The sequence below is a fragment of the Cinclus cinclus genome, chromosome 4 (assembly GCF_963662255.1).
Source record: "Cinclus cinclus chromosome 4, bCinCin1.1, whole genome shotgun sequence".
Classification (NCBI taxonomy): domain Eukaryota; kingdom Metazoa; phylum Chordata; class Aves; order Passeriformes; family Cinclidae; genus Cinclus; species Cinclus cinclus.
In genome coordinates, this window is record NC_085049.1 from 31835175 (window position 1) to 31979353 (window position 144179).

Sequence of the window (144179 nt, forward strand, 5' to 3'; positions counted from 1 at the left end):
TGCTCATAGTGACAAATAAGCCTCAAAAATCAATCCAGTTCAGACTCTTCATAGCTTTGGGGATTTTATTCTATTTTATTTTATGTTTTTTATGTTAAGTAAATATATTGCATATTTTAGGCACAAAATTAGAGGTTATAAAAGTCTGGGTATAATTAAATGAAACAGCCTGGAATGCACCTGTAATAGTGTTACCAACTTGTAATAAAAATGGAAGGTAACTCCCAGACGTTTAGAGCCTCTTTTAGTTTACTTTTTAAGGCTTATGGCAGCCTAATTCTTGCCTACACATTGTAAGGCAACACAGTGCATATCTCTTCTACAAGTCAGAAGAAAATACATACATTATAAATGCTTTGAACAATAGGAAAAGGATCTACAAGTAATGACTTCATGTACAATGTCCTCTCCAAAGGGTTGCTGTCTTTCCACATTCATTCTATTTTTGTCCAAGATGTACTAAACAGAAATATTAGTTAGTCTTGTATATCACCTATATACCTATTGAGTTAGGGACTTCTTTTGCCACTAGGTTTTATGGAGATAACTATTCCACTAGTTTCCTTAGTCTGAAGCCGTCCTCCAAAAGAGTAAATGGAGGTCTGCCAAAACAGAATTACCTTCCAGAGTGTCAGATTTAAATATTTGAGAAAAAATAAGATTCCACATTCTAACCAATATCCTTGTTTAATACGAGAATAAATATTTTTTCTGCAACTACCTCTGTTACTGGATCCCCCATACTCTGAAAAAATACATCCACTTTGATTTTGGTTGTAGCTTCAACAAAGTCTTATAGATCACCATCGACTGAAATACTTTCCTCCTGAAAAATTTCACGGAAAATTTTAAGTCACCTTTGACAATAGAGTAACAGAAAACCTGTAGTCCTAATTAACCTGCATATTTGCTACTATTTTAACTCCTTAAGTTGAGGACAGAACTGTGCTTGAAAATGGAAATAACTACATGACCAAAAGTGACAAAATTCCCGTTTTGTGAGCATCTATATCAGAGAAAAGCATTCCTGTAAAAGAATTACTCCTTTTCAGAGGTCAGTGTACATTTGGCTGATGATACACTTTTACCACTGTCACAACTGTACAAGTGGCATATCTAAAGACAGCTTTAGAAGTGCAATATATTGTTTCTTTATTCTCCTCCTAGCTTTGCTGCTTAATTCGTTTATCTGTCTTATATATGGTCTTTTACATAATCAGCAAGAAAGACAAGCTAGTTCTAAATTCAGATTTAATTGATGGAAAAGCATCAGTTTCAATCCAAAAGTACCATTTATAACTTCAGTACCAATAGCTGCTTGTAATTTCCCTCGGGTTTTGAGTAGCCTTCAATTGCATTATCACTTCCTCAAATGAGCAAAGGAAATTAAGAAAAAAATAGTGAAATCTAATGCTTACATTGAATGCAAGGGTGGATTTTATTTTTATGAGACGTAATTACAACGTTCATGAAGTGGGAGAGATGTGTGAGAAGAGTGCTACAACGAAGCTCAATACTGCAACCCCTGCCAAAAAGTCCTTCCACCTGTTAAGCATTCTGCAAGATATTTCTAGTTTGGGCAAAAAGAAGTAAGGTGCTACACTGTGTGAGCTTGATATAATATTGTTTCAGACACCACAAGAGGATGTGTCAGCACAAATATGAAAACCATAAGTAATAAAAGCCTCAAATAATAATATATGCACTCTCTCTGTCATCATTATGCACCATCACTTATGGATGTCACCATGCACTCTTGCTGAGTCCTCTGGCATGTGTCCATTAGAGCCATTTACTGTCAAGTAAGCATTCTTCTTTGTGGTACTGGTCTTTTCTTTGCTCATCAGAGAAACCTACAGAAAGATAATGGATATCTTGGAAGGTGACTGTAGAAAAATTTCCTAATAAACCAAAAAAAAAAAAAGTCCTTTTTGATATTTTTTGGAATTTATTTCAGAATTGGGAATATAAGTGTGTAGTTTCACTATCCCAGAAAACAGTACTAACCAGAGCAAATCTGAAACCCATACCCACTGTATAGGCTCAAGGTGTTCTGAGAGAGAGTGCACTTGAAAAGTGGATTTCAGGAGGTTTATCAGAACTTTCTGGCTTGAATTACAGTGCACAAACTCCTAAAAAAATCAATACGGAGGGACAGTAGTTAATGCTGTAACTTCTTCTCTGAATGTTCCCAGTTCTTAATGTTAGCTGAAACTTTTCTCTGTTCAATGTCTTGAGGGAGACCAAAGGTGTCAAGTGAATCTCCAGCCTTTACCTGTAATGTACAGTGCAGCTGTGCAAGGTTTTAGGAACATCCAGATAAGCGTAATACAAAGAAAAGATGTTGTAGGACAAAACTGCTATTGTCTACCACTGCAAAGGCTTTGCAAAGTGAATAACCCACAGAGCAGACTTGCCATATTTTAACTGACACCAGGCTAGAATGCAAAAGCACTTATTATGTCATTAATCTCCACTGGAAGCAAATATTACTCTGCATCAGAAGAGTGGTGAAAATACATACACTCATACAAATACACAATTATCATCTTTGCAATTCAGACCTGAAGTGACTTTCAATGTAATCCAGACTGATTGACAAAATCAGTGAGAGCTACTGACAGACATATCACACAAACTGATTAAATTGTGTACAGGCAAAAGAAGTTTTCTTAAAATAGATGGAAAAGGCCATCCTGTCATACCAGGCAACATTTGGAGGTCTACATTTCAAGTGGTGTGTCAATGTGAGAATTCTTCATTGTATCATTTACTTATTCTCAAAAAGAGTAGGAAGAATTATCTAAAGGAACAAAGTCTGTATTTTATGATTCCTCCATCCAGGCTGGACACTTATAAAAAAGTTATTTCAGTTTTAAGCGGAAAGCTAAGATACAGCATTAGATATTAGATAACAAATTTTTTCACTATTCTTTCCAAGCTGGAAAGCAGGCAGGATAGCTGCCTCTCTTCAATTTGAACCTTATATTTGTACTCTGTTGTGGCTGCGTCTTATACTAAAGAAGTGTGAATCACAGCTTATATTAAACAAGTTTGAACCAATGCTGCGAATAGAGATTCGATCTTTTCTTCACAAATTCTGTTAATAAGATTTCTGGATTCATTCTGGATGACATTTCCTGTCGTAAAGTTAGGGGTCTAGTCTAACCTCATTATCTGTCTTTCCTCCATGGGCAATGCAGCAGGAGAGATGCAAAGATACCTTCACACCACGTTTATACGGCTTTCCACTGTCACCTGTCTGAGATGGCTTATTGTCAGCAGAAGTTAAGCCCACCTGCTTAGCAGTTGTCAGAGGTGTCAGTGAAAGATGTTTGGTCTGACAGGCATGAAGCTCTGCAGAGCCCAGCTACACAGCCTTCCACTCCAGCCTTACACCACTGAAACCAGGAACACAGAAAAAGAATGTGGAGTCAATTTGTCACTTACTTTGCATCCTTGCAAGCCCATATGTCTTAACTAAAGAGCAACTTCTGACCTATTTGGGAATGTCTGGAAAATTCAGAAGATGGAAGAAAAAGAGAGTTTAAAGTGTAAGGTTAAAGCTAAGAAAATCTGAAAATATAATTAACATATCAATCTGGTCTTCAGACTCGCAGCAAAATACAATTTTACCTGCTTTAAAATGTATTTAACTAAGCCTTAGTTAGTAACAAATGCAAATAATTCTTAATGTTTTTCTAAAGCTTTTCTATGCTATGTTTTTTGCATTTTTTCCAAACACCAGCATCATGGTTTATTAAAAGAGCTCCATCTTCTGGTAGCTGATAAAGAATAATTCATCATAGATGAAGAAAGGCTTAAAATCATTGGCAGAATATAATGAAAAATTGATCCTGAATCACCAATGTCTGCAGCTGCATTCTGTAGAGACTTTTAGACATTTTGATTTTATACTAATTTGTTACTTGTTAACCTTGATTTCTAACCTTTTGTCAGGAAACTTACTCATTATCAAATTAAAATAAAAGGGTGACATATTGGAACAATCGTGAAGAAGGGAAGTAAATGCATAAGCAAAAAAGCAGCAAAAGTTTATTTCAGCTTTTCAAAAAGAGCTGAATAATCATGATAAGCATATTCTTTCACATTTTGTCTGCCTCTCTTACCAGTAGCTCAATATATAGAAAAGGTAGTCAATGCCAAAGGAGGAAGATGGCATCCTGAGCTCATATAATTTTTAACACTCATCTTGTCATTGATTTTATTACTAAGGGGCTTAGCTTCACTTATTTTGCTTTTTTCTTAGGAGGGTGTATTGGAGGAAATGTAAGCTGAATCCCAAGACTCTTCTCCCATTTTCTACCAACAATGGTATTACAGCACCACAGATCTGAAGAAAAATCAATTTAGGAGATTAATTACCCCTCTTTTGAGTGTTTATTATTAGAATAGTTGCATTAATAGGTTGAAGGTTTTCTGTAGTAAAAAGTCTTTTCATAAAGAGCAACTGAAATGGTGAATAAAGAACCAACTTCCACATTTTTAATCATCTCTGTGTGAAAAGAAATAACATGAAAATGGAGACAGATATGTCTGTGGAATAAATTGTTTAGATATCTCTGTAATACTTGTTCTGCTTAAATTCCAAAAGGAAGTTTAAATATTTTCAAGTTTGAAATGGGATATCTGTGATATTTTCTCTTGCAGGAAATGCAAAAACAACTAATTAAGTAGGCATACTCTTTTATTTTATAGCAATTCCATCATTAGTACTTAACTGCACATTAATTAAATAGCATGAAATGTGTTTTTCAGAGAAGTAATTACTAAATATTCACTCTGAAACAATATTAGGAAAACAGACAGGAAGAAAAACTGATATATATAATTCATTAGATTTTCCTCCCTGTATTTTTCTTACCTTTATACTAATTCATCTTTGAAGCTGTATTTTTTATAGATTTATTTTAGAAAATCAGCTCCTTCCCAGTGACACCTCTAAAATCATACTTAGACCTATTAATTTATTGCAAATAAACTGGTGATAAGGAAAACAAATTCGGATGGAGGTTTTTAACAATCCAAGCAGTAAAGTCTTTCATTCAGTTCTCACCCACCAGTAAGCTTCATGAAAATAAACCTGAATAAAACTGACTTGGTTATTCCTGTCTACATTGAAGATGGAGGGAAAAATATACACATTCTATTATGTAGTTAAAAATATTCCAGTTGAAACAAGTGTGTTTAAAGAAAAAAATGGATATTATGTAAGAGCGTTTCTGTCAGATATTGGTCATTTTCATTTTCAAAAGAAATTTATTTTGGTTTCAGGAGGCTACAAAGGTCTGAAAACTGAGTATCAGTGAAGTATGTAATCATCTGTAAAATACTGGTATAATGAAGAAAAGACATATTGTTCCAATAAAAAGTAAAGCCCAGGGTATATGCAGCATGTAAGAAAGATCATGGTCAGGAAAACTAGATTCCGGTCTTTTCTCTGTTGGGTAATCACAGACATGTATTTAATTTTCCTTGTTTCAGTTTCTTTCCCTTGAAAAATGTGATAACATCATTTGCCCCTCTAAAGAGCATTCTGCTTAAAAAAAAACATATCAGAGAGGTCAGCCTGACTGAGTAACGAGAATATCTGTCAGACCTATGATATCTGGCCATCATTCCTTACCTGAAGCTGCCCTGCTGTAGGGCTTCTATCTGCTGCTCTCCAGCTGTTCACATTGTCCTGGACTGAGGCACTTTCTCCTGCAATATGGCTTGAATATTGTCTAGTATTTACTGTGGAGCCACCTGGGTCTGGAGGGATATGCTTTATATTAATTACAATTCAAATGATGGACCAAAGTGAATAAATCACAGTGAAATTTCAATCATTTATCTGTAAATACAGTCAGAAGAGTGGGGAGTTTAGGTGGTCACTTGGCTAAAACTCAGGAAAGAGGACATTTTATGGCAGACCCAAAAATGCCAAATGCAAGAAAAACTTAGTCTCAGGGAAAATGATGTTACTACAATAAAAAAGAAAAATATAATGATACTGACTTATTTTCATAAATCACATTTCAATAGATGTGTATTTGACTATTTCTAAAAACATTTTCAGAGGTGGAGGGGACAGCATGCTCTCAACTTGTTAAATACATCATTTTTTAAAAGCAAATTATCCTCATAAAATATTGTGCTGTGTATTAACATCTCAGTTCTAAATCATTGCTTCTAAATTTGGAAATAACTGTGGTAATGTCAATTCTCCTAAGTTTCCCATAACACAGTTGTTTAGCCCACTACTGATACCGATTCCTCTTTATGGAGCAGTTAAGGTGGCAGGGGAGAGCCAGTGCTGGACCTAGACAGAGGCCTCTGCCAAGGCTCTCTTCTGAAGGAGAAGCTCTGTCCCAATGCTGTGCTCCACCCATCAGCCCACCCAACCCAACTGGGAAACATCAGCCCACCACAGATTTATATATCCCTCAGGTAAAATCAACAAGCAATTATAAATTAAAATAGTATACACAGAGTGACACACACAAACCCTCTTTAACTTTACAGGTACTTACACAACCCTACTGCAGACAATGCAGAACGAGTTCCCCTACAGTATAAACAGGCTAAAACATCAAATAGGATTGGCTTTTAAGGTTTCACACATAACAGGCTTTCCCAGATTCTTCTGTGGCACTCTGGCTTCTTAGAATCTTAAAAGCAAATATGTGTTAACAGAAAAAAAATATTGTATGAAGGATTAAAAAAATGGAAGTTTGAGTATCATATTTTATAGAACTCCCATACTAAGGCTTTCTTCAATAATAGACAACTTCTAATTTGTGCATCTTTGGTAAGTCAGTAGGAAGTCCAAGGGAGAGATTGGTGTGGTTATGTATTACTGTGAAGTTTTGCACCACCATATCCCATTTTCCTTTTTGAGGTGCTGCCTAGTGGATCTTTAGAGCTCTCAACATTCAGGAGCAAAGATGGAAGAGAATAAAAATATCAACCCAGCTAAAAAGACAAATAAACAGCTGTCCTGAATAGTCATTAAAGAGGCAACACCTCTATGCATGTTCGGAATAGCAAGTGCTCTCCTTCATCCTTCAGAAACAATATAGCAGATCCACCTACTGAAGTTCAGCATCTCTTTTCCATACTATTTATTTAATTTTTATTACTGAAGCAGCACAATAAAGTCAAGTTAAACATAGAAGCTTCAGGGACTTATTTCACAGTGTGTCAAGAAATTATATATTGAAGGAGATGAAATCATATTATCCTTAATGTAACTTCCCACCAAGGCCTGCAAAAGAAACTGCTGGAAGTTATAAAACAATAGAAATAAGAAAATTAGGAAGAAAAATAATTATAAAGAACTATCCAGGACTACATTGCTCTAATGCTCTTTTCTTTGCTCTATTGTTCTTCTCTTTGCATTCGTAAGAGATTTGAATTCTGAAAAAAGATTAATAAAGATCAGACAGAAAGGGGGGACGAGAGAGAAAGGGTTGTCACTCTTATTAAATCGAAAAGATTTATGAAGGATTAACTGTACTGTTCGTTATGCATATTAAAATATACTTGTATAATATAATTTAGTTTATTTCAGCTTTCCATTCTCTACATACCTCTTTGAGAGAGGGGCTGTATACCAAAGATAAACAGATTAGAAATACACAGATACCGCAAATAAAGTCGTGCATATATGAAGAAAATAAACACAATGTTGACACCAAGAAAAAATACTCATTTGTCAGTAAATGTGTAATTGTAACTAGCTACAGATTTGGCAAGCAGACAAGGAAAACATCCACACAGAGGAATTTCATGCCAGAAAATAAAGAAGCTAAACTGAAGAAGATAAATTGCACCCCATCGGCAAGCTCACCAGGTACAGCATGAGCTTGTGCTCTCTGGCCAGCAGAAACTCAGAGCCAGCCCACAAATTTGCTACAATGGCACAACCCTCAAAGAAATCAGAATGCAATAAACAAATAAATGTTAGAGTTACTGTCAGAAAACTATGCCCTGGCACTTTGTTAAAAGGACATTTTAGTGCTCAGCAGAAGACAGATGTGTTGCTGTGTTACACAGCCTTGATAGATCTTTAGAGTGCTTTGAACACCAATTTCAAGGAGAAAATATATTACTTATTTATAACAGCACAGCTTCTTATTGATGTCTGTACACGGGAGGCTCAGGAAAGGGTGGTGCCTGTAAGGTTCCAAGCCCTTGGGAATGGAAGGGGCTGCTTTCAAAACTCAGACACCACCCAGAAGGACCATGTGTTTTTACCCTCGTCTCAGAGCTGAGGAATCATGGCCCAAGAACAAAGTACACCAGCAGCTCTGGTGTTGACACCAGAATTTTGCAGGAAAAGCAGATTATAGCTATAGGGATCCCAAGCTTCTCTTAAGTATGGATGTGCTCAATTTACCGTCCTTCTTACTACTGGCAACAAGGTTACCTCTGAAACCACACAAGCATTTTCTCCTTTTTGGTAATCTTATCTGTTTTTACTCATAGATAGCTTCTCATGTCTTTCTTTAAACCAGTTTTGGGGCATGCATATCCCTACTTAACACTCAAAAGTGCAGAATGTTAATAGATTAAAAAATAAAAAAGGTCAAAAGAGGAAAATAATCACAATGATCCACAATAAACCACTGATCTAGGGCTGCATGGGAGGATTATGTGGCTTTCCAAGGGAAATAAAGTGGGATGTGGAGCCCTTTCTATGTGGAGCTACTTTCTAAGCTCCCATGTAATACTAGACTCAGGAACACCATGACATGCTGAATTTTGATATCTCTAACAGTTGAGGAATTTAGGGGTGACCTTGTTGCCATGCACTGTAGCCACCATAATGAAGGCTCCAGATATGTTTTTTGTTGATCATTCTACTGAAAAACCAGTAAAGAATATTCTCTTCTAAGTGTGATGAGTAATGCACATTACTAGAATACGAGTACATTTAGACAAAGATGCTGTGTTAACTTGCAATGTAGGGTGGACTTCTGCTACTCTTGTATTAGCAAAGCTATGCAGCGTAGAGGACTGACTTCCATCTGCTCACTCTGCCTCCGTGCAGAATTCCACTCTATATTTTCATTAGTAAGGAACTACAGTGTTTGAGTCAGATAAGGAGACTAGCACTGATCTCCATGCTACTATTTTATCTTGCATATTGTTGCTGTGTTTGCGAAAACTCAGGCATAGATTTCATTCATAGTTAATATTTTCACCAGAAATTCCACCAAAATGCAGGTCAGAATAGGGACAATTACATGTATGATGTATTAGTACTATTTTTCCTCTGGACATGCATTATTTTTGCTTCTTGACTGTGATGTCCACAGCAGAAAACAAAGAAAGCCATATCAAACTTCAGGAGTCTACTGGCTACTATCAGACTGCACATGCTTCAGTGCACCATAAATGATGCTGAACATAGCTGAGCAGGACAGCAGGCCTAGAGGAGACTTCAGAAACCAAATTATCACTAGCCTGTGTCAGTACAGAATACTCAAATGATTTCTCTGCAGGTGAAATTAAAGTGAACTTATCTAACTTTTTAACACACTTTGCATCTCCCTCAGAAAGAAGAAAAAGCAAATTTACAGTAACTATAATATGCTACATGGCAAATATTTAAGCTAAGCCAGGTTGGTGACTGAATGTATCAGGGAAAGATTTCATTAAAGAAAAAAATCCCATAACTGTTGTTGCAACTCCTGCAATGAAGCCATTGAAGCTTACGTATTTCATTGTAGAACTGAGGACAAAATTCTGTTATACTTTCATGATGCATCATCCTTAACCATGCAAGATTTCCCTTTTTCTTCGCTACCAAACTTTCAACTGTAATAATCTGTTAAAAGTGGCACAGGCTTCTGCAGTGTCTGATGAGACAAGAACAACAAAAATGCATTGTGACTATTACTAACTAAAGAAAAAAACACAGTTGTCTTCTCTACGTTAGCCTATGCCAACTTTATTTAAAATTCATATTAATTTTTTGAGTTAAGAGGAGGCTTAGACCTGCCACCTTCCTAGAGTTTACCTTGGTTCACTTCTTTCTTTTTAATTCCTTAGACTATGACTGCACTTCTGAGACAGCTATTTTACACTAATATCCTCCTAAATGAACCCAAAACAAGCAACTGTTTCTCATATAAAACCTTTTCAGTACAAAGATGATAAAGCAAAAAGAGCAGAGGTATCAAAAGAACTTGCCATTTACTTAATTGAAAGTAATATCTAGTAGGTCGGATGACTTTATCTTTCTCCAAGACCCCTTTATTATCTGTGGATTAGTTTTTTATATTGAGTAAAATTATGCTCTTGGAAATAATCATTCAAACTGTATTTACACTGAAGTTCTTTCAAGTGTTAGTATCCTCTTTCAAAGTCTTCTAATATGCAGAACCTCCTCTCCAGAGTCTACAAGCATCAAGCAAGTCCTGAGACATGGAGAGGGAGATCAAATTGTCTATAAAAACAAAATGAGGCAGTTTGCCCCAGTGAAGACATTGCAAAAACCTACTGTTGGGAGTTGGTTCTCTCCCTTTTCCCTCTGTGGAATTTTCCCCATTGTCATGCTCAGATACCTGTTGACTGGGCCCTGGTGACAAGGGGAAGGGGACGGGAGGGAAGAGGGAACCCCGCGAGATTCAAACAGCCAGAAGAGGAAGCGGAAGGCTGGGCCTCGGCCCATTTCCCCCGCGGAGTTCAGAGGAGAAGGGACCAGCACCAGGAGCCATCCTCACTGCTGTCAGACCCTGCCCTGCTGCCTTCTCGCTGTAACCTGCCACCATCCAGCACTCTGCTGAGCACCAGGACCCACACCGTGAGCGGAGAGCTCTCTCTCCATCTCTCTCTCCCCCTGGGACAGCTCTGCCATCACCCCCAGCCCTCCTGCAGCTCTGCGGGACCTGCCCGCCCCCAGCACCGGGAACTGCAGCTCAGGGAAAAGGTGCCTGCAGCCAAAAAACACTGGGACTGAGTTACTGTTCTGTTTGTGGCTAATTTCATAGCTGTTGTTGTTCTTGTTTGTCTTGTTAGATATACTAGTAAAGAACTGTTATTCCTACCCACATATCTTTGCCTGAGAGCTCTCTTAATTCCAAAATTATAATAATAGGAAGGAAGGAAGGAAGGAAGGAAGGAAGGAAGGAAGGAAGGAAGGAAGGAAGGAAGGAAGGAAGGAAGGAAGGAAGGAAGGAAGGAAGGAAGGAAGGAAGGAAAGGAAGGAAGGAAAGGAAGGAAGGAAAGGAAGGAAGGAAAGGAAGGAAGGAAGGAAGGAAGGTAGGAAGGAAGGAAGGAAGGAAGGAAGGAAGGAAGGAAGGAAGGAAGGAAGGAAGGAAGGAAGGAAGGATCACATTTTTTTTTCAATCCAAAGGGAAGCTTCTGCTTTCCTTAGCAAACACCTGTCTTTCAAACTAGGACACCTACTCACCATACAAACTACAAATACAGGATTCCTATTTTGGGTGAAAGAAGCTCCAGTGCCCTTTGTGCAACAATTCTGGCCAGATCTAGCCCTAAGAAACAAAGTCTGCTTTGAGAGATAGATGTATTAAACGAGATCATCTTGATCCTTGCCTAGGCTGATATCCCAAGCAGTATGAAACATCCTCACAAGCCTCGGGCCAGATTTTTCCTGTTTGTATAGGCAGTGTCCTTCTTTGTAGCCCCTTCCATTCTGGGACCCACAGGCAGGCTTCTACTGTCACCAAACTGCCCAGCGTCAAATCTTGAGATATTTTGTGATTGTAATCCATGAAAAGGTAGAAGGACTAAATTCTGCCCCTAAAGTATTTTCAATAAATAGACTTCTCAGCATCAGGTACACCAACAGATAGCATACAGGTTTCTTTTCCAAGTGGCTCTGGTGTTCCCTCTCCTTTCCAAGATTTATCAGTATACCAGCCTACTCATGTTTAACATTTTCCTCCAGTCACTGCCAAAAGTCTCTTCATGTGAGGTGCTTCCATTCATTGGTGCACCAAACCTTTCACTGATCTTCTTTCATTCATTTAAAATTCCCTCTCAGGGCACAAATTTTATTTATTGGTTTCAGGAGTAGTTTTTAAGCATCCTCTCTTCTGAACCCTTCCAATAGTTTTAGTGCTTGATATTGCAAGTTCACCAGATTATGCAGTCATTCTTTAAAATGTCACAAGTTAATCAGGGTCAACACTAAATGATAGAATTCAAGAAGGACTGTATATTGGAGAAATATTGCTTGTATTCAATGCAGGTTATTTATGCCCATAATTAAAAACCGAAACCATGAGATAAAAAGGGAACTGGATGAGGAAAGGACAATGTATTTCAACCAGAATACGAAAGAGTTTTTTCTGGTTTGCAGGTAGCAGAAATCTGCTGGTGCTTACAGTCTGTCTACCTAAATGTTTCAAACACCCATGTCACTATTCATTTCAGAGTAGTTTGATTTCAGTTTACACAATGTCTAGTCCCCCTGGTGACTGCTACTTGATATTAATTCAAAGCAAAATTGCATGTCACTCTACTGTCTGTTCTTTGCTGCTGCATGCCAGTCTGAATTTGGTTGTATTTCTGTGGCAGGTAAATCCTATTTACCTATATGTCCATGGATTTGTGATACCTAATTGCTGCTTTAAAAGCTTTCCTAGATCACTGATTTAAAAAACAAAAAAGCCCAAACCAAAACAAAAAACAGAAAAACAAACCAAACAAACAAAAAGAAAGAAAGAAAAAATCCCTTCATCCTCCTAAGAATCATACTACAGTGCTCCTAATAGCATCTTCAATTTGAAAGCCCTACATTTCCTCTGAGTAGAGCTCAACAAGAAAGGTACTATCATTATGCTTGCTTTCTTTGTTTGTTTGTTGAGTTGGTTTTTTTAAGCCAATTTAACCATCACTGTGGTTGAATATATCAGGCATAAACTCAGTTCCTCCTAGTACCAGTCTGTTACCAAAAGAGGTCTCTGACAGAAAAAATGTATTCTGTATGAAGTCTATATAGGGACCACAGAAGCACCTAAAGTCACTGTAATCATGCTTTTGACAAAATCAAGATAGGCATTTGTATTTCTTTCTCTGTTTTGCATGCTGAAACATCTCTGCAGCTGGGCTCCAAAAAGAAAATCCTAAAGTAGTTCAAATGGAGTAGAAAAAAATATAAAACTAGATTTTGGCTCTAAAGTTTTACTAGTACTCTAATGCTAGATCTCATATGCCACTGAAAGTGTTAAGGATTAATTTCAGAGATTTCTACTAGACGGCTGTAGAGAGAGTAGAAGGAAAAAGAAAAAAAAATACTTGTCTGGGCTCTACCAGATTGAGGAGCTTTACCAGCAACAGAAAATACTTATGTATATCCCAAGAATTCTGTTCATGAAAAGAAACTAGACACCACCATATTTGAGGAATCTTGAGCTGCTCTCTAAGAGATATTTCCAGTCTTTTTTTTTTTCCCACTAATCCAAGTCTTCAGCTGCTACTTCTTAGAAACATATGCAGTTTCACTTTATACCTTTCCAAATTCCCCAACAGGAGGCTTATTTTTTTATCTCCAGAATCATCTTTATTACAACATCAGGGTTTTTTTCCCATAACTGGCAGTCCTGTGATTTACTCTATGTTATTATGATCTGTATTTTAGCATCTTACATCAGTAGAAACAGAATGAAGGCCTTTATCAGCACATATACATTTCTTCTGATTTAGGAGAATAGTCCATGTCTCATTAAAAAAAAAAAAAAAAACCTAGCTATTTATCTCCAAAAAGATAGCCAGAAACCATTCTATAAAGATATTTTCCCCAAAAAGTATTTTGGAAAAATGAAATGAGATTTTTTTGGTCTTAATTAAAAGTTAATTTCAATGAACATAAAGTAGAAGAGAATATTTATTTTTCAAAATCAATGTCCATATCCATTTCTTCTAAATATACACTCATATCTATAAAAAAATCAAAACGTCACAAATTCAGTTATAAAAAAAGTCAATTCACATTTTTGGGCTCTCACTCTACTTTCTGTTGCACTTCTTCATCAGACACACTGAAAGAAACCTTGTTTCTTGAATAAACCCCATGATGTCAGTGACTTGACTGCCATCCCTGGGGATTTCCCACACTGGCAATTTGTTCTAGCTGTTAAGACTTTCTTAATGTCTGACTTAAGAGTTTCTTTTCCTACCTTTAGACCATCATTCCTTGTCATGCCATCTTATCAGACAATGTAATTCCTTTAATTCATTTTTATTGTTACTTTGATGGTGTTTATAAACTTGTCATCATGTTTCTCTTGAGTCTTCTCCTTCTTAAACTATAAAATGTTGTTATTTTCCCATGCTAATCCTTGGACTAGATTATTCTTGTTGGATGTCACTGTATTTTTTAACTCCACCTGCTCATGTCTGCAGCTTGTCAAGAACTGACACCCAGTGACACACCAAGTTCCTTCCCACTGTTCTGGTGCATCAGAAAGATACATGAGCTTTTCAGTTTGCTAAAAAACTCATACTGGATATTGAATTCAATAGATTCAATGTTGAATCTATGGAAGTTCATAATGTTTGGCTGTATCCTCACTTGCTGTCCCCAGGTGGGAAGAACATTGCCCTGAAATCACCTTGTTTGTACCTTATGCATCACTGCACTCCATAGAACTTCTTTTTTTTTTTTATTGTAGGTTATTTTCCAGTTAGCATTTTCCTTACTATTCGGAAGTGATTTTCAGATAAACTTTCTCATTTGCTGCAAACATGACAGGGTACTGGAGGAGAAACACAAGACTCAGAAATTAAGTACTGAATTGTGCTGAGCTGGAAACTTCAGTCTCTCAAATCAAAAGAAACGTTTTAAAAATGTTAATATGGATCTTGTAAAGAGGAGTGATAGATCAAAATGTATCATCATACAGGTATACAAAAACCAGTCACTTTTTACAAAGGCTACACCTCTATTAAATTATCTCCTACCAAGGGAAAAGAGCTTCACTGAGAATTTTTTTTTTTCTGCTGAGGAGTAGCAAACTGGTAGAAAAAAAGATACAGCAAGTGTTTGGAAACCCATAAAGTAAACCCTTAACAGTTATGATTCACTAGGTATCTCTGATGTCATATTGGTAGGACTACAGTATGGTCATATAAACTAATTTGAAGAAAAAAATATCCATACAAAGAAGCAAGCTAGAAATGGGAAATCAACAGTGACAGTAAGCAAGAACTGGGCATGTTTCTGACTATTGTGCTATCTTTGTACCAAAATAGTACACAATTGTACCACAATTGCTATCTGGAAACATAATTATGATTCAAGTTCTGTGATTCAAGAATTGTGATTCTGCAAAAGTTCAATTCCTTTTACTTCAGTAATCCTATTTCCCTTCCTAGGCCTTTTAAGCTCTTTGATTTGCTATAGACATGAAATCTATGGCCCAGCATTTTGGTCTGGCTGGTATACATCATATAATATGCTATTTTACAACTGATGGAAATAAGTCCTTAACTGAATTCATTTTACAACATCAATCAGGATATTGAGCACAAAGGAGTGCTATCATTTGACAAAATCACAGTAATAAATCTATCTAGTTCATTAGATATGGTATCTTAAAAAAAGGGTTTAGATAAGAGGTCTTGTGCTAGGTCTCACTCCCATGAACAAGAGCATAGTGCCCATACACCAGTGGCTGTATCTATATATCTATCCATATAATGCCAATGGCACATTCACAGAACCTTTCCCACGTCCTCATCACTTTTCCTTATTGATTTATTTTTCTCTTTGTATATTTGGTGGGTAAGGGGTTAACACAGACAAAACTGAATTCATGTGGATTTGTGCAAACAATAAGAGATTAAGATGATCATCTCTCCATGTATTTCCCTGTTTGTGCCCTATTAAGGATGGATTTTCTGGGGGAAGAAGAAATGTGGAGGTCATATAGAACAACCTCATAGTGCTATGCAGAAGAGGGTGACATTCAGCAGTGTGTGGGTATGTATATGTTTGCTCACTGCTGTATTTTTTTCTTAAATTTAACTTATTGGAATTGAATTACAGTGACCTTCCTCTAAGTCCTTTCTGACTCTCCTCAGTATGTAATGTATGTGTGTATATATATATACAGACAGATAAATATTTCAGTTCTAATAACTAGGAGAACAGAATCATAGCCACTTGCACAATTCCATTCCACACCTATAATTTCAGCAAAACAAACAGTATGTTTTTTATTTATGGGGGTTTTTTTATTTTTTCCTTTTTTTTTTTTTAATATGAAGCAAGACAGAGGAAACACATTCCCACAGTGCCAGTGCCATCCACTGATAAACTCACTAGGACTGTTATTAACCAGATTCCATTTGCAGCCTGTGTGGCATGCTGCTGGGAGACCTGACAGCCAGAGGAGGAATGATGGTTGGGGGTCAAATTCTGCTCTGCTACCCAGGAGGAGACCTCCAAATAACTCTAGTGACTTTGAAAGTAAAGAGTACATGTGTTGCCACAAAATCCCAACATGCATCAGGACACAACATAATCATTGAGCAAAGCATCTCCCTTCAGTAGATGTAAAATTAATATTTTCTGAGAATATTTTAGAGAACACTCTCATTTTCAACCATGTTAGACCAGCTACAGTGATTGCTGAAGCCCACTAGAGCCCTAAAAGAAATCAGCTTGAATTCTCCCTGGCATCAGTTATGTTCTTATGTTGAAGGCTTTCAAAAGTTTCTTTCCTTATTTCACAGACATTGGTCTGATTTTACATTAATCTTACTATGAAAGCTGAAGTAGGAACAAAATTATTGTATAGTTGTTGGATAAAAGAAAGTGAATCAAACAAAGAAGCAACATTGCTCTTAGGTCTGATGTCTCTGTTTATTCATTTTTGGCACCATTTCAAACATAAGGAAATAAATGTGCAAGTTCTCTCTCTAGAAAAAAATTATAGGATAACCATGTACACATTTGTTTCTCTACATTTTCTCTTTTATAATTAATAATTATTCAGCCTAACACTATTTGTTTAAATACATTTGTTTCAAACAGCTGCAAAACCAGCCCACTACATTATCATGCATGTCTAGCAGAGTGTTTTCTTTTTCATTTATAGCCTGTTTTCTTTCCATGACAAGATTTACCCACAGTGCTACTTGCAATCATTATTATGTGCAAACATCAACACCCCTGTGGGGCACTGCTGCAATGAAGATCAAGAAATTCCACTTAAAAAACTGGAAGGGGAGAAAATGGGAGGCATTATCACCACATTTCCCTTTTAAAGATAGTCCTCTGCCAGTCAAAGGAAACCAACCAATGTTACTTTTTGTTTCCAAAAATGCATAAAAATTACCTGTAAGTAAAGCTCTTTTTTTTACAAAGGAATACCCAACAGATTTAATTATGAGAGAAGATTGTGACACTTATGGAATAAGTATGACACTGTATTCAAATCTTTAATGTATCCTTCCTACGCTAGAGATTGCTGAACTGGTCCCACTGCCACAGAAGAGTCAGAAATTTGATTTTTAATGTCATAATCACAGCAATTAGCACATAGTGTCTGGATTTTGACAGTTCAGGCAGAGGCAGAAGAGTCTGTTAAGTATGATCTACTGAGAGGGGGGAAAAAAAGCAAGACAAAAAAATCCACACACAAAACCCTCCTCAAAACAAAAGAAAACTCAAACAGAACTACAGCAATCCCCTAGAGCTTATTGTACACATGAAGAGGAATTGGCTCCCCAAAGCGGCTCAGCTTCATGACCTGTGCTGTAATCAGTAAACCCTGGCTGCCAAATCTAGGCTTAGTAAATTTTTTCAGAAAGAGTTGTTTAAATACTGAGTTAATTTGCATCATCGCATCAAAATGAATGCTTGGATGACAAGTTGAAAATTGCTTGCAGTGTTTCTTCAGGGAGAACAAGAATCAGAGCTGGGGCCACTGATAACTTTTCCTTTGGACTTGAGCTGGTCACAGGGAGAAAGTGTCTTTGCTCTCTCTTTGCTTTACTCTTTATTTCAGCTGGCAAGGTCACTTTTTTTTTTAAGGGAAAAGGAAACTTCATTACTGAATATAAAATTTGGAATAGGATAAAAAACTATCCCTTATTATCTGAATGTGGTAACAATTCTTAATATTCTATGGTATATCATGAGTGTCATCAACCATTCTTACTCTGTGTTGTTATTATGAATAAAAGAACTGGTACAGGAGCAAGTCTGTATTGTAAATGGATTTTAAAGTGTTTCAGTTTAAGGGAAATTGAAAGAGATATGAGTTTAAAAGACCATATTGTCTGTTTTATTCCATCCATTTTTTTCAGCATCAGGCAGAAATATGGCTATATATCCATTTCTTATTTAACCTTTGTGCAAATAACCTGCTTTGTGAGGACAGCTGTTGGAATGCTACAATGCTGATGCAAACTCTTAACAGGGTTAACAACCCTGTAAGGTCGACTATCAACTAGCACAGATCATTTCAGGTCCAAGGTTGCAGTGCACCATGCAAAGTCTGCTAGAGAGCAGGCTCAGGAATCAGGGAGAGAACATGGGATCTTTTAGTTTTCTTTTATCTCCTGGGTACAATGAGAAGGAAGGATTAAGAGACCTGAAACAAAATAGTGTGTCATTAGCCAAGATTTCTTCTTAATTTTCATCTGTTGCAAAGTACTGCCACTCTTTCAGCTTCTGCGGTTCACTGGGAAAGGACTGAGTAAAATTTGGCGTGACTTAGAGTATATTTTAAAAGGTTTTTTTCTTCTATGGTGGCAAATCTGGATAATGAAATGGGCTTCATGGCTAGAACACTACCTGCTTTGAAGTTCATGGGATTGGATTTCTTCACCTGACTGGAGAAATGGGAGCATGCTACTCACTATGTTATAGTGCACAAGCTCTGCATCTCTTCGTCATTCAGCACTTTCATTTTACATCAGCTGCAGTCCCTACTTTCTGTTTAACACAGGACAAAATTTCATTTTTAGTGCTCAATACACACATATTAATGAAATAAATTAAATAAGGGGTTGTGATGAACAAACATCTGGTGAACAAACATCTCAGGACAATACATTCAAACTAATTCTGGAAGGTGAATTAATAAAATTTAAATTTAATCTTCTCCTTTATGTGTGTTTTTTCCATTTAGAAGTAGGATTTATGTCACTTAACTGTGTGCCTAGTTTGGACTTGCCATTGTGCTCTAACCTGTGGAGAGAAATGAGCACACCCGGAGGGAATTAATCCTATTCTGTACTAGAAATCTATTTCTGGCTATAATGGCCCACACTGAAAATATCTTCAGTGACTAAAGAGCTGTCTATATAATCACCTTAGGCTGCACATGTAATTTTCACACAACTGAAGTTAGGTGAGACATATCCTATTAAAGTGTCAATGAAGTTATGTTCATGCCATTTTCTGGGATAAAAGAAAATGGTTATCCACAAAATTCATACGTAGATTTCTGTGTTATCAACAAACAACTTGTTTTTAATTAAAGTCTTCACTAGTTGACAAGGAAGTATCAAGTCACCTACTTTCATGCTCTTCTCCACTTTGGAGGTGTCCAGCCCTCCATCAACAATAGTCATTGTTCTGTGACAAAAGAAAATTTATAAAAATTTACTGCTCTGGATTCTTAAAATGTAGCCTATACAGTGAGGAATCATAGCAAACAAGACCTGGACTCTTGAAGGATGGTAGGTAACATAATTTTGGTTTTAAAGGGGGACCTTAATTACTTTCCTGTATCTCCTTTTGTTCAGTTGTTATGGACAAAATCTATAACACTTGCTTCAGAAATATAAGCCAAGCAAAATTAAACTCTTAGCTTCACCTTCAGTTTATTTCAGCATCTGTTGAAGTACAAAGCAGACTACAAACCTTCTGATTGTTTATTTAAAAAAAAAGCAATCTGTCATTAAATCATCTAACTAACATACAGTAATTTCTAACTGTTAAGAAAATCCAGAGATATCTTTTTCAAGTGTTATGCAATTTTGTATGCAAGCAGTCTTTGATGGTAGTTCAAGATACATTTTTGTTATTGCCAAGCACAAAACAAGCTTCTTTCATTTTCTCTAATCTACTCTTATATAGAATATCCTCTTAAATGGGACTAACACTATTTGAGATATATTTACATTTTACCAGAAGATTAAAAATGCAATTTGTAAGTCAAAAGATTCTTTTTAATTATCTCAGGCTGTTTTCCAAAGCTGTCCTAGAGAGATCATGATGCTATTTTTATGCCAGGTCCTCTGTCAAATCATTTACACCATCACTATAAGATTTTGTGCTGAAAAGGATGGTGGCAGTCCTTCTTTGTGTGTGACAGCCATATCAAAAACCTGATTTTTCGCTATAAAATGTGAAATGTTTTTCATGTTATTGGCATGAATGTACCAGTCAACACAGCTCTGCAAAGATGATAACACAAGATATAAACAATTTCTCTTTCTGTTATGTTTTCTTACCCCCAGGTAATGTATGTTAGGTAATGCTTTCTGTGTCTGATCTAAATGGTATTTAGAGTTGCTACAGCAGACATTTAAGATCAAATTGTAATGATTCATGTTCACATGACTGGAAATACCAGTCTGGTTTTTAGTGCATGACAGAGCCATGGATATGGCAACAGAGAGAAGTAGAACTGAGGCTTTGAGATTCCTGAAATGAAGTATGGTAGAGAAAGAGTGTTGTTTGATGTCTAAAACTGAAAAACCCCAAACATGATTAGAGTGTTATTGTCCCCTTCTGTTCCTACTTGCACACTTTGTGTCAAAGACTTGCTGCACTGAGAGACTACACCAAGGCTGAATATCTTCTCTTACTCTTTTAACCTGATGTATCTGCTAAAAATACTTACTATGTTAATTCCAGAAGACTGAAAACTCTCAGAAGAATGCTCATGCATATTTCAAGCCTTCTTCTGTCAAGAGGTGCATCCTATCTTCTAAAATTACATGCCCTGAGCCATAAAAGTGCAATTTCTATTTACTTTGTCTGAGGTGTGTACAAAGGGATATAGCACTCTATAGTGCAGAATGGGCATGCACTGCATTTCATATATTCTTGCCTTTTAATAGAAAAATTGCACATAGCAAATGTTCTATGTTGACTCAGGATAGTGAGAGCAAAGTAGATGGCATAAAAATAGAAAACAATGTGAATGCACACTGCTGAAGCTTGAAGAAACTGATTCAACCAATTATTTTTCTTTTATTTCCTGCTCATTATGTAAGAAGCATACATACCACACAGATGAGCAGTGTGAATGCTTGTATTAATAGGTTCTCCTCAAAGTTTGCTTCCAAAAATATTAATTTGCTCAAATTATATGTAAATAGGGTAAATCACTTTAACAAACTAAAAACCTGCAGAGTTTGACTCTAAATCCTATCATAGGTCATATTCACAAGTCTTAAAAGGCATACAACTGACATGAACAAAGTGATATCAACTTATACCTGCTGAGCAATGTGATCTCAATGGGTAAGGCATACCTATGTGTTATCAAATAGGAGCAGAAAGACCCCTCAGTAGAAATCCCTCAGTGGTCAGAGGAGGCTGAGCACACTCGCAAAGTCTTTTTAATATCTAAAGGACCCTGCAATTAGAATAATGCCACCATTTTTAATTGCTTTAGCAGAGGAGACTGCACTTAGTATAATGTTGAGTCACTGGTGTTTTCCACAAAGTTCATTGTTTATTTGTAACCATATGATACAGACATCATATTGTCTGTATATAAGGGCATAAATGCAGATTAGAATTTGATTACTATTTCAGTGTTTACATGCTGTGTTAGTTTAAGCCCATAGACATGAGAAGCATCTGAATGTGAAAGAGTTTTGTCACTGCGTCAGATCAAGAAGATTTGCATTGTAATGTGTGCTCCAGTCTTTTACACCAAATAGAGAAACTGATCATTGTATCAGAGCCTAAAGGAAAGGTAAAACTATGATCTTTGGGAAACAGAAACATTTTCATTGAGTGCTTTAATGCTAAAGCATAGAAATACATTAAAACTAGCTTTTGTATTTGAATTTAATGAACTCAAATGAGCTTTTTCTATCTTTCAGGGTTTTTTATTTGAAGAAGGTCTTATAATATTTTATAAGATACACAGGCAGATGTGGACATAAAATATTACTAATATTTCAAAGTATTTCATTATTCATGTTAATTTTGAAATTCCTTAAAGATATTAAATCTTAACTCAAATGACTGACAGTGAGAAAAAGAACCTGGCCTTTGTTCCCTGAGGCCAAAAATAAAATCTTCTCAATTTCCAGATGATTTTTTGATCGCAGATGATGGTATCAATTACTTGTTTCAGTTTGAAGATTAGGAATTGCAGTTGGAGACCATAACTTGAAAGCTGAGAACATGTAGGAAATTTCTTGTATTTCACCACAGCTGATGGTCAACTCAACAATCCTAAAATAGAGTTATAATAATCTAGAGAAAAAAATAATGAAAAGGTTACAAAAGCACTTAATAGGTACAAGAACTAGACGGATTTAGTGTCTGAGATCTGTAGATGGGAAGAAATCTGAAGACAAGATTAGCAAGAATGCTGACACTTGGAAGAAGCATATCTATGTGAGTGAAACTTCATATTTAGCAGTATTTTTTCATTATATCGCCGTAATGTTTCTAAAGTTACTTACTGCTCACCATGACTGAGAAAGGCATTGTAGCTGGAAGGGCTGAAGAGAAAGGTATCCACCAGAGGTGTCCTGACTGACCTTTACACCACAGTGAATGCCAGTACCCCCAGAGAGGGTGCATGGAAGCTGACACAGACCTGCAGGAGATGCTTACAGAAGTGAAGGCCAAAGCTTTTTCTAGAGGAGTAAGGACAGGACAATGCAAATGAAAAGGTGGTTCAATGATGTGAAAAGCTGGAGATGTCTTACTGCTGGGAGAATTTATTTAAGGATTATTTCACTTAACTGTTTGAATCTATGTAAGTAGCTGAGAAAATACATACACAAGACAAATGTTCAATTACTAAACTGCTGAAGAAAGTTTTTAAAAAAAAAAAAAATCATCTGCTGTCCATGCATTATTTCACTACAAACGGAAAAGAAGATCAGCAAATCAAAAACACAGGAAATAGATGGATGGCAAGAGAAGGAAAATTATAAGATTTATAGGCTAAAAGGTGCTAGGAATACAATATTTGATAGACTGAAATCTAATATACTTGGAAAATTTGGTGAGGGCAGTAAAAAGCTAAGAAAATTTGTGCACTCCTGCAAGGATCAAAACAGAATAATCTGAATTACTGCCATAGAACATATAAAAATATTTTACAAGCACCAGACAAATAAGAAATGTAAAACACAGCTTCTGAAAGATACCTATTATTAAAGAGGAAGAAATAAAACTGCTGAAAAAAACATTAAGTAAATAATGTTTCAGAGAAAAGGGATTGAGCAGATGAAACTATATCAAGCCCTGGAAAATCACTTTAAAAAGTTTGATCCAAGGTCTAAAATTAACTTTAAATACTGCTGCTGTCTCAGTTCCTATGACAATTCATTTACATTATGCAGAAGATTAAAACAGTCCTGAGAACACAGGGTGGAACAGAGATTTCCTATACTGCACTGGACCTTTCAATTCTTTCTTGTTCACTTTTTTTTGTGCAGCTGGTGTGCTCTGAGAATCTCTGACCATTGATTAATACAGGTACTCTTGTTATGAAATAGGCACAGTTTTATCAGAAGCTGAACTGCTTCTGTGCATAGGAAGGAGTCACAAAAGTTCAGTCACAGATGTTCACTGAAGAAGACATGAGGAAATCTGAAGTTCAAAATGTTACTGCCAAAAGTGACAAGTTTTGGGACATAATTTTTTAATTACTGTGTTGCATGGTCCAGCAACATGTCCCCATTTTAACAAAAGTCTATCCTAGGTGCCAAAGAAAAATCTCTGAATGTTATCTGGACTCAGAAAGATTTTAAAAACAGTTTGTTGAGACCTTCGTTTTCACAAATCTTTTCATCACAGCAGAGACATTTCTTATGGGCTTATGGGTTTCTTATGGATTTAGGTGATCTTCTCTAACTGGTAAGTATGAGAAAAGCCAGAATACATTACACTTCCATGTATAACTTCAGCCCAAAGTCAATCGACATCGCTTATGGAGAGGAAGAGTTTGAGATACAAAGAAGACAAAACAAATCAAATTATTAATAGCACATTTTATTAGACAGGTTAAGGAAATGGGTCCTGCTCCTCAAATATCCTACCTTTCTACTCCTGGCCTATTGCTAATGGAACAATTCGATGATTTGTTTTTCAAAACAGAGATAAGAATGGTACATATATCTATGAATATGGTGCTCCTTTCTAAATTCATTTACAAGTCTGTGTATACAAATTTGAAGATATGTAAACAAGTGAATGTTTACCTCAGGTGAAGCTAATAAATATTTAATTTATTTTAGAGCAAAATAACTTTTTCAAGCCAGTGCCACAGCTGAATCTAATCCTTGCTGACAGACTGTATTTTTACAATTATTTTTAAAGGTCTGTTTCTCTTCATTTTATTAGTGCATGATAAAGTCAAGCCTTAAGGCATCCAATTTCTGAGTTAAATGATGAAATATAGTAGTTTCTGAATAGGACTACATTAAAAGATAGAAATTATGTTGGGAAAGAAAACCTCCACACAGTGATTTTTTTAGAGACCTGGGCTCTTACAAGGAGTATATAATAACTCTAAGGTGACAGGATTTTATTGACAGCCCATATGTTTTAGTTCCCTTTCTATGTCTTTCAGTTGTACTAGGTACATGTTATTACAGAATGTGGGATGGAATATTAACCCCTCTGTGAACGTGTGCTGTTTACAGTCAGTTAAGAGGCTTGGTAGGAAACCTACTGACAGAGGCAACAAGCTGGCAAAACAGCAACAGCTCTGCCAAGGGTGAGAGGATGCCCTTATCGATCAAAACCTCTTCATGCTGGAGTTGCAAAAGGGACAGAAATCTGAACAGAAAAGCTGTCCATCATTTCAAAATATACCTCTCTGTCTAACAAAAAAAAAAAAAAAAAAAAAAGGAAAGAAATTGGTAATTGTCCCAGTTATAGAGGTAGGAGGCAGAGTTTACCACTATTCCACATCATCTAAGTCATCTCTGATGGGCTGTCTCTCTAAGCACAGGTGGAAGCAGAAACGTGGCTACTCTTTACTTGCCTGGAGCTTGGGGAGACGTAGCCTTCATCCAGGACTGCACTGTCATCATTGCAGGTCCACTGTTCATCATTTTTCCAGCTGGGTAGAGCCCAGGCCTTGAAAAGGCAGCTCCTGTGTGGGACATTTCCATGGGGTAACCCCAGGAGCCAGCACAGTCACAGCCCCAGCCCAGGGGCTGCCTGCACCCTGCAGACCTCACCTGCTCAGCACAACAGCAGCACAGGCTCCTGCTTTGGAGAGTGCTACCAGGTCCTGAACTTGACTGCTCTCACTGTGAAGACATTTAATTACCTCCAAAGAGTCCAACTCCATTATCTCCAAGTCCGTTTCAGGAGGGAAAGACCTCCTTGAGCCTAAACAAATTTGGCTTCAGAGCCCCTCCTCCTATACTATATTCCCCAACACTTCCTACACTATAGCCCCCAACACCTTAGTGGCCCTTCACTGTCTTCTTTCCAGTTTCCTGATGTTTCTCTTTGAAGTACCCAAACCGGACAATCTTAACAGGTTAATAACAAAAGATTTTAAATTATTGTCACCTTCAAAATTTTCACCTCTTCTGAGTAATTCCTTTAATTACAGAAAATAACTTCTGGCATTACTAGAGGAAAAACTATGCTGACATACAAGATTTAAAAAATTATTAAATCTTTCTAGCTAGCCATCCTCATCTGAGATGACATAGTTTGGGATATTTGAGAAACAATTTGATATGCAAACTGAAGCAACAGTTTCAGGACAGTGAAACTTGTTAATTGAATTAGGGTAAAGGTGAAACCTTCTTGTTCAAATATCTTTTCTGACTCCTCAGACTGTGAAATTCTTGTATGTCTCTTTTGCTTACTCTTTCCAACAGCAAAGAAAACAGGAATGGACTGCAGTGATTTGATCATTTTAGATGGTTTCAGCCAATGCTATAGGGTTCAGAGTCAGAGCTTTTATTTCAGAAAAGAATCCAGTAATTAAACAAAGCTTTCTTTTAACATGATCCCTTGGAAAGGTTGGACTTACAATTTCAGGCTGATATTGCTGAAACTCACAGGAAAGAATCAGGAATGAAATTAAGGAAAAAACCAAACCTATGTGATTTGCTTACACATAAAGGACTGACAGCATTATTAGTAATGCTCAAAAATATAGCAATAAATTTAAATTAATTCATTAAAATATATGTTTAAATATAATTTAAAACTTTAGCTAGACTTTGTAAACCAGACAATGCAAGCTTTAACATATTTTCTTCCTACATGCTACATGCTACTACAGTTCCTAACAGAAGCTGCAATATTTTATAGTATAATAAGCAGGGATTATAATAAAATAGTTAAAAAACAGAGTTTAAAATGCTAACTTCATCTTCTCATGCTTTGTGTGAAGTGGGGACCTATGTATGATATGCTTATGATGACAGCTTCCTGACACAAAGAAAGAGTTGCACATTTTTTTCAGGGGTAATTAAGAAACAAAGCAATAATTTGAACAGCATTAGTCCTATGCAACATTTACAGGTTCTAGTCTGAGGAAAGCTACTTCTTCCAAAATATAATTATTATTTATGACTAATCTTTTTCCCATAGAGCATAGCTAGGTTCATTGATTCACTTTAGAACTTTTGAGTTAATGTCTCAAAGGAAGACACTTAAGCCAACAGCAAACAGGAATGATGCTGAGATGGAAATGATGTAGAAGAATTTAAACCAAAAGGGCTAAACAAAAAAATATCATCAAAGGAAAAAGGAGAGTGTGCAAAATTTGCATATTTGTTCTCGCCTTCCAACAAAAAATAAGCAATATTACACCGGTCTTCAAATCTGCTTGCTCTTTCCATTAGATTTGCCTTTTTGGTTTTATCTTTCATAACCAGGTCTATTGATTCTATGTTTAAATTTTATTCTGAGCAAATTTTTTGTTTCTCATGCTACAGAACTGATTGTACATAATCTGGTTAAAGGATATGCATTCACATACCGCCTTATACAAACTGAGGTTCTTCACGTAGGATGGGGAAGAGAATTGGAAAATGAGAACTCATGGGTTGAAATAAAGACAATTTAATAGGGAATGCAGATGTCACAGTCACAAGCAAAGCAAAACAAGGAATGATCAGCCATATCCAGGAATGCAGGGCTCCATCACACATAATGACGACTGGGGAAGACAGATGTCCAAAGTCCCACCCTTCCTTCTTCTTTCTTTTTACACTGAGCATACTGCCATGTAATCTGGAATGCCCCTTGGGTTGGTTTGGATCAGAAGTCCTGACTGTATCTCCTCCCACCTTCTTGTGCACCCCCAGACTCCTTGCTGGGGTGGTTGTACACACAGCAGAAATGCCCTTGACACTGTGCAAGCACTGCTCAGCAATAACAAAAACATCTCTGTATTATCACCACTCATTTTCAGCACAAATACAAACCACAGCCCCATACCAGCCACTGTGAAGAAAATTAACTCTACCCTAGTCAAAACAAGCACAGATAACTAATTTAGTAATAGATCACAGGAATAATGGGCCAGAGAAACAGAATTCAGCAGGGTTTTCATCTTAAAATGAAAATAGAGAATTGGGATTTGGGACATGTTCTCATCCCGATCCCTCAGCTAAACAGTGCTCTGGGAGTCCAGAAACTGTAAGGGAATGAGAGCAGATCCTCAGGGTGCTCTAGGCCACACAACCTGTTTATTTAGCTTAGCAAAATTGGAACAGCCACTGAACTGATACGGGCCCCCAAGGCTAAGTCCCATCCTATGCCAAAGCTATTGCTGAGCAGCAAGTCAGGCTGTTCCACAGAGAGGGCAAACCTCAGCTGAGGCTATTCACAGCACAGGCACCACTGCATCCCCAGATGGGATTAAAACCATAGGGGAAAAGAGGATGAATAAGAGTAAACATATATAAACAAATTGTGACTGTATGGAATTCTAAACTGGAATTAGGTTTTGTCCACATCAGTGTGTTTTATCTAATGATACAGCCTATTCACAGTTGCATGACGTGATGTAAAAATAGTGAGGGATGGAATTATTTTACTGTTTTCTGTACTGATTTAATCTCTTGCATGAAGTGATCAATTCAGCTTTTTGAGAACTGCATTGGCCTTTTTCTCAAAAACGATAGCAGGCTCTGAATAAAGACACAAAGCACATGTGTTGCTTAGCCAAACAACATATATATGACGATGCTTCAGAGGACAAGAAATGATCTTTTAGTGCTGGCCAAAGCAGGGACAGGAGTATGAGCTTGAAATTACTTGAATGTGTGGGCAGATATGTGTGAATTGATATTCACAAAAGCATAAAAGTCTTTGGACAATTTATAGCACAAACAGGACAAGAACTTCCTTGCAATCTTTTATACAATTGCTTCTGACTCATTCTCAGCACTAACTTGCATGCTTGGCCCTGCTGTGCACTTATATGTTGGAGAGCCCAGGGTAACAACAAAATTCTTTTGTTTTTGAGACATGCGTGCAAACATTACTTGAGTGTTGTGGTGTGAGGTGCCACAACCCTCTGAAAGTGCCTCCAGTAAAGAAGGAAAGCCACTTTGGTGACATAGGCTCATTCACAGAGGAAAAACAAAACCACACACTCCAGATAATCCAAGCAACAAATTAAGGAGAAGCAAGAAGGATCTCTGTATGGGGTACCACAGGGCAAGTTTATTCCAGGCACAAGTGAAGGGTCCAGGGACAAAGACAGGGAAAAACTAAGGGTCCAGGTTTGAATATGGGGGACATGGGGGTGGAGGGGAGCATAATGGCCAATGGACTGAAGGCTCAGGCGTGGGGTGAAGGCATGGCAAAGGGTAACAACAAATAGGGTAAAAGGGGACAGGGAACTGGAGCAGAAATGGGGCCAGTGGGTGACCAGGGAAGGGGGAACACTCTAGGGAATATACATATAAGGGAAAAAACGGGGAGGAGAGGCCAATGGGCCAGCCAGAGAAACAAAACTGGGGTGCATTAACGTGAAACTGCAAAGGACCTTGGGGAGGAAGTAGTTCTTCCTCATGTCCTTAGTGTCCCTTCAACAGGTTAGGGATTCTTTCCCCAGGGCATGGAAGTTTCTGCCCTTTGGGCAGGTTCCAGGGCTCTCACATTTGAGGATTTGTGATTTGTTCTAGTACACTTGTCATTTTCTCTGTCAGCAGAGAGAAATACCAAATTTGAAAAATCGAATCGCTCTTGCTCAAAACACTTTTCTGGAAATCAATTTGTCTGTTTCACCTGGCAATTTATAAATTCCCCAGACTTGATGTTCTGTTCTCAAGATGAAAAATACTTCAAAATATGAGGATGGTTTTTCACTCTTTGGGGTCCACGATGTTTATCCCAGCCTGTAACTTGTGAATGAGTTTGTTCACAAAGTTTTCTACAATTCCTTGTGCACTGGGGAAGTGTTCAGTCTGTTAATCAACTGGAAACAGCTACAGGAGGTGATCATGGCTGCATTTGGCCAACAAGAGTCATAGTGTTCTTTCTATTTTCTATTACCAAGAAGTGTTTGATAGTCTCCTGCAATAAATAAAGTTTCCTCTGCTTTAAGTCATGATCTGTGCACTTAAAATATCTTCCAAAGGCTGGGCATAATAGAGCACGTCAGCTGCAAGTAGCCAGGCAGTTTGATTTGTTTGGAGCTGCATGGAAACAGTTTTATTTGTCCAGTCTGGCTGGGCTCCATGCATGCAAGTATTTGCTAACATTACACCAACAGAGTTTACATAGACAGGACAAATTCCCCAGTTGTTTTGTGCTATCACAGGTTCTATTTTGAAGCTGCTAATAGCTACTGGTCTTCAGCTCCATATTCTCTAACCTTGTCCATGTAAGGTGCTGTTCTGCTGAATATTGAACTAGCTTGAGAGTACTCTGTGATCTAATATGGTGAGTTAGAGGATTTTCTTGAAGAATGGCCATAAACAACGTCAGAGTGTATGTGACTAAAGGAACATGTGAACATTGTTGTGCTTTGCCTCTGTTTTGTGTGTGCTCTGCAGGCTTGCTCCAGTGAAAATGCAGCAGGTTCCCTTGTCAGAGGCCTTCTCAGCAGTAACTTGGAGCAGAAGAGTGGTGTGACATCAACAGCGAATTAGTGAACAGCATTAGATCAATCCAATAAAACGCAATGGTGCAAAATTGAACCAGGATGAATAAACACGGTGTTTGAGATGGTGATGTACATAGGAAGCCACAGGAGCTGATGCCACATTATATGGCTGTCACAGCATTTTTTTATATGTTTATGTACATCTAAAATGTTATATGTGCATATTTCATACAATCCTAATACTTGACAAAAACTTCTAGATCTTTATGCAGTATGTAATGATACTTCTGAGTGTTGGAACACAACTGCTATTGCTAGTAAGCTTTTATCTTTTCAGCTAGTGTTTTTGGCAGGATTTTTTTGATGTGCCATGAGTAAGTTACTCAAAGAATTCCTGGGCATGATGCTAGAATTGAAAGGTTCCAATGAAGACTCCATGCAACCATCTAATTTCCCAGGATAACAGTGGTTACTAGTGTAGAAACAAGCTTTTCTATACCATCTAGTTTCAAGACCAAGGAGTACTCTCAGTAAATTTAATTTACTAGTATAATTTTCAGGTGTCTAATTTTTCTTTTCTCTTATTTTTTAACTTGATCTCAATAAAATTCTTTCTAATCTCTTGCAGTCAAGAATTTCTGAGACCGCATTCAGTATTGAGCCTGCATTCAGAAAAATGAGTTGTGTCTTTCCTATTTAGGAAACTGGCTGAAGGGTCAATTAAGGAAATAAATTTAAGTTGCTTTTTTGCTTCAAGTTACCATCAGTGTTATCTCAGAGGTTCAAACTTTTCTCTGTAACTACCTAGGTCTAGGAATTTAGTATTTTTGCCCCTCATGAATCACCCAAAACCATGCACCAGTGATTTGAAAGAATATTGTCAATAGACTTTGCTGTAAATATGCAACAAAATATCATGAAATACAAGAAGCGCATAAAGTTAACTGCAGAAGTGCTTAAAGGCATACAGTAATCAATGTACCACATCCTTTTAAATTCTCTATAGTCACTGATGCAGTTGTTTAATATTACTGATATAACTAAACCTTAGAAATCAGTAGGACATAGTGAAATCAGTAGGACATCTCAGAATGGATGGTAAAAAGGACAAGCATTGGTAATTGCAACAGAATCACCTATAGGGAAAGGAAAAAAAAAACCCAAAACAAACAAACAAGCAAACAAGCAAAAACAACGAAGAGTCAAATCTCTTAAAAGAAGATACCAATTTTGGCATCTCTCTTTTAGTGAAAGTTCACATAAAAAAGGAAAAACTATCTCCTTGGAATTTCGCCTCAAGTTTTTAAAATATAATTTATGGATTCTTATTATGTAAGACTGTGATTTCATTCAGAGGAAACAATAGGAATTTATTAAGGACCAGAGGTAAGTTATTACAAGCCCTTCTGAGTAGCCTAGTGATTTCTTTTTTTTCTTGTTTTTTTTTTTTTTTTTTTTTACTAGATGAGATTTTCTGACAGAAAAGTAATTGCAGGTGTTCATAGTGATATGGATCAACTCACAACATCAAAAGTTAAAGCTGTCAGTTGAAGTACAGGATTCTGTCTTTTCTCTACGGGATTTGTACTTTTCAAAAATGCAGCATAGTTGTATTAACTAATACCTGGACAATAAAAGACCAATGAGCAACTAACTAAAAACAGCTTCCCTTGTGTTCTGGTGAGCAATGGTTCAAGGTAGATTTCCGTTTCTGTAATATTGGTAAGCCAAGAGCCAGGTTTTTTTATCTTTTTTAAGAATAAGAGTAGCTTGAGGTTATCCAAATTTGCACAGCAAATCCATCACTTGAGCACTCATATACTGAAAGTAACCCTAGGTCGTGTAACCAGCTGTCACAGAAGAGCCCTAGTGCCAGTACTAAGGCTGTCCTAGTGACCACCTTTCACTGATGGAGTACTGTTGTAGCCACAATAGCATAAGGATAAATGATATATAAAATCAATAGAAAATGGCAATGGTCAGATACTTAAAAAATGCAGAGCTAGAGGAAACAGCATTCTTTGAGTGTTTTTCCATTATTGGACAAATATTAGCATATCTTTGCCACAGACTGGAGAAAATTTGGAGAAAGGAATGGAGAATGATGCAAAACATATAAGCAGAAAACTTTCATTATTCTTGAATTTCTGTCAGGTGGAGATTCCCTCTACCATAACTGCTTACAACACTTCAGTGCTATGTGGATGTCAAGTGAAGATGTAATTTTGACCAGACTATTTTTTCAACTTCATACTAAACACCTTTGAAAGAGCCTCAGTGCTACTCCTGAGGAAATACTGATGATCTGATAATCCATCCCTGCCTGACAGGATGGGACCTTGTTATCAGTTGTTTAATGGTCTTTCCGTGTGACAAATTCAGATATTGATCACACATTGTTTATAAAATATATAACGTTATATTACCAGTCATAAAATTCACCGTTTATTTTAAAAATATGTCAGGAACATTTGATTGTAAGAGTTAATAGTACTGACAGTTTCACATCCTGACTACAGGCTTTGCAAAAAAAAGAGCTTGAAATAGCCTTGGTAAAAACAGTGATGGCAAAAACACCAATTACTTCAAACACTAAACTAAGTAATTTATTAATTGCATTATAGAACAGAAACCAAGGGCCTAGAATCAGAGACCAGGATGGTCTCTTTTAATCTTCATTTCCAGGGTTTTAATAGCTTTAAATTTAACTAACACTAATCATGAGTGAAACAGGCAAGATGGGTAACGATGTTGCATCAGGATGGGAATGTGAAATTTATAGTTTGTGTACTGTTTACTTTCCCAGGAACCAGTTGGCATCATAATCCAAGCACTATTTTTTACAGCACCAGGATCAATACTGAAAATGGGAGAGGTAATAAGCAGCTTTAATTCTTCCCGTAAAGTCAGAACACCCTCTACCAAATGATAAATAGGCTCAACCATTGCTCTGTTTTCTGAAAAGCTCCTCATCCACAAGGACCTATTTAATTATTTCTTTGTTTTTATGGGTTTGTCTACAGTCATTTACTTTTCCTTCACAGTCGGTTACCCAAGGTAATTCTAACTCTAATGACACTGGGATGTTTTGTTACTGGCATTGGAGGACAGTTTAGAGACCCTGCTGAAAGCATTTTCCTCCTGCTAATACTGACCCCCCCCTCCCCCCCCCCAACTTCTGGGCCTCCTGAGTTCCATTATGAAATATTTCTGGCACCCTGTCAAGCTTTGTGTTGGACCCCTACCCACCCACTCTTGCTTGCCATGATCATTCCAGCTCAAGACTGACCCCTAGTCTCACCTCATCTTCCTGTCTCCAGCCCTGTCCACTTCATTCCCCAGCTGTTGATTAGATTTCCTGGACTGATATTGGACTGAGTAATTACCTCAGCTTTCTCTGGGTGGTGGGGGAATCCACTGTTGTGGGCACCCCTGCTGTGCTCACCCTGCTCAGATACTGTGGGTCTGGGATCTGCTGGTGGGAATGCAGCGGTGCCTGTGCTGTGAATAGCCTCAGCTGAGGTTTGCCCTCTCTGTGGAACAGCCTGACTTGCTGCTCAGCAATAGCTTTGGCATAGGATGGGACTTAGCCTTGGGGGCCCGTATCAGTTCAGTGGCTGTTCCAATTTTGCTAAGCTAAATAAACAGGTTGTGTGGCCTAGAGCACCCTGAGGATCTGCTCATACCCTTAAAGCATCCTAGCGCACAGTTCAGCCACATCATGAGGGCTGAAAGATTGCAATGAGAACATGTCCCAAATCACAATTTTCTAATTTCATTTTAAGATGAAAACCTTGCTGAATTCTGTTTCAATGGCATGGAGAATCAAAAGTAAAACTTGTAGGTTGAAATAAGAACAGTTTAATAATTAAAAGCAAAATAAAATACAAGAATACAATAATGGCAATAAAAAGGGAAAGAAAAGAAAAAAAATATGCATAATACAATTGTTCCACCTGATGCCTGAACAGTAATAAATATCTAACACACCTGCTGACTGATGCCAGACCCCGTTCCTGAACCTAGAGCAACCCCACTTCCAGGTAACTCCACCAGTTTATATACTGGGCATGACTTTCTATGGTGCAGAATACCCCTTCAGCCAAGTGTTGTCCACACCAATCTCATTCCAAGTCCAAACTACAGCACTGTATCAGCTAGTGAGGAGAAGTTAACTCTACCCTACCTGAAACTAGGACATTCTAGTAATTTACAGTTTTTCTTCTTTTAACTTGTGTCATCTGTTAACACATGGTAAAAATCAATTTCACTAAAATAACACAAATCATGTGTGAAAAGGAAGAAGGAGAGACAACTGTTAATATCCATCTTTTCTGGTTAACAGACATATTGTAAAAGCTTAATACCCTGCTCTTCTCTGCAATATGGAAAAAAAAATAAAAAGAAAACAAAACTGGAAAACTTATTTTCTTTGTAGAAGCATGACAATAATTAAGGAATGCAGTACTCAAGTTGTTTATCCAGCCAGCAAAAGAAGTAGGGTTCTTTTGCTCACCCAAGTGCTTAAAGGTTCTATCCTTATCATTTTTATAACTCACACTGTAACAGCTGATGAATCTGAACCAAATACTTTCTCAAGGGGAGCTGTCAGTTTCCCTAAACCAGTGAGAATTTTCAAACAAATCTTTGCTACACAAGAAACTCTGAGATGTTTTTAGATAGTTTTTAATGAAGACCTCCTGCTACTTTGAAAGCCTCATTCTTCTGTTGAGATTTAAAAATATATTGCGCTATTTCTAAATTAGTCACACTTGAAGCAATCTCCAGGGGTTTCCTTGGAGGACTCTCAGGTTGCATCACAGAAATGTTGATTTTATGAACTGTGAATGGATTGGAGAAACTGACAAATTTGTCAAGCCTGAACTGGAATGTAAAGACAGCTTGTTTGATGCAGCAAATCATGTGAAAACTATTTCCAAGGAGCCTCTTGACAAGCTGTCAGGACATTGGTTGGACAAGCACCAGGTAGCATTACTCAGGACTGGAAGAGTGACCACAGTGAGGAAACATGTCATTTCAGCTCTGTATTCCACTTCTTGAGAACCGGCTGTCATATGATAGAAAATATCCTTTCTGTCAGATTGATTTTATGGGCTAGGGCTCTACAAACTGGCTGCTTTAAAAGATTTAAACTTCAGGCACAAAAGCCTAAACTAGGCAGGTTCCCCGTTTCTCAGCCAGTGGGGAGAGACAGGCTCTTCCAGAGATTCCTTCAGAGACCACAGGTGAGGTCCCTTCCATGAGTTCACTCTAAAATGGCTCATCTCCTGCATTCTTCTCAGCCCACATCTCTAGCCAGCTGAGGTCTTCCTGAAGAGTAGGTAGCACATCCATCACCAGTTCCTCCCAGTTTTGCAATCTATTCAAACTTGCTGAGGGTGCACTCTATCCCCTTGTCCAGGCCATTAACAAAAACGTTTTGGACAAAAAATATCAACTGCTGGCTCATTCCACTAATAAGTGTCCTCCTGCAGGATTTTGCTCTGATGACCACAGTTAGAACAGTTAAGAGATGAATGTTTTCTATTCTCTCAGACCAATTTTTGTTTTTTCACTGTTTTCCTGTTCTTACAGTTAGAAAAGACAATGGCAGCTACTGATTCTTACTTTCTGAGGATGTTTCTCTTCTTTGTGAAAAATTGTGAGCAATTTTCAGTAGTATATTTTTTAAGTATCATTAATACTGCACTAATTTAAAGGAAAAGCATTATATGAGACTCATGGCCCCACATGATAAGCTCTGGCGTTTCACAACACCTACTGACAACCTTTGGCTTCATAAGAGCCTTATAAAGTTTTAAAATTTACTGTAGGAATATTCCTCTTTAGTTATCTATAAACTTAAAGGGCTAATTGTTAGCCTCTACCTTGCTTTAGAGCTCTTAATCTGGTCAGATGGTAAAATGTTAATTGTATCTTTTATTGGTTTTATAGCCTTTTTTCTTGTCCTGTTGCTTTGTTACCTTGTTTTCCATTTCAGTTCTTCATAACAACTTTCTCTGATTTTCTATGTAGAAATACATATGACAGTTAAATAATTCATATAAGGATTGTTCATGACTTTCCATAAACATCCTTTAATCTCTGAAATGTCACTCTATATAGAGAGTCCACATTAATTCTTGGATCACTACATGCAATACCTGTTGATACCAGAGGAAGCTGCGCTCTGTCATTCATTATCATTTGAGGTGGTACTGGTAAAATTTTCATTTTATCAGTACCACCCAACAAACAATTCCAGAACAATCTGATTCCTGGAATGAATATAAGAAATTAATATTTTTAATATTCTGAGTAGTGTATTACTTTCTTTTGCAAGCACATCATGTGGGAAATCACTCTATATTTCAGTGGCTATTAAGTTTAGAGTAAGATTATGGTGGCAAATAGATTACTCTTAAATCAATGTCTTGCTATTATCTTGCCTATGAACTTCATGATTTCCATCTCTGAATCTTTTCACCTGTGAGGTGTGCCAAACTGCACTGCCCTAAGAAAACTGTAGAAAGTTGTTTTCCTAAAGGCCAGAGACCCTGCTCATCCTTTTTTCGTCTTTTGATCCCAAGAATTTAATGAAACTGCTATGAAGAATGATGGATGAGAAAAAAAAGCGAAGTTAGGTAGTGAAAGCATTTTCAAGAGTTTAAGAGATGTACAAAGTAATTATCCTCAAACACTACTGCAATACTTTCTTGCCTTTTTAATTTATCTTTGTGATTTCTATCATTTAATAAAATATACTAGCTGTGAGATATCTGAATACTTTGAAATTGCAATTGACTACTTTTCCAATGCAGATAATATTGTACACTCTTTATTATGATTCTTTTTTTCACCTTGTTCACCACAATTCATGTCTTTTGACTTTTTCTCCCCCTTGACTTTTTCTCACAAGTGGACACTGGTTTCTGTCAGACCAACAAGAAAATGGACAGATGAGTCACTAAGAAATTGGACTGCTGGCCATGGCAAAGCTTAATTTGTTGCTGTGTTAAAACTACTTCTCGTCAAGATGACCTTATTACATCACTGGCCTTCTCTTGTGCTAGTTGAAAGCACTTACTGTCAGTGGCTGGTGTTCTCCTCAGGACAATGCAGTGTTACTTCCTGATAAATCTTCTTTCTATTGGCTAGAGTAGTAAAAATAATAAATAAGAATAAAATTTGCTCATCCTGAAAGAAACTTAGAATTGGAGGTCAGTACAAATGAAGTTATCATTGTCAATGCATAGCAATGTCTGTTGAATACCCTGTAAGTCAGACTAAGAGCTAAAAAATACACAGTTCATATATTATTTGTTTAAATTAAAAGATGTGGGGCAGGCTGAGAAGAAAGGAATTATTAAAGCTGCTGTGAGCATGCAGAACTTCAGATTTCTGATTAATCTATTCAATTCTTGAAGACTGACAAGGGGATATGGATTTTTTGTTTAAAAATGCAATGTGGATAAAACTTTCTGTGCTGGTATGGCAAGGTTGTGGGGGTGAGTACTTGCAGGAGGGGCCTCTGTGGAAGAAGGTGAGGGATTGCCCTGCACTGGACACAGTCATTTCCAGAGAGCTCTCCACCCATCACAGGCCGAAGATGATCCCATCACTGAATTTGGTGTTGCCTCTGCAAAAATGTTTTTATGAAAGAATGGAAACTCTTGAAAGAGGAGGAGGGAACATGGAGACAATGAGGAAACAGAGATAGGTAGAGGGAACCTGAGAAAAACAGCAAGAGAATACTGAGGTCAGGGAGGCAGGAGCTGTTCCATGGCACAGCATATATTCCCAAAGGCACAGAGCCTTGGAAGGTCCATGCCAAAGTAGAGAAAAAAAGCAAAGGAGCACCAAAAGGAAGCACTCTATCCTGACTTGCAACCACTGCCTTCCCTCCACCAGCGGGTCCCTTGCCTCACTGAAAGTACTGAGTGCAACCTACGGGCTGTAACAAGCTGGGAGGTGAGGGGTGCCTGATGTGAAGCTTGGGAAAAGGAGTGGTGTGTTTTCCTTACATGTTTTAATGTTTTTTTTTCCTTGTTTTGATTTTGTTTCTCAATACCCGAAAGAGTAATTAAGTATTTATATGAATTTGCAATAAATAATTTGCCCAGATTGAGTCTACTATGCCTGCCACAGCAATTGTGACCTCCTTATCTTTATCTTGAAACACGAGCTATCTTCTGTTCTGTTTGCTCTTCAGCCATACTGGGGGTGAGAAGAGTGAGATGGAGCTGTGTGAGGGCTTGGCTACCAGCCAGGACCAGTCCACCACACACTGTTTTGGTAATTATCTTTTCCATACATTGCTGACCTCCTCAGTAGTCCCCCTTCTTAAACAGAAATGAAGCTTGTTTACAGTAATCCACCTAAGTCACAGAAAAGCTAAAACTGCCATCCTCACCACCGTAGATGCTTCAGAGACAGCTTCACATTTGAGATTATATATTCAGATGTGCAGTGCTTGATCAATTGCAATGTTCTGTAAGTTGAATGACACAAAAGACTTGCATGAAAATAGCAAAGAAATACTCATATTCACCAAGATTGAGACAAAAGTGATTTACATGACTCTTTCTAACGTCTTCCTGGAAAAGTGTCCTGTTTTGTTAGAAAACGCTATCTTGGACATCCTCTCTACTGTTCTAAATAATAACATTAATAAATATATGCAAATAATTTGACCATCTCATTTAAGAAAATACTACTTCTATTAGCAGAAGCTGCAAGCTCCAAATTTGGCATGCTATTGTGCTCCTTCATGCTTGACTGCTTTCTTAAAAATGCAGAAGTCAGTATCAGGAACCTTTGTCTATATTCAATGTCACAATGCAGCATCCAACTGCAAATTTTCAAAATAATTAGATGCTTGGTTGAGCACCTAGTCTTAGTAATTCAGTTGAATGCAATTCTAATTGATGGATCAGAAAACGCTGTTTATAATGCTTATTCCTTTTTGCTAATAATCAAATTATCAAAGAAATTTTAAAATCTATTTTTGAAACTTCTTAGCACTTTGTAGATTTTTATGTTATCTGAAAATTACAGTTAAATCAATAACATTAAAACATACAAACCACAAAATTGAATGACATTGTCAATATACAAAAAAAACAAAGAACTAATTTAGCATGAAAATGGAGCAATGATCAAGCACAATTGTTTTAAATAAAACTATGGCAGCTCTTAAGCTCGTATAAATCACATCCAATCAGATGCAATAAATATATACTAAGTCCCAAAAAACAACGAATTATAAATATTTCATAGTCTGCATATGAACAGATTTCCATCCTTGTCTTTGAGTTCACATAAACAGCTGAGAATAATGCTAACTGAAAATAATACAGCTTTGAGAAATGAATAAATTTAAAGCAAAGGTTTCAAGACAAATCTTGAAGAATCACAGAATAGAGATAAAATGACCTTCAGAAGATATCTTACCTATCTATCCATCTACTCTTGAGATAAATCATCTAGCTAAACTAAATATTTTATTAACCCGGCCCAAAAAAATCCATTCAGTAATGCAGATCTCAGAAAAATTATTCCATGCCTCTGCATCAATTTTTTTTTTTTGGTCAGAAAGGCTGTCCTATTGTCAAATACAAATAATTCATTGCAGAATTAAAAGTTATTACTTCTTCTCCTCTGTACCATGGGCAGACACAGACAAAAATACTCTTAAAAAAAAAAAATCTCTTTTTATACACACATGAGTCCACATTAGAAAAATTTTAGGCTAAATAACCCCAACTCTTTCCATCCATCTTTGGTGGTCATGTTTCTGAAGCCTTTCCTTATTCACACTGACGTCCTTCAGAATACCTCTAACAGATCTACTTTTTTTTTTTTTCCTTCAAGGTTTATGACAGAAACGTGACACATTACATCAGTTTTTCAGAACTCCTGAACAGGAAGGTTACCTTATGCACCTTGCAGGTTATTTGTTCAATTTGGGGTTTTTTTTGTTTTGTTTTTTATCTAAGAACAGAATGACGTCTGACTCACCTGTGATTCATTCCTTTCTTCTCTAAAGAACTGCCACCTAGCCCATTGTTTAGCCTTGTGTATTTACACTGTGACTATTTTTGTTTAAGTGTAGTATCTTTTGCTTGGCCCTTTTGACTGCATCTTATTTTTTAACCTTTTTCTTCAATCCAACAAAATACTTTTGTAGGACAATGAAGAATCAACATTAACAGTATCTGCTACCATTTAAGAGTCTTCAATTTACCATACTTCATAGGTGTGCTGCATTTTACAGAGCACGGCAACAAGACCACTGCCAAGTTTGTAAGAACATACCAGCATATTCTCAATTGTGCAGGGCCTGAACATCTGCCCTGAGATTTCTGTGGAAATTGAGCTCATGTAGTACCTCTCAAGAGCTCAGCAGTCTGTTATATAAGTTCTTGACAGAGCTGAAAAATCCTTATTTCCACAAGATTCTATATGGCTTTAAGTCCCATTGAAGTCCACAAGAGTATAAAACATCAAGTACAACACCGCTGCAATCTAAAAAAATGTAAGCAGTAGTCGATGAAACCATAAACCCTCTTGAGTTATGCTGTTCTGGTTCTGGCCAGGACAGGGTTACATCTTTGCAGTAGATGGGAGGAGGCATAGCTGGGACATATGGTGGTGTATGTTCTATACCACCTCATGTCATTGCTGGGAGCAAGGGAAAGGGACTCTCCTCCAAGGAGAAGAGGTTACTGCTAGTCAAAACATCATGGCAGAGGGAGCCCATCGATACTGTCTGTTATTGGGATTTTTTATCCACGTGAATAGTTTATTTTGTTGCACTTACTGTCACAGCTATTGTTGCTGTTACTGTTCATTTCCTTGTTTCATTGCTGTTTCCAGTAAATTGTTCTTATCCCAACTTGTGACTTCTGACTTTTCTGTCTCCAATTCTCCTATCCATCCCACTGCAGAGGAGGGAAAAGGGAAAACAGGGGAGTAAGACAGAGTGGAGCATGGTTTGGAGAGTCTTGGTGGGGGCACTGAATTGGGGAGTACCATTCCTAAGCCATGACATAAAAAAATTCTAGAATCAAAGATGAGGGCAAATTCATCACTAAACTGTTAGATAGTAACACAGAGATCAGTTTTTCTTGTGCTTACCTCTTACTCAGTTGCTGAAGGAGACTTTCATTTCTGTCATGGTCAAAAAACAAGTGGCATATTTTTCTTCACTTTGAATAGTTCAGCTGTTTCCAAATGCAAAATAAGGTTTATGTTAACCATGTTTTAGAAAATGCTGTTTCTGTTTTTCCGTAACAAAGAATCTTCAAGAAGGAATCATCTAGCCCAAGAAAATAAACAGACAAAAATGCTTGGAAGACTTGTAAACCAGCACAAGACTGAAGACAAACATCTTCCAAGTTATAAATGTTTTTTAAATAAGGTGGTCTGTTATTCCTGGTAGAACAACTTCTGTTCAGTTTTCACAGAATGCTTAAGCTAAAAAGGTAAAGAGCATTGGACACCCAGTCCTTTAGCTTCAGGGTACTGAAAAGCACTTAAGACCCTTTGAGTTAAAATCTGGATTAAGGATCTCTTAGAAAATTTTCAGAATATTTCAGGATAGGAGGTGAACATGACTAGTGTGACTAGATGAACCACAGGCTTTTTCCTCCTTTGTCTTAATTTTAATTTCATTTTCCTTTTATTTTACTGAAAGCCAAGAGAAATTAATCATTTAAAAAATACACTGGTGCAAAGCTGAAATGAGAATTAAATGCGAACAAGGAAAATCCAGTGGGAAAAAAATCTGGAAAAATCCTGCTATAGTTAATGAAGACAGAATTATCAGAATTGAGCCCAAATAGCTAAAGGATTTTCAAAAAGGTGAATAAATAGGTTTTGTGCTTTTGGGGTATTTATGTATCTCAAAAGGTCCATATTTTAATAAATTATAATTCATTTTATGTATAGAGGTTTTCTCCAGGCTGGAGAACTAAATGATGTCTAAAAAACTGACACCATCATCTCACACATGAAAGTTAAATAACTTAATAGGAATAGGCATCCCAGTAACATCCCTTCCTGAGTCCCTTTCAGCTTCTTGACATATCTTTTGGTTTTAAACTAAGGAGCTCACTACATATTAAATTAACTCCAATTCTAATATTCTAGGTGTACTTTGACTACAGACCTGGTGGGGTGAAGACAGGCTGTTTTGTTCACCACTACATTGTTAAACACAATTATTTCAGTTCATGATGGCATCTATAGATTTTCACAGTGAGGAAAGTGATGCCTGTGATAATAAACATAGTTAGACTTCCATTCTTGAAATGAAAGACCTTGAATTTTCCAGGTAAACTGGCTCATAAAGAATTATATTTAAATAATATTTTCTAAATAAAAGAAACCTCAGGTTTTAGTATATGTCGTAGAAAAAAAATTGCTTCAGTTATTGAAAATAACAGAAGAAGAAACACTACTATTTTACAAGTAATACATAAGTAGCTTTTATAGAAATAGTTCTGTTTATCGCACTCACACAATTGCACCCTTTAACAAGCTCTTTTAATGAGTTTTTTTCAAAATACATGCCTGGATTCCTGTCCACTGTTGTCTACAACTGAAATACACATAACCAAAATTCACTGCAATGATATGGATATACAAACAAATACTCCAACAGAAAAAGATTTAACACTCCAGTGATGCCACTTTGTTTTTAATTACCTTGTAGTAATTTACCTTATTTACCTTATAAATGTTCTGCTTTTCTCACAAAGATATCTTAATACATCCCTGTTTTTATTTCTGTGCTTCCAAGAAAACAAACAAACAAAAAAAAAAAATCCAGTGCTCCTGAAGTGTAAAGGTTTCTTTTTGTTATCTTATTCCCAGAATATGTGTCACACTAACACATCAACTCTTTGTGAAATTATATAAATCAGATTTATTTTTTGCAGAAGCCTTCTTAGCCAGTGTAAGCATATAAGCATTGATGAAAGAAGCACAAACTTCTATAGCTAGTCAGACAGCTAAGGCTTTAGAATAAAGAACAGCATTTCAACGTTCTTAGAGCTAGTGAGTATTTCCACTGAAATACAGAAAAACTACTATGCAAAGAGATAATAAATTTCCATTGTTGATTTCCACAGAAGGCTTTTGGGTAGATGCCTTATTAGAAAATAAAATCCTATTGCTAAGAAAATTAGCTAGGAACCCAACCACCGAGCAAACATACTTAATGAGCATATTAAATTTAGAAAATAAAAATGTCTTATTTTAAACAAAGAAGCATACTTAATACCTGGAAGCAGAAATCTAATCTGCAGTATCTTTGATGATTCCAGAAATAGAAAACCTTTGGAACCAATGAAAAGACTAACATTGAATCCAAACAGCTTTGTGTCAGCTTCCAAAATTTACACTAATAATAACTCAATATATTCTCTTAGCATTTATCTTAATAATGCTCAAAACCCCAAAATGTTTTGAAGTTGCCAGTTGGCACAAAACTCCTTTGCAAGAGACTCCATGTATCACATATCACCTTCTTTTACAAGCAAATTTGGAGATTTTCAGATACACCTTGGAGTTGCTGAACTACAGAATTGCCACAATCACATGTGTCTCTACTGACGACATTTGTGGAGACTTTCTTTGTTCCATTGTTGAAGTTCAATCTCTTGCTCTTCCCTGGATCCTCCCCCATTTCTTTTTCCTTATCTCCTAGATACAGAAGAAGATTGTCTCCTGCTTAAAATGAGTCTTTCTTCACTAAATACTCCATTAGTGAGTGTTCTGGTTTAGGGCAAATTTGGGAGAAAACCTCTGAATGGGGTCCCTCTAGGAAACAGATTCAAGCAGTCCCTCCCCCAGGTGGTTTGGGGAAAAGATTTCCTCAGAGAGACGTGGAAAAAAAACAACTCTTTATTTAACAGGCAAAGCACTTTCCGTCACAAAAATGAACAATGCTAAGCAGCAAAACCTCTCGCCCCGCCAAAGAGATGACAAATCCAGCAGAGTCCCTTCTGTGGGTTGCAGCCCAGCTCACTCAGTCTGTTCTCAGTCCCTCCAGAGCTGGGAAATGTCACAGCCCAGGCCAGACCTGGTGTGACACAGGTGTGAGTTCCCAGTGCTCTTCTGGGTTTTCAGTCCAGAGCAGGTTCAAACAATTCCAAGAAAAACGAAAAAACAAACAAACAAACAACAAAACCAAAACAAACAAAAAAACCCCAACACAGTCCAGGGATCTTCTCTGCCTCAGCTAGACAAACAAACTAACAAAGAGCAAAGGAGAGCTCTGTCCTGCCGTCCACTGCAGACAACCCAGTCTGTGTGAAGGATGCATGGGAGCAAGCGCAGTCTCTGATAACAAACTCTGCACCTCTTCTCTCCCCCTTCACTGCTGGAACCAGCCTGAAAGCTGCAGAACTCAATATCCAACACAAACAGAACAGATGACCGGGGATACAACCATCATAAAGTCAACCAAGATAATGAGTTACTTAAAGCTGGCTGCTTCTGATCAGGAAGCCAGTCATGAATCTGCTCAGTGATTGAGCTACACTGTTTTCAAAATGTAGCTTTAAAAACAGAGGTCATAAAAGAAGACAGACAATATTCCACCATAAATGCTTGCTTGACAGAACTTAATAGACTAAAGATAAGTTTGATTTCTCAAAATCTTTTGATGGAAACAAAGGATGTGGACAAGTCACTCTAGCCTTCTCAGTCTACCTCCTATAGCTGGCTCTTCAAACAGCAGATCATTAGTCCTCCATGTAACCAGCTGTGCATAATTCCCAGCTCTGTCTTAGCTTTCACTGCGGGCTACTTTTATCATGCCTGCATAACAAGGTCTTACTAATATTTTTGTTCATAATCAAGCATGGTACATTAATACCCAATGGTAGGTACGGGATTAAAATTTATTGAGAACTGTGATGATCAAAGAAAAGAAGCCTGTTCAGAAAAGGTTGTCAACAGTGAAAATGAGTACAAAGCATAGATGTCCCTCCAGAGGCTTTCCTGAACACGGACAGATCCAAGTTCCATTTTTTTGAATTGGACTTGAATTCTAAGTGCAGCCATAAAAAAACTCCAGAGACATAACTAAAAGAGTTCCAAAATAAGAGGAGGGTTGTGAAGGAATGATTTGAAGGTAGAGAAAGGAGAAAATTGTTTCCAGTGGGACTTTTAAAATCACTAAGTGATGAAAAACAAGAAAAAGAAAGCTGTCCCAGATATTCAGGACTGCAGAGATGGGAAAGGAACAAAAGAGAGCATAGATTGGCAGCAGACGTTAACTCTGAGGTACTGAATACAGAAAGCCGAAGTCTCTAAAGCAAGAAGCTGCAATGCTGAGCCACGAAAGCTGCAAGTTTGAATTGGCAAATGGGATCTTGGCATGTGTCAACTTGCAGCGTGCAAACACCAGCAAGCCAGTGACGAACACGGGTTTCCAAAGCCATTTAAACAACACACGCCAGCAAGCAGCAGGGTGTTCTTTCCCCCCGTATTTTTTAACTTTCAGCAGGTGCCAGCTTTTAAGTTCGCCTGACCACGGCCGTGGCACCCACGTTCCAGCGCTTACCGCACGTGGGCCCGGCCCCTGCCGGCACTGAACTGCCCGTTCTGGGGGCCGGCAGCCCGAGCGGGGAGCGGGGAGCAGGCGGGACGGGGCCGGAGGGGCCGCCCCAGGGCCCGCACGGCTCCTGCTCGGGGACACCGGGGTTAGCGGGACACCGGGAATAGCGGGACACCGGGGTTAGCGGGACACCAGGGATAGCGGGACACCGGGGTTAGCGGGACACTGGGGATGGCGGGACACCGGGGAGAGCGGGACACCGAGGAGAGCGGGACACCGGGGATAGCGGGACACCGGGGTTAGCGGGACACCGAGGATGGCGGGACACCGGGGTTAGCGGGACACCGGGGATGGTGGGACACCGAGGAGAGCGGGACACCGAGGAGAGCGGGACACCGGGGACAGCGGGACACCGGGGATGGCGGGACACCGGTGACCGCCGTCACCCGTCCCTGCCCCGTGCCATCCTCCTGGAGTATGACTACCGTTCAAAAAGTGTTAAAGAAAAAACTGAGCTCAGGCTGGATTTCTGGCAGGCCTAATTAATGTTTTGTTGACACATAAAACTGGAGTATTATCAAAATTCTGCTTATTTTCTTTTCTCTTTTGATTATATATAGGACAGGGCATAAAAACTCTCCGTTCTTCTAGGTTTAAGATTACTTTATAGAAACAACAGTAATTTTTTTTTAAAGGAAATGGAAAAAGAAAGAGCCAAAAAGAAGCTTGGAAGAGACCAAGCAGCCGCTTAAATTAATCTGGAGTGCAACTTGATGTTTCCAAATTATTTTAATTCACTTATAATGTATAAGCTTTCCACTATCTCAGTACACCGTAGTTTTAATTTTTATTTGCTGAACAGCTCTCTTACAGACATGAAAAAGCAGCATGAGAAAATAGCACCAGCGGGCTCGGTCAGTTCTGTACCCACTCCCACCCCTGTCCGTGCAGGCCGGGCGTGCCGCTGCGCGTGCGCGCGCCCCCCGGGCATGCGCAGTGCGCGGCCGGTGCGCGGGGCGGGCGGAAGTGGCGCAGGCGGTGCCGAGGCGGGACAGGGACAGGCACAGGCGCAGGGACAGGCACAGGGACAAAAGGCGACCGGGCGGCGTGCGGGACTGGCTTTGCTTCCCTCCGTCCCGCAGCCGCCCTGCGCACGGGCTCTGCTTTGGGAACTGAGCCCTCGCACGGCGCTCCACGGCTTTGGAAGTTTCTTTCCGGGCACTGAGTAAACCGAAAGGAAGTTTTGTTGGTAATGCTGATGGTGCTAATGGTGTTGGTTTTAAAGGTCTCGGCTTCTGGTGACTGGTGGATTGAGTTTCTGAAGCCATTAGTTCATACCGTGTGAAGTGTGGGATCTGCAGAGCAGCCCTGTCCTCCCGAGGCCGCTGCTTTGCAGTGGGTGGCTGCTTTCTAGAGCTGAAGTACTGTTGAGATAATAAGAATACCTTTTCCTCAGGTAATGTTTGATTGTAGTCTCTTGAACAATGCCAGATGAGTAAATTTTAATCTGAAATAAAGGAAATTTTGTTTGCTTAAGAAACCTACTTGTATTCTAATGAAACTAAGCATCATGTGTGTAATTAAGAGTAACAATAGCTGAGGACATCCCAAAAAGATAAGTGCTTGAAGGTCTGCAGGAAGAGCAAGCTGAATCCTTGCAGCTAAGGGAATGTGTCATGCTACTGACATGATTTCTCCTTTATTTTAGTTAATCTGACATGATGTTTTTCACCTCGTGAGAATTCCCAAGGAACTGATAAATTACAAAATTAGACTTTTAAAAAATTCTAGACAGACTACACACTTTGTTCACTGGTGGTCTTCTTGATTTCATGAAGACTGCTGTGTGACAGAAGCTTTGTCTTGCAATGGCAGCTTGCATTTGTGGTATTTCTGTACTGCCTATTCTGTTCGAGCAACAAATGTTCATTTTTATGACAAAGTGTTGCATATATTATTGTAGGAATGTATGGCTGTGTCTACAAATGTATGTGCTTTTACAATGAAGTATTACTTATTTTGTAATTATTTTAACTTTTGCATGATGAGCCAGAATATTGCTCTGACTTAATATTTCTGTTTACAGAAAGTACAGGGTGCTTCAGGTATCTACAACTGTGACTGACCACATCAATAGGATGCTGATGCTTTTGGCTGTTCCTTCATTCTTCATGAGACATCGGTGAGGTTTCCTTCAAAGTCCACATAGTCATGTGTTTTTTTTCTCTTTTGTTTCCCAAAATGAAATTATTCTCGTCATGTAATTTTTTGCGTATGAGTGTAGCATTTCTTGGTAGTGCAGAAAGGACTAATTTTTTTAGTTAGTAGACAGAATATCAAGGATAGGGCAGAACTACATAAGTAGCACGTGAGTAGCCATCCTCAGTGTTATATTCCACTTGAGTGATGTGTATTACATTCTCTTTAAGGGTGTTAAATTGTGGGTCACATCCTAAATACAGTATATAGTCTACTTTAAACAGTTCACATACTTTTGTATAATTCCTTGTTAAAATTGTTAAGCTCTTTGGTTGCTCACTCTCCATATTTTTGTCACTTTATTTACTGGAAGGCAAAAGTTATTTGTAGTTGACAGTCTTCTTCCTTCTGCTGTGTGTATGTGTTGTGTCTCACTCCTCTTCAAGAAGTATCCCATGTTGCTGTCTGCCTTTCTTGCAGTCTCTGTTGGTTTTGTTTGGGCCTTTTTTTAAGTATCTATCCTTTTGTATAGCTGTGTTTACCCCATTTACAGGGCTTCTTAGGCTCAAGTTGGAATGATTTTTGTGTTAGTCAGGCTTTTGAGAGCAACAAAGGCACTTGACAGACATAATTATTTTCATTTAGTTGCTCTCCAGAAGAGTTGAGAACACCAAGGACAGAACTAACAATATCTTCATGTAGATTTTGCAAGCCAGTGCTCTATCAGTTTGTTTTGGAAAATTTACTTTTATAACTCTTAGAACTGAATACTCTTATCTTTGGTTTTTAATTGCTGTAAAAAAGGATCTGAAAGCTTCAGAGATTAGCTGTTAGAACACATGACCTTAGTTCTATATATATAGGAATTTAAGATCTGTAAAGGCATCCCACTTGTTTTCTACTGGAATGGTATTTACATAAATTTAAATTGTAACAAAATGCTCTGTGTTGTTAAGATATCTTCATGGAAAAGAAAACCAGACAGAAAAATCGATTTTTAATTGCTCAAGTGGTGTAATAGAAGGAAACAGGACAAAAAATTGTTAATCTGTTATGTTGTATATCTCCCCAGCTCATTATAGTGTTGCTGGGTAAAGATCAATATTGCTGATTAACTTGGAAGTTGGCTCTTTCTAGGCAGAATAGATCAGCTTCTCAGTCTGCTAGAATGAAGTGTGAAGTAGATACTTCGAACTGAAAAGCTGTATAAATCTTCTAGTGGCTCTTTTCACTAGAGACTTGAAATCCTAGTAAGCTAATGACAATGCTGTTGTGGCGTGTGTTTGAAAACTTAGAGATACAGGCATTGTTTTTAGCCTCGTTTACTAACATCTTACAGAAATTCTGACTTCTAATACCTTATTAGTCAAAGCAGGAAGAGCATCTGCACCTTTGTATCAGGCTTTTACTTCTCCTTCAGTTCAATCAGAAATTGAAACCTGTCTGGTGCTGTGAGTCCCAGCTCTGTGCTGTCATAGGTTGACCCTGGGTAGAAGCCAGGTGCCTGCCAGAGCTGCTCTTATCATTCCCCTCAGGAGGACAGGGAAGAGAAAGTACAGCTAAAAGCTTGCAGGTTGAGACAGGGAGATCACTCACCATTTACATGGACAAAAGACACTCAAAGTAATTTCACTTACTGGTCATCAAATCAGGGTAGGATAATGACAAATAAGAGCAAATCTAAAGACCTTTCCCTCACCTCTCCCAATTTCTGGGCTTAGCTCCACTCCAATTTCTCTACCAATTTTGTCTCCCTGAGCAGTGCAGGGGATGGGGAGATTCAGAATTGTGATCAGTTCCTAATGCTTCATTTCTGCCTCCTTCCCGCCTCCTTCCTCCTCATGTGAATTGGAAGCTAGGAAAAAACCAAAAGTCAGTAATCCTATATGTGCTATAGCAGCTGAGACATGCTCTAACCAAAGTATTTTATTGATATATCATGAATGACTGTGACTTCTTGCTTATATCTGTTAGACAAGAATAACAGCTCTGGGAAGTTTCCTGGAAAATGGGGAAGAAAGAAGGATTGCTCACAACAAGTTAAATAGTCCTGAGTAATTAGTGAAATCTGATGTCTTTGGATATTGGAGAAACAATAAAGGTGGAATTTTGCATTTTCTGAAGAATAAGGTACTTTTTAAAAGAATGTGTGTAATTTTGCTCTCTGCACCTGTATGTGTTGACTTGTGTTTCACTGGTCTTCCCATTTCACAATCATTTCCCAGTTCCATTTCATTATAGCTGAATATTTTGTGGGAATTGAGTCTGCACAAGCTCTTTTGAACTGTAACTGAAATGTAGTTTAAGCTTTTACTGAGTAGAATACCAAAATTTTGTTTCCATTCAAAACTACAGGAAATACTTTCTTTCCTATTCTTTACTATAATATAAAAATTGCTAAAACTGTTTGAAATTAGGACTGTGGCTATAGTACTGCCATCTGGACTTTCAGAAAACAGCATTTTTTTGCTTAGTTTATTAAAACTTACTGGAAACAGAATATTGATCATGTTGTGGCTTTTCTGTATATACTCACTTGAAATAAAACTTATACTGCAGAGACAATACCCCCAGATAGAAATATGTTACTTTCTTCTTGCTACGTCCTAAGAGATGAGGCCAATCCCTCTGAAAATTCTTAGTTTTACATAATTAAATTATCTTGTTATGAAGTAGGTAAATATTCTCTCTCTGAGTAACAGGCAATTTCTGGCAACTCTTAATTTGAGCAAAATGAGGAGCTTCAGGACTCTTTTTATGATTTTTGTGTAGATAAAGCAGCTATGCCTGTTCAGTTGCTTAAGATCGTTAAAGGACAGTCTGAGACTCCACTACCAAGCCATTTGCAGAAGGAGAATTTGCAGGATTTGCAAGAAGGCTGTGATCACACCAACAAATACATTCAGGTAAATTGACCAGTAAAAAAAATTTTGTCTTGCTTTGAAATAGCTTCTTTTACATTAGCAAGGCCCTTCCGTATTCCAGCTCAATTGGTGACATTCTGCAACTGTGGGTCTTTGTGGTCATCTGTTGCATATCTTTAAGCAGTGGAAAATTACAACCTTTTTGAACCTCATTGCATTTTGCTATTACCTTCATTGATTTACAGTCCTGTCCCTTTCTCTTATCAGACTAAAATTTTGTAGGAGCTTCTATTTTCAGGATTTATAACCTGTGGACCAATTTAAAAACACATTTATGCAGAATACTTGGCTGAAAATGGAGGGATTGGGGGAGGTTAAGTGGTATTTTGTTTTAAAAAATAGTAATAAGCACCTCGATCATGTTAAAGATCAGATTTCAGAGTAACTAAAAAACTTCTAAAGTAGTTATCCTTTTGTATGAAACAACATCATATCCAGTTTTATGAGAAGTGTTGTTTATATCAACTACCAGCATCAAGAGACAATTAGGTTTTTTATCATTATTAAGTGTGCGCTTATGTTTGACAGTCATCCCAAATATATTTCAGATTGGAAGCACAAACCTGCTCTACTTGTGAAATGCAGAAATAACCTTCTTCATGCCTAAAACAAGTATTCTCTGTAAAGTGCAGTGTCAGTACTTTAGTGTGTTCTTTTTTGTCATGTTGAACTTTTTTTGTCTGTGGCTTTGAGAATCGTTTTAGACATCCCTGATGCTTATGTGTCAGGCAATCAGTATTAACCCAGGCTTTCTTTCCATTTATTAAGTAAAAAAGGGGGGGAAAATTAAGCCAGTCTGGTTCTGTAGAAAACCTAAGTTGTCTTGAATCCTTCAAAAAATGGCATAAATATTTTAAAAATACGAGCTGAACTGATCAAATGTGTTTCTGTATCAGAAAGAAACATTTTTGCTATGACAGCTGTGTATTCTGAGTTCCTACTCTAGTGCTTATGTGACCTTGTGACTGAGTCCATTCACGAGAAGGAAACTGGCAGAAGACCATCCATATTGCTGGAGAGAGGATAATTTTCTGCTGCTCTCACTCTGTGCTGGTTCATTGTGGTGTCAAATTGATGCCGGGAGTGGTGCCCTTCCATGTAGTGAAGGAGCAGCACTGCCCTGTTTGGAAGCAGGCAGCAGCTGAGTGGTGTAAGAGGTGATTTGATTGAGAATGATTCAGCCTCCCTCAGGTCTTGTAAAGGAGCAAATGGAAACATCAATAACCACTGCTGCTAGCAATTGGGGTTTATTCCTCAGGGTGTAGTTTCCTGTCCCTGTTCACCTGCAGGATATATAGACTTTCCTGCTTTGAAGAGCTGTGTCTGCAAGCAGCCCTGACATGGAAGAACAGGGATTCTTGTTTAGAAGAAAGTGGTGAAGGAGACAAAAATACATTATAAATTAGAAAATGTTTCTGCCGAAATAAATGTTTCCATTTGCGAAACAGTAATTACTATTAGACATGATTTAAAGCATACATGCAGTGAGGTAGTTGATTCTGAAAGGGAAAGTGTATAGAATGTCTTTCTCAGACTTCTGCCCTATGTTAAGAGAACATCATGCTGCTGCTGACATGGATTAGTAGGTGACTAAAAACAGCTTGGCATCAACAGCACAACTGGAGAACTGATAAAGCTGGTGCTAATGCACCATTAAATGTGAAGGAAAATCCAGTTCTGCAGGCTGAGCTTGAAGTGAACCTTAGAATGCACTGATGTTAGGTTATCTTAGTGGTGGCACACTGTCACTCAAGACCTGCCAAAACAGGGATCATGTCCTGCTTTGACAAGGAGGGAAGGGCAGAGGAGGATTTTTATAAAATGTGTTCTGGGAAAAACAACAAAAAACTTCTGTCTGACTTGTGTGCCTCAGTCCTTTCATTCTTTTGCATGTTTTTATCTTCCTGGCACCTCTTTGAAAACTGCTAGTTTCAAATTGTGTAAAAACAGCATAAGCAACGTTTGTACCTCCTCAGTCATCATGTCTGTTAACTAAACATAATGCCTTCTCCTATTATTCATAATTTTATGGATTTTACTGTAGCAAATATGAACCAAACCTCAAAATCAGCTGCCAAAACAGCTATAGAACCAAACTGAGGGAGTGAGGCCTTATATGTAGTGGAAGAATTGCACATGGTCGCTTTGAGAGTGCATCTAGTGGCATATGGAATGTGGAGGGTTTTGGAAAAAGTTTGCTTCTGAACTCAAGAAGCAGTGCAGGATTTGTGAGGGAATAGTCAATTTGAGCAAGTTTTGCTAAGGTAGGTTCTTTAAAAGTTTGGAGCTCAAGAGCTTCAGGCATGTGGAGAAGGCAGTGAGGCAGTATGAGGAAATAGGTAGCAGCTGGGGAAGAGAGCTATATTGTGGGTGTTTGGGATAGAAAGGATAGTGGAGGGGCCCAACTATTAGAGCAAAGAATGTGGTCCCAGAATTTAAAAACTCTTTGGATGATACGGGGATGTAAAAGGAAAAATAAAAAGTGAAGATGGTAAAAAACAGACACTATTGCATTAATTATTTCCACTTTTAAATAATGTGCTAGAGCAGATGAAAATTTCTTGTTAAGGAAAAAATGCGTATGGAAATGTTGAGTGTTCTTGAGGTGCCTGTTTCATTGCAAAGACTTCATTGCAAGAAAAAATGTGTAGTTTTTTTTATTTACCTGTGAGTACAATTCAAGACAATCTCAGCAAGAAAAATTATAACAATTATATGTGCATATATATACATATATATATACACACACATGCATATATATATATATAGTGAAGTTTTAAACGAAGCTGTAATTTTGAAAATAAGTGAGAATCCCTTCTGTGTTTAACAGGTAAGTTTCTACTTTTCACAAAGAAAACTGATGAGTTGTGTAAGAAGACTTAAATTATTTTGGAAATCAGCATCTCTAAATAATGCTGAGGTTTTGTGGAGTGGAATTATTTCTTTATAAAACAGGTAGTAAGATCTCATGGAATTTGGTTTGGATTACTCCTCAGTTAGCACATTGTAGGACAAATTTTACTCTGAAAGGCCTCTGGAGTAACAATTCACTACTGCATGTTTTATCCTGATTTGGTTTAAGAAGCAATTGCTAGCATTGTAGTCGAGCTTCCCACTGAATATGTGTACTGTGAAGTCACTGTGATTTACCTGACTGTCCTCATAATGCTACATTTGTAGACATGCTACCCTCCTCTCGTTTTACAAGCAACCTTTTAGTCTATTTTTGTGCTGTTTGTGTAGGTACAGAGTCTGTTTTTAATATTTTTATATTTCTTTATTGAACCTTTTTTTGTGGTTTTATTATTGAGAAGGTTACAGTGCTTTATCTGCCATACTGTGAAAGAATACACTTGACTGACATTGATGGTAAGGTTGATGATACCTTTCTAAGTAGATGTGTTGGCTCCAAAGAGATGTTAACATCACTGAAGTTGGTAATTGTTGCTTCATTGTAACTTTAGCATCACAATTAAAAGAGTATTTTGAATTAATTGTTAAACCATAGCATCTTTTACAACGTTTGTATTATTGCAAAATAATTAAAACACAGCAGTTTCTAAACTTTTTAATAATCTTCTCACAGCTGTATTTTTTTTCTCAGAAGATTATTTATTTTCATATGCATCTGTAGTACCTTGGCTGTGATTTTGTTCTGATATTTATGTTGTAATCCTTTGCCAATAATTTTGGAGAAATTGCTGTATCTTTTACGATTTTGATCACCACATCTTCAGATGCCTTTCAGGTTTTGTGCCAAAGCTAGTCTTTAATTTGCCATTTTTGTAAATAACAAAAGTTATATGTATAGTTCCATAGCTACTGTTTTGTTGTTTAATTTATCATCTAGTCAGTAGCATCTAAATAGTATTGACCTGTAATGCTTCCTTATGTCATGTCTCAGGAATGTTCTGTTTTTTCTTTTTTTTTTAAATTATTGTAGACAGCAGTTTGTTCTTGTTCCTTAAATTATGCCTGTTTTATCTTACAGATGTTTCAGCTTTTATCAGTATTTCAGTAACTTAGAGGCATACAGTCTTAATTCCCAACGTTTTATTTTATTTTTTACTTTGTAGGGAATAATTGTTCTTTCCTACCAATTAACAAAACTCGGAGATGGAACAGACTTTTTCAAGATTGTTCTTCAAGGTACTAAATTTAAGTATACATTTTAATGATGGTACTGCATCAGTAGTTCCTGCTTTTGTGTAGTGTTCAGTAGACTTTTAGATTTAAAATACTCTCTAAAACTGTTCATTTTCTACCAAGAAAATGCTTATCTTAAACTTATGCCAGGTAAGTTAATGGAAACAATACAGTCTTCATATTCAGTAGACTTCTTGTTGCATAACTTTTAAAAGACTCTCCTGGAAATGTTAGCTATATGTATAGCTTTAATAGTGTATTTTCAAACTGCTTATCATAAGAAAGACCAAGAAAATTGCACACATAATAGTTACCACATAATATATATAGCATATACTATGTAAGGGCCCATTTAATATACGCCAGTATTTTGATTAGTAGCAAAATATTTGTGTTTCATTCTGTTTTAATTTAAGCATTTAAGAAAAGGAAATTTCACCAGACTACTCAAGTACTTAGAATGCCTAAGTTGTCCATCATGTAATAAATGATACAAAAAAATAATATGTTCCTTTTAAGTCTTAAGCTTATCATCCCCTCCAGTCAGGAAGGTGGAGGAGGTAATTTGTCAGGGGTCTGTTGGATTCAAGGAACTTTCCATTTCCTTGCCTTGAATTCTCATCTTATTCCTTACAGTGGCCAGAGGATCATGTGCTCCCTCTGAGACTCCTGACTCCTGTGCCTGAGCAGCAGGCCTGGGTATGCAGGTCCTGCCTGGTGACACTTCTTGTGGCTGGTGTTAGCAGAGGTGAATGAAATTGTTGGGACTTTACACAGTCTCCCTGCTGGCTTCAGGGTTCTCAGAGGGATGCTTGACCTCCCTGAGTCTTGCTGATTTCAGTGACTGTTCAGGAGAGGAGAGTTTATGCACATTCTCCACAGAAACATAAGTTTGCACATCTAAATCACTGAAACAGGAAAAAGTAGAAAATTGTTAAAATGGCAACATGATTTCTGCTTTAGTCTTCCTGGAAGGCTGTTAACTAATATTTCTATGTCCTACGATATCTTCATAATAAGATGCTACAATAGGATCTGTGTTAATGTCACTGGATAATATTTCCTCTCTAACACTACATTGAATTATCCAAGTGGAAATCTTTTTCATTTCTGTTTAATTGCACACTGGTGCACAGCGGGCACATTTTAATCCTCTATGAGGAATATTCTGAGTAATATGCCTGTAGTTAGCACATTTCCTGTTTGTACATTAATTGAAAAGTGTTAGACTCTGTACATTAATTTGTTTTGTAAATCTCTTTCCACTGCTGTTTTGGTTTGGAGAAGTTATAGTGATTGGAATCACTTTTGCTTTTTTTCCTCTAGATTCAGATAACTTGTCTTCCCCGATCAACAGCATAGATGTCTTAATATATGGAAAAATGGCAGAGGATTGTGCAAAAATTATACGCCATGGGGTAAAAAAAAACCACCAAGACATATATACGTATATATTCTTGTTTTAGGAATTGTTTTTCACAGATGTATGTTGACCTCTTTTATTGTCTTAGTCTGCCTATCCTTAAAATTAGAAATAGTCTGTTCAATCCCTCAAGTCTATAGATATGAACTAGAACAAAAAGAAGTATTTGCTGATGTAAACTCTTTCTCACACTAAGATTGAAATAAACCAGTTATTTCTATCAGTGCTGTTTACCTAGCAATCAAAGGATCATGAATATGAATAATAGAGAAGCCACCCATTTATAGTCATATTTTGAATGTTTTCCCATTTGGTATCTTTTAAAATTAAATTCACATAAAAGACAGTTGCACTGCAAGATTTAAAAAAAAATAAAAATTCAAACTCTGCATACAGGGCTTTTTTACTACTGCTGATGTCTGTCTTTGTCAGGGATAGAAGTTTGGTTTGATTAGCTCCAGGCCGAAGACTTAATACAAGTCAGCCTGTGAGTTTGTGAGACAGGGTGTTACATCCAAAGAAGGAAAACAAGTTAAAATTACCTGTCTTTTTGTAAGATTGCCTGTGAGTTTACTGACATTTCAGTGTTCACCAAATATGAAATTAAAATCAGTATATGATGCATTATGAACTCATGTTAGTGCTTTGTCATTTTTGATATGAATTGACACTAAATCATAGAATGGTTTGGGCTGGAAGGCACCTTTAAAGGTCAGCCAGTCACAGCCCTCGTGCCACAGGCAGGGACATCTGGGCAGGGACATATTTCACCTCATTAGTTTTCTCCAAAGCTCTATCCAACCTTTCTTTCAACACTTCCAATGATGGGGCATCCACATCTTCTCTGGGCAAATTACAGTTTTTATACAGATTTCTCAGTTCCATGGAATTTTGAATTTGCAGTGGGGAAGCCAGGGTGGAAAGCTCCTGAACTAATTTGCTGAATATCCAAGCTGCAGGTTCTTTTTAAAGTCAATGAACAAATCAATTTTGTGCTGAAAAAAATAGAAATCTTGAACAAGGCACTGAGCAGCAATCAGAAGATAAAAAGATCATTACTAAAGAGCTGTGTAGGAAACGACAACCCACAGGCAGCAACCCTTAGACAGCCAAGGTGTGCTAAAACCTCAGTTTGTGCTTTCCAGTGAACTGAACCTTCATGGTGCTTCCCTCATGTCTCAAATGATATTTTAATTTTGGAGGAATATGAATATGTGGAAACAATGATTCCTGAAGCTAGTAGAGCTTGGGAAAAAACCACCTATTTTATAGCCATTAAAGAATAATTTCAGTAAGGTGCGCTTCTGTTTACTTGCTGCATACCATTTCAGATTTTAGTATTTTTTAATTTCCTTTTAATTCTTGGCATCCTGTAAGAACTTTACCTAAGTAACCAGGGGGAGGAGCTGACAGTTTCCAAAAACGTGAGTAACCATGTTGTCTTCTGAGAGTCTTCTCAATCTGTTGCAGAATAACCATCAGGAAAAACACTTTCCTGTACTTCACACTTTCTGAATGAAGGAAATAGAATTTTTTTGCCATTTAAAAATGTTTGAATCATAATTAAAGGTGAAATGGGAACCAGTCTATTTTGAAAACTAATACAACATTAAATTTTAAAGCACCATGCAAATACTATGAAAATTTTTTGCATGTTTAGAAACTGCAAGTCACAACCTGTCATAGTTGACTGTGAATTTGTAAAAAATCTGAGCATGTCTGTACTTTCTACCTATAGAATTAGGTTTTGAGGTTAGTGCTGTCTTTTCCTCATGGAAATTTCAGTCCTTTCACAGCTCAAGTGGAGGTTTGTTTTTGGTTTTTTTTTTTAAATGTTGTGCTACATATGGTATATGTATTACATGAGAGTAATTACTAGACCTAACATGAGAGTAATCACTAGACCTAATATTACTGAAAAATATTCATTTATTATCAGTCTGTTAAAAGTCTGAGTCTATGTAATTCTGAAGTTCCTTCTGACACAGGAGAGCATGACAAGAGAAGTTACCTGTACAGAGCTCCAATCCTGACTCAGCAGCAACATTCCAGAATCTTGTGCAGTCTACATTCTAATAAAATGCTGAAATGGGAATAATGTATAAGCAAGGCATGGCTTTTTAAATAGAGGTTGAAGGAACATTCTGGGTAGCATCAGCTCTCAGTGAAAGGAAGGACATGTACTAACCCCTGATTTCAGCAAAATTCATGGAGTTTCCTGAAGTTTGTATTTGTGTATTTCTGTATCTGGAAAGAATGAAACACTTTCATGTATGTTAGTAGGACAATGTATTAGAGGTGCAAAGAATAATGTCATCTAATTGTTTTGATGTGTTTTAGCTTAGCTTTTTGTATGGCTTACATCTAGGTTTATATATTATTTCAGTCAAAGTATGCATTGTGACATTACCTGACAATCACCATGCCCTAAGTAGTTTTATTGTGAATTAAACTGTTTGATTAAATTTATGCTTTCTGCAGAAAATTCTTCCCCAATGTTTTAATAACTACATATATCACTGTCACTTAATCCAGAAGCCTTTCTTTTGTTTGCACAAAACATTGAAGTTTTGGGTCTTAAATCATTTAGTGTAGTGTTGTCAGATTGCTGAAATAGCAAAAAAAATGCTGTCATAGTGCAGTATTGGCTAAAACTGTCAACTTTAATCAGAAAGCTCTTTTATTTGTTTTAATCAGAAAAAAAAAAAAACAGGAAGAAAAACTATTCAGTAAAAGTTTATGGAAGTGCTTTTGGTAGAAGCTTGAATTGGGTTCCAAGTCTAATATGTTTATTTGAATGGAGCACCCTGGCACAACCCTGCTAAACAGTTCTGATAGCAAGGGAGCTGACTATAAAGGAGCTTTACATTGTGTCAGATAACATTTTTAATCGCCTCTGATTACCTAAAGATATTTAATATATTTTCTGTCTTCTTCTTTTTTTTTTTTTTTTTTTTTTTTTTTAAATTTGGTGAGGTTGCTGCTAAGAACGTGAGCTGCTGCTGGGACTTGAATCATGTACCCTTTAAATCCCCATTTTCTTGTTCATTTTGTGTTGTCTGAGGATCTTTGTACCAAAGTGAAAAGAGATGCCAGAGAAGTTTGTAAGGTCTCTTTTGCTACCAGAAACCTCCCTGTTGATTGACCTACCTATTTAAGACTTAAGGAAGGTGTTGATCCAGCCAAAACCAGAGTTTATAGGAGAGTTTCTTAAAAGTACAGCTGTAATTCAATGAGAAAGAAGCTCTAAGAAAAAAATGTTCTATTGCTGCTGGTCTGACTTGTTACTTCTTTTCTACCATAGTTAAGCTAACCAGAAAGGAGTCAGTCTTTATTGTATTCAAAGAAGAATGATTCTTTTGCTTTATTCAGTGTGAATCTTCCTCCCTAGGCTTTGTCAAAAATAGCACTCAGTTACAGTAGCATCATGAAAATTTTAGCAGAATTAAAAAGAAAAACTTTCTGGCGTTTGTTGTAAATATAAATTCCATGGGTAGAAGAACTAAATCGGTAAACTTAAAGATAATTTTTGCAATTTGTTCAGGATTTTTGTTTCTTCAGTGTCTTGAGACTTAGGGGTGAAATTTCACAGCATATAGTCTTAAAATAGAGTATGTGTTAGAGTCTGTGTAATTTTCTGTTTACTATTCTGTCCCCATAGGAAACCCTCATAGTTGCAGGATATAAGGTGGTAAAATTGCCCACAGCAAGAGAGGATGGTAGACATGATTGTCAACTGGAAGTGTCTGAAGAAGTTGGATCAGCCATTTATGTATGTGGTTGCCCAATTTTTTTTTTTTCCTATTTTCCAAAATTACATTAACATTTTGCTTTATAATGGGAAAACCAGTAAAATCTGTTAGAAACTGAAATGCTACCGACTATTTTACTGTGTTCATTAGGAAAAATGACACAGTTTTTTTGTGTGCACACATGTAATCTTATAACAACTCTGACCAAATTATTTTTCAGGTAAATTTCTACTTGTTCAGTGCAAGAATTTGACTTTAGGTGACTTTAGATACATTCTTAGACAGGTTTAAGCTACTCTTGTGCATAACGCATTTCAATAAAGCAGACAAACTAAAGGGTGAAAGAGTGATTTCAGGTCTATAATTTTTAGTTTTCTCTGGTCTATTGAGTATGTACTGTTTTAACTCAAATCATTAGTTGTTCCCTTTCAAATACATGGATTGCTATAATCTAAATTTTATACAGAGAATTGTAGCCTTTTGTTCTGAGTAAAATATTTGTTCTTTTGTACTATTCTCACATCAGTTCTGTTTAGTTTTGTCTGTATAGTTGTCTAGTTAAATCCTAAATTTAAGAAGAAATACTTTTTTTTTTTTAATTTCAGAAAGGCACTTTTGTTTTGGAATTGGTCTCTGTAGATAACTAAAACTTGGTATGCAGCTCAATGAGAAACAAAATTCTTTAAAATTATAGTGCAGACTGTTTCATTACAGTCATCTGTTGTTGATGATGATATATAGGTAGAAAGAGTATTTTTCATTGAGGATCATGTATAGCAAAACCGCCCTGGGTCTGAATACATGTGTGTAAACTAAAATTTAAATTCTAGAAACTACACTAGACCTTTAACTGAGTATTGTCAAGACCTCATGACATACAGTCTAATCCCAAAGACAGTGTGCAGCTCCCTAAATTCCTGGGTTGTGCTGAGGTGTTTATCTCATCATTGACCACAGAATGGAGCTTGTGGCACTTCATTTGGTGACACGCGCATTGGATGGTTAACATTAATACAAATGAGTAGACTTTGTGTGTGCTTCACTTCCTCAGTCATAACTTTTCACTTGGCTGTTTAAAAGTAAATTCAGCTTCAGGAATGTAGCTGAGGTGGAGAGCAAAAGCAGATCCCCAGCAGCAGTGGGCTCTGAGTCTGGCAGGCAGGCTGGGCTGTGGTGTTGGGATGGCAGCTGTGCCCTGTGTTCATCACAGAGTGGGAGTGTGCTGGCTTTTATCAAATCACCACAATTAGTTATTTAGAAGACCTTCTGCTGAAGGTAAGTCTGGCTTATAAGTAAGGCTCAAAAATCTTAGGAACTAATATAAATAAAATTTATACCATTCTGGTGAATTTTTTTCTCTCAAAGGAAAGTAACAAGTCACTGAGAATGGATCTGCTCTAAGCACTGACATGTACGTACATCTTTATGTACAAAACCTTAAACCCATTTGAGGTCTGTGTTAAGTGCAGTTTTAAATTTGTGACCTCTAGCTTTGAAATGCTACTCTAGTAATGCGACTTAGCATATTCAACTAGGTGACTTTAGAAAATGCGTGTATATTTTGGAAGAAGCTTTTGCCTGAGTGTAATTGCAGTAAATACTACTTTCTTTTCTTCTGTACGTAAAATTTTACAGGATTCAGGTATGATTCTTATGGAAAAATGTCTTTAGGGCTGGTTAGTATTTCTATATAGTGTTGTATTTGCTCTAAAGTTAACAAATGCTAGATTTGCAGTACCTTCAATTTTGTAGTTTGTCATTTTTTCTCCACAGATTTATGCTAAACCAGGAACGACTGCTGCTTCAGAAACTGCATCTGTGGTGAGTTTGTATTTGAGACATTTTTAAATCACATGAGGTTAGCTGCATGTGAATAAGAAGGTGTGAAATTTACTGTTAAATTTACTTCCATACTCCTGTCCCAGGAGTAATTTAGTTTTCACTTTTGAAAATAATATACCTGGAACACAAAATAAAATATGAAAAAAGTAGTACCTTTTCTATACCTCTAGTATGGTTCCCATCTCAATCTCCAAATGGACTTCATGTTGGTTTAGGAAATTTGAATTAGAAAGGTAACTATTGGTCTAAACAAGATTGGATGCTTGTGCTGTTAAAAGAAAAAAGGAAATATGAAACTTCCTTTGATTTAAAATCAGACTTTGATAATCAGACTTCGATACTGGTCTTAGCATTTGTTTTGATTTCTGTTTGGAACAAGCGCTTAGTGTCTGAATTAAAATTCTACAAGAAATAGTATTTTAAAGGCAGAGGAATTGGTTTTTGAAATTTTGATGTTCTTTATCATGATGTTAAAGATTCAGTACCAGTGGTGATAGAGCTCATTTTCAATTTTTATTTACAGTTTCATTTTTTCACTATAGTACTTGAAAACCTAAGTTATCAATCAGTTTAAGTGAACTTATATTCTTTAACAAGAGTCTAATCAGCATATATTACCACCTTAAGATGAGAGGAGAATAGTCCTTAAACTATAGAAAGTAGCCCTTAATTTCTTTAATCCTCCAGCACTTGTGGTATTTTAATGAGAAGATGTGCACAGTGGCTGTTAGAGGTAACCCCTGCCACCAGCCCAAGACAAGGATTCTGGGCAGTGACACTGCCAAGCAGAAATGAAAAGCTATTCATGTATGCACTTTAAAAAGTTCTCTGGATGCACACGTAAAAAGGGATCAAGAAAAAGTTGTCTTTAATTGTTCTTTATTGTAATGACATTTACTTGCCTGGTTCATGTATTGAAACTTACTTCAATTAACTGGTTGACTTACTGTAAGAAAGAATGCAAGCACAGACAAAAAAGTCCTGTGTGCTTTCTGAGTCTCAAGTGAGTAAGATAAAAAAATAGATAATATTTACTTATTTTTTTGAGATGAAATAGGTATGTTTGAGGATGAATGATGTTCAAACATTCACACAGAATTTTGTTTTTAATATTTTTTTTCTTCTGTTCCCTCATTCTATCATGCTTTTTCAGTCTGTTGCTCCGAAGTATGTGTATACTCCCCTGAATCATCTTAAAGATGGAACTATAGTGAACTTGTATGGCATTGTGAAATTCTTCAAGCCTCCATATATTAGCAAAGGAACTGGTATGTACTATATTCAAGAGATTTGAAATTTCCTCCAGCCAGAACTGTTCTTACTATATTTGTTAAGAATCAACCAGAACAACAAATTCACATGATCCTTTTACCATAGCTTTGACCAGCTAATAGAACAACAGAATCAGTAGCAGTCAGTTTAGGCAGATTGGTGGAGATAGCAAGTGACGAAAGTTCTTAAAGGAGATTTGTCATTTGTCCAGCTACTTTAACAAGACTTTGGGGAACTGAGAATTTGGAACATCTTGATTAGACAAGCACTGATTGCTGGAAATCATTAGGCCAGCCATTCTTTCCAGATACATAAAAACAGTGAAGTTAAAGGCACTGATTTTCAAAGTCACATGTCTCGGAAGCAGCAAGGAGAGTTTTTTTTTCTACTGAGCTATTTTGTCAAATTAATCACTTCAATTTCTTAATTAGTAGAAATTTAATAGGGAGAATTATTATTTATTTAGCAGCTAGTCCTTGCCTAAATGTCATTAATACAACTTCCTAATACATCTTCCCTGTATATTTTCAGTGGACATTATTAAAATGACACAACTGTCTCAGTGGAGAACAGGTACAGAATCTGATACTTCTTATTTATGAAGATAGTTGTAATTTGCTTGCTACTTTATAATGAAAATATCTAGAACAGTTTTAATTAGTCTGGGGTTTTGAGTAAAAATATTCACTAATCAGTCAAATATTTCAGTGTTGGTTTTTGATTTTTTTGCACAATCCAGAGCGATGTTTTCTTGAGAGGGTACAAAATGGTCGATGGTTGTTCTGTGTTGTCAGGGCATGAAGTGGCTCTTGTCAGAAGATTCTATGGTTGCTTTAGGTCTGGCCCAATGCTGCACCAATGCATTCTCTGTCTTACACTGTAATAATAGAATCATGTAGCTTTAAGCTGATGCCCTCTGGAAGTGTGGAAAGTGGGGCTCCTGTACTTTATCTGCATGGGTCTTTATTCACTATATAGATATGCCCTGAGATGTAAGGTGTTGCTCTTTCTTGCACATGTTAAGGCTTAAGGCTGAGGCTTTGCACTGTGTTCCCACTGAAGGTGGGTACCACTGGACTGGTACCTAATTTAGTCTTGTTGGTTAATATAATATATAATGAGAAGTTAATGATTTCCATTGCCATTATTGCATTTAGGTGAGTATTAAAATACTGATGAATGAAATGAGTTTTCAGTGTGCTCATAAATCATTTATTGCAGAGAAAGTTGTTTTAGCTAAGCATGGGTTTACTTCGGGCATATAGCTTGAAATGTTTGTATATGAGAACTTGATGAGTATTGAAAACTGTCCAAGAAAGTGCTTTGGGTTTTGCTTGGTAAAAGAGACAGATGGGATTTTGTCTGCTAGAAGAACTGTTGGAAGTGCTTGAAACTTATAGCTTTCCTTCCCCAATAGTTTGAGAGTCTTAAGATATTTTAAATTTTTAACAAAGATTGTGTTTTCCTCACTCCCCTCCCTTATTCTTAAGGATTTCTCAAGTACTTCACCTTGAGATCTAAAAGAAAATAGAAGTAAATAGAAGAAAAAAGAACCTCTGTCTTTGTAGTGTCCAATTACAGAGATAATGTGTTTGATCGTTAAAGTTTTAGGACATTACAACATGACACCTACTGTTTCCCCAACCCTTTTTTTTTTTTCTTGTTCATATTAGTCAGTGTTTTCCATAAAGCAGGCATGAATGAAGAAGAATCCTTGCTGCCAGTTAATAGTGTCATAGAAATAATGTCCTATTTTCCTCAGGGAATCTCCATCTAGCATTTTATCACAGATCCATGCAGTATATTTGTATGTCACATTAATTAAAATCTCATTTTATCCTACCTAGACATGCATGTAGATTGTAACTATTTTATTTTTATGAAATATTTCTTAGAATCAAAATTAATAAAGGATAGCAATTTTGGAAAAGACGCATTTAAAAATCTTGACCACTTCCAGGTTCTACATGCCCAAAATGAAGATTAAGAATCAAATCAGATTGTTAAAGAATTTTTGAAGCCCTAAGTTTTTTTATTTTCAGTTTTTATTTGATCTGGAGCTAAGTTCATCAAACAGCCCAGAATTTGCCTTAAAATTATGTAGCCGAAAGAATGAACTCTAATTTAAACTATACCCTTTGGTCAACCTGAATTGCAGTAGTCAGTTTTTAGCAAGTAATAGCAAACCAGCTTTACAGTGCAAAACAAACCCATCACAGAATGTTGTGGTATCCATTTTTGAGGAAGCAGACTCAGTTAAACCTGCAATAGTTTTTCCTTCAAAATATTGTGTTCCATTTTGTTTTTTTTTTTCTGAATCAAAATGTTGAGGATTTATTTAAGTTTCACAGAACAGAATATAAACTGTTGCAGAGGTGAAGATGGGAATTTCATTTCTGGACCCCTAGAGTTGAGAATGGTTTTCCCTGCTGTTCATCATGGTTCATATGCAGTTCTTTTTTAAATCTTTTTTTTCTTGTCTTAAAGTATAGAACATAAATAAAAGATTAAAAGATATTTAAAGGAATGAATAAAAATAATAAATCATTTAATAAATAATTAATAGATAAGACAGTTACTTTGATCTATAGTTTACAAATGACAGCATTGAAGCATCTGTTTAACCAGATGCTTTTGTTAGTTACCAGATTGTATCTCTGAAGTATATCACCTTATTAGAAACAATAAGCTCTAGTAAAACAGGTTGATTCTTCAGAGGTTTTGTTTGGGTCTTCTACAATATGTGTTTGTATGTACAAATATATATACACATAGGAGTGTGTGTACATTTGTATTATTTTTGCTGTATTGTTGAAATATAAATGGCAAATTAGCTGAGTCAGCTGCTTGGTGTGTTAGTACAGACACTTCTGTATTGAATGGCCTCAGTAATTCTTGAAAACGGTATTAAATGTTTCATTTGGTTTGGAAGAGAGAATAATTTGCTGCAGTAATCTCTGTCTTTTTTTGTGTGTATTGGAATAAAAGAAACAGAAGGCAATCTTTAATTAGAGTCCCTGAGTGCTAAAAGCATTGCCCAAAAGCTTTCTCTTGGAAGGGGGAAGTTATTGGTTTAGGGTAGTGGGTTTTCCACTAAACGTTATTGAGGAATAAATCTGTGATTGCCAAAAGGAGGATGTGTAATTAGATCAGTGCTTTCCACCTTAACAATTTATACAAGCATATTTGTCAGGAACTGCTGAAGTCCTCAGTAAAACTACAATAAATGTTTAATCAGTAAATACTAAACTTGTTGGTCTTACAATATCAATAACTACCAATCTGGAAAGCTTTTTCAGCAATTCTGTTTTTCTTAGGATGACTGAAAAACGAATTTGTATGTGAAGCTGTGGGGTTTGGGGTTTTTGTGTTTGTTTTTTATCTATCTGTACACACTGTGGAGAAATGCAGGTTTTCTGCTCATGGTAATAACCAGCATAACAGGGATTTCCCTAAGAGTGGAAATGCTATAGCATTATGAAAAGAAAGTTGTAACCTGAAGAATGAAACTAGACTGTCATGCTAATGAAGGCAACTTTAGATTTTTGGTTGCTGTTACAGGGCTTCAAGAGATTCCTATTTCTTACTATATAAAGGACCTAGAAGCTTGACAATCAGCATTTTTCATTCAGACAGTGTAACCTTCTACTGATTACCAAAACAGTTGTTGATTTTTTTTTTTTACTAAATTAAATAAAGAATTCATTAACAAGGTAGAGCAATTTTATTTTTAAAGAAAATAGGACAAATCTGAAAGAATGTAAAAAGCATGCAAGATGCATGCAGACCATTACTCTGTATGTTCATTTAAATTAAACATGAGTTATGTGTCCTTGTTTTTATAACACCAGTTCTGGGGTATTACAAGCATCCTTACAGGTAGCTGTTCATGGCAAGTGGTTCCTCACGTGATGTTAAGCCTAAGTGAGAATATATCTTCATAATAATTAATTTTTTTTTTTTAAAGATGGGTGCAGTTTGAAGTTCTGAGTAATGTCAGCCAAAATTCAGTGCTTTTACTGAGACAATCTAGTGTGAAGGTAAAAAGCTTTCTCCTGTAGTTTATGAATTTGCTGATCTGTGCATCTATTTTGACGTATTTTTAAGGTGTACCCGTGGCAAATAAGATTCTTTTTTAAAGAAAATCGGTGCATTTTTTTAATCAGTGAATTTCTCTAGTAAGGGAATATTGACTCCAATATGTAAACTTCCATTATTTATTTATTTTGTTTAGCTTGGTAATGAAGGGATTTTGCTGTGTTGGAAAGTATATTGAGAAAAATGAAAAGTGTGACCAATGACTTCATATTGTTTTGTTTAACTCTAGGTTATTATTTAAATTGATCACTTCTGTGTAGAGTTTGACTCAGTATTTTTTCAGAAAAGTGAATTCATTCTCTGATCTATAAGGCTGCTGTGGAAAACAGGAAACAGTTTTCACATTTCAGCTGGAAAAGAAAAGACAGGTGGCTTTTTATTTTTAACCTTCAAATAGGACTTTCCTGAATGAGGATTTCACTAAAAATTCCTAAAAATTTCTGAAAATCTGCTATTGTAATTAGGTTTATAGGTTTATAGAAGTGATGTTTTGAAGTGATACCAAGGAATGGAATACTAAAGTCACAGAGAACCTCTATTACGTAGAAAGTGTTCCCTGGCTATGTAAATCAAGTGTTCTATTTTATACTGCTTTGACGAGGATGATTATCAGTCTTATGTGATTATGCTAATTACAGTGAAAATTAACTTCTACCATTAAATAGGCAGCTGCACATGTCTGAAGCTGACTAGGTTATATAATCACAGCATCAAAGAGAAACTACAGTTTTAACGTGGAATGTTTTTTGCTATTTCACCTTGATTCTAATGTTGGATTATATCAGTGAACTGTAGCATGTTATTCTGCGTCCCCAAAGGATTGTAAATCTGTGAACCATGTGGGTTTTTCTTCTTAATTGCTCATTTTGCTCATATTTGCAGCAGATCTTTTAAGTTAACCTCTAGAATTCACGCCCAAAGAAATACATCAGTCTTTGGATTACAGTGGTAAATACTTGCAGTTTTGTCAGCTAGACAAAATGAACTGGAGTTTTTCCCTGATATTCCTAGCATAGAATGTCAGAATAGACTCTTAAAGGACTTTGTGCCTGTGGTGGGAATGTGGAAAAGAGTGATCTCAACAACCTCTGAATGCAAAAGATGATAACTTGTCATTATTGAGTCTGGGTAAAAGTCTTGGAAAGGAGAAGAGTACTAGTTTTATAGAAATGCAGAAGGTTTTTGTATCTGTAGGAAAAGTTTTATTTCTCAGTAAGCCTTCAGTGGATTTCTTCCACCACTTCTTTCACTCAAATGATTAAGGAATTTAAACTTTTAAGTTTAAATTACTGCAAAATTTAAGGGTATATGTGCTGGAAACGGAAGAATATTACTTTTGAAGCATGTGTTTTAATCCAGTCTTACATACCTGTCTTCATGTTTAGGAACTCCATTCAGAGAGTTTACATATAACAATCATCTTTTTATGACTGCCTTCCTGTAGCTTTTTTATATTAGGCAAATCTGTCACTTTTGCTAGATTGATAGCATTCTCTTTCAAAGCTGTCTAGCAATGACTTATGTGTCTGCATCTTTATAATGTGCATGATGGGGGTTTTATTGACTTTGTTTTAGAGTTGCGATGTCTTTGTTCAGTTCCTAGCTATATAAACTGGCATAGTGTCATTATCACTAGCTGCCTCATAGAATTACAGCTGAGGGAAATTGGGGTTTTTGATAATTTAATTTTTTTTCTCTTCTGTTTTTAAGAGATGAGAAGGTGTCTGTCAGAGCAAAACAGTTTTAATTTAGGGAATTTTATTCATTGTCAGTTAACATAAACATCTAATAACTTACTCAGATATTGAGAAACAAAGAAATACTTGAATACTTAGGAAGAACACCTTTCCTTCGCCTTTCCCAGGTTAAGCTTCACTCCAGACACCCCTCCTTCCTAGTCTCTGTTCCTCTGGCTATGGTTACAGGTGTGTCTTGGAAGGACAGTCGGAAATACAGGAGGTCAGGATGTAGCCTTTCTTTCTGCTGCTATTTGGTTTCTCAGGTAGATTACCAGTCGTAAAAGAGCAAATGTACTTTTACTCTGTTTTACATTTATAAGGTACCAGAGCACACATGTTCTGTAAGCTGAAATGGAAAATACAGGTTCATTTATGTCATCTGCAAATACTGCTCTGTTCTGGGCTGGTCTGCATTGTCATCTTTGTATCTTGTTTTGATTTTACTTTTTAGATCATCATTAGTAGTGAAATCCTATGAAGTTTCACTTCAGAAAGGTGTATTTCATATCTTTGCTCTAGTTTCTAACTACTTTTTCTACTTATTACTACTGTGTGACTCTATTCTTGAGATATATATATTGCATATTTTGTTGAAGTGAAGGATATGTAATTTGTGCTTTAATTTGCTTGTAGAACTCATTACCTTTCAAGAAAGCTGTGCAAAATAAAGCTTAGAAAATTATTTTAAAACATTGTAGATATGCTCCTCATTTTGTAGAGCAAGTAATTGAAACATGAAGGAATAGCATGCCTGCTGCAGACAGAAGAAGAAGGTTTGTGTGTTCTTGTACACAGAGCTGTGCTTAATCACACATTTCATTTTCAGTTATTTGGGCTAATTATCACCAAGATGGGCCATGCTTCAGTTATTATGATACTGTAAAAAAACTAACTTTGAAAAAGTTACACAGATCATAGCAGAAAAGGAGTGTTCCTCCCAGATATAGTATCTGTTTATTAATAATTACACAATGCCTGTTACTTATCCAGACACTTTTATATTTTACAGATTATTGCTCAGTTGTAACACTCGTGGACCAATCAAACGTGAAGTTAACGTGCAGTCTTTTTAGTGGAAACCTAGATTGTCTACCAAAAATTTACAAAGTTGGAGATATTGTTCGATTTCATAGAATAAAGGTATGTAATAGGATGTGGGGGGTTTATGTGCTTTCTTTTCTGCATTGAAAGGGCTTTTGGAATAATGTAGTTCTACACATACAGAAATGAACTCTTGGAGACATTGGATAAAGCAGCTGATTGTTATAACAGCTATGGTTATGGTATGGATCAAAACTGAAAGTAAACTATATTTTTTCAACAACAACGTTTATTAAAGTACTGGACAAAAAATAATGTGGTATTTCTAGATGGATAGAGTTTAACTGTCTCAAATCAGCACAATTTGTTCCTCTTTAAACTTATAGAATTGAGGAGTTTCATTGGCTCTTCTGTTTTGCAGCAGTTTATGTCAGCTGGAGAATCACTCCAGTAAAGGGGATCTGTCTAGGCTTGTTAGTGTGCAGTGTGCTCCTGCTGCTTCTTCAGTGTTAGCCTGCATTACTCACTATTTATCTGTATCAAAGGGCATGCAGGAAATTGTTTACAGCTTTGGTACTGCTTTTGCTGGGTGTTTTTCTTATGCCTGCTGCAACTGTACAAGGGAAGAGGAGCCACCGTACAGGGACTGAATGGGAGTCTTGTAATGCTGGACCACACTTAAAAGAGGTGGAGCAGAGGACCAAAGATGTTATTTTATGATTAAATTGTAACATAACCATGCATATTTTTAAATTTAATTTTTGTGTAAAATAATTATAGCAGAAATTAATAAATGTGATGATAGAGGCTAATGAAAAAAAAAAAAAAAACGTGAACAAAAAGCCCCAGAAAACCTCAGTTTACATATCTGAATACTCTTGAGAGTGTTCTAGGAAATTTGAGAGATCTAAGAAATTAGGATTGTAGGAAAGGATGATAAAAGGGATAAATACCTGTAGTGTGAAGCATGTACATTTTGATACGCTATAGCAGGAGAACAAAGAAGAAAACCCCATGTCAATAAATGTAGAAAGTCGTAAGATTTATCCAGTATTTGAGTTTCATATGGCTGAGATTGTTCAGAAAGGACTTCTTAAGTTTCAGAAACAGTCTTAAATAATTGCTCTATAGTATAAGTATTTAAAAATGAGAGAGAAATTAGCCAACTATTCTGGGTTAGTATAAAGTTTCTCTCTAAGGTCATCTAAGGTTACACAGATTCATTTCAGAAATTCAGTTGACGTAAAAAACTTGTTTATTACTTCTGAAAACTGAGTACATATTTTATGTATGTGAAGAAGGAGGAAGGAACTGGTCAGAGTAAAAGAAGTGGAAAGTTGTATGGTTGTGGTAGGTCAGTATTGGATTTTGAAGTACACATTAGGAAAATAAACAGGACCACTGTCAGGAAATGTATGCATGCACCCTCTTTTATGTAAACATAATATTGTCTAATTTCTACTATTTACTATTCTACAAACTTATTAAGGAAACATACTGATATAGCACAGGTAAGGAAAATCACTGTTCTGATTTGGCATCACTTTTTTGAGATCATTCTAGAATCCTTGTGAGTTGGTATTTTATCATTCTCCGTGAGGATGTTCAAGTATTTAAAGAGAGGGTCCATCAATTAGCTTCTCATACACACTTTTTTTTCATCACAGTTGGGCTGTTCTAAGTGGTTTCCAGTTCTAACAGGCCTCCAGCTGCTCACAATCTGTCTCTTCAGATGCATGAGCTGAGAGCTTGTTTGATTAATTTCTAAGTGAAAATGATCTAGAGTCACTAAGATGTCTTTTTCTGGATGGGAATGTTCTGATTACCCCAGAATAAGAAACAGATACTTTGGAAGTTTTCATATCTGATCTGATAGATCAGGTAAAAGTCTGACACAAAAGCCTGGTGCCAACTTCTAGGAGGGGGGAGGACCTCTTTCAGCCGCAAGCAGAATAGTAGGTATGACTTCTAATTACTCTTTCTGCAGGTCCTCCTTCACTCTTCCCTGCTTTTGTCTTCAGGCCTTAATCACCTTCTCTTAGCTTGCTGGATGGAAAGCAAGCCAGGGTAGCAGAGGCTGTAGTCTGTCAAAGCTGTGCTTACCAATGAGGACAGAGAGATACCCACAAACCCTTGAAGCATCTGCTCGTGTTCTGTCTGCCCCAGACATGCTTTTGAGGCACTTCAAGGAAGTTGACATTGATAACAAACACATTTTAAAAATTACTGCTCCCAGTTACACTGTTGGCTTCTAATGGATAACTTCTCATAGTGACAGAGGTGATGGCAAGATCTGATGGTCAGAGCTAATAAGAATTGAATGAAGAGGATTGTGCTGGAATTAGTTTGAATAGAGGGTAATTTAATTTGCTTAGTATTTGTTGCAGAGAAGGAAAATAGTAAGTGTCTTAGTAATAGAACTGGAAAATTACCTAGTTTTAATTACATTTCTGTTAACATTTGTATTAGAATTTCCTTAAATGAACTATGCCACTTTCTCTGAAGAATATTTCTAAACCAGTATCACATTGCCTGATGGCTTTTTAAATTAATAAACGAGAAATTATTTCAACAGGCTTAAGTATATAAACTTTTTGCATACAAATTTTTCCACAAAATGCTCATATTTTCAGGTGAATTGAATTGGTCAATAAAATACAATGTATTGCTCATTTTCTTTAATTTGTGTTTCCATTGCTACATTGCTAATTACTTCCATTGCTAATGTTATTTTGCAGGCAACAATTCAGGAATGCTAGAGGACAAGCTATCAGTTATGGTCCTAATATCCAGATGTGTTTATCATGTTTTCAAAAAGAAAATTTTACTTCCATGTGACTATCTTTGTTAATTTTTTTGTATAAGGTGCCTGCAGATAGTTTTGGCGGTTCAGTTTTCTTCTTTTGATGTTCAAACATATTCAGAATGGTTTAATTTATACTTCAAATTATTTCTCTATTTCATTAGTATCTCTCTGTTCATACAGCTGGAGGTAAACCAGGATGACATTATTAAAATATAAGAAAATATAATCAGCATCCTGTATTATCCAAATTGGTTACACTGTTTACTTAGGATGAGAAAACATTTACAAAATACAATGAAATATACCAAATGCATTCTGTGCATTTTTTTTCGTGGCAAGATACTTTCCTTCACACGAGTATTATCAGTGACAATCATAAAAAAAGAAAAAATGTTCCTTCATAATATAAAAACATGTACATTAACTTGGTGTATGTTCTTTCCCTAGGCATTTTTTGATATTCTAAGATGATCTGTGACTGCAGTGGTTTCATAATAGTCCTTTGCTTCTATAATTTAACAATCAGTTTTGATGGAAAACTGCTGTGGAGATGCTATTATTCCAGCTTTATACACTACTTACTATCACACTTTTCCATTTAGTGAGATGAATAGCACCATCTTCAGTGGGGAAAAAAAAAAAAGATGTATTTTACTTTGTTGTAAATCTCTATATAAAAATTTCAATATTAGCTTATTTTCAATAACCGTATTCAGCATAGTGTTGTACCCCATAGAAATCACTAGAGTTTATTGTCCATGCAGTCTAAGGTGACAATTCACCTATTGTTCTTTACAAAAACTATGCCAAAGACTCCTGCAATATGTATAGGAATTTACTTGCTTGCCTAGAACAAGCCAAGTGCGTTTTATCTGCTCCACTTCTGTCCCTTTTGAGGATATTTTTATTTAGCAACCATTATTTATTGAGAATATTTAAAATTCTCAGGGAATTTTTAAAGAGATAGCTGTCTGCCCCCCTTCTCTGTGAACCCTCCCCCAACAGGTTTTTAAAAAAAATAGGTCCATGTCCTCTAGAAATGACAAAATCTACTAAAGGGGAATTGTTGTCATATATAGAAGTCCCAGATTGAGTCTTTTATAAGTTTAATTCAGTTTCAAAATTGTTTGGAAAATACAATATGTTTACAGTATCAGTGCTTAACTTGATATGAAATCTATTTGAGTGCCATAATGAAACAGCATTTGCCCATAGATTTTGTTCATTTTACACTCCAGTGATCCCTCATCACTTTAGCAATGATTTGTTTTTAAAGGACAAGCCCAGAGAATTTCTGTTGACAATCATCTGTTCTGTGGGTCTGGCATAGATAATTTTCCAGCTGCAAAATACTTGGTTCTGTAACCCATTATGCATTTTTTCTCCAGTTTTTTATGTTCACTAAATAATATCGTTATTTCTGTTTACATTTGAGAGGACTCAGTGTCTTCTCCACCTGCCTGTACTTGAGGACATCTGGTTTTGTTAAAGATCATTGTTAATTTTCTCATCATGACAGTTGAGATTTACCTTCTTACATATTTTATTTATTTTAATTTTATGATTGCCTCTTCCAACATTAAGGCTGGTTTGAGATTCACTTAATGAGGGTACCAGGAGGTGTCAGAAGTACAGTATGTCAGCCTGCTGAATGCTCAAAGCATGACATAAAGGATTTAGGAAGAGAGCAGAATAACTTAGGGTGAAATATTGGTGGAATCCCTGGGAGACAAAGTACTTTCTGGTTTTGTGAAAGGCTTAGAGCCTTCACAGAAGACTAGGACAGATTTTTTACTAAGAAAGAAATCAATATATTTTATGATGATTTAAAAGAACTAGTGATGAAATAAATTAATAGGTAAACTAGAAATCAAAACACTTCAAGAAACATTTGACATGTCAGACAAGATATGAAAATATTCTTGAAGTATATTTTGATACAGGATGAATACATAAAAGTGATGAGAGTTTTCGTCCCCTCTGGATGTTACCTGTTTAGAAAAGCTATGAAATATAATGCCAGTGATACCAACTAAAGTAAATCTGTGTGTTTATCTTAGATAACATCTTACAGGAGAACTTGTTTTTCCAGATCATAGATAATGGGGAGCAAACCGATTATGAAACCATGTATTTTCTTTATTTGTCCTTTAGCTTTCCCTGTATTTTCAGTATTTAAACATAAAGGTTAAAAGATAGAAGCTTTTCGGTGTTCCACTGGAGAAAAACTACATCCAGAATTTGTGTTCCATTGGTCAGGTCTGAAGAATGCTTTAGTAAATCAAAGTTTATCTTAGAGATGACTCTTAATGCATTTATGCATTATGTCAGAGTAGCAGGGATTAAGAGAGTTCCTGTCACCAAGATTGAACTGCTTTGTTTATGAATTTCTAAGGTCAATGGATGCCTGGTTTGTGTGCTTTTTAAATTTCACCATGTTTATACAATATAGGTCTAAATCATTGGCAGTGTTTTGCTGTTTAGAACTTCTGACATGTTTTGCATGTTCTGCACTTTCGGATCAGTGGGATTTTCAGCCATTTGAAAGTTGAGCCCTGGGAATCCATACTAGATTGTCTTAAAAATGATATGTTTATCTGTGTTATGGCTTGCTTGGTAACCTGACATTACTTAAAAAGGGATGGATCAAAACAGACTGTTTCAGATTTCTGGATAATGAGTCATGCAGTGCTATGATATAGATAAATCTATAATTGCAGGGAGCAGTAGGACTAGACTAGACTCTTGAAGGAATGCTTCAGACTTTAAATACTATGTTTCATATGGCAGCAGCTACACAGCTAAATCAGCAGGATTTGGGAAACCTGCCATGAGCAGGGCAGTAGACATTGAATAATGGTGATAGCTGTATTCATAATTCAAGGAATGAAAGCTCATCACTGTTTGCTTTATCGAAAAAAAAAATACTTCCTTGGACTGATTTTTTTTTTTTTTCCCCATTCCATAATTTTTGGAAACGGGACTATTGTAAGGGGCCAGAACCAAGAATCCGTAATACCTTTGCCATCACTCTGCTTTGTAACCCCTAAAAATTAATTTTGTTCGTGCCTTAGTTTCCCCATTTATAAGAGCAATCCTGATACAATCCCCACACAAATATTTTGACACGTGCAAATAAAATACTCTGCAAATATGCTGTAGATATAAATGTTACAGATAGTTATTAGTCTACCTCTTCAAAAATTTATTGTGTGGTATTATATATCTGCTTAGACATTTTGTTTTCTTATTAATTTTACCTTTTGTTTTGTTTTTATTTTGACTCTGTTCTCCCAGTAGAACCAGGAGCAGAAATGATCAGTGGTCTATTTTCCATGCACATGATAAAGCAGAAATGTATTTGTTTTTCCATGCAGTGCAAACTTTTTTTTTTCTCATTCATATTTTATTACAGATCCGGGAATACAATGGACAGATGCAGGGAATTACCAGTGGGGGATTTGCATCCTTAACATTTGATGGAACTGTAGGAGCTTCAGTAGTTCCTCGAACTTCTAGCAGAGTGTACACTTTCATGGATGAAGAAAAGAAAACAATAGAAGAACTACGTATTTGGGCAGCCAGTAATATTTCCATCTCTGAACCAGCAGCAAAATTGTCTGGTGTTCAGCCAATGCTGTTCTTTGATCTCACTTGTCAACTGGTAGGAAAAGCAAAAGTGGATGGATCTTCTTTTCTTCTTAAGGTAGACTTCCTTTTTAAAAACAATTTGATAGTTTTATTAAGACATTGTGATACATTTTTCTACAAAATAGACATATTAATTTAAATAATATTATGTAGATAAATATTTTAAGTGTAATCAAATCTGTGATCCTTGGCTATTTTGTTTCTGTGAAAGCAAAATAGAAAGCCCAGTTGTCTTTGAAATTAATCACCTGATTCGTTTTTTTTTTTTAGAGAGGTTTATTAAGGTGGCATTGTGTAGATCATCATTTCACAAAGATTTGTAGATAAATATCACAAGATTTCTTAACCTTGAATAATATTGTAAGTTTTAAACTTTATCCATGTTTCCTAGTTAGCAGCATTTACTTCTTGTTCTTCTAGATTTGCTGGATATGATTAGTGCAGTAAGTAGCACTGCCTAAAAAAGAATGAATGGATTATGTTATCTTGATGGATTTCAGGTAGCTTCTTTTAGTTATGCATAAGCACTTTGGACATCTTGGACATCAGTGCTCACTGAAAAGAAAAAATACAAAGTGCCACAGAGCAGGAGATCAGATTCTAAAGGTGATCCTTAACATCAGCTAAATAAAAAGGAGGTCTTTATAATATTCCTGGTTTTAGTTCAGTCTGAAGTATCAGTATGGTGTTACTCCAAACTCTTTATTTTTTTACTTGATTGTTAAAACATGAGTAATGATCAAGCTGTTACTTTCCACTTTATGACTTCGTAAAATTATATAGTGGTTCTACAGTGTTAAACGGAATTGTTACAGTATTTTTAGAAATAGCACTTGGCATTATTCCTTCATTGAGGCAGCAGAGATTTTTCTCATACAGAACAATGCATTACTACACCAAAACAAACCTTAAGGGCATGTAACATATTCTGCAACTGCTACGAATATTTGCATTTAATTATGCCTTATGGAATAGATGTCAAATGAGACCCAGTGAATTTTCACGACTTTATGGACTGTAGTTAATTTGTTCATTAATAAATTTATCTTCAGCATTGAAGGACCTTTTGCAAGGACAGAGACAAGTGCTTTCTTAAATTATTGATTCTTTATACGCTTTCGTGTCGTAAGACCTGAAGTAAATTTTGTCACTTTTATATAGTAAAGGTGATGACTCAGGGAAATATTAGGATGGAATTAGGTAAAAGTTTGAGGTCAAATAATGGTAGATTTTATTTAGCATAAAATATTAAATACTTAAATATGTATTACAATACATTGGACAAGCTTAAAAATTCTAAATGCATTAATATTCTGTTGCTAATTTCCTCAGTTTTTCAACAATGGCAAAATCTATTTCTGATATCAAATGCTGGTTGTGGTAGAAAAGAATCCTTTCTGAAAACTTGTAGGCAGATCTGTGATTCTTTCCTTAATCTGTTATTAAAAAAAAAATAAAAACAATACCAGCTCAAATTAAGTGTTCATTACATATTATTTTATTGTATTATTTTGGTTATGCATTTTATAATAATGATTTACATATATTCCAAGTATATCAGTGAAATTAATGGTTGATTATCCAATGAAAAGTCATGATTATTTTAAGCATTGATCTCATGTACCTAGTGGAGAGTGCTTCAAGGACAGCTAAAATGAATTTCAGCAGTTTTGTGCATCACCTGTAGCATAACTTTTAAATTAAATTTGACAAATTAATACCTATTTGCACAGCAGCAGTTGGACATGGCATAAAATTGGTATCACAGACCTGATAGTGTTTACCCTTTTCTGAGAAATTTGTTATTCAGATTGGTGGAGACTAAAGAATACACACTAGAAATTGTTCTCTCATTTATGCCTCTCTTAAGAGTTTTATTATTCTTCCTTTCTGTCCATCAGTTAAACTGTGTGTATTAAGGTAAGTCCTACAGTGAGCATATTCTGCTGAAGGTAGAAACAGGTATTTTGTCTCTCCCATTTCAGTGTTGATCAAATGTTATCACTAACTTTTCTTTAACTCCAGTCTGTTCATAACTAGTAGTAGAACAATATGTTCTTCTTATTCAGAATTAATTAAACCAGTTTTGGATTTTATTCCAGTATTCATTTTTGAAACCAGGACAGTTTGCAACCAGGATGTTTTTGTGTTTTGTGTAAAGTAGAGCTGCCAAACTCCTGAGGTAGAGAGCTTTTATCTGGTTTCATATTTGCGTAAGAAAAAACCCAAACCCGACTACTTCTGAAAGAATTTTTTTTAAAGAAACATCACTAGCTTATAAATTCCTCTAAATGGTGCCCTGGTGCCAACCCTGTAGGTTCCTCTGGAGAAGGACATTTTAAAACTAATCACCATCCTTTTATCTGAAGAGGGAGCATGCAGGTTATATTAATCCATTTGTCAGATCATCTCTCCAGTGTAGAATTACCAAAGTGTCCCAAGTAAAGCCAGTTGAAAACTAATTGAAAACTTGACAAACCTAAGATTCTTTACTTTGTCAGAGTGACTAAATTTGTAACATATATGCTCTAAATCTGTTTTCAAGCTGAGTTCTGGAAAAGATGTGATAATTCAAGCAATAGACAACCTCTCTTTCAAAGGTGGTTTTTAAGTATTTCATGGTGTGGGATCAGAAGATAACAGGCTTTTTTAAATCTGTGGCAGCATATACCACCTCATTATCTGGGTCCTTCAGAATATACCCTTATTTAGCAGTATAATTTGATGTCATGGGTCATTTTCGCTGTGAACAGTTTTTCCCTTTTATCTCCTGATTCTGGATGCATGTTCTGTGAGTTATTCTTAGTGCATTTATACGTGGCTTTGCTGATCCTTAGGTCTTTTTCTGTGGGTCTGTTGATCCAAAGCAGTTAAGCGTAAGGGGTAGAAATCCTTTAAAAATTAGGTTTTAGTGTCTTTTTTCTTGCCCTCTGCAGTGCCAAATTCATGGGACAAAGCACTTTGATATCACAAACTCTCTGAAGATTGGAAAATAGGTTCTTCTGTCAAACCTACCTGTATGAAATCGTATGAAAACCAGCATTTCAGAAGTATTGTCCAAATGCTTCTAGATTTTCATTTTACTATGCCAGTATATCAAACCATTATTTTTGAGTCTTTGGGAAGAGTGCATCTTCAGAAACTCAGGAAACTATAGTTTACAGAGTAACATTTGGGTTAAGAAGTAAGATTTTTGGGTTCAAGGTGTTAAGCCTGTCAGTGAACTTAACCTGTTCACAACACTTTGATAGTAACTGCTTTCACTGCAGTATTTCAGATATTTCAGTGCTTGGAGTGAATCAGGGATTTAGCTTTAGACAAAAAAGTTTTGAATCCTTGTTAATAAATATAGGTTAAATACTGATGTTTTTCTAATATGTTCTGGATAACTAGAAGTGTATACTGATATAGGAGATCATCAGTAATTAAGTCAATATATGCTGTGTACTCAGTCTTCACGTACTGTAGCTGGAGTGCTTAAAAACCCTGTATAGCAGGATTAAAATATTAAGTACAGACAGTTCTGCATGTGATGAATTCTGATAGTTGTAACAGCTGACCCTAAGATTGTCTCAGCTGGTCAGAGCATGGTGCTGAGAGCACCAAGGTTGAGGATTCAATCTGCATGTGGACTATTCACTTAAGAGTTAGACTTGATGATCTTTGTGGGTACCTTCCAGTTCAGAATATTGTCACTTGGTGCTGGATAAACAGCTGAGCTTTTGCTAGAGCTGTTATTTTACTTTTTTTATTTAAATGTTAACAAATTCCAGGTCTTAGCACTTGATTATGTTCTCTGTAGAGGTTTTTTTTTTTTTTTTTATTCTCTGTAAGGAGTAATAACTTTAAAAATCCTGTAAGGTCTAATTCAAGTATTTTAAGGACTTTTAGACTGAGACTACAGCTAAGATCTCTTATTGTTAATAATTTAAAAAAAGTTATTTAGAGTCTGAATCTAAAGTATTCTCAGCACACTGAAATAGTTCATTTGCTTTGCAGGTTTGGGATGGCACTAAATGTCCCTACCCCACATGGAAGGTGCCTGTGGAAGCAAAAGACCTGGAAGGAGAAAAGGTTCTTCTTCATCAGCTGAGAAACCTAGCAGTGGACATCCTAGTCTATGATAATCATGTACAGCTGGCAGAATCACTTAAGGTAGTGCACAGTTTGGTATCTCACTATCTTTTTGTGGCCTGTTTTCTTCTTAAATGTCAATTCAGAGAATGCATCAATTCAGTTCTGCTGTAATTAGTTTCATGTGCCTCTTTCCTTTGCTGTATTTCCCATCCTTTTATTTGAATGCAAAATTTCTTCAACATGTGTTGAACAGGTTCATTATCTGAAAATTGCCATGAAAAAATTCTTCCAATTAAGCACTTTCCAGACACTGTAATATAGTAGATAATATAATGAAAACAATGCACTCAGAAAATGTATTCTGTGCTTTACAATTATTTTAAAATTACACAATGCAGTGTTAAACCTTTAGTCCTGTTAAAGACCCTTAATTCTAAAGTCAATAGAAAATTTTCTGTTCTATAAGCTTCTGCAGTTTGCAGTGCAATCTTCATTTAGTAGGTCAGTAATGTTGATTATACTTAGAGAAAACAACAACATAATTAAATATTAGATCTTCAGCAATACTGCCATCTTGCTTCTGAATACAGGAACTTAGCAAAGAATGCATGTTTCATTTCATGCCTTGCACTCTGTACTCAAGATCATTTTTATGAAAATATTTAGCAGAAAATAAAGATAAGTGATAACCTTTTTATATGCTGGGGCTATCATCTAGCAGACATGAACTCACTTTGATAAATTAACACACATTCACAAGTAAATTACATGTAGCAAAATAAGTGTAAGAATTTGTGTAAGAATTCATAACAAAAGTGACAGAAGTATTTCATTACTTACAAGGTCTCTTCCAGAATTTTTCTCTTGCTTGGTGTAAAAAAATGACCTTCTAGTGAAATGGTATGTTTTGAATATGAAGGAAAAATGTATTTTCATATTAATAAAACAGATTTTCTTGAGTAGCTGATAATACTCCCTTTAGTATTCTCCCCCATTTATATACAGAAATTGAATCGCATACTGAGTATGTGATATGTGGGATGTTTTCATCCTCTCTCTCAATTTTTTACTTCCCAACCACTTGCTCTTTCACATTTCTGAAGTATTTTTACCTTTGCTGGACACTGCACTGTGTAGCAGAAGCTTTAATAATTGTTAAGTGACCCTCCCCCTTGACCTTTTCTGGGTGTTTTTCTTCTTCGGGCTATGTCAAAAGTTGCAGTAGTTTCAGTCATGCAAGCTGCAGAAGTTTCAAATTAAATAATTCTTGTACACCACATTTTAGGTGCTTGTCTTAATGGAGTTATCAAAGAAAAAGGGCTCCTATGCTGACACTCATATGCTGAAGTTAAACATCAGAAATATTTATTAATTTCAGATTACAACATTTAGGAATAATTGTATTTCACAGAAATATATATGTATATATATGTGTGTGTGTGTGTGTGTGTGTGTATATAATGAAGTTTGGGTGGGGGAACTCTCCCTAAAATGGAGGATTAGTGGAAGTTATATCATATAATAAAAAAGTATAATTGAAATATGTATGAGATTTTCTTGAGTTCAGGGTCTTGTTACACAAAGTTTTTTATAAGAAATTCATTTATGTAGCAGTATAGAAGTGGCAAGTATTTAGTGTATCCACATGCACCTTCCCGAGTGTGATTAGATGTTTTGCCAGTTTGGGGTTTCAGAAACAATAAAAAGTGCACTATTTTTTAGTCTTCTTTTCTACACTTAACACTAGCTTAGAGTGGCCCTTTTAAATGTAAATTGTTACAGAATTGTTAGGTTACACTCTCGCCTGCTTCTGTGTACCATTTGCAGTGACGGTTGCAGCTTGGATATGGTGTTTTATGTAGGAGCAATCTGTTTTGCACAACCTTGATAACAAGAAGGGCAGATTTAAAAAAAAACAAAAACCTGAAATAGGTATTCTTATTTTGAAATTGTATCTGTAGGCACATGTTCAGACAAGGAAGCTCTGAGTAAGTACTACACATAAGAGAAAATGGGTAACGTATTACAGGGAATTTTTGGCAAATCCTGGAGCGCAGTGTCAGGGATATTACTGCAAGGATTTGTTAAAAATTTCTTGCTTAGATCATCTGTTGAGGGAAATTTTCTAAGACAAATAATACTGAAAATGGGAAGGACTTTAGTTAAAGGTACGTTGAATGTATGTTGCAGTTGATACTGTAAGTCAACGTTTTTCCCCTATATTTACTGGCCTCCCTTTCCTGCTGGGCAAGACTGACTCTTCAGCGTTTGGTGCCTTAACAGATCACAAAAATAATTTTCAGAAATCTCATCTCTGAAGCAGATTATTACCTGGAAGATAAGGACATGGCAAGACCTACAGCTAAACAAAGAAAATGGTGTTCACTGCTTTTGCTTGAATTTCCCTCTTATTCTGGTAATGTACCTGGAGTAGATGAGGCTTTCTCATTCCTGTAGGAATCCCAGCGTACAGCTGTCTGGAATACAGTCATACAACATTCTTTAGCTTTATGCCAGTTTTCCAGAACATCTCAGGGTACACTGCCTTTGCTATGCAGTTTAGAAATAGATCTGTGACATGAGTTTCTCCATCTGGGGCATTTTGCTTAGATGGTAAGTATCAAGGTGAGTGAGTGACAGTGGTCAGCACAGCAGGGGTCCAGCTGCCCACAGCTGGTCAGAGATTTCTGTTTTTCACTGAATATGTGATTTAGTGCATTGCTCTTCTGGCTTGATACCATCAATTATGTGTTACCATGCATTTTATGGATAATGCAATTAAAACAATAAACCTTGAGCGTACATACTAGTCTAGTCTGTAGTTTCATGGTATTTGCTTCATGTTACCCATCTTCAGCTGTAGAATTTGTGTATTTTCACCTGTTTCTCCCACCATATCATGGTGTGTCTTTCATGACAGTAGTTGGGACTAAGAAGTTTGCTTTCTTCATACCAGAGTCACATTTTCAACATACAACTCAATGAGTTACTACATGGCTGCAATATCTAGCTTTGTATTTTTCAGACCTAAGTAACATTCCTCTGATATGTGAGTTACATTCTCCTAATTTCTGTCCTTTTACTCATTGAAAAGGGAAAAAACCCAAAAGACACCACTCTTGAGTCCTTTAAACTCTTAAACAGATTTAAGTTGGTATTTCTTACTGTCCAAGATGGTGCCCAAATATAATTTATATGCTTCGTCTCATTTGCAGAAAGTTGTGCACTATTTACTCAGCAAAATTTGACTATTGATGCAGTAGAAATGGTGACAAAGAAATCTTACTGAATATAATCAACCATAAATATAGGCAAAAAAATGATTGCAGGTAAATTTTTTAGGCGATCCCTGTAGATAAAGATAGCTTCTTGTGTGCCTTTTTTGGACAAGCATGAATATTTACCTGCAATGACACACGCTGCTGTGAATCACACTGAATTCCAGTGTGATTGTGAACACAACCCTATATGTTTTGAAATAATAATGAGAATTTCCTATGCTAAAAAGTTATTATAGTTAACTAGTTACAGGGAACTGCATATATGACTTGTGCATTTCAGTTCTCTTTAGCCTTAATATGTATTCTTTAATAGTCCTATTCGAATTAGACTGAAAATAGGGTGTTAGTATCTTTTTATATTACTGCAAGAAATGTTTTTATTCCCTTTAATTTCACTTTTAAATGAACTTCCTCTAAACAAGGTATGTCGTAAACAGAACTGTAAAGTCAAGTAAGGGTCTGGGTTTGTATTAGATTTTAGTAATGGCTCTGTAAATCATGGTGTTTAATGTCGATCACAATTTCTTCTGCGTCAGGTGTATAAAGAGCTTGGTCTGCAGGTGTTCTGTAAGCAACAGAAATACAGAAACATTTTTGTCCATAGCATTCACACGTGCTCTCTGCTGTTAAGAGTAAGCAAGGCTGCCTCCCAATGGAATTCATGGAAACAGCATTCTGTCCACGCAGGCGTCTCTGGGCTGACATTCAGAACCTTACAGACCTTTTCAGTATTTGGGAATGCTGATTATTATGCATCTCTTTTTAGTAGTTCAAAGTAATATTAAAAATACATAAAATAATAGCATTTTCAGGAAAGGATCTAATAAACGTTTAGAAGATTATTCTATAGTGATGACAAATCTTGCAAAGTGAATGTGCTAAAACGTGTGGTTCAGTTGACTTCTGTGACTTCGCAAGTTGAGAAGGCAGACACAGCAGTTTATATTCTTGGCTTCTGAGCTCTCCTCTCCCACATTTAATTTTTTGTGTTTATACATATAGAAAATACTTATTTTTTTATGAACTACTTTAAAAAAATTGTCAGTTGCAGTCAACTTTCTCCTGCTGAAAATTATATATATTACTGTAGAAAAAGTAACCTTTTCTGTGTGACATGGCAGCACAGGAGCCTGTTACTTCTTCCAAGCTGTCTGTTTTGAGTTAGGGCGGTATGTTTTCAAATGTGTACTAAACTTCTTTGGTTACCTACTTCATGCAAGTGTCATCTGGAATGGAGTTACTCCTGCTCCAAGCATGGGAATAAAGCACTGTAATAGTGCAGCCTTCTGTCTCAGTTAGGGAACACAACTGCATTATGCAGGAAAAAGAAAAGTCTTAAATGCATCCTAAGTGATGCATCACAGCACATCGCAGTTTGGATACTGAGCTATGCAAGCAATGCTACAAGCTCAGTTTGGGCTAATCTGTGCAATAATTGGAGATTTTTTTCCCCCTAATTTGATATTTGAACCAATTCATAGCAAGTTTTTGCAACTTTGCCAGTCCGTATAATGTCTGAAACTTTGAAGTGTCTGTATTGGTGTTGTAGGCAAGGGTGTTAACTTGATTTGTTTAAAATTATTTTTGTCATGGGTAAAAAGTGCAATCCAGTTCTGTTCATTTTTGCCTTATTTTGTCAAACCAAAATTTTCTGCAAATTACTCTTGGCAGTAGGGAAGTGGTTTGACACTGTTTTATTTACATAAGGTTATTCCATAACCAGAACCTAGGTAAGAATTTTAAAAAACTTTCTCCAGAAGCATTTATCATAGTCATTAGATTAGTCTTATGAGTGTCCTTTCTTTTTTTGGGTATTCATAATTAAGTGAAATCAGCGTCTGGAAAGGAAAAAAAAAAGTCTTTGCATAAGCCCCTTAACTGCCATCTAAAAGCACAAGCTGTCCTGGTGGTGCTTTGAATGAACAAAATGAGCAGCCTACTAACAGTGCAGATCAATTAAAAGTCTTGTAAGAGCTCCATGCCAGAAGCAAAATAGGTGCAGGCTGTAGTGCACTTTTTATGCCCCTGCTGCCTCAATTGGAAAATCTGCTGCCTTTTTAATGTGTGATTATTGTTTAAAAGAGCAGTTTGATACCGGCATTACATAGTCATAGTTTGTTCCTTGATACAGAGGAAGATTCTAGACACAGGTTGCTGCTCCATCTGCTTGTATGCATGTATACACGTGTTTCAAGGTGTTGTACTCTGGCATGACCAATCCAATCTAATAGGAATACTTTTTCAGTTTACACTGGTTAAAGTTGGATCTGAAGCTGAAATATAACTTAACAAACTGCTTAATATTAATGTTAATTGAAGTAAATTTACAATAATTTGTAGTTTCTGTCAGGCTATTTAGAAGATGTTTAGAATTAATATAAAACCAGGTTGTCAAGTGTGTATAGCTTGCCAGCTATTATCTGGATCTCAGATTATATATTTTAAAAAATATGTATTTCGTAACTGTGTAATTGAGTCTCCATTTTACCTGCCTTTAGAACATTGGTCTTGGTTTTTGGTTGTTTGGTTGGGTGTGTGAGTTTTCTTTGGGGGATAACAGGAGTGGTATTTTGAAACAAAAGCAAAGTTATAAAGATGTGTTCAGTGTTCACCACTTCATAACTTCCTTTTTAATAGGTGCTTGTATAAGTTAGCCTAAGTCCATTTGTGTAACTTGACAAAACTGTTTCAGAAAGCACAAAATTATTCTAAGCAATACAGGAAGCATATTCTCCATGTACCTTCATTCTCAGCAGTAAAGGAAGCATATTCTCCATGTACCTGAGGAGGTCTAACAGAGATAAGGGAAAGTGCCAGGATCTTTCAGTTTCTACCATACTGTCTTTTGTCCTGGTGTTAAAAAAATGTTAGCTGTAATGTAAGATAGGATGGAGAACTCTGAGTAAGCAGATATGTTTGTATGTACATGTAAGCATAGTAAACTATGCACAATGATGAGCAGGAGGTGAATTGCTAAAAGTGATCATTTCCAGGATGATTCACAGGATATCAGTCTCTGTGGGGCTGTGTTGGGAATATAGAAGGCAAGTTGTGCCCTTGGGAAAGGAATGTATTGACTCATTTACTCTGTATTCTGAAGTCTGTTTGAGAATTAGATTTACTAAGAAGGCTTACTCTGGTTCTGAATCACCCGTTGCTGCCAGTAAGGTTTTCTGATAAAGCAAAACAAACAGATCACACTGATAGGTTTTGTAGTTTCCATACCTGAAAATAATGAAAACCCAGCTGGAAACAGCCATAAGAAGTCTGCTCCAGTTGACTCTGCTTTGGGCACAGGAGTTGAAGAAGGTAATCATCAGAGGTGCCTGCCACCTTCAGCTGTTCTGTGGTTCAGTTAAAACTGGGAAGAAGCTTCAGGAGCATTGGAATTTTCCATGTAAATAACTAACTTTGTGTTGTCTAAGTGGGGGTTTCTTTTCCTTTCAGATTGGAAGTTTTCTGAGAATTTACAGTATTCATACGAAACAAGCAAGTGCTGACAATGAGGATGTCTCACATATAGAATTTCATCTTCATGGTGGCACCTGTTATGGTCGAGGAATAGGAGTCTTGCCAGAAAGTAACCCAGATGTTAAGGAACTAAAAGCGTAAGTACTGTGTAGATGTTTGGTTTTCTCCAGCTTACTCTTGAAAACTCTAGGCTAATGTAACAGCTGTACAGTTCAGAATTGTAAATGTATCCAAGAATCAGAAACTCGAGAACAGAATGTGTCTTTAGCACCACTAAGATGAGTATTTGGAGGGATAGGTAAAGGTAATTTTTTAAAAATTTAAAATAAAAGTAGGGATCAAGACTTCTGTTTTAATTAACTTAATTCTAATTATGCACATTTTAAACATGTGCATAATTACTACTTGAAATTGGTGAGATTTAAAGATGCTCAAAATGAAGCAGATAATTTACATTCTTTACTAAACTGTCTTACAAGGAATCAGAATAATTTAGGTTGAAAAAGACATTTAAGGCCATCAAGTCCAAATGTAAGCCTTATCTGAGTGCCCTACTAAACCTTGTTTCTAAGTGCCACATCTACATAACTTGAAAAACACCTCCAGGGATGATGACTTCACCACTTGCCTGAGCTTCTTCTTCTTCCTGTTGTAGAGATAAGCTTTGTCTCTTTGTCTTTTTCAAAGCTGAGCTTTGTCTCCTCCAAGCTAAGCCATCCCAGCTCCCTTAGCTGCTCCTCACAGGACTTGTGTTCCAGCCCCTTCTGCTGGTCCAGGCCCTTTTCTGCTGAGCTTTTCCCAGCCACTCTGCCCCAGCCTGTAGTGCTGCATAGGGTTGTTGTGACCCAAGTGCACTTCACCTTGTTGAACCTCATACACTTGTCGTTGGCCATCAGTCCAGCCTGTCCAGAATCCTCTGCAGAGCCTTCCTACACTCCAACAGATCAACGCTCCTGCCCATCTTGGCATCATCTGCAAACTTACTGACAGCATGGCAGTGCCCTCAGTCACCTTGTCCTAATCATTGGTAGAGATATTAAACCAGAACTGGCCTCAGTACTGAACCCTAGAGAACACTACTTGTGAGTGGCTGCCAGCTGGAGGTAACTCCATTCACCACCAGTCTGGGCTTAGCTATCCAGCCAGTTTTTTACCCAGCAAATGTGTACCCAGGATAGCCAGTTTCTCCAGGAGAATGCTGTGGGAAACAGTGTCAAAGGCTTTACTAAGGTCCAGGTAAACTACATCCACAACTGTTCCCTCATCCACTAAGTCAGTTTGTCATAAAAGGAGATTAAGTTGATCAAGCAAGAAGTGTCTCATAAACCCGTTCTGGCTGTGTCTGACCCCTGGGTATCCTTCATGCTACATGATGGCACACAGGGTGATCTGCTCCATGACCTCCAGCACTGGGCTCAGGCTGACAGGCCTGTAGTTCCCTGGATTGCCCCTCTGACCCTTATTGTAGATAACCATCTGCAGTAATTTTCAGCCTACTGGGACCTCCTCACTTATCCAGGACTGGTAATAAATGATAGAAAGTGGCTTTTTAAGCACTTCTGCCAGCTCCCTCAGTATCTGTGGGTGGATCCCAACCAGCCCCTTACACGTGTGTGTGTGTGTGTGTGTGTGTGTGTGTAAGTAAGTGGTGTAGCAGGTCAGTGACCATTTCCTCTTAGATCATGGAGGCTTCATTCTGTTCCACATCCCTGTCTCTCAGCTCAGGAGTCTGGGTACTAGGAGAATAATCGGTCTTGCTATTAAAACGGACGTAAAGAAGGCATGAAGTACATTGGCCTTTTCCTCATCCTTTGTTACTGTTTCCCCCCACATCCAGTAAAGGATGGATATTTGCCTTAGCCCTCCTCTTGTCTATGATATATTTGGAGAAGCTATTTTTGTTGTCTCATACAGCAATAGCCATATCAAGTTCTAGTTAGATTTTGGCACTTCTAATTTTCTGCCTGTGTAACATCTTTGTAATCCTCCTGAGTGATCTGCCCCTTCTTCCAAGGGTTATGAACTCTTTTTTTTTTTTTTTTTTTTTTTTTTTGCCTTTGGGAAAGGCTAAGTAACCAAAGTCCATATTCCATTATCAGGAATTCTGTTTCTAGTAGTATATATTTCTTCTGGCACTATTTTGTGTTTCATGTTCCAGAAGTGATTTGGAAAGTGTCTCATCTGCATCATTAATATCTCTCCTGAAACTTCTGGCTCAGCTGAGTTTTATGTCTCTGCTGGAACATTTATGTCTGAACATTAAACCTGTGTATTGATGATAAATAGGTTTCATGTAAGCTTCTGTGTTTTCCCTCATATATATATGTGTCTGTGTGTGTATGATGACATATTAAAGATTTCTCTAGCTTATAAAATATTTGGCCATTTATCTTTAGATTCTTAGAATCTGTGGATCTGACAGACAGTCAGAATATGGAAAGCACGTGTTCAATGGACATAGACAGCACTTTTGGCAATGTTTCAGGTAAGAACAACTGAAAGCTGATTTTTTTTTCTTAAATAGATATATATGGTAAAGATAAGGTCACAGTTACTGCTTTTTTATGTGTGCAGTGCTACTTTCACATTCAAAGCCTTGGAGATTTCTTTCAGTTTATTAGACTGGAAATTTACATTACTCTTTCTGTCTTCCAGCACAACCATTTCATACTACATTGAAAGATACTTTCGTAGGAGTTAGTGAATAAATTCTTAAACACAGATGGTGTTCTTAATCATACTATATTAGATCACAAAGCGGAGTTACATAAGTGCCTCCCTCTAGAGGGTGATTCTTCAGGGGCAGGGACTAAAATGCTACTAAATAGCTGCCTGTTGAGGACCCCTTCTTAAGCCATTGGGTGTAAAGTTGTGTCAGTGGCAGAGGTGTAAGGTGCACTTTCATGGAACAGTGATATCTTATAGACAGTTCTACAGACCCCATGTTATTTTCTGGAAGGTATTTTTAGCCCAGGATAACTAAAAGAGAATTAAACTCTAAAGCTGGTTGCGTGTAGTCTGTATCTTTGCTTCTAAAAAATCTTAAAAATCTGTGTTGCTCAGCCATTATTAACATAAAAACATTGGACATTTCTAAAAGTCAAGAATAAATAAATGCTTTATGTCCAGTCCATAACTGAAAGTTTAGAAAAAATTTTGTATTTACTTACTGCACTCTCTCTGTGTAGTAGAGGTTGTGCAGAGCAGAGACCAGGCAGTCTATATTGGTTTTAGAATAATGTATTTATGTTGTTGTCCAGAAGGATTGCAGGGGATGAATACAATTTATGTCAGCAGATGATTCACAGTATACTTCTTGAAAGTGTTCACTTCAATAAGCATTCCTATTTAATGTATATACTAACTTCCCCTCTGATACATTAATTCTTGATATGCAGTGTATGTCTCCTGCTTACTTTTGCTGCCTTTTTTTGTTGTTGTATTGTTTTCATAAGTTACTGGGATTTTCATTTGTTCAGCTTTTGGTTTTGTGTGTGTATCTACCTGTCTGTCCACCTACCTGTTTGTATGTGCCCACATGATAGAAAAGAAGGAAGGAAAATAATTTGGAAATTCTTCTTGATTTTAGATCTTGAATTGCCCTTACAGAGATGTCAGCAGTTATCTGTTACAGGTAGGTAACATTTTGACCTTAAGGTGAATTTTAATTTTGCTAAAGAACAACAGTAGTTTTGAAATATTATCTTAAAGTTTATTACAGCAAGAGCTATTCTAAGAGTATAAATTCCAAGAGTATAAATGCCTGTATGTTGTATTGAGTTTCTTTGGATTTTTAAGGAATAGAGCATATTTGAGTGTTCTACTTTCATTTGGTTTTTCTACATGTTGTGTTTCTGTGCCCTGAAGTACACCATGCTCCTGATGTGATTTATCTTACTGACCATAATAACAAGCTGTATTGATAAAACAAAGGCTGCAGCTGGGAAGGAAAGAGAAGTTGGAAATTAGGAAAAATGCATACCTGTGATTGCCATTTCCAGTATTACAGATATTATGGTCATTAATAGTATGCACGGGGCTTTTTCATCTCTCTGTGTATTGTTTTACAGTATTAACAGATCATCAGGATTTGAGTAACACAGAACTGAAAACCATAACAAACAGCCCAGCTCCTCAACAGTATCGCATTAGAGCAAAGCTGAGAACTTACAAACCCCAAAAGCTCCATCAGTCTGTTAAACTTCATTGTTCCAAATGCAACTCTTTGTAAGTGTTTCACACAGATAACTAGGTAACTAAGAATTGCTCTGTATGTTTTGGGATGCCTAAAGTTTCAGTGCATTTTCAACTATTTTTTGAGTAAGATGAGCTGAATGCAAATGCATATCATTTTGTGCAAAGATTTCAAACTCACTAATAATAAATAGGAACTTTTTGAATCATCAGATGAGTTCCATTTACAGAATCCTTTGAGTGCTTTCAAAGCAATAATTTTTCTTTATTTGCAAATAAATATTTGCAAATACTTATTTGCAGCAGTAGTTATTTCCATATCATAGTTTTATAGAAGTATCTTAATTGTTTCTTTATTGCTGTATTAAAATAGGATATACAAAGACATATGGTAGTCTCCAAATGAATTAATAAACTATCCTTTGGCTAAAGTGCGTCTTCCAGACAAGGTATCTTTTCTGGATCCAGAAATACCAGGGAAATTACACAACTCAAGGCTATTCCCTTGAGTCCTGTCTCTGGTCACCCCAGAGAAGACATCAGTGCCTGCCCTTCTCTTCCTCTCATGAGGAAGCTGTAACTGCAATGAGGTCTCCCCTCAGTCTCCTCCAGGCTGAACAGACCCAGTGACCTCAGCTGCTCCTCATACAGCTTCCCCTCAAGGCCCTTCCCCATCTTTGTTGCCCTCCTTTGGACACTCTCAGAGGCCTTTTACAACCTAATTGATTCTGTAACATTTGTGTAATTTGGATGGCCTACACTATTGCTTCTCTATATATGACAGGTGAAAGTGCACAAATGGTGCACTCCAGCAGGACAGGATAGAAACTCTGTGGTACAGAGTTGCAGATTTTCCCTGGACAGTACTTTTGTGAAGCTGTTCTAGTCGTGTCCTTCTTTTCTCTCCCTCAGTTTATGCAAAGTCAAGCAGACTAAAACATAAAACTTAGATAAGTTTATGTAGTCTTTTCATTCTAATGAAGTGGTTTGCAGTTCATGGCCCTTTTAAGGCCCAACTGAAATCACATAAAGCTGATAGATTTGGTTTTCCATGGATTTTCGTTTGTGCAGGATGTAGCCACTAGGCTGTCTCTGCTCCTAGCTAAGTTAGCTTATTACTTCACATTTTTATTAACATGGAAAGTCATAATATACTAGACAACTCTTAATGTTTAAACTGATAAAACAATGAGGATATTTTTCCTGTATGTACTTTAACTCTCATGACTGAATTGTAATATTTATTTGGAGTACTGTCATCCTTGTTGGTAGATAGCCTAAGGAGAAGCTGTTAGAACTTACTCAGTTTGGTTTCAGGCAAGAAGTTCCAGATGGAGATGACTTTGAGTTAATTTTGCACGACTCTGCTGGTACTGCCCCAAACCCAGAATTGCACAGTACAGCCTGGTATGAATCTGTAACATGGACTACACAAGACCAGAGAAAGAGGGAAATAGCCATCCATTTTGTGAAGCGTGATGAAATGCTTCAACATCCTGAAGACACCTTGCTTATGATAGAAGGTAAATTGCAAATACACCAGTTCTTATGGCGCTGTGTCTAATCTCTGTATGTGTGAAGTAGAGACACGTTGAAGTTATATTCAGTGTAAGTAGTGATGATCATAAAGACATCTTCAAAGAAAAGAAAAACTGAGCTGGAACTGTAAGTTACTGTTGTACAGACAGGAGATGGTAGTCTGCGAAGGTCGTGTAAGATGCTTCTATTTTAAAACTATGCCAGTATTATTTATGGTTGATTATGCTAAAATTAATGTCTGAATATGGGTTTTTTTCTATCTGTGCTTACTGTTTTTTTAGTTCTGATTTCAAAACTAGCCAAGTTTTCTAAACAAGCCAGTTTTTAGTATTGATGTGGAAAGTTTTGAAAGGCTTCTGGTAATGCAGGCCTCCAATTAAATTCGTCAGCCTCTGGATGTCAGTGTTGTTTCAGATTAATAGAGCTTCTCTCAGTGTGAGTTTGGTTTGGTGTGTTTTTTATCATATTTCCTCAGGAACGAGAAATAGCCACTGATCCTTAAACAAGAATATTTAGCAAGAATACTACTGAGGAATATTTATGTAATAAAAATAATAAATTGCATATAGCACCATTCAGAGTTCAAAACAAAGTCTTCAACTGTGCTCAAGTAGTGATGTGAATAAGCAAATGTAAGTCAGGTGGTCCTTTGTGTGAAGGTCAATGACAAAACCCCTTCTGTTTTCTGCTTTCTTTTATAATGAATTAGTTCTGATGGCTGCTTTATTTCTGATGTATTCCCAACTGACTTCAATCTAAACTCTTTTTTTTCTTAAAAAAAGAAGTTTCTTCTCCATTTTCCCAGAACAGCTGAGCTATATAATTTGATAAATTTATTTTCAGATATTAAAGTGTCAACAACTAAGTATGTCTGTGTATGGATATGTGCATATAAAAGGCCAGTTTGGTTGCTTTGATTTTTTTCCTAAGAAAATGGCTAGTAAAATCATAGGAGTAATTATATGAAAGTGATGTTAACTAAATGCAACCTCTTGGTTACAGTGTTAGCTATGAGGAAGATACTAAGGCATCTGCTTTGATTAATGTCTTTCTTTGTTTCTTAATTGAGTCTGTTATTGAGTAAAAGTGAGAAGGTATTAGGCTATTTTTGAGTTTTTGTTAATGGATATCAACTATTATTGAAGGCCCTGAAATCAGCTGAGAAATCTAAATTGTTCAGTTTATTTCTGACTTCTGTTTAAGAAACCGTGATTTTTTTGCTTTTTAATAGGTGGAACACTGAAAGAAATCTGGAAGCTTGCAAAAAGATTTAAGTGTGTTATTCCTGTGAGATCCACAGAAGATGATCTTGAATTGTTAGATCTTTCAGCTCCTTTTCTCCTACAAGGGAACGTAAAATATTATGGGTAGGTTAAAAGTATTTGTTGACATTTCACTAGTTGCAGTAATAGGTAGCATTTTCTACTGTAATTCAGACTGCAGTGCTTGAAGGGATAACTTACACAAAGGTTCTGTGTAAAGTACATAGCATGATCCACAGTACTGACATCAGGGATGAAATGCCATATCATTTGGTACCGGGTATCAAAGGACTTTGTAGTTTGGCTCTTGATCTGTAAATCTTTAGCCCTAATTACACAGCACTCCAGTTTCAGTCTTGTCTGTGGTGTGTGGGGAGGGCAGTGTGCTACAGAAATGGAAACACACATGCAGTACAAAATACATCTAAATATGTCTTCTAGTCCAGATCTTTCATTTTCTGGTCTTACTTAGACTAAAGTCAAAACATACGTTGTTTTTAAAACTGTATGCTGAGGTGTTTTATATATATACATATTTATATATATATAACAGATAATATTTAAACAGAGACCTGAAAAATTATCTCAGCCTGTCAATCTACAACTCATTCTCTCAGTGTTGGGAAGGCTTGAGGTTTGGAAGCAGTAAGGGATTTTGAGCAGCCTTTCCTTACCATTTGCAACTTACTGTGATCCACAGCACTGCGAAGTGCCTTACCTGTTAGTGGATGTCATTCACTATAGAGATGACTTCAACAGGTTTCTGAATTCCACAGTTCCAGAGCTGTGGAATACAGTACCCACACCTAGGTCTGGTATGTGTGATCTCCCATGCAATGCCATCCATGTACCTGCTCAGTGAGGCCTGTCAGCAGTGTGTTCCTCCAGTAGTGCCCAGCAGCATGCAGCTACTGAGCTTAGAAGTACCAGTCTCCTCCATGCCAGCTACTGAGCTCTTTCTCCCAGCAGTTCAGGCAGAGCACAGTGCAGTGGGGTGCTATGCTAGGTCTGCAGGCAGTAAAAAAATTTCTATGCAGAAATATTCCATGTTTCATGTGAATGCTAAAGTTTCCCATAAGGGACGTCCATAAAATGAATACAGGTAATTGTTTCTCTCTGTCATATATAGTTTTGACCTTTTCAGATATTGCTGTCTACAGCTTTTTTTAAATAAAGGCTCTATAGGGGTACACCTACTGGGACAGGATCTTCACCAATACAAAGTGTTTCTGCTTGCACTTTCATAATCCATGTATTTCCCCAGCTACACACACCTTCAGACATTGTTCTCTTTTCAAATGGTTGGACTGTGAAAGTAAATGGTTTGAGATATTCCATGATTGCTTATAGGATATTTAGGAAGGATCCTCACAAGTATACTGACATTTCAGAGCTATGTTTCATGCACATTTTTATCTGTGGCATATACTCAGCAAAGTCCAGAAAAGATTCTGTATGGTAGAATGAATTATATGTGTGTGTATTTGCATGCATATTCATTTATATATAAAAATAAGCACAGACACACTGCATATAAAAAGAAAAATTCACAGTTAAGTTCTTACTGGAGTTGGAGTGGATTTTTTAAAGGAAAAAAGTGATTTTGACTTTATATCACTTAAGCAGAAGTAGTTTTACTGATTTTTATGACATGCTTTGCATATAATTCTGAAAGATAGTAATTTTTTTTTCAGGTGCTAACTGTAATATACCAGTACAGAAGCTTAATTTGGAACAAATAGTTTTGTGCTGTAATTTCATTTCTTCAGGCAAATGGGAGCAGCTCTGAAATCAGTTCTTCAATATTTCCATCCACTTGCAGTATTAGCTTACTATGTAATGTGTAAAATTCATAATAATTGGTGTAAATACACCAGTAATAAAATAGATTTTTAACAGCTCTTAGTTAATATTCTCAGCATAGGCAAAGCCAAATTTCTCCTCTAACTGTGTAATGGGTTTAGAGTGTGCTGCAAGTTCAGATTCATTCCTACTTTTCCAAAGTGAGAAGTGGTGGCATATGAACATGTGTTTGGCAGTGTAGTGATCTTAGAATCATAGATGGTTTGGGTTGAAAGGGACCTCTCATGATCATCTAATCCAACCTCCTGCCTTGGGCACAGACACCTTGCACTACACCAGGGTGCTGGCTCCATCCAGTCTCATCTTGAGCACTTTCAGGTATAGGGAGTGTTTCTGGACAGCCTGTTCCAGTGCCTCAACTCTTTGTGAAGTGTTTCTTCTTTCTGCTCAATCTGCATCTACCCTCTTTCAGTTTAAAAGCATTGCTTTTTGTTCTTCACTACAGGCCATGGTTAAAAGTCTCTTTTTCTTAGAAGCCCCTTTTATATACTGAGAGGCCACAGTAGGGTCTGCCCAGAGCCCTGCTTTCCAGGCTGAACAACCCCAGCTCTCTCAGCCTTGATACACAGTTTTGTTTCTGTTTAATCACTGAAGTGGTCTTTTATGGATTCGTTTCTCCTCATGGATAGTTCAAAAACAGCATTAAGGGTTTTGTTGTGCTCTAAAGCTGGTAAAACAGTTACTTCAGAGAGCAGTAGAAATATTTCTGCACTTCTATTGTGTAAGAAAATCAGTTTTGTTTTTTTTTCTGTGCAGAACACTTTTATTGCAAATGTACTAGTACAGTGTTTACCTAGTCTCAATATCTTGTTTTAAATGCTAGATGCAAGCAGTGTTCAGCTCCAAAGCCTATGAAGAATCTAAGTTCCATTGCAGCAGAACAGCAACCATCATGGGAACCAACTGAAATAGCACAAGGTCAGCTGACATGATACTGTCCTGGAATACTTTTTGATTCTGAAGTGTTGATGTGAAAGAGTTTGATTTGCAGTTCTGCATGGCAGTTTTGTACAGAAAGCATGTAATTATGGTCATGTTGAATATGGTGCTGTCAAATTCATTCACCTTTTACCAGTTTAAATAACATATTTACTTCTGAAACTATTACAGTGTGAATTAAAGGACTTTATATGTTGACTAGTTTCTTCTGTCACTGGTATCAGTAGTAACACTTATGATAGTACAGATGTCATGATTTTTTGTTTGTAGATGTTACTTTTAAATTGTACATACTTGCAGTCCCAGAAATTAATCTTGCTTTTCCTTTCGCAGATACTGTTTTTCTGACCTGAACTAAAGACAGTCTTATTTAATGACTCATACAAGTTAGACTTTTATCTTCTGTAAACTTCATGTTTCAGAGAGTCTACAAGAAGTGATATTGAAATGAAAGGAATTATGCTACAACAGTTATGTGTATTCTGTACTTCATGTGTTCCTTGTGTTACTGTATGCAGTAACATGTTAAAATTATGGAAATGGAGCTTAAAACTTTACAAAGCATTAAGGAAAAAGAACATTATAACATATTAAGTTGGAATATCTAGCAGTATATAAGTTTGGTAAACACTTTCTAGAAGAAAACTATTTGAGCAGTACAGTGACTTTCTTAAATAAACTTTTGTAATTGTATCCTATATAACAACTGTAAGGTAATATATAAGTGGCAGTGATAGGAATTTAACTCTCAAAATGAAAACAATGTTAATTAATGCTTCCTGATAGCTGTGCTGTATTATGTATATTATTCTTCTATCAGTTGTATTTTCAGGCTAAGTTATAAACCTGCAAGTATATCAGATCAGTTGAACATAAAATGACTACCAGTTTTAGTGGGTGTACACAGAAAAGACTGATGCAGAGCTGTAGTAACTTTGTCTGTTTCAGTTCTTTTATGTTTGCAGCTTATCAGTTACTGCTGCCAGTGAGAGAGTGACTGTAGTCATTTGCAGACACTGAATACTTTCAGAACTGCCAGCAAAGTCTTTTTCTGAATAAGCCTGGTAGCTTTTACTACATCATATCAAATAAACTGTTTTCCTCAGAAGATAGTTTTCAGGTGGAACTCTTATTACCACTGAATTAAGAGCACTTCTTTAATTTTCTGTGGATGGAAGAACACAGGAGTAGCAGGATCCTACTGAAGTGGGATCTAAGATCGAAGCAAATACTAGCTTTTTGTTTACTAGCATGGGAATAAGTACTTAAAAATCTTTATGTGGTTTTATAGGCTCATCTGTTTAAGTGTTTCTATGTGAATTGCAGTGGGATCTCAAGAGATTAATGACACCTTTGTCAGACATCAGAGCCTCTATGTTTTGGTCTTTTAATTTATGCTTCTAATGACAGTATTCAAAGTCAGTTACTATTACAAGAAGGATAGTGTCAGCTCGAATTGTTATAGTTTGCCTTGCATATTCTCTCAGAGAAATATCAATTTTTCTTTTCTTCAGTTTTAGGTATTGAATTGCTCCAGTATGTTTTTATTATGAAGTTTACACTGGTTGATGAAACAGGAGCACTAAATGCATACCTTTTTGATTATGTAAGTAAATCTTAAGTTAGGATAGACTCTACAGATGTTGTGAGTTTCAGTAGTATTTGTTTCTAAAATGGCAAATGTATGTGCACAAATATTCATTCTATGTTACCTGCAGTGTTTTGTGGGAATAATTACCATGCTATAAGTTTGTTAATACTGTACAGAGTATATAATATTAAAGCATAAAGACAAAACTGAAGCGTGACTATAGATAATTTGGTATTTCCATAAACTTTTATATATTCATATGGTTGAATTTGTCTTTTATTGGCAGTGTTAAATTATGCAGCCTGAGTGCTGTGTGAATGATAGTAATGTTTCAGGATTTATGCAGCTAACTTCTGCATCAGTTTAAAATCTCATTACCTCTTTTTTTAAATCTCAGTATAATCTCTCCATTCAGTAATGCTTGATTTTTTTGTTTCAAATAATCATGAGGTAAGGAGGCCCTCTTTCCCTAGGCAGCTATATCTGTACAGATATTTATCTTCAATTTCAGAAACAGTTTATTCAACTACTTTATTAATCTTCAAATTAACCTATCTTCAGTTTTCTCTGAAGCAACTTAAGAGTGTTCCTGCTACCTGAGACACTGAAAACATGATGCTTTTCCTGTCACAGTCATGTGGGTGTGACAAAATGAAATGGAAAAAGAATTTAGTGGGGTTTTTTTTCTGCACAGCAGTGTTGCTTAATATGTATATATCTACACATTTTTCTCCCATTATATTAAATTATTTTGGATGGGACTTTAAAGAGAATATTCTTCCTTGTTTAATTTTAAGGCTGTAAGTAAAAATAAAATCAGAAGAAAATGTGTTTTTTCTTAAAATAAATGGTGTTTTAACAGCAAAGGAGATCAAAGAATACAATCCCCATTTCAGCCTGTCATCTTTTCCTTCTGTTGTCTTTTTTCCTTTTTGTATGAAGTAACTATACTGCAAAAAAGGGAAGGTGGGAGGAAAAATTTAAACCATCTCTTGATGCAGAATTCCAAAAATTTTTTCCTTCAGGGTGGCTCACTGTCTTTTCAGATACTGCTCAGTACTACAGTTTAGCTGCAGGAAAATATCCACAGTTTCTTCTGAAGTGCCAGCTGCTCGCATTCCTGCTGGTGGTACTTCAAAGACAAGCCAAGAGTTTCCAAGCCTAAACTCCAGTCCTTTAGCACCACCTGAGAAGGAACTGGGCTGCTTTGAAGTGCAGCTTTACATTAGCTTCCAGTTGCACTTCCATAGGAACATAGTGCTTTTCTTTCCTCCCCTCCTTACAGGAAAAGTCAGTGAAGGAAAAAAAGAAAAATTTCTGTAGTCAGAAGAAGACTGAAGCAAGAGAAGAGAAAGTTACCTGTGTCATTTTTGCTGTTGGGTGGTCTGCTAACTGCTGATCATTGCCATTACACGTTATATAAAAATTATACAGAGGCAGATTATTTTGTATTTTTTAACAAAATGAGAACTTACAAAAATTTTAGCTCACTCAGAGAAGTTATAAGATGATGAGCCTTTAGAGATCCAAAACTGGATAGCAAACTTGGAAAGAATAAACTTGAAGTTTTTTTCAGTCATGCTTACTGTATGTGGTTTAATAATTCACAGGATATTTTTATTTAACATTTTAACATTCCATTTATTATTTTCTGTCTTCATTCAGACATGTACCATACAGTATAAGCCTTTTCTCCATAGTTTCTAAAACTGCCAAAAAATGAAACTCACTAAGAGAGTTCCACAGGTACAAAGCCAGGTTGCAGTGCTCCTTGTTTTCAAATTAATTTGTTCCTCTCAAGATGGGAGGGACTATTGAGGGGGAACTGACCATCCTCTCTGGCCATAACATTGTCTGGTTATGGAGGTTTAATGAGAAATATCTGCCAGTTTTGTATAGAGACCAATGTAAGTGCTTTCTGGGTGGCTGTAGTCCCTAAATATTCAGGGGTACTGAAATACAGACTGTTCATTTTTTTCAGACAGTTTGGTTTTCTTTTTTCTGTATCCAGACAGTTTTTCTGAAATAATACTATTCTTCTGTTGTTTTACCTTATTTAAGTTCTTAAAAGAACATGTATTTAAGGTTCTGGCTGATGATTTCCTACACTTCTTTCAGCACCTCATATTCTTTTATCTATTTCAGGAGAAGTTCTTCCAAATTCCTGCCTCTGAAATCTTAACTAATAATTTTCTTCAGCAAAAGATGCAGATGACCATGAATACGCTCTGTCCTCCAGGAAGAAAATTAGGTCAGCTTGCTGTTTATTTTAAAAGGGGGAAGGGAAGGGAAGGGAAGGGAAGGGAAGGGAAGGGAAGGGAAGGGAAGGGAAGGGAAGGGAAGGGAAGGGAAGGGGTCTTCCAATCTGCTATTCCATATGCAAAGTCTTAGAATTGAACTTATCCACAGGCAAAACTCAATACAGCAAAATGTTGGCACCCGAAAGCAGAGTTCATATTAATTTGTTCTGAAACATGCTATCACATTAACTCTACCTTTGAAAAAGAAAATAAATTAATCAGTAAATTCTCATGTAGCATGCAGTGGTGTGTGAATACAGTCATGCCTGTGCAGGCACTAACATGCCATCTGTACTTATATGAAGGTTAACCAGCACATCCTCATACTGCATGTCACAGCATGTTAGGGAAAACAGAAAGCAAATGCAGCGTATGATTTGGGTGATAACCTGCTTTTGATTGCACATGCTGACTTAGAGCATGCCTTGTTGTGGGAAATATCTGTGGAAATTGAGCAACTGCTTAATCCAAATACATTCAAAGAGATTTTTGTGTAGTGTATGTATTGTGGCAGAAAGTAGCTCTGCCTAAGCTACACATGTCCAAGGTAGATGATGTGCAATACATCTCCAACCTCCAGAGCATACTCCAAGTACATGGCTGTCAGTGACGACTGCAATCACCCTGGAGTCTTTGCCATAAAGTTCTCCTGTAATAAACACTGTAAAGGATTTTCCTTTTGACATCAGTGAAATTGTCTCACTGAAACACATGGAGATGAATTTTATTATTGGAAATTCTTTACATATATGTATTTTATACTGTGGCACGACTACTGGGTCCAAGTGTTTTATGGAGTGCTGGTGCAGGGAGGACAAGTCTTGAAAGACTGTCACTGAACAACATTTCAGATCTTGTGGGAAACTTAAAAGCTTATACCAATTGGAATTTCAAAGCTAATTCATTTTTCTTATTATTAACTATTGTATACATTTAGATATCTATCCTAGTTAAGATCTTGCTCAAGTTATACTTGCCTCCTATAAAAATTAGAAATGAGTGTTGAATAGTAATTTGAATTTTGTTGATAGGTGACTTGCCGTGGCTGGAATGCTTCATCAGGTCCTATAATATCAGAGATGCAATGAAAAATCAAGTTTATTACCAAATTTTTGACACTACAGTTGCTGAAGATGTTGTATAGTCATGTGTTGATAATTGGAAGTAATCCAGTAAGAATCAGTTTCTGTGGAGGGCTGGGATCAGAGACTGTATTTAAAAAAAAAAAATCTTTGTTCCTTTCTTAGGAATTCAACCTGTTTTTATGAATTCTTAGTTTATGTATGAATGGGAATGGGAATTATACTTGGATATGTTTGCTGTTTTTCTGGCACACAAGTTTTTGATCTAAGGGCAGGTGGAGGTGCTGAGCTTTTCACTGGAAGCTGCCTGATTAAGGTTGATGAAAGCCATCTATCCTTCAAAAAGGCTACTCTAGGTAGGCAGGTTACTGAGGTACTCTAAATTAGTGAATTTTCCTCAGAAAAATGTAGTCAGGATGATGCTGTGTGTTCATTTTTGTATTAAATTGAGTCAACAGAGGCAGAGAGAAAGAGCTCTTCAGTAAATTCAGCCTACTTTGTGCAAGACAATATTACTGTTCTCAGTTTGGCAAGGAGGTTGGCTTTTACAGACTTCTTTGATTTGGTACTAATAGGTACATTTGGACAAACTCCTCCTGTTAGTAACACTCAGGTAACTGCTATGTGTACCAGTTACTGTAGATTCTGATGGGGTTATGAACATGACCACGTAGTGATTATCACTAAAATTAAAGTCAAGCCATGAAAGTAAGGTAGTGTAAAATTGTAAAATGAACATTGACATTTGGTAGATGGTAATGATTCTGAGGTGGCCTTGCTGGGTACCAAAGTTGTTAGCATAGCAAAGTTTATTAGCTGGGTCTGTGTTTTCAAAGGCTGGATCTGCCTTTTCCATCTTACATAATGTGCCTAAATTTAGAGATGCAGAACTGGTCTGGTGCTATCCTGCACTGAAAATTCTGCTGGACTAGAAGACTATGTGGTGGTTTTACTTTGCATTCTAGAAGTCCCTAGGATAAGTTCAGGACATGTTTCTGTAAGGATAATTAATGTAGAAATCCCTGTCAAATCAAATGCTTTCCATCAGAGAAAAATTACTTAGTATTTACAGCAGCTGTTTTTAAAGAATTTCAGAAGCAAGATGGAATATTTGTAAGTAAATTATTACTTTGGTAGTAGATGACATTTTTTTTTGTTGTTTTTGAGGGCCGTTTAATAGATCATGCCATTTATCTTAAAATTTCATCAAATATCCTCTGGTAATTTTCTTGTACTGTAAAAAGTTATACTGGGTTTATATGTCATAAGCCAGACTATTGTTCTTTGTTGATCAGTGTATAGGGACAACCAATATTAAAAGTAGTGAGTGCTTATCTCCTTTAAAAATTTCTAAAAGAAAAAAAAAATGGAATTGAAGCAGCAGCTTATCAAAGAGTCTACTAACTTAAGAAAGTGGTGGGGTTTTTTTAATTTTTGCATACAAGCATCAACAAAAAATAGTTGCAGCAGATGAATATTATAAAACTTCAGACACTGGCCATACTCCAGTGTTTTCACAAGTTAGAAGTTAAATTGAAGGCAATCTTCTTTGCTCTTCTATTATATAGGGTATAGAAATGTGAATTTCTGTTTTTTGATTTTTGTTAACAACTCTGAAAGATACTGATATTGTCCATTTTTTTCTAAATAAGTCTTCGTAAAGTAATAAATAAAAAGATGTGTTGAGCTTCAGTGTAAAATAAATCAATTTCCCTACATGCCTTGTCTGAGATCCCTGCCTAAAAACTCTCCATATGTATCACATTTTTTTATGATTGAATATTTTATTAAAGTGTTTAATAAAGATTTTTACAAATAATGACTTTTTCTTGTAGTTGACCTTTAATTTCTATGTCATAACTGTGAGAACTTCGTCATCAGTAGCCTTCATCCAACACAATGCTCCAAATGAATGTGTAGTTTGTTGGATTAAAATGCACATGTTTAATTCTTCTTCTAAATATAATGCATAGAAATAATTATATATATATATTCATACTAAAGATCACTGTATAGGAAGGAATTACTGGACAGACTCTCATTGGCAGAGAGAAGAAAATGGCTCTCATTGGTAGCTTTTGTATGGATCAGTGGAAGTCACTAAGGTGGGACATGAGCCTTAGTTACCTGTCCTGGTCAGTGCTGAGAGCTGTGAGTGTGTGACTGGTGGGTGAAATCCTGAGTGTGTCGTGTCCAGAATGTGCAGCACCAGCAGGCTCTGGCTTCTGAAAGATGAGCCTCTCGGGCAGCAATGACTTCTAGCCATTACTTAAAATTTTCTTAATTACAAATAAGAGTCTTACTTCCTTTGGTCAGTTTCTTAACCAGATGTGTGATTTCAGTTTCTAAAACATTAATAAACGATTAAATGTGTACTGCAATACTTTTTTAATTACTGAAGTGTGTATTTAATGAACTCAAAATCTGAACCAGTAGGAGATTGGGTCGATACTGGTACACTAGGATCCAGTGAAAACTCTCAGCATGTCTTGCTGGTTTCACATCTTTCTTCCTCCACGTACATTCCAGCATATAGGAGAATTGAATCAAAACATCACCTTCCTACTAGAAAGGCAAAATATGCATGGAGCGTGGAGTACATCACACACAGCAACATCATCAAGAGAGGACAATATCTGAATATAAAAGGAGGAGCTGTGAGGGAAAATAATACAGCTATACAAGACCAATAAAGGAACATGAACCTATTAATTGCTCCAATTACAGGGATAAGTGCAAAAAAAAAAGTGATAAAATTGTAATTTAAAAGAAAAAAGTTATTTTCGGGAAAAAAATTGATTTGGAATAGTGTTTTTAGGGGTGCCTGTATAATTTGGCTCCTTGAAGTCTGTGTTTTAGGGGAATTTAAAACTTAAGGACTCTGGAAGTCGTTCCAAATTGAGTTGAGTTTAGGCACTTGGACATGTCATACTCTTGAAACTCTAGCTGGAAAGACAGAATGTAAATAAATAACATACTGCAGAAACAAGGAAGCATTCCTGGTAGGTGACCTGCTGTTCAGTAGTGATTGAACTTTCTCATCAGCTTTTGCAGTTACGGGATCCAGGGATTTACAGACAAGGCTTTGAAATGCTTAGCTTAATGCTAATCCTTTGGCTACTGAGCAGCAGGAAGTGGGATTGTAAGAAGGACAGTGGTGTCCAGAGGATACAAGCTGTTGTTTGCAACAGAAGGAAGAGAGTTTATTGTCTTAACAGGGGTGAGTGCTTAGCTTTTCAATACCACAGTGTTTTAGATCACGAGGATTTATGCATATTAGGTCACTTTTTGGCCAAGACTGGCAGGAGCTGGGATTTGGCAAGGCCAAATATTTAAATGGAATTGTGAAAAAATTAAGCAAATGTATGTTCAAGTTCTTCAGGTGCAATGGGACCACTGCAAAAAAATTTTATTGAATGGAGAAGAGAAAAAAAAAATCCAAATAAGAGTTTAATTCAAGTGTTATGCAAAGTGTACAGTGAATGTTAAGAACTGGAAACAAAAAATCAGCATAAAATGGAGATAGAAGGAAAGAACAATTCCAGAGGATAGTAAAAAAACCAACAAATTAATAGTCTTTGAGACAGTTTTCTTCAGCTCCTGTTCACAGTATTTCCTATATATGAAATTCTCAATAAGAACTGTAGTTTGGGAAAACATTCATCTGATGATGAATGCATTTTTAAGCATCCAAGGTGCTTAAAAAAATGTAGAGCAGAATAATACCACATTTAATGAATTCATATTTGTGGTAAAGCTATGGGTGAACTTCACCCCAGAACAATGTGCTCCGATGTGTTTTTCCTTGTTTTCTGCTGCAGCTCTGATACATGCCTACAGAGGTACCTCCATAAAACTTGTTTGTCTACTGCATAGGCAGAGCAGACTGAAAGTCTAGGAATTCTATCTACACTTAGTAGATACTTGTTTTAATTTGAGTTTTTTACAAGGATATATGCTGAATGGGGAAATATGTGCCAGCAAATAAAATGGTTTTGGATTTTGGGTGGGTTTTTTTTAATATCAACTATTCTATTACACAAAGCTTTAAGCATAACTTTGTTCTGTATCTTCTACTCTCTGTGTGTGCAGCCTATGGACTGGCACTGCTAAACTGACATTGACAAAAAAAATACAGTTTTGTACAAGTTACACCTTTAGAATTGAGTCCATATTCAGCTGTAATTTCAAAGGCCAGCTATCAGGTACCTTTGAATTATGGAGGTGTTACTTCACTGAAAGGAATTGTCTGTGTAATGGCAGTTTATAAATACTGCTTGAATTTTTTGGTTAAAAGAGCAGCAAAACTGAAACTGAAATCTCCTGCTGGAACAGATTTAATTACAGATTTTATTTCTTTCTTCTTCTGTCTGCAAATGAGGCCTTAAGCAATTCAAAGCCCCTCTGAAGCAATGTTTGAAGTGATAAATATGATCAGTTGCTGACAGGGTGTGTGTTTACCAAAAGGGCTCTTTATTGTTTTTAACAGGAGGTGGTTAAGGGGTTTTCGCCACCCAGCTGTCTTAAATGCTGTCACTCTGACAGACATTGATTTGCTACTCCATCTTGAAGGATACACTTTTCCTAACATGCTTCCTGTGCTAAAGGAGTAAAATCCCATAGATGAGAATGGAAACGTCCGAGTGACTGTGTTTGACATAAGCCTGGGACGCAGAGATGTCAGAGGCCATCTGGACGTGCTGCCCTGTGATCTCCTGTCATGCAGAGGTGCCCTGGTATAGGTACTGTCCTGTGTCTTGTTCTGCACAGGACAGAGGGGATTTTTTTGCAGTAGCCAGGAGTAGGCATGGCTGGGATGCAGAGCTTATTCTGTACCACTTCACAGCACTGCCAGGGGTGGGGGAAAGGGACCGTCTTGTGAGGAGAAGAGGTTCCTTGCAGGGGAGTAAGCATGGTAGAGCAGGCCCTCTGGTCTATTATCAGGGATTTTCTTCCATGTGCACAATTTCTTTTTTTGTACCCTCTGTCAAGTAGTATTGTTGCTGTTACTGTACATTTTCTTGTTTCATTGCTGTTTCCAGTAAATTGTTCTTATCTCAAGTTGTGACCTTTGCCTTTTGTGTCTCCAATTATCTGCCCCATTCTGGTGCAGGGGATGGATAGGGGAAAATGGGGGAGCGAGAGAGAATGGAGCATGGTCTGGAGAGTCTTGGTGGGGGCACCAAATTAGGAACTTCAGTTCCTAAACCATGACGTGTGTAAGGTCTCACTGCCCAGAAAACTGCATTTGACTTAAAGAGAAACATCTGCTTCCATTATTTGCTGTTTTGTTGAGAGTATACCAAACAGCCTTAAAAGAAGTAAGGAGAATGGTGAAGAATTGCTTTTTCCCTATAGGTCAGTCAGTGCATTTGTTTAGCAACATGCTGTGGCTTGGCTTCTATTTCTTGCAGGAAATAGAAGCAGAAAAGAAAACTTCAAAAGCTTTGTTTGAAGGGTTGGGAAAGGTCAGAAGTTACACATGAAGGAATAATGAGGAATGAAGATGAACCTTAAATACCTAACATGGCAGTTCTATGAATCTATATAAATCAAATCTATAAATCAAATCTATAAATCTTGCAAATCCTAATGCAGATGTTGACTACCATGCTCTACATTATTCAATACTAAATAACATTTTGAATATTATTCCAATCTGTTGTAAGTTATTAGACTAATTCAAAATTGTATTTCTAAACAAGTTTAATTCCTCTGGGTCCAGTTACAGGAAATCGTTTTTACCCTTTAAAAACTGTATGGAAAAAGAAATTGGCAAAATTACAATAGTTGTCATTCACCAAGTGCCAGAACCTACTCAGATAATTTTTTCTGGCAAAGAGGTATTCCACAATGATACCTTCTAAGTGTACCTTTTCACAGCAAGCTTATCAAGGCAGCTTAATAAGAGCAATAATTTTCAAAATTCATTTAGCACTGCTGTAAGGCCTAGTAGGATATGAATGTCTGGCCTACATTTCAATCTGGGTAAAGAGGTAGCTGATACGATGTGATGGAGCAGGGAATCCTGAGCTCTTTTCTTACGGGCTATGGCAAAGGTACTCAAGCCTCATCTTAAATATTGAGGTCATTGGTTAATATATGTCAGGAAAGCACAGAGCTGTACCAAATACTCCTGTCAAGAGCACGTGCAACAAAACAAATCAGAATTGGAAATCAATTATGATTGAAACTGACACATAGAAAAATGGGACAGTGATATATTCTGCTGTTGGTAATTCAGCTTTGGCAGAGAATTTTTATCTGAAACTAAAACCAAATAGTAAATAAAAACTTAATCTGATGAGAAGCACAAGACTACTTGCTCAAACAGAGCAGAAGTCCCAGAGGAGGCACTGTATTGAAAAGGGATTCTTTTTCTTACAGATGCAATACAACTGCTTTATACCATATATAACTGATTAACATATACATAACAAATTCACAGGTAACCAGTTTTCATGTATTCAATATGTATTCAACCATAATTATATGTATGCCCCTCTTTAGAACCATGCCTTTACTGGGCTAGGAGTATTGGAGTGCACTGTCCCCGGGACTCTTCAAAGCTGAGTCCAGATTCCAGATGTGACAGCTGTCAATGACGGATGAGTCCATACCTGGGAATGCCAAGCAACACCGGGCTGGCAAACCCCAGCCCCAGAAGAACACTCTGTGGTGTGCTGTGACCCACAACGAGGAGCTCCTCTGGCTGCAACAGCTGCATTTCTCAGCTTCAAAAGGGACTCAGATTGCTGTCACCTCCTCTACAATTGCCACACTTAATAAATCATTTAACAAGCTCTGAGTGTCAGTGCCTTTCCTACTGGGATCCCAAAAGAACCGGCACCTCCTCGGTATAAAATGCCGTCAATTTTCAAAGAGTATAGCAGTGCTCTCCTGTTGGTCCTCAAATTAATTTTCAAAGGTTAGATATTAAAAAATGAGACAGTTGGTCTAGATCTAAAAAAGAGCACTGACAAATTCAAAATAGAAGCAGCAGATTAAATCACAGTTTACAATAACTGTCTGAACAGTTTCAAAACACATATGGACAGGTGTGCATCTGTACCCAGTACAGCCTCCAATTTTGCAGGCTCAGGAGCAGGTGCTTGCACTAAGATGCTGATGTCTGGCCATTGCTGCCTGAGATGTCCTGGTCTTAAAGAGAAGAGTGTGACAACTGACAACATAATAAATAACTGGGAAAGTTGTTAACGCAAAGATTCTGACATGTTCACTGATGGATCAGAGTCAGGCTCTTGATGAGATGTGGGATTTTGATAAACACAAATCATTTTGATTATGATTCATAAATGGTTTGATTTGTCAAATTAGGAGCAGGAATAGCATGGGGCAGAAATGTGCAGTGTGCTACCCTTCTGTTCCCATCATCTGACAAACACATTATTTAACACTTGGGGTTGTAGCCTTCCCTGTACTAGACACACACAACTGATAGTTGGTAACAGAGACCATGGGCATTTTAATCAAGAGGAGAACTTAATACTTAAGGCCTAAATGTACAAATAACCCATCTGTTTTGTATAGTGCAGAACTACAGCCATATTTTTAAGGTTAAATCAACCTGTTAGAAATTAGACCATCTGTTGCAACTTCTACCCAGCTTCAGGCAGTGGCACTATCATCTAAGAGACATGGATGGAAAAGGCTTCAAAAAATTGAGTAAATGAGTACCACAGCTCTTCTTTTAATTGTGCTGAAAGTACTGCAGCCCAAAAATGTATGTGCTCATTAAAAAAAAAATGTTTTTTGTTCATCAATGTGTGAAAAAAGAAATTGAAAGATTCTTCACAAATTTCTCTTCTGGATATTATTATTATCTGCAGATGCTGGAAAATAAGTGCTTTCCTTATAAATAAGATCTTCATGACAGACCCTCTAGCCTGAGCCTTTTACACATCCTCTGTTTTGTAATGGGAATGTCTTTGGCATATATCTGGAGGATGTTTAAGCTTTTCATGTTTACCCTTATTGTTCTAGCAGCATCAGGGTACATTTATAGGGAAATCCACTTAAATACACACAAATTGAGGATGATGTCCAAAAATTTGCTCTAGAGAAGAGACAAGCATAGATGCAAGCACTCATCTTCCCTGAGTCCTGCACTGCTGTCCAAGCAAATGATGAGATTTATTTTTTTTCATAGGGTTTGCCAGAGGCTCATTCATTTGACTAGCCATGTGTCCACTTAGGCAAAATTCAAAGCTCAGCCTGAGCAAACTTCTTATTAGAAGTACATCTGAAGTATTTCCTTTTTTATGTCCATGGAGAGAAAATATCTGACTAATGCATAATTTTTAAGCCAGTTTAGGCAGGAACCACAGCCAGACTTGGGAATCAAATGTGCTATGCCCCTCCCAGACAGGTATATGGAGACAGCTTTTGTTGTAAGTTGTGTAAGTTGGAACAGATGAATGGAGGGCATGTGAACAGGAAAACATTACTTTTTTTCTCTTTGCCTACTCTTTTTTACACAGGATTGCCCTGAGAACATATTGAGAAAGAGGTTTCACCTTTAATAAAACTTAGGTTCATTTCTCACCAAAACCTGTTGGATTATTTCTTGTTTCCAGAGTTCATTAAAGGCCTGGCAACTGTTGCCAACTGTCCTGTTCTGGAAATCCTTTCTGAATTTTGAAAATTTCACCATCAGAAAATGCTAAAAGAGCTTAACTGAGAATTTTTAATTTTTAAATGACAGTGAGTTAGAGGGAAGCAGTTCTTTCTCCACACAAGCTGCTATTGTACTGCCAGCAAATCCACTTCCAGATGTACATTTGTACTCAGCTGTGTTCTCCTACACCCCCTCTCCAGAAGTTTATCATCTCCTCTGGATTTGAGCATGGCAGCTCTCCAAAACAAATTTTACATGTCCTGGCCTAAAATAAAAATTTCCTTAAAAATAAATGTTAGAAAGTGATCACTTAGTGTGTGTTATTCCACAAATGCACCTGTGAAAAGAGTCACATGAAAAGTTGGGTTATCAGAGATAAGAAGGAGTGTCTATAAGTGACAGAAATGGTGGATGTAACTTTTTGAACTGGATTTGCTGATGAGCCTTTAGTGGCATGTAGCCACAGCTAAAAAGACCAAATGGTCAGGGAAATCCTTGGGTAGTGTATCACAAAGTATTCGTACAAAAATTTTTAAAAGCTGTTGTATTGGAGGACACCTGGAGATCTGTTCAAATTTCAGAATTGTCTCCTTTAATTTCAGACTACCTTTCTAATATAATGTTCTTAGATAATATCAGCCCTTCTTTTTAGATGAAAAAAGAGGGTATTGTACAGAGGTGCACAAGCTACACACCACCCTTACTCTGAGCTACAGGAACATGAAGGATCAGACCTAGCTTAGAACTGTACTAACCATGCCAGTGTGGATTTCAGTCAGCTCTGAGCACCAGCAGGACAAGTTTACATTTTGCTATGAAGTACCCCAAGTGAACGACTCAGTCCTCTGCTGAATAATCACAGCACTTGGTGCAGAGATCATCATTTTTATAAGATGTGGCTAGCCTTGCCTTAGGAAAAGGCCCATGCTACATTTAACTCTGAAGGAGACAGAGTAAGATTTTGCCCACGTGATCCACGTAAGTGAGGCTTACCCAGCCAAGCAGCTATGAGGAGAACTTAACCAAGGAAAGTTTCTTAAGGAGGACATGTGTCCTAAAATTCAGTAGAATTTTACTGGCTAAACATCCTAGAAATTTCAACTATGCAGAACAGAGAAAGCACAGGAGTTGGAGGAAAAGAGAACAGCATATTTTACATACTTGTGATTCACCTTCCAAAAGAACTTGTCATGGCAGATGATGACCACAGACACAGAAATGAGAAGGAGAATGGCACACATATTTGTAATCACTGGTTTTGTTGCACTTTTTTTTTTAATCACTATTTTGTTGCATTTCTATGGTACTTGGTTGTCAAGTAAGTATAGCTTGGATATGTTTTCACATTTCCAGATTAGAATTTTAAAAATCTGTCTTTTCTTCCAGAGAAACTTAAAGCTTTTCCCATGTCTCAGGTTTTAGCTGTGTCTGAACTATAAAGCACTTACATTCTAATATGGCTATCAGTACATGGATAGACAAATAAACATACCTACTTGCTAACACAGATTGATGACTTCTGTACATGGAAAAGCACGAATGGGGTGAGTGCAATCCAAAATGTTAAGAGCCAATTAAAAAGACACAACAGTTGCAGTGACCTCAAAATACATATGGCAAACTCTTACTCAAAGAGTACCTTTGGCAACTTTCTGAAACAAAGGGACACATTTAATAATTAGAGGGTGGGGTGCATTCCAGGTAGCCCTGTATTCCTTCAAGAGGAGAGAAATGGACATAAGTTCTACTGTGAGTTGTTTACACAGCAAAAGACTAGGCTGGGATATGGCAAAAGCAGTTTAAAAATTGTTTTATAAAATGAACAATTACAAGTCTAAATGCAAGCATTTTGCAGAAATGCAGCCTGCTCAAAGCCTTCTTCTGGAACACAGACTGTGCTCAGCTGGAGGCTTGCCAGCTGCCTGGCAGCAGCAGATGCTGAAGAGCCTTGTTTTTGAGGCTCTATTTCTTTAGGGCTGTGTCACCATGTGGAGGGCTCTGGGCCTCCAGGGCTCCCAGGTCATCTGCTTCCCGTCATGGAGTCCGGAAAGCAGACCCTGGATCTGAGATCAGTGTGTGAAGGACAGGCTTCTCTTCCCACTCCTTAGCAGGAAGCTGCCCATCCAGAGCATCTGCATTAAGGTTCACTTCAGGATTTCTTCTTGGGTTTAAGTCATTGCTTCACAATTACCAACACATCTGAAAATCCCGTTTTGCTTATAATAAATAGATACTTGCACCAGATCTAGTCTCAAACCCCAGATATTTTAGAAGGACATTCTATCCCTTCTCCCAGTGCCATGAAGGACTAAACATTTCCCATCAATATTTGCTTTGGGCAGGTGCAGCTGACCTTGCTGCCCGTGGCAAAGCCAAGGAAAGGACTTGGGAGCTGACTCCTGTGGGGAGGAGTTTTGCAGCACGGCAGCAGCTGCCATGAACACATGGCTGTGGAAAGCACAGCACCTCTGGAACTCCTTTAAATCCATCCCACCCCTGCAGAGCCAGGATGAGCTACACCTCATCCACACAACTTCAGGCAGGAAGCCTGCAATATGGATTCAAGTTTGCAGCAAAGATAATCCATTCATAATTTTGTAAGTAATAAGTACTAAGCAATAATTAGCTAATTAAAAAAGGGAAACAAGGAAGAGGGAAGCACATAAAATATGAAGTTCTGAATAACATTTTAATAATCAGTGACTATTGCATGTCTGTTTCTTAATAAACCAGGATGAACTTATATATGGATTTCATTAACATGCTGTAAAGCTTGCCATATTATAAGATATTGTTTACACAGAAAAAGCAGCCTTAATATCTTTCCCAATCTGTCACTAACTAAAGAGACTAAATTGCTAAACTAAGATCTTGCTTGGGGAGCTTGGCTGGCTATCTAACGAACAACATTCATGACTGCCTCATGTTTGAATAATTTGAGACATTTTTTATGAGACGCACACTACACATTTGGAAGCGAAAATAAGAAAAATATGTCTGTTAACAATTTTCATACACTCTTATTTCAGACCACACAATGGAAATTTATTATATATTATAAGAAAAAAACCCAGATTGACATAGATGTTTTGGGAAAGTAGCAAAAGGCAGAAACATGACAAGATAAAGTCCTACCAGCCATTTGTATTTATTTTAACTGTGTCAAACCTTCCATCAAGTTAGTAATAAGCATGCAGGTCATTAAACAGCTTAATTGAATATGAGTGACATCTGCTTTTGAACAATTAGATGGCACATCATATTTTCATAATGAAAGAATTTCCTTAATTTTCATCTCCTTTCACTGAAGGGTTATTAAAATGCTTATTTATTAGTGAAGCCCAGATGGCCAGCCACTATAAGTGTAAATAATAGCTGAGCCATGTCAGACCTTAATTAAGAGATTGCAAATTAGAGGAACATCATTCAGATCACAGGGGTTAACATTACACTTCGCTGCTATTAAAATTCCATAATGGTTTGTGCAGGGAAAAAAATCCCACCCCCTTAATATGACTCATCCAGAATGCAATCTGAGGTAAGGAAAGGCAAGGAAAATGTGGGATAGTGTGATATCCCTGGTGTGACCCCTGTACCAAAGCTCTGTCACTGATTATGTTGAACTTGCAACCCCTGAATATATTTGCAAGGTTCTATTACTCCTCTATTTCACATTACCTCAATGGGAGCTGAGGGCATTCAGAAGCTGAAGGATTAGGTGAGAAGTCTGTCATACACCTTTAGTTATAAATCTGTTTTGTTTTCTCACTCTGAAAGGAAATGAATATGTAATAGCCACACAAATTTTTTGATTGAAGGTAGCAAGTAGGAAAGGATCGTAACACAGTGTGAGGCAGATATCTTTCTTTGAGTCAACTGGTAAATTTAACATGTACCAGCTGTTTTCTGGTTTCTTGGATGAACATACAAGTAGAGACCCAGAGCCCTGCTATTTTGGCAGTTGTTCTGTCCCAAAATGCCTTCTTTATGCAGGATGAAGGTAGGAATTCTGATTCAGACCATAAGGGATTTGAATTTTTTGATGATCCACAGGTATCACTCTGACCAGTTTTCTACCTGCTTTGCACAAAGCAGGTGGAAAAGACCTCAGAAGACCAAATGTATATTGACAAAGGATCACGGTAAATTTAACCTCTTTATAAATATAGATTCATGGTTCCCACGAGATGTGCTTTACAGCAGCTGGGTTTTTCTGTGGCTCAGCTTCTGTTTCATTGTTTACTTCTAAGCTGAGTACTTGGGCAAAACTATTGTAGCTTAAATAGCAAAGGCGAGTTTTGTTTGATGTTTACAGTTCCCAATTAAATTCACCTCTCAGAACCACAAGAAGAGTTTCATTAACAAAACATAATTCTAAACCAAGAACAGAACTGTTGCAACCCAGACATTCAATTCTGCTATTTAAATAGCTGTAGATACTAATTAGACCCATTGTCCAGGCTAGTGCTCAAACACTGAAAATCAATTTAAGCTTAATGTTGCACATAACTCTTCCCAGTGTAAAGACTGTGAAAAATCCATAGCATATTTCATTTCTCCTTTACACATTTAGGAATTTTCTGGATGCTGCTATCAACAAAGCAACTAGAGGACACCAACTTTTATTTGAATGCAGTCATGGCACAGGCCCACCATTCCTTCCCCACGCTGGGTGCTTACTCTATGCAGTGCGCAGGGAATTATTTATTTGGCAATGCACAAGAAGTGACATCATTCTAAAGTTCACCTCACTCCTTCTGGCTTTAACTCTTTCCAGTCCCAAAGGCTACAAGCAATGACGATTGCTTTGCTGACAAGGTTGGTGTTACCCCCTGCACCCCACTGCGGGAGGCACTACATCAATAGAGCCACTTTAGTCCATCAGCTGAAACTCTCAACATTTTGTTCTGGTGGATTGAAAAAGCTGCTTGTTACACAGCATTCCTAGCATGAAATAGGAAATGATGGTGCCACTGGATGCATTAAGGATGAGAAGAAAAGCAAACAGATCAAGGACAAACTGGCTGGTGAACTGGTAAATGATGCAGTCAATATATTGTCGATGCTGCTGAAATCAATAGGTGTGTTTTGATTTCAATTTCAGGAGGAGTGGGATTTCACCAATAACTTTCCCATGCTTAATTTCCGATTGGTTCTACACCCACAGTTAATTGCTTAGGAGTTCCTACTTCCAGGCTATTCCTGACTAATTAGAAATATGAGCTCTCTGGCACAGCATACCCCTAAACCACTGAACCACATCAAAGGACATTATTCATCAGTGTTCTTTCTTATACTCTTCCTCAGCTTTTGTCAGATGAGAAACATTTTCCTAACATTCAGTCTGAGCTTCTTTATTCTATTTCCTCACATCCTGCTGCTGGTCCCCAAAGAGAAGAGATCAACAGCTCTGGCCCCCTGAGGAAGTTTAGACTGTGATTAGGCACTCTCAGCCTTCTATTCTCCAAACTGAACTAAGTGACCACAGCTGCTCCTTGTAAATGTCAGCATATTTCAATATAGTTTAAAATTGGGTCTTATCATGAAAAAGAAGAAAATAATCTTAATGAGATTTTACTCTTTTTTTCCTCAGACTATAGTTGTATGAAATCTATAGTTAATAAATTAAATGGATATCCACACATTTGATCTTACATTTAAAGTCTTGCTTTGTATTATAGTGTGGGTCTAGCTTCTTATATCAATAACTATATATTTGCACACTGTCTTCAACTGTGGGCCAGTGTGTAATTTGAAAGAATCTGGGGTATCATAATCAGTCCCAGTAAGGTTATGCCTTATATTGTGGCTGAAAAACTAGGCTCCAGAGAATGAAGGGAAACCCAACAAAAGAGTGCCAACAACAACCATAATGTAATTTCAGTGATGTAATTTTCAAATATTTGATGAATGAAAAAAGGGAAAGGAAGCACAGGACAGTGCATCCAGAATTCCATGTTATTATTTCTGCCAGGTTTATTTCTCATATTCCAGGAATAGTTTGGTAATGACTATGATCTGAATTCCTATTCCAACTTTATAAAGATTCATCACGAAGCAAAGGAAAGACTGAGAATGGTAGATGTCAGCAGTGACAGGTGGAGATCTGAAGTTCTCTGTACCCTGTATCCCACCTGGTAGCCAATTCTCATGGAAATGAGAATAGACATGTAACCTGTGCATGGCTCTGGCTGACATGGAGGTAATTCCCCTTCCAGAGCCCCCACAGTGGGGGCTTTATATTGAGACCTAGAAAGGTCCCAGATAACACCCCAGTTTCTGGCTACTGCAGAGCAGTGCTGGCACAGCATCCGTGCTCTCACTCCAACATTCCGCCACTCCACCGGCAGGTTGGGGGTGGGCAAGGTCTTGAGAGGGGACAAAGTCAGGACTGATGACCCAAACCGACCAAAAGGACATTTCATACCTTATGATAAATATAAAAGCTAAGAGAAAGGAGGAGGAAAGAAGAGCATTTGTCATTTGCAATGTTTGCCTTCTGGAGTAACTATGATGGGTGAAATCTTCATTTTTTTCTTTAGTAAATTACCTTCTTCTTAAACCACCTTTTACATATTTTTTTTTAGTCCATTTATTTTCTCTCTCCGTCCTGCTGAGGAAGGGAATGATAGAGCAGCTTAGTGGGCACCTGGTGGCCAGGCAGGGTAAACCCACCACAAGTGCAGCACCATCTTTTTATTGTACTTAAAATAGTCAGTTTCCTTCTGACAACTTTACTTACACACGTATGTTTTATCAATTGATAGAATGAGTACTGCTAAAGATAAAGACATGCTTCTTAACAATTATACTTTCAGAACCAAAAGAAACATATTAGTGGAAATAAAAATTCTGGACTCTTCAGCAGGTTCTATAGATCAAGGTTAATGGCTTTAATGGCTTGTTCTCAAACTGTGGGCCTGCAAAATATATAGGATGTGAAAAACTTTTAATATATTGATTTCTAACCAAGGTCAAACATAAACTTCTTCATCCAGCTTTAAAATCCAAGTGTCATACTCCTTCTGCCCACACTGCACCAGAAGGAAGGAGGCTGTCGTGCCACCACAGCTGGGTCTGCCCATTAAAAAACTTTTACAAATTTACTGGATAACAGAAGAGAAGTTTATTATTGCAAGCATTTTCTTTATTATTTTAAAAAATCTATCCTGATATTTCTTATCATTTCCATATTTGAATCCTAGCACAAGGGAAGAAGAGTACTTTAATCTATGTCCACAATACATTTATTATTTTTATTGTTGTTGTACTCAGGGGTCTCAGTTAGTATGGATATTCCTAAATACCTGTAGGTGTAGAAGATATTACAGGTGAGCTCACCCCTGATAAGTCACAGTTGTACTAATTACCAAAGAAGAGGAACAGCCTTGCCCTTCATGGGTTGCAGCTGTGACTAATAAAGATCAGTGTGATAAATGGAGTGGGTTGGCTGCTTGGGGAGATAGTGGAGGAAGAAGGTCTGGAGAAAGAGGACCTGGAGGGGCCCTGAGGAAAGAGGAATGATCTAGAAAGCCATAAAGAAGAATGAAATAACGAAGAGAGCTGCTGCTGTAAAAGCTCTATGAGGTCAGTCTGTGTCTGATGGAGTTGGAGCCTGCAGTCACAGCTGAGCTGGGTGAAAGCTGAGTTCAGAGTCTGCAAACCAACACTTGCAGTCACAGTCCAGCAGGAAGCAGCCAGCAGTCAGAGTCTGCAGCTGGACCCCACAGTGGGAGCTCGCTGTAGTCAGGGTCAGGATGGCTGAGCTGTAAAGAAGAATAAACTGGGACCCTTTCCATGCTGTTGAATGAGAGTCTGTGTCTTGGCTCATTTCTACCCCTAAGGGGTGGTCTGCTGCAACAAATACCAGTTAAACAAATGCAAACAGAAAATATTATCTAAATCTCTTTTCATCTTTGGTAAACCCCCTAATTTTCTTCTTAGGCTATACCTCTTCTAGAGGATGCATAATCTGTCACAGGACCTCACACATTTTCTTGCAAACACTGCATATATTGCAGTTCATGAAAATTAACTCTAAAGCTTTATTCTGCAAGAAAGTGACAGTTCGAGGGCTTTGGGGTGTTTGTGTTTTTGTTTTTTTTTTTTTGTTTTGTTTTGTTTTTTGGTTTTTTGGGGTTTTTTTGTGTGTTGTTGTAATGAAAAGATTGCTCTCTGTTTATGCTAATCTTACACTGTTCTCAAAGCCTTGGATATCAAACACTTTTTGAGGACTGACCCAGCATCTGCAGTTCTTGTAGTATTTGCATTCTCACATTATTATGCTGTCTAAACGATGGTTGTGAAACAAATGCTTCTTTTGTCTTCTTTTTATTGAAAAACTGTATAAACCCTCCAAACCAAGAAGAAAAGTCTATAAGAAGTTTGTTTTGTTTTTTTTTTTCCCTAGGGAAGAATTTCTTTAATGAACTGTCTCTATTGTGTTCCTTAAAGACTCTTATATTTGTAAACATATTTACAACGTAGATGTCTGAGTGAAGTTCACAAATTACACACTAAGCATAGCAAATACTACAGCAATGTATCAGCAAGTGCAATTTACCACTGCAACCCAATTAAATGGGCTGATTTTTCCCTTTAACACTTAAGTGCAAGACTGGTCCTCTATGACTTGCAGCAATTCCTTATTTTTTGCAGGGGAGGGAGCTATTCCCTACAAGTTTTAGGCTGTAGATCTGTAAAATCAGTATGCTAAGGAGAGATGTGCAGCTATGCTGGGTAGGTTAGGGATGCCTGAGAAGAATTTTGTGCTGTCTCCAAGATTAAAACAGATAAATGAGATGATAATAACAGGGGGAATTGACTTTCCTGCAGACCTTCACCTCAGCAGTATGTTCCAACCATTTGTTTTGCCCTATATCCCCACCTCATCTAGGTAGGAATATCTAGCTGAGGATTCAGATCTGTCTGTAGGTAAAGGTGTCTGCACACATTTGATGACATTAACACTGGACTCTTTTTCTGTCTAGATAAACGAAGTATGATGCTAAAACATGATATAATTCTACCAAATCTTGACTGTTTGCTGGCGATCTGGCAGATTTCCATCCTGGCCTTATGCCTTCTCTGGTATGGACCCAAAGGGGAAACTGCACTAAGGGGCCCTTAAGCTATGAGTTGGAAAGTCACAAAGGGCTGAAGGAGAATCAATTTGTGTATTGGCAATGTCTTCATCTGCAGTATCAGCAGCACACACCTTTTTGGGCACATGGCAGGTATTTCCAGCAGGGCAGGCAGCCAGTGCCTTCTGTGCAAGGCAGAACGTGGCACCCCACCCTGGTTGTGCTCTATGGGTACACCAGCTAACGTGGTACCTGGGTGAGCAACATCTGAGTCAAAATGGATTCCTGTTTTATCCGTACATAGCCCCAAACTTTTATTTAAAATTGGAGAAGTACGCGTTAAAAAAAAATTGGAAATATTAATAGTGACAGCTGGAATTATCTCTGCATCTGCTCATTTAGCTCCCAATTCAAATTTCCATGCAGGCTCTATTTATGCTGCCTAGCAGTTAACACTGTGAATTGATGGAATTTCAACAGAGCCTAAACCACACAGATAAAACATATACAGAAACATATTCACTACATTAAGAAACAACATCAGTAAATCACTTACACTGTAAATTGAAAATCACAATAGGATAGATTGTATCAGTTAAACACTTTCTGAAAAGCCCTGATCACCCTCTGGATGGTAGGCAGGGGAATGGAAAATAACTTCTTGTGTTTATGACTTTGCCTTGCCTTCCTAAGGTTGTGTTCATTAGTGTAACATGTACAGGGGGAACTGACTATTCCCTCACACCTGCTACTTTCTACAAAAGGTCAAGAAAAAACTCAGGTGTGACTCTAGCTCATAGATCCACTGCAATTTCAAGTAAGGGAAACACTGTTAAACTGGCAGGCCTGAAATGTAACTTCCTCTGCTCTCACTTTTGCTTTGTAATGGTTAAAGCCATTTTATAGGGTTTTTTGTTGTTTTGGTTTTGGAGGGTTTTTTATTTTTGTTTGCTTGTTTTTTTCATTTTTTTTTCTCTCTTTAGGTTCCAAAGGGAAAATGAGTGCCAGAAGCCCACCAGTTTATCTCAGTAAGCCATCTTGGACAAAAATTGGAAGAAAATAATTGTGAAAAAGAACAGATTCACTTTCACACTGACTGATGGTTGTTATGGAATATGCAGAAAGAACAAGTTCTACAGTAACAGTCATAATTTTCAATGGCATCCTCCTCCTCTCTGTTGTTTTTCTCTCTTGGGCAATTGCACTTACAGATGTTAAAAGGCTTTTTATTTCTGTGCAAAGTCTCCACCTGCAAAACCAGCTAGATAAACCAGTAAAAATTATCCACAAAATCCTCTTTAAATCTCTGTTTGTATTGATATAGAACAACATTGTTGAAGAGAAACATGAAAATTTTGCTCATTATTAGACATGGTACAGAAACAGCCATCCTTTGCTTCTGTATTGGATTCTAATATTTTTCACCACCTAATAATACTAATTACCTATATGCAAATAATTTTGATGTAACCTTATATTTTAAGGCCATTACTGAGAAAAAGTGTTGTATTATTGAAAGACAGATTAATGATCAATATTTTCATTATAAAACTTTTATTTATATACCATTTTTAGTATGGTATTTTTCTGCAATTATTGTAACTCAGTTTCATGATTAATGTACTTTAACAAATTCTGCATTTCACTTTTTTGTTGGAGTTTCTCTTGTCTCAGAAAAAGGAGCTTCAGGGCTTCAAAGACATGGAGTCTTTTTGCTTGATATTCATAATCTCTATTTGTTCCCTTCAGTCAATTGAAACAATAACGTCCATAGAATAAATAATCATTCTATCCGTCAGGTTCAGGGTTCCACAAGATTGATTAATAACTAAATATCGTTGCAAGAAAACACCCTTTTGGCTAAACTTGAACATCTTGGCTCTGATTTCACTCATGGTTATTTGCCTCAATAAAAAAAAAAAAGGAAAAATAACCTGGAGGCAGTGGAACAAACAAGTGTCAGATCAAGTGTCTGATCAGTCAAATCCTTTTCTTTTTTGTATGTTTTTTTTCTGGGTCTGGGACCTGCCTGTTTAGAGTGACGGGATGAGTCCTGAGTTCAAGCTAGCAACAAATACCTGAATCTTTGAATGGACCCTCAGAAGAACACCAGGAACTCAGCAGACCTCCATCATACCCAGGGTTTCAGGACTGCCAGGATTGCAGCTCCCTGTTTCAGACTGCAGCTGACAAGGTTTCACATATACTCCATCCCCAATAATTTCTCTTCCCCATCTGCATTAGGACTTATATTGTCAGTGCTGCTCAAAAAGGGGCTTCCTCATCCCAGTGGATGGATAGGCAGGACACTGCTCAGCCACTGCTGTCACCAGCAGGTTTCTATGGTATGGGTTCTGCCCTTGGTGCTCAAGATCACTTCTCAGTGAGTAGGGAATGGAATGTGCAGGAATGCTCTGGGGAGCAGAGATGGGAGCTATGTTCACTTGCTTCCCAGGAAAGTCCTAGCCCCAGGATGCCAAGTAATGACTCCAAGCAGGGAATTGAAGGTAGATTGTAATTTTCTCATGGAAGCTACTAGTCTCTAACCTGTAATTCAAACTATGAATGTCTAAGCCCTCATTTCCAGAGCCACTCTTTCTTCCTTTGTGTTCTTGAAAATTCCCACATTCCTCCTGACTACACAAAGGAAGAAAAAAGTTGCACTGGTCTGGAAATGGTCATCTTCTGGCCAAGAACCTTAACCATTAGAATATAATTGAAAAATTGCTACTACTACAGTATCATCAACTTCCATCGGTTTGGATGAATCATTTAATGCATTGCTGCCTGTCAGCTTCAGAGCTACTACAATCTCTTGTCCCTTCAATAATTATTTCTCTTTGCTGCTTCATTTCTTCAGCCAGTGATTATAGCCACCTCAGCATTCACACTGCATGCTTCTCACTCATCTCAAATACCTGTTGTTGCCTTCTGTTGGTTACAGCTATAAATTGCTATGCTGCAGCAAATCTGAATAGCTCACTTGATAGCTCATTGTTAAACACTTAAGTTGCAGCTCATCAGTTTAATTTTATGCTGCTACAGCAGGATTGCTGAGTTTTCAAATGGCAGTAACAGTAGTGTCCTTAGAAGATTTTCAGAGATGGTCATTGCTAATGGTACTCAAACTCCATCAGTTTTGCAATGAAGTGAGTATATTTCTTTTGAACTGACAAAGCACATGGAACATTTCTCTTGTTAAAGTGCATGTCAGTAAGACATGGTTTAAACCTCTCACTCTAATTCTGACTAAGGTGCTGTGGTATTCAAAAAGCCCTTGTGGATTAATTGGACTGGTCCCAGGGAAAGAGAACACATTACTCCTCCCTTCTCATTTTACTAGTATTTTCATGTCAGACTTCTTTTCCTTAGTTCTTTTTTCAATCATGACAAAACATTTCAGGCAAAAAATTCAATGGCATAATCACTGCAAGTAGGAACATCTTCCAGTAGCCCTCAAACATCTTTGATTGAATATTAAGAGAGAGGTTATCTCTTTTCAACTTATTGTAACCTCAGGAAAAAAAACCAAAAACAACACAGGTAGGATGGAAAAAAAGACTTTTCTGCAAGTGTATTCTGTTGTCTCACAATAGTTCTCTGTATGATCTGACTATTGAGAAATGCCTCTAAATTAAGGTGCAAATGAGACCATATGGTGAAATCAATCATATGTAATTTATTTAACAATAAAATGTGATGGGGAGAGAGAAATAGAAAGGGGAGTGGTGGGGAAAGAGAGACCTCAAGAAAAAGATAGTCAGGACCTGTGGATCCAACAGTGATTGATCCTTCTTCACCCTGGGCTCCTTGGTGGTGGGGGTCCTGAGGTCATTCAACCCTTTTTTCTATTTATAGATTTTAGCAAACAAAGGAATTAATTAATGCTCATTGGTTACACAGTTCTCCTACTTGGCTAAATTTTTGGCTTGCTTCTAATGATAAACAGTCCCATGTTGAATGTTTCTTTTGAGTTGGTGGGTTGTGAGTCAGTGGGTTGTGAGTTTGTGTCACAATCACCCCCCAGCAGAATTACCTTTTACCCAGTCCAGGCTAATTTCGGCACAGTTGCTGAGCTGGGTTTCCTTGTGTCCCATAAATTCTGCCATTATCAGTGATATATTCCTCTCCCCCAGCCTTGTTAACCTTCCCCTTGGTCTGAGATAACAGCTGGGCAACAGTACCACCTTTACCTTCTCTCAAGCTCCTGTCATGGTGGCTTAACTTACAGTCCAAATTTCAGGTATGCATGGAGGCATACCCTGGGTGGCTTCAGTGGTCTTTGGTACTCGGGGTGCCATCTGCCCCATAAATTTGGGTGATCTTGGTTTAACCAGTGATACGTGTATCAGCAGTTGCTTCTTTACATGATTTCCCACCGTGGGAATTTTTGTCTGGAAGTGTTACCCAGGATGTGCTAAGCAGACCTCACCAGATCAGAGCCAGCACCATCCTGCCACTCCATTGTGTGTTTATCCCATGGCAAAGTCCTTCTGCATCCTAAATAGGGTTCGAGACAGGTAACTGTGGTCTTTAAGTGCTTACAGTGTCCTGTCTTGGTCAATACCTTTAAGCAGACTAGAGCAGGCTCCCTTAACATCAATCTAAAGCAAAAAACCCGTTTTCTGAGGCTGTTCCCATATAGGCTTTGCTGGACAATTATATAAACGTGCCTCACAAGTATCTACTGGAGACAGTTGTTACTTAACCCAGAAAATTGCTGGAGAATGAGGTTTGTTTGAAGATCTTTCTCCAGACCCCAGATCTAGAGAAGAGGATACTGCAGTGATTACTCGCCATGGCAGTTTAAGACAAGAGTGCTGTGTCTAGTCTTCCCTTACACTGTCCAGATATTAAGATGTCAGATACAGCAATATTCTGGTAAAAAGAGACTAAAAAAGAGCTGCTCCTTCACTGGTTATGATTATATGTGTGGCCGGGGAAATCAGCAAGAAAAACCTAGGAATCTGGGTGTCTCAGTTATACAGAAACATGTATCACCACCCATGAGTGTCATAACATGTCACAGCAGAAATATGATAGACATATTTCTGAAGAGGCAAAGGCAACACAGCATTCATAATTTTGTGTGTGTTTGTGTGGGGTAAGCAGCTTCCTTAAAAAAGAAAGCACTAGGGAACATGCTAATGAAATGACATTACCATTCCTAAAAGTCGTGCCTCTCTGAGCTGGGTTGTCCAACTTGACAGTGACTCTCTAGGATAACAAATTACTGCAGACCCTGCACAGCTGGTATCAATCAGGATGTATCACCAAACATAATTTTAGAAATTTGCTGTGAAGCACATAAGTGAAAAAGCTCAAGTGTTCTGAAAAATATAAATTAAAATATAATCAGTAATAGCTTCAGCTGAAATACTTTGTTACATGAAGGTACAATATATTTGCCCTCTGACTCTTCTGTGAATATACAATTAACATAATAGAATTATTGTATTAGTAGGCATAGATAATTTCCACAATTGTTGTCTACTTGCTCCGATAATCTATCAAGCTATTAGTCCATGTCAGTCTGATATAATAGGCATTCCAGAACAAGGCAAGAGAAATATATCAAAAAGTGGTAATCAGAAACAATAACATATTAGATTCAAAGTGTAGTCAATTATTTAACACGCTGGTCCATAAAATATTAGCAAGCCCCCCCCTTATTTTATCCAGGATACTGTTTCAAGGAAGTGCTGCAGGAGATGTTAGCATTCAGATTTTTAAACACCTCTCACTACAGCCAAGGAAGGTCCTCTGCTTCTCCTTCATACAGCCATGGCCCCTCACCTCTTCTTCACTTTATAAATACCAGTCATTTAGATCCAAGAAAACGATCTTTAGCAGTGTATATGTCTGAGATCAAGAGGCATTTTGCTCAGAAGGGGCAAGACCTTACATCTGACTGCTCACAAGCCATTTCAGCGTGTATTCACTGTACAAAGCCTTTGCAGTTCCAGCAAGGTACACGAGCAGCCCGCACACCTGTGCTGCAGTGCTCACCAGCATCACCTCCCCTGATTTCCCCTGCATTCCTTCCTCACCTGCCTCCGGTGACTAACAATTGGTATCCTCACCAGCAGACACACAGAGAAATTTCCTGACAATGTCAGGGGCAGGATACCCAAGACAAATGTGGGGGGGGGGAGGACTCCAAATATCCAAATACAGCCCTGTCACGAGCCTACAGACGCTTGGGCTCCTGCCCTTACACCATCAATAGAGAAGGGCACAGCTTGTCGCTTGCAGAGAAAAGACAGCTCCAGTGGAATGGAATAAGATTTCAGGGGAACAATAAAAAGGAACCTCCTCTTTCTTTGCCCTGTTGCAAATATTTCAAGCTTCTGCTTGAGATCTTCCAAAGGAAACCGGTGTCAATAGTGATCAAAACCATAGATAACTTCCTTAATGCTCAACACAAAAACTTTTCAAGAAAATGATCTAAAAATTCAGCAAATAATTCTATTCTATTTTGCCAGTTTCTAAAAAATGGAAAAAAAAACCTTCAGGAATTAAATTTGAGGGAAACATCAATTACAATTATTATTACCTGTTCAGCCCTTCAAGAAATTCAGTATTGTTTAGTTTTTCCCAAGATTCTTAAATAAGTAATATAACTAATCCATAATATTTCCCTTTGGCAGACAGAGGAAATGGCAGGTGTTTATAAAGCAGTTCTCCAGGAGTCTTGTTCACTGTTCATCTGAAGCAACTGCATGCAGTGCAAGAACTGTGTGCTTGGAAGTTCATCAGGTCCAAAGAGCATTGGAACATCGTGTGACTGATACTTTGTAGGTGTTTGGTGTCAAGCCATGAGCCTAGAATTATCAAGAAAATTAGAAGACCAGTGAACATTTGTAAATGAGAACAAGTGATCCTCTTGTAAATAGGGAGAAAATGGTGGCCAGTTGAAGAACTTATTGAAGGGCACACTAAAAAATTCTCTTGGAGCCAGCTACTGAGTTTGTATTTCCCAAGATCTCACATGTAAGAGCATCCTTCCTCTTCCAGCAGTCTGAAAAATCAAAGGTAACTGCTTCTGCTGGGTAATTATGTGTCAGAGTAAAGAAATTTGAAATGTGACACCCTTCAACGCTCTTTTCCGTTTCCCATGCTGTAAATACAAAAATCTCTAGGTGAGATCATTACTGAACACAGGACAGAGTATCATCATTATGCTGATGATGCAAGATCTTTTCCTGGCCTTGTTGCTGTGGGGCCTGGTCCGTGGGAAATTCTGAAACACAGGTAACTGAGTACATCAGAAGTTATTAGTGCCCAGCCCAGAATAGATCTGTGTTCTTGGTGGAGGTCACATGCCTCAAGAGGGTGCTCAGAAGTCTCCAGCCTATTGCCACACTGCACACATTGATGCACACACTGACAGAGCCTTTGTTATTATTTTATTCAATTGCATCATTCCAAGACCCCATCAGAGGGCTCTCAACAGGGCAGCTGACATCATTGCAGCTGTACATTATCTCAGTGTGATGGGCTATTGTGACACATTATGCTCACCAGAAATTCTTGTTATTTTTTTGCATCAGCTGCTGCTTATTATTCCTAAATCTTTCATCAGACTGTACCTATATTTAAGACATATTCACTGAGCTCTAAACTGGTGTGACTCTGTGCTCATACACCACCCACTGCTGAAAGTTTCTACCACTGAAATGAAGTCAGCTGGATATCTTAATTCTGTTATGACAGCCCTCCAGAATAAAATTCCTTCTACATCACATCTGTTCCCATTATCTATTCCCAGTGTTATGAATTTAGACTGAAAATATGCCTCTACTTTCTTGGTTCTAACATTAACACACAACACAAAATAGAAAGTATGACATATACTTTAATAAGTGTATGACAGAACACGTTTATGTGACACAGTGCATGTGCATATGTGCATCTACAACACGCAGGTTATAAAACTATTATTAATACTAAATTGGAATGCACAATATGTAAAAAAGTCTATTTCAGGATATCAATACTTTGCATTTTTGTATTCCCATAATAATTTTATAAGCACACTATGAAATAGTGTGTAACTTTTCTATTTGCCTCTTCTGTATGCACAATTGCATTCAAGATTTTATCAAATCCCATTCAAGACTATAGACTCTTGCACTCTACAGATGTACAGAACATGCAAATACTTTATTGTACAATGCAAATACTGCATCTCATGCCCCACAGGGTATTCCCTCATTTATAAGGCCTTGATGAAGATTTTTAGATTTCTTTTTTTTTTTTTTAGTAGCATAGCAGGAAGACTAGTGTACAAGGGATAATCTTGATGGATTTGCTATGACAGATTTTCTGCTTATAAAATCTTCTACCCCAAAGAAATTGGTTTTCCTGCAATGATGGCTCTTGGGAAACTCGGATCACTTCCATTAGCAACGATGCATTGGTAACATTACTGTATTCAGACGTGGAGAACTCAGCTTAAGATTTTATAGGGAACACAGAGAAAGGAGGGTGTTTTCTTGGATGGACTCAGAGCAGCTGCTGTGCATTACTTTCCAGCACAAAGATACCTGCAGTATTTATATTTTTCCTTCCATTTTGCCAGCCTTCCTTTGGAGTTGCTCAGTCAACACCCTGTATTGTTCAGGGAATAAAGCTACTCTTATCACCAAGAACACTCCAGGGCCCTCTGACAAGAAACCCCTTCCCCCACACATGGCCTCTGAGTCTCACATCTGTCTGTCTGAAGTCATTAATCCAAAGACTTCTATGGAGGCGGGATTCTCACGCTAACAAGCTGGCAGCTTGGGCTGTGCTCTGTTTTCTGGCTCTGGCTAAAGCCTTCCTTGCAAGAGGTTAGAAAGAACAGCCCTTCATTTTAAGCAGTGTTCCAGCAAGTGACTTGAGCTGAACGATGAGTGCTTTTTAAGACAGGCTCAGCCTGAAAACAGAAGGATCTTCACAAACATAAATAGTCCCGCCCTTTCCTATTTAAAATATCAGTTAAATAAATTTTGAAAATTCTTCACATAAATCATTGCTGCTGTTCCTTACCTTTATAATGTGGGAGGGGATGTGGCAGAAGCCTTAGCTCACAGCAACATGCAATTCAACCAGGCTCATATATGATACCTGTGTTCCACATGAATTGCATGTGTTTCACTCTACAGGAAGCTAATGTTTTGCCAGCACACAAATGAAACACAGTTTCACAACTGATGCTAAAAAAAAAAATAAAAATCTATAGGTATTATCAAAAGAGATAATATTCATTTCACAATTAGACTTTAATAACCCTTAGCTATCATTCTGGAAATAGAGAGAAAAATGATTGTCATTAGCTTTTTTCAAACCACAGACATTTGAAACAGGATTCAAGATTATTTTATTTAGAAATTTATATTACTATTTTAAAAAAAAATTGCAATAACCTCTTCCAGCCAATAACATATTTTTCTTCCAGAAAACATATGGCTTTCTCTGCTGTTCAAGCTTCCATGGAATTAAGTTCTTTAGCAGGTCAATAACACATTTCTAAAGCTCTTTACAGTGATCAGACTGGATCCTTGACCTTTTTTTTTCTGGTCTCCTTGTGCTGTGAACTACACATATATAAAGCATCTAAAACAAGGCAAGTGAGTTTTCCCTGATTTAACAATGTTGCTGATTGCCAAACATCATCTAGCATGGCTCTGTGAAACCCCTGGGGAGGAAAGAGGGCTGCAGATGACAGTCCAGAGTACTATTTCTGTGAGCATCCCTGAACCTCAAAGCAGTTTTTAGAAGCTTTAGAGTCAAAGTAGCTAAAAAGAAATTTGCTTTAACTCTGTATTTTTGCTGGCCTTGGTAGTGAAGAACAAACACAGCCAAAAATGTGTCCCACTGTACAAGTAATTTACTTACCACTCAAGAGATTTCTGCTACGGGAAATGACCATGATCTCAGTGTCAAGATATTCTCAGTCTTGTAAAAAGTATCCTAGAATTTATTACTGGGCACAGATAGCAAGTGCCTCCTAATGATATTTTATTTGACAGACATGTTCTGGTACCAAAGGTCATTGCTTAAATCAGGGTATTCACTGATGATTTTAAAAGAATACACTAACTCATGCAGCAAACTGAGGTTTACACCTATACAGAGATAAGTGCTGATGCTATTTATGTAGAAATCTCACAGCCTAATTTAACATCACCACAGGCAGCTTTTACCAACACCCTCAGATGCCTTCTGTGGTCCTGGACATCTGTGATTCACAAGACCAGTGACAGAAGAGCTGGCATCCCTCACAGCTTCTTCTCCTTAATGACCTGCTGACATTACCAGTGACTTTATACTATGTCCTCATTAATAGATACTAGCAAATTGGAACAATGCTATAGAAGGCAAAGACTTCAGCCTTTGAAACAAATATAGAATTTTTTGTAATACAGAATATCTTCAAGAAGTGGCAGAAATGTTTCTCACAAGGTCATAACATAAAAATGCACAAAAAGTAACCTATCAGCTGCTGGGATGCAGTTACCTGAGATGCTGATCTCCTTATTCCCTGTCATCCTTCAGAAGCTGTCAATTCCTCATGGGATACAGAATGAGAGAGGAAACAAAAACAAAAACAAAATCAATCAAACAAACAAAAAATTAAAATAAAAACCCAAAGCAAATCAAAACAGAAAAGAGAAACCCTAAGCCAAAACATGACATCTGACAAGTAAAGGTGTGATAAAAATTAATTGTCTACAGCTTTAACAAACTCTGGATCTGTCCTTAACAGAGAACAAGTCATGAAAGGGAGAATGTGTATGACATTTATCATAGTTTTAAATAACTCTTCTCCCTAGGGTGTGTGTTTACTTATGAAGACAATACATACAGTGAAGACAACACATACAGCAGGCTACTCTTCAGGGAAAAGATGGTAGAGAACTTGTATGAGGAACAGCAAAACGTAAAATCTTGTGCTTAACCTGCATGTATGAACATTTCCAAAAATGGGGAATATCCAAATTCCTTCAGGATGACTTGAGCAATGAAAAGGAAATATATTCTTACAATTTCAAAAGACCTGTGTTTAATAGCTCTCAGGATAAAGCTGAGAACAAGTTAATGATACCAAAAGGAATAGTTAAAAGATAGAAAATAAATGCAAACACAGTTCAAACGTAGGGCTAGTTTGGTGGGACAGAGGTGGGCAAAACACGTATTTCTCATACATGTATTAATACCTGTATTTATAATTTGTTCTCGTTGAAAGCAGATTTGACTAAAAACAAATATCATGGTTTAACCACGGCCAGGAACCTAGTACCACACAGCCCCTCACTCACTCCCCACCCCTCCTTCCCTGGTGTGATGGGAAAGAATATTACAAAAAGTACAGCCTGTGGGTTGAGATAAGAGCATTTTATTAATTAAAATAAACATATAATAACAGTAACAACAGTAATGATAATTATATAGAACCAAGAGAGAAATAAAAGCCAAGAGAAACAAGTGATGCACAAGACAGCAGCTCACCATCCACTGACAATGCCCAGCCCATCCTCAAGTAGCTCCCAGACAACTTTTCCCAGTTTATATACAGAGATGATGTTCTGTGGCATGGAGCATCCTTTTCACCAGCTCAGGTCACTTGTCCTGGCCATGATCCCTCCCAGCTTCCTGTGCAGCTCCTTGAGCATGAGCCAACTGAAAAGTCCTTGACTTAGGGTAAGCAGTAATATGCAACAATTAAAACATCGATGTGTTAAAACATTCTTCTTGTACTGAATCCAAAACACAGCACTGTACCAGCTGCTAGGAAGAAAATTAACTCTATCCTAGCCAAATTCAGGGAAATAAAATTAACTCTATCCTAGACAAAATCAGGATAAGAAATAAAAAAAATTGCTATAGATAGCACAAAAGTAAGAAAAACAGTTGTATCCAGTCAAGTAGCCCATGTTAAAGGCATCCCTGAGTGCACACTGAAAAGAGTAAGCTCTCAAAGACCATTTCTGAAAAGTCATATAGCGTAGGAAATACAGCGTCAAACATCAATAAAGGGAAGAAGTGTGGTTTATTAAACAAGGAGTTTAATTTCAAGCATATTCTGTAATGAGAAAGAACAGAACATTTGCTGAGGGGGAAAAGAAAATAAACAGAAAAAAGAAACAAAACTCATGACTCCAAAATACTTCTCTAAACATTCAAAGGATATTGGTACAATGAGCAATACGCAGCATGGGTTCATAAGGAACATGTTGTGCCAAGGAAACGTGATTGGTTTTTTTGATAGAACTGCAAAACTCCTGGATGAGAGATACACAGCATGATTTTAATAAAGGATTTAATACAGCATCTTACTAAATCTCCCAAAATGAATCTAAATTGCTTTGGACATAAGCACTGTCACGTAAATTGAAAACGGGTTGAAGGATCACAAACACTAGCTGATGAGAAATGGCAGCAGATTTCACTAAGTTGTGGGGAAGTAGGCAGTCTACTGTAAGATATGAAGTTGTTTCTTATTTTAACAACTTCATTAATAAGCTCAAAGAAAAGGTAAACAATATGTAAATTACCTTGGCAGATGAAACTACAGAGAGAAATGTTAAATGGCAGAAAATAAAAAACTAAAAAATAAAAGTGAAGTACCAAGCTACTGCATTGGAGACGGAAGAGCCCACAGCAGAAAAAGAACCATGCACCTTCTACAGCCAAAGCAATGGCCCACATTTTGCTTAGCAGTGAAGGAGTAATTAATATATGTTATTTATGATACATATTACTGTTTGGTGTGCACTCCATTGGAAACAAAAGTTCATGCATGTCCAAGCTGCATATTTAGTAGTTTAATGCGGCACGGGAAAGGAGAAAATCATCTGCCTGTAAAAAAACTAAGTTTTTTTTTAACTACTAAATAAATCCAAAGTAGAGAAAACCTTGAAATGCACATGTAAGGGAGAGACAGGGACCATAACACCAGGAGGTAACAACAGGGACTAGAGATAAATTATCTAAAGAGGTAACAACAGGGACTAGAGATAAATTATCTAAAGATGTCTGCTCCATGATTTCAAGGGATGATTCAGTGTCTGTACTATAGTCTCTCCCTTCTTCACTCTATTCTTTAAGCTCTTCTTTTCCTCATATTCTCTCAAGAGAATCCCTTCTTCCTCACTCATGACTTTTTATTTTCTGCCAACCTTCTTGACTTTTCTTCCTCTTTGTCTTTCAGAGTCTTTCTCAGCTCTCTTTCCTCTCATTTTCTTAATTTCTCTTTATAGCTGCACAAGGCTGCTTAAAACCAGCTACTGAGATGCCACTGCACTACCTCTGCCACTCTGAGATACATGTGATCACCCACTCTTGGCTGGACTGCAAGGATGAGAAGAGGTGCTGCTGTGCTGGGCACTCTTGGCCATCCCAAGGACAGTAGTGCTGCCAAAACCTTTTGAAATTCTTTGTGATTTCTCAGTATGGTTGCAACTGGAAATGGTGGAGCTCTCATTCTTCCATCAGTTTCTCCAGAACAGCTGCGAAACCTTTGTTATGGCCTCAAAGATCTTCCACAGTTCATGGAGCATAACTAAGAATTAGTCACCACAGTTCAGATGTTAATTTTCTTTGAACTTCAGGTTTGCCTTAATAACAAACTAGGGCACGTAGTGACTCACATGAGCAATGTTCACTCTGAGTATCTATACCACAGTGGCAGTCTGACTTGAAACTTTGAATATCAGTTTGTGCTTTTTAGGGTTCACGGCTCCAATTCAAATGAGTTGAAAGAGTCAAACTCTGGTAAATGCAGAAAGAAATATTTTATACAAAGCAAAACAAACAAGTTTAACAAATATCTAAGAATTCTCTGAAATGCAATGACCGAAAGAATTTCACCATTGAGGATGCTTAAAGTAAAAGCTCTCAGGCTGAACGTGATGTAACACTAAGTCTGTAAAAGTTTAAACAGTTTCCATAATACTCTTATTGCCTTTTGGCACTAATTACAGAGTGAAAAGTTCAGATAAGCTTTTAAGAATGCAAGGTTTTATTATTTTTTTTCACTGATCTAAATTTCATAGCCAGACAAAGAAAGAAAAAAAATAAGTATTTGCATTTCACTTTTTTAATTGAGACCTTTACTGTTTAAGCACTTTTGGTACAGAAACTTGTGAAGATGAACATAAGGGTAAAAGGGATGATGCTAACAGAAGAGACTGAAAGAGAATGAATTTTTGTGGATGGATATCACACATTGACTTCACCTTCATTGTCTTAAACTATGTTCTATCAAGGATATCCATTAATAATAGATATTCTTTCTCACAGCTCTACATCATGCTAATATAGCTTATTCTTCCAGTCATTCACCTTTAAAAAAGGACAGAAAAGCAGTGAGTATCAACCACATAACAGTTTTCCATGTAACATATATACTTTTTTTTTATTGCTAACTGTAATTGGAGAGTTGCTGAAACTTCTCTTTCAAAAGAAGGATAACTTATCAAACAAATCTATTTGGACTGTGTGACATAAGCACTGACATTTATCCTTTAAAACAGAATTAAAACTTCAGCAAATGAGAAAAGTTAAAGGGAAAAGCATTATAATTTAAAATGTGAAACTGGACAAGAAGAGCAATCTATACTCAGGAACTAACAGAAGGTTTCCTAATGGATGTCTAATTACAAGAAACTTCCTTTTAAATTTAAATTTCAGCATGTTTATTGTTATAAAGTCTGGCCCAACCAAATAACAACAAAATTCCTCCTGTTGATTAGAATATGTTTATCTGTCTGAAATAAAAAGCCCAATGATACCATATCACAGTAATCATGCTCTCTTCAAAGTCAGATTTTTATGACAGAATACACAACAAAATCCAGTGCGATGCAAGAAGACAACATACACAAATCTACTTTTTTGATAGACAAAAAAGTTGCCCGATTAAATCTGCCTAAACGAGAAAGAAGAAATGAGTGTAAAGTACCTGAGCACACCATAACCCAAAACCAAAAAGACAGAAGTTGTTTTGGGAAATATACCCTTTTCTTCTTCAGTGATGAACTGTTGAACATTGCTAACAGTATGCTGGACTGCACCCAAAGTGTGGCCAGCAGGTTGAGGGAGGGGATTGTGTCCCTCTGCTCTGCCCTGGTGACACCCCACCTGGACTGCTGTGTGCCACTCTGGGGACACCAGCATAGCAAGAACATGTGTCTGCTGGGGCTAGTCCAGCAGGGGACCACAAAGATGACTGGAGGGCTGGAGGACCTCTCCTACCAAGACAGGCTGGAGAAGAAAAGGCTCCGGGGAGACCTTAAAATAGCCTTCCAATACCTAATGAGAGCTGGAGAGAAACATTTCACAGGGACAAGGGGGAATGGCTTCAAAATAGAAGAGAGTAGTTTTAGATAAGATATTAGAAAGAAATTCTTTACTGGGAGGGTGGTGAGGAACAAGTTCCCCAGAGAAGTTGTGTGTGCCCTGTCCCTTGAAGTGCTCAGGGCCAGGTTGCATGGGGTTCTGTGCACCCTGGTCTACGGAAGGTACATGGCAGGAGGGCTGGAACCAGATGATCTTGAAGGCTCCTTCCCACACAGAACATTCCGTGATTCAATGAACCCTGAGGAAAGGTAAAAAGAACAGCAATAATCCCTTCTTGCTGAAACACAATAACATGTTCAGTATTACTTATTCAGGTAATGAAGACTGGAGATGTGAAAAAAAAAAACCAGCGGTGCAGGCATTGAAAGCCTATTGATTTTTTTATCATAGATGAAATATCATAGAACACCAACAGAACAGAATGAATGTATTTGGAAACCTTTCAATTTTATTTTTTTTTTCATGTAGGAACATGCTTATTGGCGTTCCTTTTATAGATTTTTGCTGCAAAAACATCAATGAATTTTAGTTCCCCCATCTAACAGAGAGAAATGTTTTGGGTGTTTCTGGGTTGTTTCTTTTTTCTTTAAACTTGTTATATATATATAAAAGTCTTCTTGTGGTTTTCGAGATCATTTCTAGGCTGATGCATGAATTGGTAGAAAGACTGTCAAAACATGTACAACTTCTTCAGCAGAGTTGTGAAAGTCTGAATGAACTGTAGGCTGTATCAGAAAATAATGGACTAGGAGCTTCATCCTAAAGGAATATCTTATCATAAGAAGACATGGGACAAATGCACCATCAGTCCCCCAAAAATGCACAATGAACTCCTTCCCTGGAAAAACCCAAACAAACAAAACTCAGGAATTTTATGAACTGCAGCAAAATTTCAAATAAATACTTGGGACCAAAGATATTTGAAAAATGCAATTTTCAGACACTAACTTTCAGTATTTAACAGAGCATCAATAGGAAACAGGAGATTATCATAATAGCAAATCAACTCTTTGTAAAGCCAGCAAAAGATCTTTTTAGCTTGGCTGAACACAACTTTTCTGTATGTGCTGTTCTTTGCAACAAATTACTCAATGAACCAAAAGAAATGTGACAAAGATAATTTATAAGACTTTTCTTTGTATTCAGAAATTATTTTTCTCCATTATAAAGCACATGAAATGTCGACACTGGAAAACCTATGCACATCTCAGTTCTTATCTCACCATTACAGGATCAGTGATGTCAACCAAACACTGCTTAACCTTTTTCTTGATGATCCATATTTCTTGCAGAAGTATGCAGAAGGGCAGCTAGCTCCTGTCTGCTCCTTTTATATAAAAGCCAGCAGCAATAATCCCCAGTACCCTTTAAGAACAAACAGTGAATTTATCATATCTGTTTGTAATGCCCTTTGGGACTCTTCAGGAAGAAAGGCACTGTAAATGTAAGCTCATTATCATCATTAACTCCTTTTATACACCAGCTGAGCTCAGAAGGAACAAATGTGAAAAAAATGTAAAGGAAAAAAAGGTTAAATACATTTTACATTCTCTTCTTCTCCTGGTAGGTTTTAACACATCCTAGTTAGTTTTTAACATTCATAGACACCTCTATTAGATTAAACTTAATATTTATTAGGAATTCTTAAAATTACCTTGGTCATCTTTTTCCATGAGATTACATTTACATTGCTAAGGAAGAAAATGGCTTTACTTGTATTTAGGGATATGCAACTCAGCAGTGCCTAACTTACTACACTACATTCTCATAAGCTTAGAAATGCCTTATGGTTTCCACAGTTACACCTCACCTACATGTGTGAGAGAACAGTTTGAGAAAAGGAAAAACTCTCTGTTTGTCCTGTTTGTGTTTTCTGGGTAACTGTCGCAGACATTTTTAAAAGGAAAAATAGCACACCACCTTATCAAGCTGCTTTATGGGAAAAATATCGAACTTTAAACTAGCTGGGCATACTTTACACAAAAGCTCTACAAAAATGGCAACTGGAAGAGGCGATGAAGAATCCTTAAGGGTACTTATAATTTTAGAGTATTACTGCATTTAATTCAGTAAGCTGTCACACGAAAGAAATAAAAATCAGAGAAACAAGAAAAAAGAACCATGAAGTACAAATGTAAGAAAGAAAACCATACACAAATGTCCATAGCAGGAAAGAAATCTGTGGAGACGTTTCTGATGCTATTCCACTGCGGGATGGTGTGCGAACACCATCTCCATGGCTCAGTCCCCTGCTTCCTTTTGCGCTCTCCCAGGGGAACACGCGCCCCTTTCTCTCCCTCGGTGGCCCTGCCCCTGCAGCAGGGTGTCCTCACGGCTCCTCTGCCGCCCCGGTGCCGACAGCTTCCCCCAGTGCCGGGGCGGGACTCTCGGTACCAGAGCAGGGCGCTTTGCCTGCCCGCCGCTTCCCTCGCTCCCGCTGGCTCCGCGGCCCGGGGAGGGCAGCCAGACGCTGAGAGCGGGGCGCGCCGGTGGGCTGCGGAGAGCCGGCGGCGGGGACGCACCAGCAGCCGCCGCATCCCCGCCGGGATCCGCATCCCCTCAAGGAGAGGTCGGGGCTGGCGGGGAGCGCAGGGCCCGGCCCCACACCCGCCCCTCGGCCCGGCGGGCGGCGCCTCGGCCCCGCGGCACCGCCGGGCGGCGCTTGCGCACTGCGGCCGCCGCGCCGCTCGCCCGCCGCTCCGGCGCGCCCCGAGAGCCGCGGCGGAGCCGGTCGGAGCCCAGCGAGCCGCACCGGGCTGAGCGGGGCCGCAGCCGCGGGGAGCCGGCAGCAGCAGCGGCAGAGCTCGCCGTACACCAGCCCCTGCCTGCGCGGGGGGCCGTAGCTGCCGCCCCGCTTCACCTGGTGCCCGCACGGCTCGGGAGGCAAGAGCAGCCCCGAGGAGTCCGTCCCGGGGCTCGCGCGCCCGGCGCCGGCGGCATCTTTGCCGCCCCGGCCGTGTTCGCCGTCCCCTGCCCGCGTGCGAGTGCTTAGGAGTGCGGTGATCGATCCCGGCAAGAGTTTTACAAAGCTCTGAAACGCCTTGAGCTGCGCGCAACAACCTGTGTTCTCCGAGGTGCTGGAGATGAGGAGTTAGCGTTCGCGACCGTCCGGCGAGGGGAGGTGTCTTCCTCACGGGACCTCTCCTGACCCGTAGAGCCACTGGCTGCCCGCGGCGGCGAGGGGACGCAAATGGGCAGTACGAGAGCGGTGCGGCTGCTGGCGAAGAGGCAGCGGTCCCGGGAAAGGGCGGAGCGCCGGGGGGGGTTTCTCCCGGCTCTGCACTTGCTACATTATTAACTCGGCGCGTCGCAGACGGCGACACAACTTTCCGGGTCTGCCCGCGGAGTCGGCGACAAGAGGCTCCTCGCCGCTCCGCTCCTCGCGCTCCCGGACCTCGCGGCAGCGGGAGCCGCGCTCCGGCGGCAGCGGCGTCGCGGCTGCTTCTGTCCCGGCGTCGCGGCTGCTCCTGTTCCGACGCCGGCCGGGCAGGCTGTCCCCGGGAGCCGGGTGGGCATGTCTCCCGCTCCCAGCCCCGCCGAGCGAGGCGGCCGCCGGGTCTGAAGGAGAGCGGGTGACCCCCCGCCGCCTCCCGGCCATGCGGCCCCTCCGCGCTCCCCTCGCCCTGCTCTGCCAGGTGCTGGGTGCGTGGGCTGCCTGCGCCCTGGCCCCGGACCCCGTAGCAGCGTCTGGGCCGCCGGCGCCCCCGCAGCGCGCTCGCTCGCCGCCGGCCCCTCCGCCCCTCGCCCCGGGCCGGCGGACGGCCGCGCCGCTCCCCGGGCGCAGAGCCCTCCCTCGCGGGGCCGACGCCGCACCCGGCGGAGCGGCGGGGCCGGGCGGCAACTGCGCGCCCCGCGGGGCGGCGGGGACCGGGCGGCGGCGGGCGCGGAGCAGCGAGTCCGGAGCCGGCGCAGCGGCGGGGAGGGGCGGGGCGGGCGGCCCCCGCTGGCTGCCCCTGAACGGCTCGGCCGGCGGCGACGGCAGCGCCGGGGGCCGCGGGAACGCCACGGGGCGCCGCGCCCGGCTCCGCAACCCCTTCTACCCATTGACCGAGGAGTCGTACGGCGCCTACGCCGTCATGTGCCTCTCCGTGGTGATCTTCGGCATCGGTATCATGGGCAACATGGCAGTGATGTGCATCGTCTGCCACAACTACTACATGCGGAGCATCTCCAACTCCCTGCTGGCCAACCTGGCCTTCTGGGACTTCCTCATCGTCTTCTTCTGCCTGCCGCTGGTTATCTTCCAGGAGCTCACCAAGAAGTGGCTTCTAGAAGACTTCTCCTGCAAAATCGTCCCGTACATCGAGGTAATGTCCCTGGGTGGGGATACGCGGACCCCGAGCTCCTCTCCCGCCGCAAGCCTGAGCCGTGTGCGGGGCCGTCATTGCTGCCCGCCCGGGGACGTCCCGGTGCGCCTTGGTTCGGGTTTCCCGGGAGCTCTTGCGACGGAGCGGGGCTCCGGCCCGGAGGGAGCGGAGTCGGCAGTGGCCGCGCCGGGTCCAGCGGCACCGGGATTTCCGTGGCTCCCGCTGAGTGCGTCCGGCGCTTCCTGCCACCCGCGCTACTTTGCCTACTTTGCCAAAGTTTTCTTGTTCCCTGTGACCATGAAAATCAAGTGATCCTCTCAGAATTAAAGTTTTTTGTGAAAGCGGATGAAGGGCTTGAGTGGGATCGCTTGTAAGGAGATGATTGTAAAACGGACCGTCAGTGGGGTAGCTGGGCTGGTTTTTATTTATTTTTTTATTTTTACTTTTTTTTTTTAAAACATCAGCTCCGTTTAAACTGCAGCTTCTTGGCAGTTGTTCAGAGGCTCTGTCAAAGAAGTTCTCCGACAGCTGGCCACAGTCCTGCCGGCAGTGCTCAGGTTGTCTGCTTTATTTATTTACTGGAACTGAACACTGAGGCTTGCTGCTAGGGTGGTAGCCTGGAGTTCTGGCTGGCTCTGCTGTATTCCCACAACCTTATGTCCAACATTATTCTGTAACTGAGAACAAGGGAACAACTGGTGGTTCTCTTGTCCTAAGAACAAGCTACTAGGAAAAAAAAACAAACCCAAACAAACAAAAAAAGCAACCCCCTATCCCCCTCCAAAAAACCCTCAAATACCCAACCTGTAATTAATACAGAGAGTATCTGTTTCAGCAGCACATTAATACACAGTAACACAGAATTAACTGTCAAATGATATTATGATATTTTAAAGTTTTAGTAAACGTGACCTTGTGTAGCCATAAAATTGCCACTGGTTCTTTGGTCTGTTTAGTTTATTACTGGTGGTATTGGACAATGGTGGAGCTGTGCTGCACTTAGTTGACTTCTAGGCCAGTACTATACCACTGCATTAAAAAACTCAGAGTACACTTAATTGATTTGCATTTAAGAAGGCATGATACAGTAAATGTGTGTTTATTGAGAAACTGATAGTGCTTAAATCCTTTAAAATTCCTGAAATGGATTCTGGGGCTGCTGTGTTAACCAATAAAATAAGTAGTAATGTTTTAAAAGTAGCCATTTCAATTAAAATAGTATAGTTTGTGTTTCAAGGACTTTCATGTGACATTTCATGCTTCCTAACCCTTTTTTGGTGCATCCACATGCAAAGTTGAAATAATTCTTTGTAATGTCAATTCTAATTAAAAATCAGTAATTTAAATTATTTGTGTGGCCACAATGTTCCTCAAAATTAGTTGCTTATGCTTTGCAGCTTTGGGCACTAAATAGTTTGTCAAACTGAAAGTGGTTTAGCTGAAATGTAGTTGCTGAAAGTCAAAACTGTAATCCTGAAAAACATTCAGCTGCTGCTATACCTCACTGTAATTTAATGTTACCTTAGTTTTTCACTTTAATGTTCTGTGGATGTCTAGAGTTCATCTTATTCAAGAACTCAGTCAAGTCAGGATGAACTGGTAGCTTGGTCCCTGTGTTAGGCTTAATTATTACTGGTGTCTAAAAAGGAAGCATTTTCCTTGTCCTTGAGGAAGTACAATTAACTTAGTTCTAAGGTACAAATATAAAGAGGCATAGCCTTAGGGTTCTGTGTTGCTTCCAGAATTGTATCGTTTTTGTTCAGTGGTTGTTAAATATAATACCCATGTATGTAAAGTATATTCATCACTCTGAGATTGAGAGGAGTAAGTAAAAGGCTGGATTTCCCTCTCTGTAAACTGTGGAAATGAGTGGCAGATACTGTAGACTAGTGGATCATGACTCTCTACAGTTCACCTGGAGCCTGGAAAGAAGGACACTGTCCTATAAATCAGGATTTGACCCTGCTGAGGCAGAGAAGGCAGTTAGAGCAAAGGTTCACCTCTTTCCAAGTGTTGTTCTAACCTCACAGGCATTACACAGTGACACTGACACCACCAGGAGCAATGCAGATGTGTAGCGTGTCATGAAATCCATCCCATGTGCAGCTGCTGCTCCTTGCTCTGTCAAGGACTGTTTACAGCGCTGCATTCATCTGACAGCTGAACACTCTCCCTTTTCCTTTGTATCTCACCAGGGCAGGCCCAGCTCCTTCTCACACAGTGGGAAAGTGTGGAGCCTTCTTAGCTTTATGAGAAGATAGCTTAGACAGCTATCTTCAGGAGAGGTTTCCAGACCTTTGTGGAATACAAATAGAATCATCTTCCTGAAGACACGCATTTTAACCTCTTGTCTGTGTTTTTTATAAGTTTGCACAGTGTTTAGTTCTTTTAAGTGTCTCTTGGTTCCATCTGTTTTCATCTCTTTTTGTTGTTTTTTTTTTTTTTTGCATATGCTGTTTAGAGAGCTACATATCTCAGCCGGGTTTGCGGATCCAGAAATATCTCAAGCATCAAAAACCCTTATTGGCTTGAGTCTTCTGTTGTACCAGCTTTTACTTTCAGTGCTAGAGAACAGGGGATGATGGTTCATTATCCACAGCAAGTGCTACGGTGATCACAGCATTTTAACATAATTCAAGCATGCTTTGTGTTGTTTGAAGGTTTCAAGTGATCCCAGGGATAAACGTTGAGTTTTCTTAGTTCAGCCTCTTGTGGCAATTGGTTTTTATTTGTGCTGTTTAATGGATATTGTGCAGAATTCCAACAAAGCATCTGTTGCTAGTGATAACACATATGCACACACAGTCTGGGGAAAATGTTTTACGATATCTTCCTTCACATTAAATATAGGTAAAGACTGAGCTTCTAGCAGTGGAATGTCTCCACAAATTTTTTTAAGGGGCAGTTTATCCATACCTAATAAAGATCTTCTGTGACAAATACAGTAAGTAGTCATTTCAGCCATATATTGTATCCCAGTGTGGCCACTTGTAACTACTAGTTTTGAGTGTCCTGAAAAGGAAATGAGAAGGGAGTTAGAACAAGTGATGCAGCTACTCTGCCTGAAAGGATGTGTGGAGATGTGCTTCTTCTCTGTTGTTTTAATATTCCTGAATTTTTGCCACTTTCCTGAATGGTTCAGAAGTTTAGGTTTTGGTATGCGTGTCCGAAGTGTTTACCTGCACATTGTGTTTATTTTGTCTTTCATATACTTTCATCAGTATTCCTCAGAATCAGGAGACATGAGGTAAATGACAATAGAAAGACAAAGACTTTGGCTAATTCCTGCTGATGTGGAATCCTTTTGGGTTTGTTCAAAGCGCACACAGTCTTTTGAACAATATAGCTCCAGTTTCCCTACTTAAAGATTTATTCTAGGCCTTAACAGAAAGAAATATAAATGTAGACAAAATCTGTACTGTTACTGTGTTTTTAAATATTTTACATCTGTTGGTCATGTGAAGTTGCAGGTTTTTTATTTTATTTTAATGCTGAAAGCCAGTAATGAAGAGATGAAATTAGTTGTTTAAGGCCCAGAGCGACTTGCACAAGATGACAAATGGATTGTGTCAGGTAGGACTAGAAACCTTCTTTCAGGCTTAAGAAGGAACTTTGCTTGAGCTGTGTTGATTTTGCTTTTGGAGATTGCACTAGAAGCTTTATATGTTTGAGGGAGTCACATTCTATGCCAACAGATTGAATCAAGCTACTTATAGCAAAGTAAGGATTTAGAATTGAGGAATGGTCTAGCATGAGAGTTTGCAGAGGTTGATTTACCATCCTGTGCAGTCCAGCACAGAGCAAGAAGTTGCTGAGGCCAGTGGATGTTACACAGCCCTGCATTCAGTGCTAGTAAACATGAGGCCCTCTGCCTTTCCCATACACCTCACAAAGAACAGGACAAAGCTTATGATGTCCTCACCTGGACCATATCATGCATAAAAGACTGTTGTGGTTCTGTAGCAGGCTGACAGTAAAAGCCTTTGAAATCTGATGCCCAATCTCTGCATGTGCTTTTGGCAATGAATTTGTGGCATCACTCCTCTTTCTGGTGGGCAAGTTCCAGCTCAGGAAAGCTATCACAATTAGTATTCTTAGTGGAAAGCATAAGAATTGATTTGGACTGAAATATGAATTACTCTATTTCCCTGGAGCTGATCCTCCAGGGCAATTTAAGGTTAGGCTTTTTCCTATTTCTCTCTTTTACTTGTCAGTGGTAAGTAAGAAGCACAGACAAAGTGGCTGTTCTCTGCCTGTTCCAAAGCTGTCAGAAGAAATCCCTACTTTAAGTTTCACTTTAGGGAAGCAAATACATTTTTTATGGGAGTTTATAAAAGTTGTGTATTATCTGTCTTTTCTGTGTCTTTTGATGTGTGGCATTTTCTTTATGTCTCTTCCTTGTCTCTAGTCAGAACTGTGCTCCTGAACCTCCAGTGAGTCCTCTGGGTCATAGACAAAGACACTCAGAGATGTTTGCAGTTTCAAAGCTTCATCATGA

The 144179-nt window shown here is 37.7% G+C and overlaps 2 protein-coding genes across 2 annotated transcripts in view; both read left to right on the forward strand.

Annotated features, from left to right (window-relative positions):
* The first annotated feature begins 46900 nt into the window (after window positions 1-46900).
* POT1 (protection of telomeres 1) lies at window positions 46901-104055 on the forward strand. The gene is made up of 22 exons (XM_062491913.1): window positions 46901-47269; window positions 47900-47995; window positions 49987-50142; window positions 50785-50918; window positions 55013-55085; window positions 56409-56500; window positions 60167-60277; window positions 62031-62078; window positions 63253-63367; window positions 70218-70348; window positions 76471-76761; window positions 80706-80861; window positions 87512-87672; window positions 89932-90020; window positions 91125-91169; window positions 91606-91762; window positions 93047-93252; window positions 94500-94635; window positions 97217-97311; window positions 98847-98938; window positions 101069-101174; window positions 102255-104055. The coding sequence occupies exons 4-22, from the start codon at window positions 50796-50798 to the stop codon at window positions 102365-102367; spliced, it is 2340 nt and encodes a 779-aa protein (XP_062347897.1). The 5' UTR covers window positions 46901-47269; window positions 47900-47995; window positions 49987-50142; window positions 50785-50795; the 3' UTR covers window positions 102368-104055.
* A 34915-nt stretch (window positions 104056-138970) lies between these two features.
* Window positions 138971-144179, forward strand: part of GPR37 (G protein-coupled receptor 37) — an 11494-nt gene continuing 6285 nt past the window's right edge. The window contains exon 1 of the mRNA XM_062491031.1: window positions 138971-139681. Coding sequence (XP_062347015.1) covers window positions 138971-139681 — 711 coding nt within the window. The remainder of the gene's footprint in view (window positions 139682-144179) is intronic.

What these genes read in the sequence shown, in the direction of transcription:
- POT1 (XM_062491913.1), top strand. Translation starts at nt 50,796, where the DNA reads ATGCCTGTTCAGTTGCTTAAGATCGTTAAAGGACAGTCTGAGACTCCA. An exon ending in CACTTTTGGCAATGTTTCAG is followed by an intron (nt 90,021 to 91,124) that starts GTAAGAACAACT and finishes TCTTGATTTTAG; the next exon opens with ATCTTGAATTGCCCTTACAG. An exon ending in TGTTCCAAATGCAACTCTTT is followed by an intron (nt 91,763 to 93,046) that starts GTAAGTGTTTCA and finishes GTTTGGTTTCAG; the next exon opens with GCAAGAAGTTCCAGATGGAG.